We start from the raw sequence: 101,788 nt of genomic DNA, 5'->3' as shown, positions 1-101,788 counted from the left end.
GGATTTCTGCAGTCTTCTCAGTGGCCAAGGAGCTGACCCCACTTCCTCTCTAACCTCATCCCCTGCTACCCTCTTGCACCCCCATCCACCAGGCACATTCCCACCCAGGGCCTTTGCTGTAGCTGCTCCCTCCGCCTGGATGCTCATCTTGAAGATACGTATGCAAAACTCCTCACCAGATTCAAATCTTTCCTCAAGTCCCATCTTTTCAATGATGTGTCCTCTGACCACCCTAAATCAATCAATCAAACCTTCCCTCACATGCCCAATCCCTTTTTTTTTTTTGACAGTCTTGCTCTGGAGTGCAGTGGTGTGATTTCAGCTCACTGCAGCCTCTGCCTCCTGAGTAGTTGGGATTACAGGCATGCGCCACCACGTTCAGCTAGTTTTTGTACTTTTTAGTAGAGACAAGGTTTCACCCTGTTGTCCAGGCTGGTCTCGAACACCTGGCCTCAGAGGTGATCCACCCACCTTGGCCTCCCACAGTACTGGGATTACAGGCGTGAGCCACCGTGCCCGGCCCTCGATCCTTCTTATTGTACTCCCCACTAATTAGGCTTACCACGTTTTAACAAACTATAAACACATTGGTTTATTTCTTGTATGTATCATCTGCTTCCTGATACTAGAGGATGAATGCCACAAAGGCAAAGTGTGTTCCATTCACTGATGTATTCCAAGCACTTGGGATAATGACTACCACACAGCAAATGCTCATTAAATATTTGCTGAAGGAGTGGATGAGGCCAAATTTTCTCATCGATAAAATGGGTTTCATACATTGTTGAGAATTACATGAAATACTGTATTTCAAATAACTTGCATAGCAGTCACCTAGCCTCATTTAGGACAGTTAAGGATGGCTTCTGAAGAAATATTTTCAGGGGAGGGCTAAACAATGAGGGGTTAGCCAGGCGGAAGTGGGGGAGAATGTTCCAGAAGAACAGCTTGTGGGAAGGTCTGGAGCTGAGAGAGAATGGTGAGGCAGGGCCAGGCACAGTGGCTCACGCCTGTAATCCCAGCACTTTGGGAGGCCGAGGCGGGCGGATCACCTGAGGTCAGGATTTCAAGACCTGCCTGACCAACATGGTGAAACCCCATCTCTACTAAAGATACAAAAATGAGCCAGGCATGGTAGCCCAGGCCTGTAATCCCAGCTACTCTGTAATCCCAGCTACTTGGGAGACTGAGGCAGGAGAATCACTTGAACCTAGGAGGCAGAGGTTGCAATGAGCTGAGATCGCACTACTGCACTCCAGACTGGGTGACAGAGTGAGACTCTTATCTTAAAACAAAACAAAACCAAAAAAGGTGAGGCAGGCACGACACTTTTAAAGAATTGACTTTGTGACGGCTGGAGGGCAGGGGGCGAGAGGGGTGAAGGAAGATAAGGTCACATAGGCCAGGTTCTGCAGAGCATGGAAAACCATGGGGACTGTGAGGGCCTGCCAGGGTCTCCTCAGGACAGTGACTTGGTCATGTCTGCCCTGCAAGGCAGAATCACTCTGGCTGCTGTGCTGAGAACGGGTTGGCCCAGGCAGTGCTGGGGCAGACTGCCTCATAGGAAGCACAGAGGCAGTCCAGGCGAGAGGGAAAGCAGCCTGGGATTGGGCTGTGGAGATGCAGACAACAGGCGTGGAGGTCAAGCAGGCAGAGTGTGATGATGAGTGGACGTGGGGGTGAGCACACAAGCGATGCCTGCCTGGAATACTGGGTGCGTGGGGTGCCAAGCACTGCAATGGGGTCCCTGGAGGAGGAGCAGGTTTGCAGGGGGTAGCGAGGAGGGATGGAGCAGACATCAGCAAACGCGGGTCCCAGCTCTGGCGCTTACCTGCCCTGTGGCATCTGACGAGTGATTCCACATAAGCCTGTTTCCTCATCTGAGTGGAGAGAGGAGGATCATTCTGCCGGCTGCTCCCGAGGACTGGCGAGCAGGCCCATCGTGCCCTCAGCGCAGAGCCTGCCTGGGGCAGTCCTGACTGCTGGTCTTCCTCAAGTGAACACCTGGTATTTATCCCTTACTCGAAAATGTTCAATGGCTTGTTATTTAGCAAAGTTAATCAAATTTTCTACCATCAATAATCATGTAATGATGGTGCCTTTTTTCTGAATAGAAATATGCCAGGCACTGAACTAGGTGCTGGGGATACCCCGAAGAGACTTGGTGCCAGGCTTCAGTCACTCACAGCCCCCAAGGAGATGGCTGCCAATAATAGAACGCGGTGAGGGACTCAATGGAGGTGGCCCAGGGTGTTAAGAACAGAAGCACTGCACCTGCCAGGGATACCTGCATCCCTCTGACAATCACTTCAATCCCCTCAGCTGCACGATCTGGCTCCATCCGGCCCACCTTCCCAGCCACGTCTCTCTACTCCAGTCTTAATGCTCTTCCTGGAGTTTCTCGCAAAGTTGGTCTGTTACAAGCTTCCAAGCCTTTGTACATGTTCCATTGGAAAACCTTTCCCTTCCTTTAAAAACTAACTGCTACTTGGCTTGGCACAGTGGCTCATGCCTGTAACCCAGCACTTTGGGAGACCGAGGTGGGTGGATCACCTGAGGTCAGGGGTTCAAGACCAGCCTGGCCAACATGGTGAACTCCCATCTCTACTAAAAATACAAAAATTACCTGGGCATGGTGGCGGGCCCCTGTAACTCCAGCTACTCAGGAGTGTGAGGCAGGAGAATTGCTTGAACCTGGCAGGCAGAGGCTGCAGTGAGCTGAGATTGTGCCACTGCACTTCAGGCTCACAACAGAGTGAGACTCCATTTCAAAAACAAACAAAAAAACTGCTACTCATTCTACGAAACACCCTGAATGCCACCTCCTCCAGGAAGCCTTCCCTGGGTCAGGTGCTGCCTTGGTGTAGTTGTTGCTGACTTATGCCATTTCTCTTCGCACCTTGTTCTGGGTCTCCTTCATCTGTATCCCTAGAAGTTCCACAATTTGACAACCTGGTAGGACTTGTCTGCTCACCAGTGGAGCAGTTGCACAGCTCAGTGGGCAGAACAGCTGCACAGCTCAGTGGGCGATGCAGCTGCATCCACGGGCCAGGTGGACACACTGTGTTTCTTGTGTCCATTATCCACATTGCAATAATTACAGACCTCACTAACCAATTTCCATACAGTCAGTCTCTACTGCCACAGGGCCATCCCTCTCCTCCAAGGTAGTGGGAGAGGAGCAGTCCCAGTGCCCCCACAGTGCAACCCACGGAGTCTTAAAGGGAAAGAGAGGCAAAAGGTATGCTCCCTGGCCTAGGGTGCTCCTCACATGCACTGGTGGCTCCGGCCTGGCTGGCTCTTGGTGGCCTGGTCTTCAGGGTTTATAACCACTCCTTTCTGAAAGTGGGTAGCCATGCCAGGAGCCTACTCTGGCACAAATACTTAGGATACCCTCCCCGTCTCCTCAGGAGCAGGGAATCTCCGGAACCCATCCTAGCTACTGATTTGGCCCAGACTCTCTGGTTCCAGAAACAGCTGAGACAGAGGCCTGGTTTGTAAGAAATCTGATTATTCAAATTTATTACCATCAAGAATTATGCAATGATGCTGTAGTTTTTCTTAACAAATAGAAAACAGACTGTGTACAACAGTGAACTCTACAGCACTAGCATCCACAAGGTAAAAATGAATGTTTCATCATCCAACATTACCAACCCTGGAATGTTGATCTTGACTTAGCCTAGCTAGGTTTGGGGACGTCGGCACCACGTCCCTCAGCTAAAACAGCTATGCACCCTTCCCCGCCCCCACTTACCTATCTAGATAGCTCTGCCCAGAGGAAGAGGCTCTCTCCCTGCCCCTCAGCAAGCTGGGATAATAAGGACTGATTGGAGGACCATTGATAGAAGTCCAGTAGTCTTGCCACATTGGTTTAGGAGGGCATCTTGGAGTGGAAAAGAGCGATACGCGGGGGCTTTGAAAACAGCTGCAAACCAGGGAGGAAAATCATCTGGCCCCTGCTCTTGAGGACAGACATGTGCTACCAGGCTCACTGGCCTGGACCTGAAAGGCCAGCCACGCCCCCCGCTTGGCCCTGAGGTACATGGGGTGTGGCACACACCCTGACCTGTGCTATTCACCTTGGCCACACAGCCAGACCCCACAGCCTACAAACACCACGCCATACTGCAATGCTGGGGACCAAAGCCAGGCTCTGCGGGCCCAGGTCAGCCAGCAGCTCCCTTGGGAACCCCAGGCACATGGAGTTGCTTCCCCTCTTGAGGGTTTGAAGCAGAAGCCAAGGGCTGATTCTCTTTTTTTCTTGGGTTTTTTTTTTTTTTTTTTGTTTTTTATTTTTGTGGTTTTTTTGTTTTTGTTTTAACCTTTGCAAACACGATGGTGATGAGGAATGCCTTGCCAGGCTCTCCCAGACACGTCTGTGGTTCTGGGCTGTGAATGTTAAACACACACTGGGACAGACGACCAGGGATGAGTGTTCCCTATCTCCTCCCCGCCCACCACTGTCGATGTGGCCTAAAAAAAGGCTTTTAAGGGAAAACAAAACTTAAAAAAAAATTGAGTTTCCCTGCATTTAGCTGAAACAGGATCTCGTCTGAAGGGCTGGAGGAGCAGCCGGATCAGCGCCACCTCCCAGCCCACGGCCGAGCCTCCGCTCAGGCTGGCAGCCCCAGCTCTGCATGGGGAAGGCAATGTTCTGTCCTTCAGCAGAAGTCATACAAAATAAGGATCCGAAGTGAACTCAAAATAAACAAAATAAACCCCAACCCCTACAGTGCCCCACTTTGCAGATATGGATTCGCAAAAGGAAAAATCAGAGGGAAGAGGCTAGAATCCCTCAGTCTACCCCACTTAATGTATTAAAAAGGAGGCTTTGCCCCAACCCCACCCCATGAGAAGAAGCATGAGAAACGCAGCAGCGCAACAGAGAGCTTGCAGCGGGCTCCAGGTGGGCCTGGTGGACAGAAGGGCCACAGTGCCTGCCTGCTGGGCCACCCACTTGCCCAGGGATGTTCTAGGCTCTCTGATTGGTGTGGCAACGTTCCTGAAACGCTGTGATCCCCGTGGGCTGCGCTCTGCCAGTGACAGCATCTGCGTAGGAGGGCTGGACGATGGTCGGTATGGCTCAGAGGAGCTGGGTCCCCTCCGGAGCCCCACGGCGGGGGTGGCGGAGGAGAGGGGAGCGGTAGTTACGTTGCATAGTGGTCAAAGCTGCCGAGGTACTCCAGGGCCGCACGGTAGCACAGCTGGTACTGGTCCTGCCAGGACAGGGGCTTGGTCAGTGTGGGTCGCGCCAGTGGGCACCCCCACCACACAGCTGACACTCAACACTGCAGCCATGGAGTCAGCCTCTGCTGGCCAAGAACAGGTGCTGGGCCCTGGCAGCTACGTCAGGCAGTGTGCGGGGGAGCCTGAAAGAGCCTCTGAAGGCTCATCTCTCTCCTGTCACTCTCCCAGGCCCCCACATCTACCTGCCTTCCATCTGCCATCCCCATCATGTTTCTCTGCTCCTGACTGGGCACCCCGTAAGGACTGCTATGTGCAACCCTGCCCAGAGCCAGGCACACCACTGGGGCTAGCAGAGAGCTACTGAATGAAAGAACACATCTTACTCATCCCTGAGCCCCCCAGCAGCAAAGGCAATGTTGCAGCATTTTTGTTTTGTTTTCAGCAACAGGGTCTTGCTCTGTCACCCAGGCTGGAGTGCCGTGGCATAACCACAGCTCACTGCAGCCTCGAACTTCTGACCTCAAGTGATCCTCCCACCTTGACCTCCCAAGTAGGTAGGACCATAAGCACACACCACCATGCCTATTGCAGGCCATGTAAAAGGTTGGCAGCATGATCGCACATGCCTGTGTGCACAAACTGCAGCTGAAGCCTAGGGTTCCCAGCAGGGCTGCTGCCAAGGCCCTGGCCCTGCAGGCTGGTCTGCTTTACCTCTGTCTGCACCATGGCAGGACGCTGCGTACGCAGGGTCTTCACGGTCTGAAACATGTCGACCACGCCCTCGTAGCGCATGCGCTCCAGGACAATGCTCAGAGTGATGAACACGCCGGTGCGGCCCACGCCAGCACTGCTCAGAAACACAGGTGGGTCAGAAGTCCTGCTTGCCTCACGCAGCAGGTCTGCCAGGCCTTCAGGCCCACCCGCCCCAGCCCTCCACGGGGCCAGTCCCACCTGCAGTGCACCGTGATAGGCCCATCCTGTCCAAACTGCTCCTTGGTCTTGTGCACCTGCCCGATGAAGTCAATGAAGCCCTCGCCTGTCTTGGGCACACCCTGCTCTGGCCAGTCTGTGAACTGGAACTGCCGGATTGTCCTTGACTGCCCATCCTGGGAAAGGTGGGTGGGGGACATGATTAGGATTTTTGCCTTAGACTGTCCAGCCCTCTGGACCAGACCAGGGTAGTACCATGACACAGGCATGCATCTGTGCCACTGCACCTGAGGCCACTGGGGGAGATGTGCTCACACCCTAATACCCACCCCCGCCTCAGATTCCTGAAGCTTGAGCTACGGCAGCCACCCGCCCCACATGTGGACAGGCAGCGTTACGGACACTCAGCGTACTCACTCACCCGGGCATCCGTGACCTTGAACTCACGCAGGATATACTGGGGCATGTTGTACTCAGCCATTGGGTCAACAACAAAGTACTGGTAGCGAGCAGAGCGCTCTGCTGGCCAGTACTGGTGGCATTTTTCCTGTGGACAGACGGCCCGGCCTCCGTGATCAGGTGAGAAGGAATGGGGGAGGGGTGCCAGGCTTCACAGGATTCTGGGACAAATGCCTCAGGTGATAATAACGGGGGCCTGAGGCTATGCTGACGCAGCAGCTGGGGTGTGAAAGGAGACAGTAACATAGGTGGCAGCTCCCCCAAGGGTGGCTGGTGTTCTCCCAGGTATGACAGGGGCCCTGGGGTAAACGGTGGGCTCACCCTTCCCATCTCCCGAAGCTTGGTCAGCATGACGATGATGGTGGAATTGTGCTCCCACAGCATGCGCCAGAAGTCCTCGGTGCTCTCTGCCAAAGGCCCCTGTGTAGCTATGTAGGCCTTCTGCTGTCTGGGGTGGACATAAGACTGGACATGCTGGAGGTGCTGCTGCCCCCAGAGTCTCCCCTTAGGCTGCCTAGCCCCTTGGGGCCTGCTCTGATCACCCCTCCTCCAGGAAGTCCTCATTGTTCTACCCAGCCCTCTCTGGTCTTCTAGGCTGGCCCTACTCTGCTGCCCACCCCCACCAGCCAGGCACAGGCCTAGCCCCCTGTAGGTCATGGTGGGGCAGTGACAAGCACGCTGACCTATAACCATCCAGGAAGCTGGCATTGATGTAGTCAGAGCCCTCCACGCCACGGATGGGCTGCAGACACACACGCGTCAATTCATAGGGCATGATGTTCACCAGCCGGTTCTTGAACTTGTTGCAGGGCAGGTTGGCGCTGATGAAGCGGGACGTGTGGGCCTTGGAGCTGGCCAACAACTATTGAGAGAGAGGGGTTGGTCAGGCCAGGCTTCCTGTGGGGGTGGGGGTCATCCGCATGTCTCAGTCTAGGCCCTGGAGCCAAGCAGGCCCGCCGCGAGCCCCACCTTGAACTCAAGCTCCATGGCGGTCACACTCTCCCCTGGAGGCACTTGGCCCAGCTTCTGGATGTGGGCATAGAGGTTTCGGGCAGGCACCTCTGTGTGGCCGCACGTGGCAGCCTCCAGCAGTGCCTCGTGGATGAACACATACTGGTCCTCCGTCTGTACCATATAGTTCCTCTGTGATCGCATGCAGGTCACGTGGCCATAGATGTCCACCGTCTTCTCGTGCTTCATCCGCTCCAGCATGGCATCAATCACGATGAAGCAGCCGGTGCGGCCCACGCCCGCACTGCAGGACACAGGCTCAGTTTGAGGCACAGGTGCCCCCACCTCCCACCCCACCCCTCTGGGTGGCACTGTACCCTCTCACCTGCAGTGCACCACCATGGGCCCTGCGTCTAGGGGGTTGCAGGCCTTGACCCGTCGCAGGAAGGCCAGGATGGGAGTTGGGTACTCAGGAACTCCATGGTCTGGCCAGGCCATGAACTGGAACTGACGCAGCTCACGCTTCTCACTGGAGCCACTCTGGGGGACAAAGTGGGGACATACTGGCAACTAGGAGCCTGCCTGCCAGACTCAGGACAGAATGACCTGACGCTGAGGCCAGACCCGCCACTCCCTGATGGGGCTCAGAAGCCACAGAGAGTAGCCTGAAGGAGCTCTTAGCACTGTTCCTGTAACATGGATCATCACACCACACTCACACACCTGAGCCTCTGACCCTCCAACACCCAGGCTCCGGTTCTCCCCCAACCCAGCACACCACATCCACACCAGGCTACTGTCCTCATCGTGTCTGGGTAAGAGAGAAGCACTGGGGAAGGGCCATACCTTGTGGAGTGCGAAGGTGCGCACAGTATATGTGGCCAGCTCCACTGTGTCCAACAGGGTCACCTGAATAAGGCCATAGGTTTCGGTGCCACGGGCGGGCCAGTACTGATCACATTTTACCTGCAGGGGGATGAGCAGGGCAGGCTGAAGGAAGCCCACGGGCTCAGATGGGCAGAAGCAGGGTGGAGGCTGGTCTACTCCCTGGCTGTAGCCTTTCTGGCTACAAAGGCTCCCTAGCCCTGAGCTCTCAGATCCATTGCCCCCTGTCCTCCACAAGTCACATCAGGTCCTCAAGCTATGTCACCACCCTGCCCTAGCTAGTGGAATAAGGGCCATAATTGAAAATTATTTATTCAAGGCCAGATCGCACCAGGCACATTTTCTGCCAAATTTACCCATAACGTTTATGTGCCATTTTCAAGCTCTGTAAATTTTACGTTCCAGTCAATGCTTTGCAGTCCAAAAACAGATAACAGTAGCTCTTTCCACTAATTAACTTAGGAGATGTGTTAATACCCCAGGAACACTCCAACATCTGGGGAACATGTGAACACCCCGGGAGCGTGCCAGCAACTGGGGAACACATTAACATTCTCAGAAAATGGCAGCATTTGGTGAAACATACTAGCATCTTAAGGAACCCACGAGCATCTGGGGAACAGGCTCTATTCCAGAAACACCCCAGTATCTGCGGAGCATAATACCCCCAGAAACATAATAGCATCTGGGGATCCTTTGAGCGACTTCCTCCACAGAAGAACGCGGCACAGAAGAAGGTGCCCTGTATCACCTTGTGGTTCGGCATTTCCCATCCACCTCCTGGCAGGGCCCTGCAGCCTCACCCGGGACTTCTCCTCCAGCCGTGTCATCATGACCACAGTGGCTGTGCGCTGTTCCCACACCATTCTCCAGAAATCGCCCATGGTCTCGGGCAGGGGGCCCTGTGTGGCGATGTAGGCATTCTGCTTGCGGTAGCCATCGATGTAGTTGGCATTGATGTAGTCACTCCCGGGGACACCTGCGGATAAGAAAGAAGGTGGGAAGGCATTACTGCAGGGTCCCCAGCACAGCCCACCATGCCGCAGTACACCCCTGAGACTCATGAACATCCTCTGTAGAATGACATGTTGCCCTAGCTAGCAAGGGAGGAGAGCAAGGGGACGGGAGGGGCACCCCCTTGACTCACCATCGATAGAGGTAAGGATGACTCGAGAGTGGTCGTAGGCGATGACATTTGCATAGCGGTTCTTGGGCTTGTTCACCTCCAGGTTTGAATTCTCCCACGTGAACTGCTGTCCAGGGTCGATGGACTGCAGACAGTGGAGAAAGCAGGTGGGGCAGGGTAAGAGCCGAGGTTGACCTGCTTCTCCTGCAGGGGACCCAGCCTTCCCGGTGATGCTCACATCCTGCCTTCACTCCACAGGCCACAGCCAGGCCCTCTATCTCGTGGTGCCAGCCATGGAGCTCACAGGTTGCCACATGACTTATCAGAAAAGTGATGGGCTAGGGACTCCTCTGACCATGGTACCAAATCCCCTTGTCTGGTAGAGTGGTCTGAGCTGGGTTGGGGCAGGGGAAGCCCTGCATTCAGCTAATGAAATGAGCTAGGACAGGTGGTGGCCCCCTCTCAGGCAGTCCCGACACTGCTGAGGACTCTGAATACCCAGAGTCCCTCCCCAAGGCCTACATTCACTAATGAAATGAGCCAGGACAGATGGAAGGGATGGTGACCCCTCTCAGGTAGTCCAGGAACCCTCCCTGCTCCGCTCTCTTCCTTTCTGGCTGCTCCTTCTGTTTCCTCTCTCTCCCCTGCCCTTCCCATGGGCAGGAGGACAGAGCTCCTCCAGGGTTCCTTCCAGGCCCTCTTCTCTTTCTACAACCTTTCCTGGGTGACCTCATTTGCTCACCTGATTCTTACACCATATGCTAGAGCTGCCCATAACCCCCGCAGCAGCGCAGAGCTCTCCCCACAGTACCCAGCAGCCTCTTTGACTCCTCCACCAGGAAGTCCTTCAACCTCAGTCCTTTCAAAGCTGAGTTCATCAGCTTCCCCTCCAAACCTGGTGCTGCTGCTGGGACTCCACCTTAGCGAAAGGCACCCTCACCCCTCAGTGCCAGGCCAGAACCTACAAGTCAACCTCAAAATTCCTCCGCACCCCACCCCGCCTGTCACCAGGTTCTGGTGCTCCCCCACCCCCTCAGCTCTCTCCAACCTGCTGCCACTGCCCTGGGCCAGGCCACCCCAACTGAGGCTCAGCCTCTTCCTGCCTCTTTCCTCTTGCCCCACTCTGACCCACTCAGCCCCACAGCCAGAATAATCCTTCCAAAACGCAGATGTGAATATCAGTTTCCTGCTTAAAGGCCTTCTGTGGCTCTTCATCACCTCAGAGAGCAATAATCATAATAGCGAAGCATTAGTGAGGACCCGTGGTGTGCCTGGCACCGCTGTGAGCACTTTGCATGTATTCCCTCCTCAAATTCTCTTATGAGATAGGTTCCATTATTATCTTCACATTTTCCAGATGGATACGATCTGAAGTTTTCAGCATAGCACGCAATGTCCTCCATATGTTGTTCCCAGCCTCATTACTCTCCACAGGACTGCGTCACTGCTTCCGTGAGACCCTGGAGCACACCCCACCCCGGGGCTGCTCTGGTGCTGTCAGCCCACCTTTTGCACGCCTGTCGGTCCTATTCAACATGAGGTCATGCTGTCAGAGTCACATATTCAATGCTGATTATCTGTCTGCACGTGCCATGCTCCCCATGACTGGGTTCCCTGAGGGCATGTGTCTCCATACCCCCAGCACGGGGACTGGCACATGGAAAATGTGTGATCAATGACTGAACGGAAGACAACACAGCAGGCCTGGCGTGGTGGCTCATGCCTGTAATCCCAGCACTTTGGGAGGCTGAGGCGGGCGGATCACGAGGTCAGGAGATCCAGACCATCCTGGCTAACACGGTGAAACCCCACCTCTACTAAAAATACAAAGAATTAGCCGGGCATGGTGGTGGGCGCCTGTAGTCCCAGCTACTCGGGAGGCTGAGACAGGAGAATGGCGTGAACTCAGGAGGCCGAGATTGCGTCACTACACTCCAGCCTGGGCGACAGAGCCAGACTCCGTCTCAAAAAGAAAAAAAAAAAGACAACAGAGCTATGGGGTCCTGGCTAAGGGAGAGCCCACAGCAGCCTTGGGGAGCCTGAGAAGGCTTCCTGGAGGAGGAGGGTCTTGTAAGGAAAGCTCTGATCAGAGGAGGGAAGCAGATAGAAGCTGGAAGGGGACCACTGTGAGCAGAGGCCCCATGAGTCCACATGGGGAAGCAGGGCTGCGCTGGAAGGAAGGGCAGGTGTGGGACATGGTACAGATGAGTGTGGGTGGAGGCCATGGGAGGCAGGGAGCCCACCTTACAGGCTCCGAGACCCAAAGCCCAGCCTTGTGTGGAGCAGGGCCCCGGGGGGGGCCCATAGGCAGAGGCTTGCCGTGCCGCAGACATATTCATCCATCTGCCTGCCAAGCCCAGCTTCCTCTTCAGAAACCTGGCCCACAGCCCTTGGAGGGGCAATCTTTGAACCCCAGCCAAGGGTGGACATCAGAAGGGGCACAAACTCACAGGTTAGGCTGAGCCAACCCCCCAACTGCCTATCCACCAACCATCCACTGAGGTCAGTGCCAGGTGCCGAGGAAACAGCCATGGACAAGGCAGAAAGACAAGCACAGGCTGCTTCTTCGAGGAGGTGGAAGAGGGGGAGGTCTCTCTCTCTCTCTCTGTTTTTTTTTTTTTTTGGTTAGGGGTCTCTTAGTTTTTTATTTTATATTTTTTTGAGAGGGAGTCTCACTCTGTCGCCCAGGCTGGAGTGCAGTGGCATGATCTTGGCTCAATGCAACCTCCGCCTCCTGGGTTCAAACGACTCTCCTGTCTCAGCCTCCCAAGTAGCCAGGACTAAGGCATGCACCACCACACTTGGCTAATCTTTGTATTTATAGTAGAGACAGGGTTTTGCCATGGTGGCCAGGCTGGTCTCAAACTCCCGACCTCAGGTGATCCACCTGCCTCGGCCTCCCAAAGAGGCGTGAGCCACTGCACCTGGCCAGGAGTCTCTTCTTTAAATCGCCCCCTTCTCTAGCAAATCCTCTTCCTAGATGGGCAGCCTGGGGATGCTCAGAGTCACCCCAACACCATCTGTGGGTGGGAAATCCTCAGACTCTTGAAGGCTGAGCCCCCAGCAGGCTCCTAGGAGTTAAGTCCTGGGAGTTAAGAGTCCTAAGTTAAGAGTAAGGTGAATGTGTGGAGGTCTCTGAGCAGGACTTGTGCAGCCTGAGCAGCCAGTCTTGAGGCCCTGACTCCCACTCTGTGAGCTGCGGCATCCTGAGAATACACGTGAGCACATGGATGTGCAGAGCATAGGGCAGCAGGCAAGCCTGGGTTTGAATCCTGGTGCCACTACTCATCAGCTGTTTGACTCGGGCAAGTCACTTCCCCTCTCTGAGCCCCTGCTTCCTCATCTGGAAGATGGGATACTAACAGTCCCCGTTTCAGAAGACTTGAGGGGGACTGAAAGAGATAATGTATGCCAAGTGCCCAGCCCGGTGCTGGTCTGCAGGAGGCTCTTGATAGATGCCAGCTACTGTAGCTGTTGTCACTGATCTATGTCTGTATGCCTGTGGCCTTGTGTCTGCCTGTGAGCACTTGGGCACGTGTCTGAGTGTCCAGACCCTGGCGTCACTCACAGCCTTTTGAAGCCATCTCCTAAGGGTGACTCCAGGAAGGTGCTGGGCCAGGCTATGGCCAGACCCAGCATCTGAGGCTGACCCTTGCCACTGCCGACCCTCCTTCTCTGTGCTCCTGGAAAACCTGGACCCCACCTCCCTCACCTACCACAGCTGGGACCTAGGACAGGACAGGAGTTGGTTTGGGGTAGGCCTGGGCCAGGCACATGGTAGGGGGCAGGAACGTCTTACCTCATACTCCTGGGAGAACTTGAGGCCATCGTTGGCTTTGAGTCGTTCGATGTTGTCCGCCAGGTCGGTGATGGGGATGGGTGGATGGTCTCGCATACCTGGGGGAGGTAGGGCACACACAGGCAGTGTTAGTGAGAGGCTTGAGCAGGGTGGCAGAGAAAGCCCCAACGCATGTATGTGCACATGTGAACAAGTGTGACCATGGAGCACTCGGCACTGGTGGCATGGAGACAGCAGCACATGCGGCGACAGGGATGGCGGAGGGTGGGAGAGGACAGAAGGCAGTGTTGTGCCATGAGCATGTGGAGCCTGTCTTGGTGGCAGGGTGCTGAGTGGGGGCACTAGGGCCTGCCTGGCAGGTCTCTCAAGAGGGAGGAGAGGCTTTCTTCCTCCCAGGAGGGGTGAGATGCCCAGGTCGGTGGCAGCAGACGTGATGGGAGCTGGGCTCCATTGCACCTACTGGCGGCAGTCGCCATGGGAGACTCACGGCCATCGTCATCCCGGGCACCAAGTGTGCAGATGGAGTGGTCACGAAGTACAGACACAATGGCAGAGGAACACAGAGGAACCCAGAGAGAGAAGCAGAGATCAGGAGGGAGGTGGGAGACAGAGGCACGCATAAGGAAGGGTGTCAGGCTGGGACTGGAGGCCAGAGAGGCAGGAACAGAGATGGGGCTAGTGGGAGAGAAAACAGGCCTAGAGGAAGCAAGGTGGGCAGAGGGGAGGGTGGGGAAGGAAAAAGGTCAGGGGGCAGCGGGACTGGGGGAGAAGAGAGGGAAGGGGAGAGAATTCAAGGAAGGACGGAGGTGATGGGGTAAACAAAAGTAAGGAGTAGAAAAAGACACAGAAGCCAAAGTATCCCCCAAACATGGGAACTTTGAAAACTAACTTGAGGTATTCGGGCAACTGGGGACACTGGAACCTGCAGAGAAAAAAACAAAAAAAACATCGGGGCAAGAAAAGAGAGCCCGTTAACTTTTTCTGCTTACAGCACTGTCACACGCAATGGAGGTGCCAAACGGGCTTGTGAGGGGCTGGCGGAGAAGAGGACAGGGTGGAGAGGGGCGGGGCTGCGGACAAGTTCCGTCAAGACTCCTTGCATCTCCCAGTGAATACAGATGGGGCGTCCCACCCCCAGAGGCGAGCACTTCTAAGCCCTGGCGGCCTCGGCAGTCTCGGGGGGCTCTATGACTAAATACTTAAGTCCAAACAAGCCCTGCCCCTTTTGGTACCAAAATTTGGCCTTGGTGATTTTCAGACGAGTTCCATGTTGGAAAAAAGAGTCCTCCTTCTCAGATCCCACACCCTCTCCTCTCCCACTGCGCCCTGTCCATTGCCTCCTTCCCAGGTATCTTCCCAGCGTCTTTGAAAGGGGTTTCTCCACTTTCTCATCCCCTGCCTGCCATGCTGCTCCCGAAACACTTCTGCCCACAGGACGTGGCCACCACCCTCTCTTCAAGGCCCCATCTGCCAAAGCCAACGCCAGCGGTCCTCCCACTGGGTGTCCTCCCACTGGGTGTTCCCACTACCCTATCTCACTAAGTCCTCTTGTCCCTTGCACAACTTCTCCCACCCTGGCATCAGGGACACTGTGCTCCTGCTCTCCTCTCGCTGTGTCTGCACCTTCTCAATCTCTCTAGCTGCTCTCCATCCATCTTTCCTTAATACTGCACCATCTTCCCTACCCTGGGTTCCTTTTTGGTCCAGGTCTCCTTCTGGCCCTCACCCTGGGAGAGCCCATTTATTCTCAGGCTTTGACGACCACATGCTCCTTGGCCCCTCCCACAGGGCTTCAGCCCTGATGTCAGCTCAGAAGTCCTCAGACCCACAGACCTGCTGGCCCAGGACACCCCTAAGCCCTGCTGACTCAGCCAGCGACTGCAGAGCCACCCTCACCTCTCCCCACGTGGACTCTGCTGCTCTCACCTCCTTCACGTCTCCCAAGTCTGTCCCCTCTGTCCCCACTGCCACCTTTCACTTTGTTGGTGGCCTTTTAAATGGTCTCCCTGCCTCAGTTTCTCCTCTCTAATCCAGTCACCTCAAGGAGCCAGAGTGACATTTCTAAAGCATGGTTCTGACCATCTGGCTCCCCTGCTGAAAACCTTTAATACCTCCCCGGCATCCTCAAGAGGAAGTCTAAGCCCCTTAGCCGGACATTCAAGGTCCTTTTGACTGGACCTCTGCCTAGTCCTCCAGTCTTCTCTTGGCTCAGTATTCCCCCAGCCGCTATGCTGCAGAAACCCTCAGGTGCTCATAATTTGATGCACATGCAATCCGCCCAAGCTTCTGCACATGCTTCCACTGGGGAGCTCTCTCCCACCCTTCTTTTCTAGACCAATGCCCACATGGCTCAGCATCCCATCCCCGAAGAGGCTTCTCTGCACTCCAGGTCCCAGCATCCTGGTGCTTGATTCTTCAGAGATCTAATCATGTTAGCTTGCAACAGCCTGCTAGGTCTGCCTGGCACACTCTCCAGATGTGCTCACAAAACTCAGTCACCATGTTATGAGGAAGCCCAGGTCACCTGAAGAGGCCTCATATGGGTGTCCCAGCTGACAGCCACAGCAAGGCTCAGAGCTGGCTCATCAACCACCCGTCACACGGATGAAAGAGGCTTTAGAATCCAGGGGTTGGCAAACTTGTATCCGCAACAGGCCAGAGCGTAAACAGTTTAGGCTTTGTGGACATCTAGTATCCGTTGCATCTATTTAATTGTGCCTTTATAGTGTGAAAGCAACCATAGATAGGTATTATATAAATAAATGGGTGTGGCTGTTACAGTAAAATTTTGTTTGTTTGCTATTTTTGAGACTGGGTTTTGCTCTTGTCGTCCAGCTGGAGTGCGACGGTGCGATCTTGGCTCACGCAACCTCCACCTCCTGGGTTCAAGCGATTCTCCTGCCTCAGCCTCCCGAGTAGCTGGGATGACAGGCACCACCACGCCCGGCTAATTTTTGTATTTTTAGTAGAGATGGGGTTTCACTAGCTGGACTCGAACTCCTGATGTCAGGTGATCCACCTGGCTCAGCCTCCCAAAGTGCTGGGATTACAGGCATGAGCCACCGCGCCCGGCCAGTAAAAATTTATTTACAAAAACAGGTGGTGGGCTGTACGTGGCCATGGGCCATAGTCTGCCAACCCCTGCTTTAAATGACTCTAGCTCCCAGCCTTCAAGTCTTCCGGCTGAGGGCCCAGACTTTCTGGAATAAAGACAAGCTGTTCCTGCTGTGCCCCTGTCTGAATTCCTGCCTCACAAAAACCATGACAGATAATACATAATTATTGTTGTTTTAAGCCACTAAGTTTTGGGGTAATTTGATATGCAGTAATAACCAACTCATACATACACAAACCCTGTGTGTATGCATTAGTTCACTCATTCCTTCATTTGTCTGTGGGTTCATTTCACAGGCATTCAACAAGAACCCATCGTGTGCTGAATACAAGGGATGGGGGATGACAAGACACAGTTCCTGGCACCACAGAGCTCAGAAACTGTCACTGAGGCAATCCCACCTCACTGTGAGAGGCGTCAAAAGGAAGAAGGAGGGAAGTTCCTGGAGCCAAGGAGAGACACCTAACCCTGTGGGGGTGTGGGAAGGAGGAGAGGTCTGAGCTGCATCTGCTGGGTGTTGGGAGGAGTGACACTTTAGGTAGAAGGAAGAGCTGGACAGCCCCGTGAGAGTGGCTAGGAGAAGGGGCAGGTATGTGGTATGGTAAACCTGGGGTCGGCCTCCAGGAAGGCTCAGGTGCATGCACTTCATCTCCTCACGAGTGTCTGGTGAGGCATCTCCCACTGCTAACACGTCCCTCTTTCATGTGGAGGGGCCAGAGTGCCGGCCAGACACTGGCCACCCTGCGGCAGAGATATGGGCTCTGGGAGGTCCTTAGCCCATATTCAGAGGCCTTGACTGAAGACGAGGCAGGGGCTAAGTGGCTTTTGCACCTGGGGGGGTCCCGGCCTGGGGCACCTGTCCAGCTGCAGGATATGGGGGTTCCTCAGTCATTCCAACCAAAATGGATGAGCACAGGGAGAAGGGCAGAAAGGAAGAAAAGGAGCAGGAACAAGTGCATGTGGCCCAGGAACTTCAGTGGAGACCCTGAGACCTGCAGAACGGAGCCACTGGGCTGGGGACACACAGGCCATGGGAGTGCCCTACCTGGGGTCTGGTAGTTGAGCCTCCGCATCTCCACAGGGTCAGAGGAGTGGGCCAGCAAGGAGTCCTTCAGTCCGATCGACTGCTCATCCTTAGAGGACGGGGAGTGGGTCCTTTTCCTAGAGAGACAGAAGGGAGGCTGGTGAGAACCTGACATCCAGGCTGAGACAGTGACACATGGCATGGCTGGCTGCCAAGGAGCCCCCTGCCACCATGTCCACGGCTCTGTCCTCCTACTGCCCCACCTCTTCCCAGGATCTCTGAGTGTGCAGGAGCCAGGGCCAGAGCAGCCTTGACATGAGAGAACACAGGGCAGGGAAGGGGTAGGGACAGCACGAGTGTGGCATGAGCAGAGGGGCAGTGCAGGAGGGAGGAAGGGGTCGCAGGGGAGGGCAGCTCCTTTGGATAGAAGGTAGGTCACTGCAGGACAGTGGCTGCTATCCCCAAGGCTACCCAGCTGAGCAGCAGGAACCACCAGGAATAAACATGCAAATGACACATAAAATACACAAACAGCACATGGGACAGGGCCCCAGCTTTCTGGCCCTCAGAGTATCAGGGTAAATGCCCAGGGCAGCAGGGGAGGGACGGGGAAGGCGTCACCCTAGCTGGGCAGAGTCCTCTCTTACTGGCCTCAGTTTTCCCATCTGCAAGGACAGGTCAGAGACAGACCATGGGGTTCAGCTGCCAACAAATAGCCAGAGGCTACTTGTGGTCTGCAGACGCGTGTGCTTGGGGAAGAATTTGAGTGCGTGTGCTCGGGTGTGTACCAGGACACGCCTCTCCGCACAGTGAGTGCTCTTTGCACATAGGCGAGACTGTCTCTTGCAGCACTTTGGCAACTTCTCAGAGAACGGGGAGCCGGGTGACAGTTCTGAAGAGCTCTGTATGCTCAAGGAAAGCAATGAAGTCTGTACTATGTGTGTGCCCCAAAGAAGGAGCAACCTCTGCAGAGTTGAACTGGCAAGAGTGAGACAGAACCTGCCTCCTCACACCAATGAGGACTCAGTCCTGAACCGGGGAGCCTGCTGAGCTGACTGGACAGTTTGCTGCTTAAAGCCATAGGCCAGGGGACTTCCGGTCAAAGCGTCATCCCTCCCTGCTGGCCCAAGATGTGCACAAGGATTAGAAGTAGAGGGCGAGTTGTGTGAAGAGAGAAGGAACAACTCCTACCTTTCTTGTTTACTAGGTCCCGAAAGACAAGCAAGGACAGAAGAAAGCAATGGTCACAGTTTCCACCAAGCACTCAGCCCTCTAATGACATGGGGACCCTGCAGGCCCCTTATATGGCACACATGACATTCACAGGGAGGGGGTCCACCTCTCTGGACAGACCCAAAATGCAGGTGGAAGTGGGAAGGATTAGTGCGTTTGTGGGACACTCCTCAGGGACCCGCCCACAGGTCCATCCACCCTGGGAGGAAGGAGTGGGCTCTTTAGGACAGAGCAGTGGGTCCAGGGTAGGGGCACAGGATATAGGCACTCCTCCATGGTGCAGAGATGTGCTCAGACACACAGAGTAGCGTATCTTCATGTGCCAGGTGCTCACTGACATGCCTGTGGGCTCAGCCCAGTGCTGGGGGCTGAAGGCTTGGCACACAGGACCAGCTGCATTTGCAGTGGAGCATCACAGGGGACAGATGTGGGGCTGTGCAAGGAAGGGGTAGGGGCCAGGCAAGGTCTTGCAGGCAGCAGAGCATGGACTTGAGTCCTGAACGATGAGGTTGCTGCTGCCAGGTGGGCAGGGGGAGGGAGATCCGCAGAGGGCACACTCTGTGTGGGCCTGAGCACTGAATGAGTTCAGTGTCAGTGTCAGGAGTGTGGCGGGGTCAGATTAGCCAGGTGTTTGGCTGTCAGGCTAAAGAGGCTGGGCTTTATGTGGGGAGCCACCAAAAGGTTTCAAACTGAGAGTGACAAAGTTAAATCTCTGGAAATCCCTTTCAGGCTGGAAGGTGCACGGATAGGAAGGGAGACTCCTAGGGCAGGTGGCTGCCACTTCGGATAGAACTGAGTGGGAAAGATACACTGAGGCTGAGGCCGCTGCGGATGGCACGGGCACAGCAAGCCATCAGTCATGTCTGTTAATGAGCATCCATGATTGACCTCTCTAGGCCTAAGCGGGAGAGCGGGGCTGGGGAATCATCCAGGAATGGTGGCAGAAGGAAAGGACTCGAGGTAGGAGCTCAGGAGACGGCAGTGTCTCAAAACTGAAGAGGAGACGGACGCACTGTTATCCACAGAAACACAGACAGACAGACATGCCAGGGATGCACATGGGACAACCCTCTGAGGCTTTAGGTCATCACGCCCAGGCTGCCACAGAAGCTGCCTCACCTGACAGATGCAGGCAGGCACACATACTGCTCCTGCCCTTCCTGCCTTCCTGCTGAGCCTGAGGCCCAGGGTCCAGGATGCAAGGCTGCACATTCTCCACAGGCACAACACGCAGAGAGGGCCTGAAAGGCGAGGGGCAGGTGGCCGTTCCCGGAGCCCTGAGGGCAGTGCTTACCTTTTGAACAGGAGGATGGCGATGACAATGAGGATGATGAGGATGACTGCCAGCACGGGACCCGTCACCCACAGCATCTCCGGCTCCTCCTGCTGCTGGGCTGGTGTCACCTGGACCACGATCTCATCCGAGTAGGGGCTGGATGCATAGCGCTTCTGTGGCCCGGTGGAGAACAGCAGGCAGTGAGCTCAGCGTGAGACCCCCCCCAACCCTCTGCCTATCAATCCTGGAGAAAGGGCTCTGGGTCTGGGTTACACTGGGCCTGGTCTCCCAGACCCTACAAGGTGGACCTGGCAGGACTGGGTCCCTGGAGCCATATCAGGTCTGGCCTCTGGGTCCCAGGGCCACGTCCCAGGATCCCTGGGACAGGTCTTGGGTCTTTAGTGCTGCCCCAGGCCAGGGATCTTGAAGCCCACAGACTGATAAAGACCTGGGGTCTTGTGGTGTTTGAGACTGGCCTAGTCTCAGGCCAGGCCAGGGGGATCAGGGTGCTGAGAGCCAAGCCAGCTCAGGCAGACCTGGTCCATGGGTTCCTTCAAGGAGGCAAGCACAAAGCATTGGTAGCTCAGGTCCGGAGACAGGGGCCGGTTGTAGAAGCCCCAGTAGTTCTTCTTGTCCCCCAAGGTGAAGGTCTTGGGGAGCACATCCAGTTGAGCAGCCACATATGGCTTCAGACGCTCTGCCTGCCGCCGCCGCCGCCGCTGCTCCTCTCCGCCCTGCTCGATGGCTTCCAGAAGCTGGCAGAGCAGAGCACGGGGGTCACGCGGGGCCTTGGAGCATGCCGGCCGGCCCAGGGGCTGTGGCCTGGGATGTCAGCTCTCTGGGCTGAGATGAAGGCTCACCTACCGTGTAAGAGTCCATACCTGCCCAACGCACTGCCCCTACAGAGTAAGAGATACCACGAAGCCACTCCTCCCCACCAGCCCATGAGAAGAAGCCCTGTGGGTAAGTTGCTCCACCCTAACCAGGCTATTTCCACACTGGCTGAGAAAGGACTAAAGGATTTCAAAATTTCAGGGACTCCTGGCTCTCGGGCTCACTGAGCCCTCCATGGCTTCTAGATCAGTGAGGCTCTGCAGTGTCTACAGGGCTTGCCATTCTCTAGACCTGCACAGGCATCTCCACGACGTCCCACCCCAGGGATTCTTCATAAGCCCTCTGGGAGTTCTGTGAATATTCCCAGTTTCCTCAAAGTCCCTCTCTCCAGAGAGGGGCAGGCTGCCAGCCAGAGCAGCCAGGAGAGAGATTTCCATGTGGGGAGTGAATCTGAGAGTCACTGGGACAGTGCTCAGGGCAGGAAGGCCACAGTCGACCACTGCAATGGGGCTGTCAGTGTCCCCATCCCCTCCCCAGGTACCTCGTCCAGCTCCAGTTCCTCGGGTGTGCTCCACCTTGGCGCCAGCATGCTCCCGCCCACACGGTCAATGGGTACCACCACGATATAGAACCACCTGGGTGGGCAGGGCAGGTATCATGACTGTCACTGCCGGTCACCTCCAGCCCTGCCCTGCCTCCCCCAACACCTCGTGTGCATACCTGACAAGTGAGGGGTCCTGCACATGGGGCATGGAGAGGGCAAAACGGCCGTCCTCTATGTAGGCAGAGGCGGGCAGCGGCTTGTGTGGCAGAAGGTCGGGGGCCGTGCGGATTGACACCAGGTGCTGCAGCCCCCCTGCGCTGCTGCCACGGTTCATCAGCACAAACGAGTACTCCGTGTTGGGCTGCAGGTCTGCGATCAGCTTTCGCATCGAGTGCCCGTCCACCTCCACACTCTGCCCGTTGTACAGAATCTGTGGGGGATGGGAAGGGCAATGCCTGTGGGTGAGGTTCCCTACCACGGGCTGCAAGGCACAGTGCACAGATACAAAACCAGTCCTGCTCCACAGCCGGACGCACATGGGTTAGGACTGGAAAGACAGTGCCCAGCGGCCTGTGTGTGTGCCAGGCTCTGCTGGCTGTGGCCCTTACTCACCTTAAAGGGCACAGCTGACTTATAGGAGTCGGGGACCTCCCAGCTGAGCAGCACAGATGTCTTCATTGCAGCCGCCACCCGGAAGTTCTTGGCAAACACTGCAGAGGCATAAAGAGAGAGTCAGCTCCACTGGGTATGAGGAGGGGTGAATGGGCTGGAAGGGTGGAAGGCGAATGGCCAGGATGAGATACTGGCTGGGGAACGGGGGGTTGAAGGATGGCTGCAGAGTACCAAGCGCCCCACTCCCAGCCAGCTTCAAACGGCACAGTTGAACTCCCAGCCCAAGCTCTTCCACAGTGAGCACCAAACAGGGTGGGGGATGCCACGGCAACCAGGGTCAGGATTTCCAGAAACACGAGTGTAAAAACTTGAGCTGATGGACACCAGGCCAGAGTGATCAGAGGTCAGTGGGTTTCGGTCATGAGGCCATGTGGCCACACACCAGAGCGTGGTGGAGCATGTTCACTAGAGGTCAGGGGTTCATGGCCCCAAGAGATTAGTGTCACACAACAAAGGTCAGGAGGTTGCACACCCAAGAACAGTGACACAGTCAAAAGAGATCAGTGGGTCAAGGTCATGAGAGATCAGAAGGTCACACAGCAGAGGTCAGTAGGTCAAAGACAGCAGAGATCAGGCACCAACAATGTGGTGCCCATTCACTAGAGGTTAGTGGTCACGGTCATGAGAGATTGGAGGTCACACACCAGAGGCTGGTGGATCACAGTCGCCAGAGGTCAGTGGCTCAAGGAGAGCAGAGACCCCCAGATGCAGCCATGCTTGGGAAGGGCTGCCATGTCCACAGCACACACCTTGCTCCACTGGCATGGTCCGGGACTGGATGCTGGGGCTGAGTGGGCCAGAGCCTTTGCTGGTCCATGCGCGGACCTTGATGTCGTAAGTGGTGTCTGGCTTGAGGCCAGAAAGGGTAAAGTGGGTGTCTGTCGTGATGTTCTGCAGCTCCTGCTGGCTGTTGATGTCTCGGAACACCACAGTGTAGCTGGTGATGCGTCCATTCCTCTCTGCCAGCACTGGCGGGTCCCAGGCCAGTTCTGTGGTAGATGTGGTCAGTCCTGTCACACGCAGGTTTTGGGGAAAGCCGCTGGGTAGGTCCTCGGGGGTCCTGATCTCCTTCTGGAACTCCTCACCCAGGCCAGCCCGGTTCCTGGCAGCAAGCCGGAAGATGTAGGTGGTCCCCTTGTGCAGGCCGGTGACTGTGAAGTGCTGGTCATCCTTGCCGAAATCGATAGTGTTGGGCCGCGCCTCGTCAGCCCGGCAGTACTGCAGCCGGTAGCCCAGCAGCTCGCCAGGCAGCTCCTTAGGTGGGTGCCACTGGAGCAGCGCAGTGTTCATGGCCGTGGTGCTGACCATCACAGTGGGCCGGCCTGGGACTGAAGGACCACAGGCTGGGCTCTGGCGCTGCCCTCCCGCTGCCCCACCCTCAGGTCTGTCCTGACCCTTCACTCACCTGCACCCGTTGTAGTAACAATTTTGGGCTTGCTGCGGGCACCATCCCCCTTGGTGGTATAGGCAGCGACAGTAATGGAGTAGGTGGTCTCTGGGGTCAGGCCGCTGATAGTGGTTTCCTGAGGGAGGAGGAGGGGTCCGTTCCCATCACAAGAATGCAGGGAGAGGCCAGACCTTGTCAGGGACCTCAGGACCCTAGCCTGAGGGAAGCCCCTGGGCACACAAGGCCAGGGGTTGTGGAAGGTGGGGCTGTACAATGGTGGCTTCTGCTGGAGGGGAAGCAGGTAGGTAGGATGCAGGCCTGGGAGGACCCCGCCCATCCCAGAAGCTGCCTGCCTGGGGCAGACAGCTCATCATTGCTTTCAGACAAGAACAAAGGGCCAGACTGTTTCCCTCACTCCATTGTGCTGTGAACGTAGACTGAGGATGTAAACAGGGCATAGGCTCGCACACACCCAGCGCCTTGCATGGCTCCTGACACCCACACACACACAGCCTACAGCTCCTGTGTAAGCAGGCGTAAGGTTGCATGTGGACACCAGTGCATGCATGCACACACACAGCACGGTGGTGGGGTGGGTTAAGGTGCTATCCTATAGGACCCAGTCAGGACTCTGCTGCCGCCATATAGGCCACTAACTCTGAGAATGTCTATACCCTGCAATGTCTCTTGAGAAAGGCGGGGGAGGGGCCAGGAGAATAAGAACACCTCCACACCTGGGGAACTGGTTTCCACGTTTGTTCCCAGTGATGCCTGAGATAGCAGCCAGGGCAATGTCCTCCCACCTTGGCAGACCCTGCCCATATACCCATCTGCAGCAAAGGCATCATCTCTGGACATGCGGAGAAACACCATGGGAGGTCAAGCCACACCACACAGAGAGAAGAGTGGGAAGCAGGGCAGGGACCAACGTGCAGTGGGAACAGTGCCGTCACCAACCCTGGTATCCCTCCAGCTCTAGCCTTGAGTGGGGCCCCTGCAGCTGCCACCACCCCCTCATGGGCCCCGCCTGCCCCAGCTGGAGGGTCTCCCAGGGCTGGGGCTCCAGAATGCACCAATGCCAGAACCCGACTCTCCAGACCGCCCTCCCAGCCTGGGCCCTAAAGCAGGTGATTTTTCACTCAGGGATCAATAAGGCCTAATGATCAGAATCGGATTTAACTCCATCCCTGTCTGGCCCGAGCAGGGGCCGGGCCCTGGTCGATCATGAACACTGGCCTCAAATTGCTGCTCGACAGGCAAGAAGTAAGGATTAGAGGAAATGCCAATCGCTGCTCAGCTCAGTGCTCGTGTCTAAACGCCAATTTTCTCCGGATGTGGCTGGAGCCCCATGGATCTTGGCAGCGCAGGCTGGCAGGAAAGGAGGGAGAGGGGGAGTGTCCCACGAGCCCAGCTTGACCCATGTCTTGTCCGCGTTCGCACACCTGTTACTTACATAGTCCTCGGACTCCTCCGGCCGCCACTGACCGCGGGAGAGGGAGAGAAAGGGAGACAGGATGGTGAAGGACTCTGACCTGGAGGGGGCCTTGGTCTGGAAGGGACCTGGCCCAGGGAGGACAGAGGGAGGGCTTTTGGGCCTCGAAGTACCCATGGGGGTAGAACCCCAGGACAACTCCCGGTTCAAAGATTTGAATACCTGCCTCACTGAGCACCAACTGTGTGCGCCAGGGCGGGACTGAGGAGGGTAGGGAGACTGCGAGGGCAGGCAGCCTGCAGGGAGAGGACCTGCTGACAGAGGGGCCTAAGAACACAAAGCAGTTACAGATGCTTTGACAATTTTGGGCTTGCTGGGAGGGAGAGGCTGCCAGACAAGGAGGGTGGGTTCAACAGCTCAGGCCGAGGGGAAGGAAGACACTGAAGGGTGAATGGGGTGCCCGTATGCCCTGGTTTGCCTCGGACAGTCCTGGCCTGTGCTTGTTGCCATGGAATGACTATTCAGTGTCTCGTTCCACCCCTCAAGGCATCCCAGATGTAATCATACATTATACAATCACCCCAGGCATGAGAAGCATCCCACAACAGTAAGAGCTGGGGGTGAACAGGGCACATGGCTAGGGTGAGCCCAAAGGCAAGCCAGTCAGCAAGACTATGAAGGCTGCAAGTGACAAGCTCAGAGCCTGGGCTGTAGCCCACAGGCACGGGAAGCCACCTATACCTGTTCCTTCCTCAGAGTGTCTGAGAATCAAGGTAGGAAGGAATGTTTCAAGGCTGGCAGTGTTGTGGGCCTTTGGTGCACGTAGATATTCTAGATGGACAGGTGGAGGGACTGTGAGGTCTCCATTCCGAGGCCCCATGAAACATCACAGGGAGATGGTCCAGGACGTCTCCAAGCCAGAGGGTTGGGTCCTCCAGCCCAAGCACCCCCACAGTGCCGGTCTGGCCTCTGTCCACTGGCCTCCATGCTAGGTGGCCTAAGTTCCTCCTGTCCTGGGACACTCTGTTGGAAAGTCCTTGCAAGAAGCATGGAACAGAATATGAGAGGAGGCTCTGGACAGGTCCCTAGTGCATGGCCACTTTATAGGGTGTGGCTGGGCCCACTTCCATTCCAATCTCCTTGCCTTGGGGGGAGACCTGGGCTGTCCCAACCAAGCCTTGGTGTGGAGGTTCTCACATGGACGCTGTCCTGCGCTGCAGGCAGACCAAGAAAGAAGGGAAAGGCAGAGGATGAAATCAAGCAGAGATGAAGGGAAGGAGTCAGAGGAAAGGCAGGGGGAGGAGGGAAGGAAGGAGAAGAGAGAACAGAATGAGCAAGACAAAAAACAGAGACTCCAAGAAGGAGAGAGAAATGAAGGCCATGAGAGGGGAAAAAGGGAGGCAGGGAGATGCTATCAGACATAAAGGGAGACGGGTCTGGCTCCACACTTCCGGGGTGGGGGTGGGAACACGCACCACATAGTTCTTTCAGGCCTGATGGGGCCCCTGAGCTGAGCAGATGGTGCTGTTGGGTGTAGGACAGAATGTGGTGCCCTTGACAGAAGCGCAGGGACAACTGGGCCCTGTGGCCAGGCTCGGGACCAGGCCCCATCTGCTCTCCCACTGGTGAGGAACAGAATGACCCAGTCCCGAGAGGGCTACAGGGGCAGGCCTCCATCTTCAGGGTCCTCCGGGAGCCCAGACTTGGGTTACCTCCCACTATGGGATGTCTGAGGCTTTTAGCCTCAGCGTCCCTGAGCCTCTGGCCCAGTTCCCTTCTGAACCTCTTGGGACCAGAAGAGGGTACTTGAAGTGGCTTCTCTGGAACCCCACTGGCCCCTCACAGAGGAGGGGGGAAACCCATTCCTGGGATGTTTCTGGGTAGGTGTGTTCACTGAGGCTCCACAAGGAGCCCTCAGCCTGCCCCAGGAATGCAGGTGGGTGCACATGCCCGCCTCCTCTACCCCGGATGCCTTAGCACTGGGCAGGCTAAGAGGGGGAAGAGAGCACCCTTTGGGCAGAAAGAATTTTGCTTCAGAAGGCTGAACCCTGCTGGAGGGGTGAGCCTCCAATCTGTCTGTGTGGGTGACACCCCTCTGCACAGCGTGTACAGCATCGAGTGATACATGCACCCCTGCTCTCCGCCCAGGCAGGGGTAAGAAGCTGGACAGGGATGGGTGTGTGGGTCCCTCCCAGGCCCTGCTCCTGGACGGGGAGACCTCAAGAGCACCACACCAGGTGCTGTCACTCTCCAGCAGGGTCTTTTGGGAGGGGGCTCATGATAGCAACTGCAGCCCTTTCCTAGGGTTCCACAGACATGGCTTCTTATCCAAGTGTAGCCACCTACTTGCTGAATAATTCCATACTACTCTCATAACCTCCCAGCATTCCAAGTTTTTCATCTGAATAGCAACCAGTGTTCAGAATACCCAGGGCCTGTGGTAGGGAAAGGAAGGCCCCAGGGAGCTCACCCCAAGCTCAAGAGCAGGACCATCCTCCCAGGAAGACAGACGTGCACAGAGGAAGGTGTGAGGCTGGCCAACAGGCCTAGCCCTTGAGGGTGAACATCAGGGGCTGAACCATTCCCTGTGGGGCCAGGAGCAGGGCAACACTGTGCTTGGCTACTCACAGAGCTCGGTAGCAGCCACAGACCCGTAGCTGCCAGTGGGGTAAGACAGCCCCGGAGCACTCTCTTTACCCTTTTTGTGGGAGGAGTGGATGCCAGTCCAGCACTGTCTAGGGAGAAGGCATATCTCAAAATCCTGGCCTGGTGGGGCAGGGTGGCTCACACCTGTAATCTCAGCACTTTGGGAGACTGAGGCAGACGGATCACCTGAGGTCAGGAGTTCGAGACCAGCCTGGCCAACATGGTGAAACCCTGTCTCTACTAAAAGCACAAAAATTAGCCGGGCGTGGTGGCAGGCGCCTGTAATCCTAGCTACTCAGGAGGCTGAGGCAGGAGAATTGCTTGAACCCGGGAGGCACTCCAGAGGTGACAAGAGTGAAGCTCCATCACACACACATACACACACACACACACACGCACCAAAAAACCCCCAGCCTAATCCCTGATGCTGCAAAGCATCTCGGGTCTCACAACCAACAAAAGGCAGTCATAGCACTGCTGAGGGCGAGCAGGGGAAGAGGGTATCTGGGCCCCAAATGGGAGCTTGTGCCTGCTGGTCTGTGCTCACTCTGCCACCCCACCACCACCCAATGGTGCACCTGGGCCTCGGCTAGCATGACGTCTTGGATGATGGGGAGTCCACGGGGCTCGCCATTCTCCAGCCGCACGTAGGTGACCTGGTAGCCACGGATCTGGCCATGCTGCTTGCTGGGGACAGGCAGCTTCCAGTAGACATGCACAGCAGTAGAGTTCAGTGGCTCCACCTCCACCTTCCGCGGAGGCCCGCTGGGCACTGGGGGTCAGGTAGAGAAGGAAGTCAGGCCTGGAGGTATCGACCCTGGCACAGGTGGGCACAGCAAACTCGAGGGTCCTGCCTCAGCACCCCACTCCCCCAGGAAAGGCCCTAATATAGTTTCCTTAGATCATCTGTCCCTGGTGAGGCACAAGGAAGGCTCCCTCTGCTTGCTGCGGGTAAGAGCCCAGGACTGGCCCTGACCACCCCTCTGGCCCAGGCCTGTCACTTGGTGGGTAGGGTCAACATGGGGGAACAGGTAGAGGTGGGACACCAGGTCTTTGACCACCCCCAGTCAGCACAACCTGTCCTGACTCTTCCTAGGCCTCAAATCATGCCAATGTCCAGCCAACGTGGAGTCTTGCTGATTCTACTTTGAGTATCTTTTGCACCAATCTTCCCAATCTTGACCTTTCAAATCTTAGACAGGGCTGCATCTCCCATCTTAGCCTGTGAAGACTTCAGCTCCTTTGGAGACAGCCCCAAAGGCTGGGATTTGGGCCTAAGTTATCCCATAAGTGACATCCCCCCACTCTGGGCCACTAAGCCTGAACGAGAAAGATGAATTGACCTGGGTCTGTGATAGGGAAAGGAAAGCCCTGGGGTGCTTGGCGGGTGGTGTCTGAGGCAGAACTCCTCCCCTCCCGCCCCAGTGGCACTGCCTACCGTCCTCATCGGTGCGCACCAGCACCGGGCTGCTCTCGGGGCCGGGGCCCACATCTGTGTGTGCCCGCACCCACACCCGATACTCCGTCCACTTCTCCAGGCCCACCAGGTCCCAGCTGGAGTGCTCGCGGCTGATGCCATCCACCACATGCCGCCTGCGGTCTTCGCCGTCCACCGCCTCGTAGGCCACGGAGTACTGGGTGATAACGCCGTTGCGGCTGTCGGCAGGTGGCGGGACCCAACTTACCCGGACCGTGGTGGAGCCCGTGCTCACACACATCACCTTCTGGGGAGGGGCGGAGGGGGCTGGGGAAGACAAATGGGGGGGGAAGCAAGCAGATGGAGGGTGGGGATCACAGGCACAATGACTGAGTCACAGTGGACTGGAGACTCACCCGGGCAGGCTACCCCTCAGGTGCTGAAATGACCATCCCAGGGTCCCTCCAGGCAGGCTGCTGCCACTCTCGCCAAGGACGCCTGACTCCCTCTGACCTGCCTCCCTCTCTCCCACACGCACGGTGATACACACACAGTATCACACACACTGACTCTCACACAGCCTCACATACACACAGTCTCTGTGCCTCTCCACAGTGTCCCTCACAGTCTCAGTGCTTCACACACGCCTCTCACACAGTCACACACAGGGTGTCTCATGCATATACTTGGTGTCTCAGTGTCTCACACACACAATGTCTTGGAGTATCAGTGTGTGTCACACAGACTCACACATACACAGAGTATCACACACCCTTAGCACCTTGGTGTCTCACACACGGCATCTGCCACACAGTCTCTCACACAATGTCTTCTAGTTCCGACGCAGCTTCGAGTTCTCTCACACGAGGTCTCTCCCACACATATGCCGCCTTACACAAAACATACACGATATCAGATACACACAAGCACGTGGCCATCCCACCACCACCCACACACACAGTCACATATGGAGAACTGCTTCATGCCCACTGTGCCGCACAGTTCTGCTCTTCTGAGGAAGAGTGGCCCCAGTGGCCCTTTTGGCATAAGGCAGCCTTCACCTGTGCCTGCCTGGAAATGGTCTCTTAGCCAGTGCCACAGGGAATCTCCAACTGGAGACTGGACATGAAGGCCAATGCCCCCTGGGGTTTGGAGAAAGAGTACCCAACAGAGGTGCCCTCACTCAACAGCTTCCTTGGGAATTAGGAGGCAGACATGTGTCTCCTTGTGTCCAGTGATGCGTCCAGACTCCACGCCCACCGAGGACTCTGCTGAAATGCACAGGTTTCCTCTTCAAGTTCTGTCACCACCCCCTGCCATGAGGACTTCAGCAGCCCCCTGACCCACTGGCCCCAGAGCCCCTCATCTCCAGACTTTCTCCTCCCCTACACAGCTGTGGTTATGCCCTGGAGGCTGCTAGTACTGGGGATGGCCCTCCCTCCAGAATCATGGGCTCTAACATCCTCTCGCAGACCCTACCCCTTGTCCTTGCTCAGTCACTCCAGGTCCTGGGCACTGCGCCTGCTCGCCAGCTCCTCGGGATGCCTGTCCGTCAACCTTGTCCTTCCCACTCTCCATGTTCAGCTTCCACAGTCCACCACCTACCACACTCTCACTAATATCGCAAAGTCCCTCACCTCCTGATCTTTCCATGCTCCTTCCTGGCCTGTGCCAAGCGCTAGATGAATCCAACTCTCCCCCGCCTTCTCTACAGCAGCACTGGGGCAGGATGGCATCCTATGCACATGTCCCCAGAGGCCTCATCCTCCAGGACCTTTTATGTTACCTATTTCTGCTTCCTGCCTGGCTCGCTCTGGCACCTCACACGAAACACAGTCCCCCTCCTCCACGCTCCGCAGACCTCCAGCTCCCTTTTCCTGCACATGACTATGTCTCCCACTCCGCAGAGAAGACTGGACTTTCGCAGCAGCTCTCTCCATCTCTTGCTACAACCCCCGACTCTACTTGCATCTGCAGTGATTCTCTCCTTTCCACCCATGAGAATGGAGAGTTGAGCCACCCTGAACAAGGCTAAGCTCTCCCACCACCAATGCTGTGCCCCTTCTCTCCACCTCCCGAGGCTCCACCAGTTATCCTCTTATCCATGGCTTCTTTTTTTCCTATTGACTGTTTCCAATAGCATTTAAATATGCTTGAGATTTTCCCATCTTAAAAGAAAAATCCCAGGCCGGGTGCGGTGGCTCACACTGTAATCCCAGCACTTTGGGAGGCCAAGGCAGATGGATCACCTGAGGTCAGAAGTTCATATTCCTAGGCCGGTCAACATGGTGAAACCCCGTCTCTACTAAAAATACAAAAATTAGCTGGGCATGGTACAATCTCAGCTACTTGGGAGGCTGAGGCAGGAGAATCACCTGAATCCGGGAGGTGGACGGAGGTTGCAATGAGCCAAGATCGTGCCATTGCACTCCAGCCTGGGAGACAGAGTGACACTTTGTACTTTGTCTCATGAAAGAAGGAAGGAAGGGAGGAAGGGAGGGAGGGAGGGAGGGAGGGAGGGAGGGAGGGAGGGAGGGAGGGAGGAAGGAAGGAAGGGAAAGGAAAAGAAAAGAAAAGAAAAGAAAAGAAAGAAGAAAAGAAAGAAAAGAAAGAAAAGAAAGAAAAGAAAGAAAGATCCCACCCTCAGCCCCACAGCCCTCTCTAGCCATAATGGTCCCCTCGTTCAGAGCTACACTTTCTGGCAACGTCTGGGCTTGCTGCCTCCACATCCTCAGCACCCACACAGGCCTCATGAAACACGCACCAGCTTTTGTCCTACCATGCACCAAACTTCGTCTCCAGGGCCACTCTTCTATGTTGCTCGGTCCAACAGGTACTCCTGACCACTCAGCAGCATCTCGTCTACTTCTTGAAACTTTCTCTCCTTCCAAGCTCCAAGTCGCTCCCCTCCCCTGATTTCCTCTCCTCTGCAGTCTTTCTTCTCAGGGTCCTTCGGCTCCGGCCCAGCCCTGGATTCCCACAGCATGCCAAACTCTGCCATGTGGATGGCACACGGCATCTTGAACTTGGGTGTCTGAGACCAGCTGCAGTCTTCACACCTGCCTCTGCCCCATTTCCCATCCCGCGCCAGCACCACCCGCCTCCCAGGTTAACACACCAGAAACAAGATTCACCTCCATTTCCCTCCCCTCTGGGCCCCTATTCATAACCCATCACCAAGTCTGATCAGCCAGCATGCCTGACAGTTCTCAGATCCACCACCATCATCTCACCTGGGCCACCATCTTTTCCCCGGACCGCTTCAAAGCCTCCTAACTGGTCTCTGCCTCCTCGCAGGCTGCCCTGTCCATTCTCACAGAGCAGTCAGAGTCAGCCCTCCTGCCTACCCTGTATCCCCAAGGCCCTGCCATAGCTCCGGCAGCTACTGCAACCACACTGGCCTGCTGCTTACCCAGTGACCATAACCACGAGCCTTGCAGCTGGAGGGCCTTCAGGCCTGCAGACTCTCCCCAAGGCCTGTGTGCTCCCTGCTCCTGTTCATTTACTAGTTGGCTCCCGCTCTTCCTTCAGGCCTTGGGGAAGTGTCACTTCCCCAAGGCAACCCTTTTTGACCCCTCAGGTCAAAGGAGGTCTCATCATCTCTCCAACCTGCCTCTTCCATCCTACCTTTTTTTTTTTTGAGATGGATTTTCACTCTTGCTGCCCAGGCTGGAGTGCAATGGTGCAATCTCGGCTCACCACAACCTCCCCCTCCCAGCTCAAGCAATTCTCCTGCCTCAGCCTCCTGAGTAGCTGGGATTACAGTCATGTGGCACCACGCCCAGCTAATTTTGTATTTTTTAGTAGAGACGGAGCCTCTCTGTGTTGGTCAGGCTGGTATCGAACTCCCGACCTCAGATGATCTGCCCTCCTCGGACTTCCAAAGTGCCAGGATTACAGACGTGAGCCACCACGCCCGGCTCTTCCATCCTACTTTACACAAATGTCATTAAAAGCTCATTTGGAGGTCAGGTGCGGTGGCTCATGCCTATAATCCTGGTACTTTGGGAGCACTTTGCGGAGGCCGAGGTGGGTGGATCACCTGAGGTCAGGAGTTAGAGACCAGCCTGGCCAACATGGTGAAATTGTCTTTACTAAAAATACAAAAATTAGCCAGGCGTGGTAGTGGTCGCCTGCAATCCCACCTACTCGGGAGGCTATGGCAGGAGAATCATTTTACCCCAGCAGGCAGAGGTTACAGTGAGCCAAGATGGTGCCATTGTTCTCCAGCCTGGGTGACAAGAGCAAAACTCCATCTCAAAAAATAAAATAAAAAAGCTCATCTGGGTAATTACAGGTGCAATGTCTGTCTGCCCTGCTGGAATGCGGGATCCCCATGGGCAGACGCCATGTGTCTGGTTATGCTGCCAGCCCTGTACTGTGCATGGGGCCTGGCCCCCAGCTGGAGCACAGCAGGTGCTTCTGGAATGAATCCACAAACACAAGGTCACACACAGCCTCTTGACATCACTGGTACATGCACATGGTCCCACTTCATAAGGACCACTTCAGACACCACCATGCTTATGGTCATCACATGGCCACATCAGATGTGGTCACCATCTCAATTCCACAATGCTACCCAGTCACAGTCACATTCGTGACACCCTATCACAGAGAGTCTCACACAGCAGCGGACTGTGGCTGTGTGACCACACATAGGCCACCCAGCAGCAACCACAGAGTCACACACATACTCAGTCTACTCTGTGGGGACTACCGAGACCCACAAACACGGTCACAGGGTCAGGCCACAGAGTTACCCACAAAGACAAGGGTCATGCCCAAGATCCACCGACACACATACACAGGTGCTGCACAGCCAGCTGGTCAGGTATGGTCACACTCACATTCATGGGCAGTGCCACTCCCACAGCTGCAGCATCAGAGTCTCACACACGCTGAATATAGTAACACACAATACCAGAGTCATCACACAGACAGCCTTGCAGACAGTCCCCTGCAAGGCCACATGGTTACAATTCAATGCCCACGTGGGCAGGCTGGGTCACATGGCCGCATTTTCAGACCTGTCCCCGCGTGCAGTCAGCTGAAGGTGATCACATGACGCCCAGGTAACTTTTATCGGGGGTATGAGGAAGGGAATGTGGGTGATGGGGAGATGAGACGCGGGGCCATGGGGAGGAGAAACAGCCACCAAAGCAGGTCTGGGACGCAGCAGACCCACCGAGGACGGCCCATCAGCTAATGTGACCAGCACAGAGTGGGGATGGAGATGAGGCACAGACACAAAACTTACCTGGGCAGCATGTGGGGCATGGGCGGGAGGAGGGGCAGGAGGCTGGGTAGGGAGCAGGGAGGGCAGCAGCCGCCTGGACTGGACAGATTGGGAGGCACTTACCTGGCCCTCTCCCGAGGCCCAAAATCAGAGCCCAGGCCAGAGTCCGTTTGGCTAGCAGACCTGACCACCCCACCCGCCTGGTTGAGGGGGAAGGATGTGTGTGTGTGTGTGTGTGTGTGTGTGTGTGTGTGTCCCCCAACCCAGGTGAAACAGGCAGTGGACTCGGGAGACACTTACTGGACTGTGCTGTGCGGGCCTCAATGGTGGGGGTGAAGACGCCCACCCCCATATCTGAGCGCGCAGCCAGCTGGAAGCGGTAGAGTGTGTCGGGCTTCAGGTCCTCTAGTGTGTAGGAGGAGGTTGGGTCGAAGGTCACCTTGTGCTGGAAGAGCAGGGAGCACTCACTGACAGCTCTGAGCTCAAAGGTCACTCAGAGGTTGTTCCCAACATGGGCTGCAATGTGACACCTCTGGACCCACCATGGCTCCAGGACTGGCTCCACACCATAAGGCCACATGGACCACACAAGCAACTCAGGGCTTAGCCCATGCCACAGGAGCCTCACAGACCACATGGGCCACGGGAGCCACCTGGAACACATGGCTTCTGGGGAACCTTTAGGGTTCTGCCAGTCATGTGAGCCACAGAGCCTAGCAAATTCAAGGCAGACCCTGGGGTCTGCCTTGACTCTCGGCCCCCAGCAAAGAGTCATACAGCCTGTATGACTCCAGAATCATACAGGCTGTGCAGGCCACATGGCACGCATGCGCCACCAAGCCTCCAGCAGAAACCTTACAGGCTGTGCCCACACAAGCCACAGAATCCAGAAAACACCCTCCTGGGGTTAAACCCATTGCAGATCCTCAGGGACCAGGAGACCCCCTCAGCACTTCTCTGCCCGCTGCACACCTGTTGGTCTTCGTCCTCTGCCACCCAGTACACCAGCTCATACATGATGATTCGCTCCTGAGGGGGCAGCAGCCACGAGAGCTGGATCCTGGTGTCCGACTCCACCTCGGCCTGGAAGTCCGCGGGCTGGGCAGGCACTGCAACACCCCACACCACGCAGGTCAGCCTCACCTGCGTGAGGTCAGGAGCGCCCAGGGAAGAGGGGGCCGAGGAACGCAGACCCTAATCTCACACCCTTATCCTACATCCCAACTGACCATACATCTATGGAATATGGCACCTTGATCCTCCCAACAGCCCCCAACCTCACAGCCGAGGGAAGGGGAGAGGTGCCGCCACAACCTCAGCCTCCCCTTCTCTGCTGTCGGCTGCCCAGCCAGCGTGCCCCCACCTACCTCCCTGCTGCGTCTTGACCTGGATGGTGGGGCTGGGAGGGCCGTCGCCCACAGCGGTGAAGGCAAGCACGCGCAAGCTGTAGGTGATGCCAGGCAGCAGGCTGCCCACGGTGGTGAGGAGCCCCGCGTCGGTGTTGTGCTTGTGCCAGGCACTCGGGGGGCGGCGGGAGTCCGGAGTATAGTAGACGCGGTATCCTCGCACCAGGCCGTTGGGCTCCTCAGGAGGCTCCCACTGCACCAGCATTGTGCTGGCACTCAGCATGCGTGCCTGCACGCGGCGCGGTGGGCTGGAGGGCGCCTGTTCTCCCGTGCGTGCCCGCACTGCCTCGCTGGGCGGCCCTCGCCCGATGCTGTTCACCGCCAGCACGCGGAAGGCATATTCCGAGAAAGGACTGAGGCCGCCAATGCTGTAGCGGGTGGTGGCCACACCATCCACCTCCTGAAAGGGGCCCTCCGTGCCCGCTGCGCGGTACTGGATGCCATAGTAGGATATAGGCTCTGAGTTCCCAGAGTCCCAGGTGAGGGTGACACTGGTGGCAGTTGTCTCCGTCACCACAAGATCAATCGGAGGCTTCGGCAGAGCTGGAGACAAAGTGGAAGGCTCAAAGCTGCCCGAGGTCAAGATCCTTAGGAACCAACCCTATACTTGGGGATTATCCAGGATACCTGGTGGGGCCACCTGAGTGTGGCTGATACCCACAGCCTACCTTGAAAAATGTCCAGAAAAGCTTATGGTGACCTCTGAAGGCACACATGGCGGATGGTGGCCAGGTGGCCCCCGGGCCTTGGGTCATCTAGTATGTACACATATCAACTGTGGGACTCACTGGACCCTCCCATCAGTACACAAGACTCATCTAACAAACAGACCTGGAGGTGAGGTGACCCTTGCAGTCCCATATAGATGAAAGGCACCCAGACTGGGTAGCAGCTACCTGCCTCTGCAGGTCACCTGAGCTCACGTGGTGGAGAGTACATGTAATAGGCAGGGGAAGGGGAGATATTTCCTTAGGGATTGGCCCAGAATTTTAGAAAGAGTGATGGGGCTGCCGGCCCCACAGACCTTGTGGCTTGGCTCAAATTGAAGTGGGAAGGCCCTGAGTCCACAATCATTCAATAAATAATTAACAAGCACCCACTCAATGCCAGACACTGTGCTGGGGCTACAATGCCACACAGTCACATCCCTGCTCTCATGGAGTTTACACCTCAGTACGAGAGAGAATCAATTCACGAGTCGATCGTACTCATTATTCTGGCAGGTGCAAGCACAGCAAGAATCAGGGCGCTGAGGTGGAGTAAGATCCAGGGAATCTCCTTGGATAGGGTGATGAGGGAAGGAAAGCATCATCGAGCTGAGGCCTGGAGGGGTACATGGAGCCAGTGACAGAAGGGACCGGACAAGGAGCATGGCAGACGGAAAGCAGTGTGTGTCTGGGCAGCTGGCTTGTGACAGGGTGGGAAGCCAGCGGCCCTGGGAGACCACAGTGAGGATCCTGATCTGTATCCTAAACCAACGGGAAGCCACTGGAAGGTGTTTCTCCCTTTCCCAAAAGGAAGTGACTTGATCCTGAATTACATTTTTTTAAAGATCACTCAAGTTGCAAAATAGATAATGGATCAGAGGCTGTTGAGAATTGAAGCAAGGGAGACCAGGAAGGAATCTTTTCTTTTTTTTCTTTTCTTTTTTTTTTTTTTTTTTTTGAGACGGAGTCTCGCTCTGTCGTCCAGGCTGGAGTGCAGTGGCGCGATCTCGGCTCACTGCAAGCTCCGCCTCCCGGGTTTACGCCATTCTCCTGCCTCAGCCTCCTGAGTAGCTGGGACTACAGGCGCCCGCCACCTCGCCCGGCTAATTTTTTGTATTTTTAGTAGAGAGGAATCTTTTCTTTTTTCATAGGGTCTCACTGTCACTCAGGCTGGAGTGCAGTGGTGTGATCATGGCTCACTGAATCACTGCAGCCTCATCCTCCCAGGCTCAAGCGATCCTCCTGTCTCAGCCTCCCAAGTAGCTGGGCCACAGGTGTGTGCCACCATGCACAACTTTGAATTTTTTTTTTGTAGAGATGGGGTCTCACTATGTTAACTGGGCTGGTCTCAAACTCCTGAGCTCAAGCAATCCTTCCAACTTGGCCTTCCAAAGCACTAGGATTACAGGAATGGGCCACCGTGCCCGGCCAGAATCTGTTACATATATATAACATATGTGTAATACGTGTGCCTGTCCCCAGGACAGAGAGAACCCACTTCCCCTATTATTTTACCACATCCTTCTTGCTGGGAAGCTATTACACCTGAAGGTCTGGTACTATATAGTGGTTAGGAGGGAGAGTTATGGATTCAGACCACACTGGGTTTAAGTTCCTGCTCTGTCATTTATTTTTGTGTGACCCTGGGCAAGTGATATACCCTCTCTGTACCTCGGTTCCCTTATCTGAAAAATGGAAATAATAAGAGCACCTATCTCCCAGGATAAAACAGAAAAAAACAAAAGAAACTGTGCTTGCTAGCATGCTCTCTGCCACCGAGAAACTCAATATGCCTTAACTATTATCATTAAGCCGGCTAAAAAGGGAAATCCCTCCCTCCCTCCCTCTAAGGGCTGGAGGACCCCAGGGCAGGGACACCCAGGAAAGGGTAAGAATCCCTCAGCCATGCCTGTGCCCATGGCAGTCAGCTCACATTCGCCCGCCACCAGGACCTCCCGGATGACAGGGAGGGTACTGGTCACAGCACCTGCCACACTCACCTTTCACTGTGACCTGGGCTGTGGCCTCGATCATGCCCAGTGAGGAGATAGCCACACAGGTGTAGTTGGCGGAGCGCACGACATTGCTGAGCTCCAGGACGTTGCGGCCGACTGGCATCTCATCCTCCTTGGTGAGCTCCTCGACCCCCATCATCCACTTCACGTAGGGCATGGGCGCACCCACTGCCACACATGTCAGGTTCACGCTGCCGCCTGGCATCACCTCCTGGCTGCTGGGTGGGATGGAGAAACGAGGAGCCACGCGGCGCACTGCAGGAGGAGGGAGAGAGGCACTCACAGGCCGGGCAGAACACACGGCTGCATGGAAGGGCAGGGGCCCCTCATCCAGGTAGCCCCTCTAGTTAGAGCCAAACCCACGCTCAGAGGGGTGGCACCACCGGACCCCAGCTCACCATCCACTCCCACCCCACCCACTTCCAGCCTAGAAGTGGCCCCCACACTCAGGGGCTGTCTGGAACACAATGTCTTACTCAATGAGAGATCTTGCAACCAATCTCCCATTTTATAGCCTAGGAAGCTGAGGCCTGTCAGGAAGCTCCTGTCTGCCCAGGGTCACACAGGGACTCAGTACAAGGTCCAGGCCTGGTCAGGACCACAACCCGGGTTGTCCTCCAGGGCCCATCTCTGCCTGCTCCTGGCTGGGGCACCAGGGAGAGAAAGCAGGCCCTAGGGTGGAGGGTCCTCTGAGCACGGCTGGGCGGGGCAGAAGGTCAGTCCAGAGGGCCACAGCCACCTGCTGTGGAGTCACTGCCTCCACCTCCAGGCCATAGCCTGAGGGGAAGAAATAAGGTTAAGTGGTGGCGCCGCCTGCCAAGGTCTCAGCCATGCTCAGGGCACAATCTGGGAACCCAAGCAAAGGGGCTGCCCTCAGGAGGGCTGGGCAGGGGTCAGGGCAGGCAGGGACGTGGTCCGCGGGCAGGATGGGCATGACGATGGCAGTAACATGATGAGGGCGCCAAACAGACGGCTTCCTGCGCCAACAAACAAGGGTCTCAAGGGGAGGGTGGCTGTGCCTGGCCACGACCTCCAGCCTTGGACTCTCCTGGCTGGAAGCTGTTCTGAGCTTCTCAGTCCAGGGTATAGCCTAGAACCACCCCCCTGAAGTTGTAAGCTTGGCAGAGACACAGGAGCATGCAGAGGGAAAGAAGGTGACGAAACCCAGCCGTGGGCAGGCATGCCTGGCATGCAGATGGGCCATGCAGCTGGTGAGCAGAGGCCAAGGTGTGCCCTACACGGGCACTCTCACACGCAGGGCCAGAGGCAGCAGGCAGCAGGCTAGTCAGTACCCAAGAGCACTGCTGAGAGCACTGGTCTCTGAGGAACCTCACTGGGGATCCCAGGCATGCAAAGACCCCACAGCACCACATCAGGAGCACCTCCACTATAAGCACCAGACAATGCTGCTCGTGCAGCCCCAAATCACAGACCAGAGCTAGAAGCAACTGCAGAGACCACCCGGTCCAACATCTGACCTCACTACACAGGGGTCAAAACTGAGACTCAGAGATCAGACATTCAGCAAGTCACCAGGTCCTGTCAACGGGGTGGCCTAATACATCTTTTGAATCCATGTATTTCTCTCCAGACGCAGAAGCAACTGCCACCACCAAAGTCCAAGCACCATCATCCTTCCCTGGGTTGCTGAAATGGGTTCTGCGTTGGTCCTCCTGCCTTGTTGTTCCCCGCTCCAATTCCTGCTCACCGGCTCTCCAGAAACAGCTGGCACAAATCTGATGCCACTCCCTGTTTAACAAGCTCCTGCATGGCTCCCAGTGACACCTCTGCCTAGCCTACAAGACCCTACCTAACTTAGCACTTGCTTCAACCCCTTCCACAACCTGCCTTACTTCGGTGCTCCAGACAGAATCCAAACCCTGGCAGTCCCAGAGGAGGCCAGGCCTGACAGGTGCTGGTGGGCTGGATCTGTGTCCCCAGGTTCACCTAGGGGATGAGAGTGTCTTGTAGACATTCAGCATTCTGCCTTCTCCTCAAATCAATCAGCACTCCCATTGTCTTTAGGGAAACCACTTCTACCCCCATTCTTGGTACATGGGGCGTGTGACCCAGATCTGACTATGTAGAAACAGCCTTTGGACTTCTGCAGAAACTATTAGAAAAGCGACCTTCTCTCTCTACTGAGGTAGCTAAGCTTAGAGCAGTTGGGGATGGCTTTTCCCAACACACAGGAAAAGCCGTTTGAGAACAAAGATGTCGACAGAGGAGAGGAGAGCCAGAAACAGACAGACAAATGCCTGGCCAACCTGTTTAAGTACCTGGATCTAGCCCTGCCCAACACCAAATCTACTACATTTTTCAGGTTTGTAACACAAGAGTTCCTTGTTTTGCTTACACTGGTATAAGTGGGTTTCTGTCATCTGTTCTAGTGCCAAGAGTCTCTACCTAAACGATGACAGCATGTCACAGACACAGTTCTTGTGGCAGAACAGGTGGATCCCGGGGCATGGCTGGCAAGTGTCTCATGGCAACAAAGGACTCTCTGAGCATGCTCTCTAAATGGTCCAAGGTGAGAGCAGGAGGCTTAGCCAGGACTACCACCCAGCCTGGTGGTGTGTGCCCTCCCTCTGCTCTGGAGATGGGCCTCAGGGATGGGCACAGGCAGGCAGGTCTGTTTGCAGATCAAGTCCAGGCCTGCCATGGAAGCAGGGTGGGGGCAGCACAGAGGAGCAGCCTTAATGAACCAAATCTCTCCTGTCCTCTCGGCCAGTGGGTGCCCCGTCTCCTCCTCTTCATGGGAAGGGAAGCTATGCTTAAGCACCTACTAGGTGCAGGTTTCCACGCTGTAGATGCTATCACCTGCCAATTACAGTCAAGGGAACTGACTTAAAACCAAGCCGCATGACCAAGTTTATATACGTAGTAGAAGTAGGTCTGTGTGATGAAAAACTGTCACCCTTCCGAGCCCTGGCTGACAGGCCTGAAAAAAAAAAAAAAAACCCAGAAGGCTCTGGGGAGAAGCATCAGAATTAACAGACGCTGGCAGGAGAGGACGCTGCTCCAGCGGGCATAAGAATGGGTTTAGAAAGCCTGTGCTGGGGAGAAGTGATGACTGCAGGCTTGACCCCGGCCAGTGGTGGAATCATGGGGCCTAATCAGGTCGCTGGATACCAGGACAAAGAGCCCCAGCAGAAGGAAGTAGGTCCTTGGCCAATAAACCCTGGGCACCAATCTAGAAACCTGACTGGACTTTACCCCCAAATAGTCCCTGGAGGACAGGGTCTTCAGGCCAAAAGGCAGACCTCATGGACCAACCCTGGAGGTCAGGCCAATGCCCTGAGCCACACCTTCTAAAGCCTCCAACTCCTGCCGCTGTCAGGAAATTGAGGCGCTTCAGGAACACAAAAGAGTTATGTTTATTTTTTCCCTCCTAGATGCAGGTGGCAGGGAGAACTCTAGGGGCTAAGGATAAGCATGAGAGGTCAGTAGTGGCCTTTAGGGTCATCTGCAACACCAAGCAAGGGCCTCAGGGCCAGAAGCTCCTGGGCGCACCACCTTCACTCTCACAAGGACACTGGGCTTCAGCCACGCAGACAATTCACTGCGACTGAGACACTTTCCATGTGAGGGAGGTCAGGGTATGTCTACAGAGGAAGGGTGGGGGAAACAGGCAAGGGAGAACCTCCTTGTATCCCAAGTGCCAACAGGGACCTGCATCCGAGACCTGCCCAGACAGCCACTCCCACGCCAACAGGCTGGAGTGGCTGGCATCTCATGCAGCAGCCCCTACCATCTTCCTCCCACTGCTGCAGGCACAAGGCCTCCAAAAAGGAGCAGGCCTCACCCTGGACAGTCTATTGACAGAAGCAACAGCAGGGAAGGAAAAGCTTGAGCTGGGAAAAATGCACTTCGGGTCTAATCTTGGGCTCCAACAATGCTGGTCTATTACCGTTCCCTGTGCATCCGTAGTGCTGACATTTTATAGACAATTTCCAAAACAGGGCCCTGCCATTTCTGGATTATATTTCAGCTGTAACTTTTAAGTCTAATTATTTGCGCTGACAACCCCCTATAATAGGGCGGTGCGGAGCCCAGAGGCATCAGCATTCAGTGGAGTGACAGCCTAATCGCAGGGGGAGGCAGCCCCGCAATCTGCATTCACTCAGAGAAATTTCTCTGATGAAAATAACGCAACATTAAGGAGGGGATGAGGGGCAGGCTCCACTGTATCAAGATAAAATAACTCTTTAATAAATAACCTTGTGGCTGCCGCAGAGCAGTAATTAAATGCCGGCAAACCCGGCATACAGTTTTAAGTAAAGCTGGAAAAATGTAAGATGCAATTATCAGCACCAAACAAATTACCAGCCCGGCAAATCCCCCTGGAATATTTAGAAACTCATTTCTGCCTTTCCGCTAAATATTTGTGCATGTGCTTATTTTTGGCGGGACCATAGGGTGGGGTAGGGGTGGGATGGGGAAAGGGAGGGGATGAGGTACCAGGAGGGTAGAGGAAGGGGCATGGAAGGAGCCACTGTGGGCTGGGCTGTCTCTGCTGATGACTGTTTTCTGAATGCCCTGGGAGATCTGCCCGGTCAGCAAAATGGTGTAACAGAAATGCCCCAGCACTCAGGAGCGCATATGGATGGATGCTCGGAGCTGACATCTGAGCCAAGGCTGTAGCCCTCCTCTCGACTGGCTCCCTCACCCTCACAGAGGAAATTCGAGCCACGGAGGATGTGGCAGAGGGAACCGGGATGGCCTGGGTCTCTTCCCTGAGGCTCAGCCTGTCCTACATTTCTGTCCTGAACCCCCAAAACCCAGTGGACAGGTGAGTCTCCTCTGACCACACAGACCAAGTGATACATGAAGGACCACTAGCCCCGGCTGCCAACCCCAGCACCATGGGTGGGGGTCTGGCTCCGGGGCGGTGGGGGGGAGCTGAAAACCAAGCCCCAAACAGGCCTGCTCGGGAATGGGCTCAAGGACAGTCTCCAGGAAACCCTTCCAAACTTGTGGCTGACTCAGGGCCACTTCCAGGCTCCCATATGGATCTTGCTAAGCTGCAGTTGACCGTTCAGTCACTCCAGGTAGAAGCAACTTGAGTCCGAATGCAAAGCACCAGGCTAAGGAATGTCAGTTAGCTGGCTGGTGGGCTAAATAAATTCCACCCTCAGACACACACGGGAGCTAGCTGGGAAGCTTGGGCAGAGGGGCCTGGGGCAGGTAGGAGGTTCTTAATTTGGATCTGGCTGGAGAAGGAAAAGACAACCTTATGGGAGACTTCCTCAGTGTGCCAAGATGACGCTACTCACCTTGTGCCATGGACACCAAGCTCCCTGAGGCAGACCAGGGCTGGTTGCCCCATTGAGCCCTGGTGGGGGACCTGAGGGCCTCGAGGACAGGGTACACACTGCAGGACTTTTGCCCTGTGCTACAGGATATTGGGAGGACAGTCTATTCTAGCCTCTTGCCTTACTGTCCCAGTGGTTTGTGCCGAGCCTGGGTCTCTAGGCGAGGAGGGGTTTGTGCCGAGCCTGGGTCTCTAGGCGAGGAGGGGTTTGGGCCGAGCCTGGCTCTCTAGGCGAGGAGGGCTTTGGGCCGAGCCTGGCTCTCTGGGCGAGGAGGGCGGTGAAAGGTCCTACAGGTGCACATAAAGCGCTACAGCTCTTACACCTCTCTCTGACCACAGCCCCCCATAACCATTCCTGAGCACCACCTGGATCAGATAGCTGGCCTGGCCTGGGTGCAAAGGTGGGGTGCAGTTTCATGCCATGCAGCATGCCCATCCCACCACCCTTGCAGGAGAACCAGGCTAAGGGGACATGCAGACACGTGGTGCACCAGGGACCCAAGCAGCAGGAACATGCAGGTCAGGGGGCTGCCCACCCACCCCTGGTCCTGCCTGCCCGCCGGCCCAAACAAGAGACTGGCAGGCAGGCACGGCGCAGTGAGCCTGAGGGAGCTGACCGAGCCCGCTGGGCCCTACTGACAGGCGCGTCCCATTGACGGGCGAACTGTAGATGGATAAGAAGTGAAAAGGACCAACCTTCTCGCTGATCTGAGAGATGAGAGTTTGGGTTGATGGCAGAGTGCGATGAAGATGAGGAGGGAATAAAAAAAAGACAAGGAGAAACACAGAGAGAGTAAAAACAGGCCAACCTTCATCTGCCCACACAGCACGGAGACGAGACGAGACTCCTGTGCCCCCTCGCACACACACATGCACACAGGTGCACACGAACCACATCGCTCACAAAAGACTCAGGACTCATGGAGGACATGGTGGACAGAGCTGACGCCCGCCAGCAGGCGCCAGAGAGGCCAAGGGTGGGGCCGGGGCAGGTGGAAATGGGGCACAGGCAGGCCCCCATGCCTCACACGCACCCCACAGCTCAGACAGACCCTGTGGACTGGGCTCTGGGGTCAAGGCCCTCCCAGCCCACAAACTTGCCAAGGTACACGAGCCACCAGAAATCACCCCCACACACACCACCAGTGTGAGGAGCACGTCTGGGCACCTGTGGGGAGAAAGGCACTGTCCCTGTTTTAGACAGCTGTGGCCCTGCAGCCAGGTCCCTGGAGAGAAGGGGGAAGGCTGGTAGTCCTGGCACAGGTAGGCCAGGCTCTGAGGAGGGCAGGGCTCCACCCTGGCCCCAGCAGCTGTACACCCAGGGAGCTGTAGATGGAAGGAGAGAATGAGTCACTCAGGGAGAGTCAGGTGGTGACGGAGAAAGGCGCTGGCCCACCCAGCATGCCTGGGCCTGCTAGACTGTGGGTGGAGCTGTGGACAACTGTGAACAAAGTCAGATGTAACTGGATGACACATCCCTCCATGGTGCTATCCGGACAGCCGTAGAGGCTACTGACTAGCAAGTGATTCCTCTGTGCCTGGCAATGTGCCGGGTGCTTCACATGTATTGTCCCACTAAATGTAGCAGCTGCGTGGCCTCAGAGAGACACTGGGAGCCCTGAGAACTTGGGGGACAGAAGGGAGATGTGAGGGAGATACCGAAGCCAAGTCTGATGAGGAGACGAAGACTTGCGGCCAGTGGACACAGAAGAGAGACAATGGCAGTAGGAAGCCGTCAGTAATTTCCTCCAGGTGACATGTGGCAATGTATGTTTTGACTGAGGGGTGCTACTGGCATCTAGTGAGCAAGAAATGCTGCTAAACACCCTCCAATGCACAGGATGGCCCCTCACAACTAAGAATCATCCAGACCAAAATGTCAACAGTGCTGTGGCTGAGAAACTCAGGGCTAGAGCCCACATCAACCCGACTGAGGCTCAGGAGCCTGCTATGGGAGGAAACCTCGAAGCCTCTCTGCTGGGAGATGGACAGGGTGCAGGCCAGCAAGCAGGCCAGCACTGGGGGTTCCTCCATAGCCATCCACCCACAAGCAGGGCTCAGGAGGCAGAGCTGGTGGTCAGCCTGGTACAGGCTGTCCCCAGGCCCTGAGGCTGAAGGGCCCCTAGTACTGCTGAGGGCAGAAGGCAGGGGTTTTGCCAGGCATGAGATGAGGAGGGGTGGGGGCACCAGAAGCCAGGGACCCAGGGAGCAGGGCCTTTCAGGTGTGCGGAAGTCCTGTTGTTAGGACAGGAGGGCCTATCCTGGGCCTATGGGGCAGGTTGCTCTTGGCAAAGCAGAGTGGCTATAGATTCAGTTAGGGTCTAGATGAGGCAGGTCCTGGGGACAGAGCTTAGAACTGGTCCTGAGACATCAGGGCCCACAGGAACGTTGTATGTGTGTGTGAGAGAGACAACAGAAGTCAGGCTTGGCTGTTTTAGAGTCCCTGGCAAGTGGGGCTGGAACTAAAGGAACCCCCGTATTTCCTACCAAAAGGCAAGTGGGGATGGAGCCAGAAGGGTAGATTCAGGAAGAGCTGGTAGGGGCAGAGGATGGGCCATGGCAGGAGCCAGTCAGGGCCCTGCCTGAGTCTACCAAGTGTAAACAGGGAGCTCCACAGACAGGGATGCCCCAAGGGACTGCACATAAAAGCTCCCTGGGCAGTGACTGAGCTGCCAGCTACAGCAGCTAAGCTCAGTCGATCTCCAAAGAGACCCATTGCTCTGCCTCCAGGGCTGGGGCCAGTGTAACAGTGACTTCAGAGAATGCTGCCTAGCCAAGAGGAAAATGTGGGCGGGGGGAGGGGGGGCGTCCATCCACCTCTGGGCCTTCTGCTGCCTCAGCATTGCTTCCTGTAGCTGTGGCCTAGGAAATGTGCCCATAGCCCAAGCCCTTGCAGCTGGCTTAGGTTTACAGTGGCTCTACTAGGCCTCTCTTCTCCCTGATGCAGACAAAAGGCTTTCTTGCTGAGGCCTGGAACTGCCACTCTCTCGACCCTAGTCTTGGGAACAGAGCTCTAGACAGCACAGCATTTGGGATAGTCAGGGTGGGAGGAGGCAGACCTTTGAGAAGGGTCATTCCAGCTGCTCCTCTGCTACAGCGGACTCACCAGCCCCCCATGCCTGCCAGACACTCTGCCTGGGGCAGGGTGGGGCGAAGGCTGGGCCGCTTACAACTCTACTCCTCTAGGCCATTTGGGAAGTTTTTGGGCTCCTGTCCCTGAAAACAGATGAGCTGACCTGAGGCCTGAGCCTTGACGAGCAAGACCCCTGACAGTAAGCTAGGGGACCTCCCATCCCATGCCCCCAACTCCCATGAAGCACTTTTAATAGTCTCTGAGGCACAAGTTGCCCACCACGAATAGCTCCTCTGTAGCTCAACTGGCTACCAAATGGGTTGGCAGCCTGTGGCCTCTCCAGAACCACCCTCTCCCATGACAGACAGCAATCCCTTGATAAGTGTATTTTGGTTGACCGCCTCATTCTCTCTGCTCTGAGTAAGCAAGTCTGACCACATGGCCCCAAAGAGTGGGACAGGCCACTGCCACCACCCGCTGAGTCCACTGGGTGGAGAGTCGACGACATCCCTCAGGAGGCTGCGCTAAGCACTTGGCATGATGGAATCATCACTGCAAGGAGCCACGTCCAGTTTCCTTCACAGATCCCCCGGGTGGAGACAGTTTAACACTTTTTTTTTTTTTTTTTTTTGAGATGGAGTCTCCCTCTATCGCCAAGCTGGAATGCAGTGGCGCAATCTCGGCTCACTGCAACCTCTGGTTCAAGTGATTTTCCTGCCTCAGCCTCCCGAGTAGCTGGGATTACAGGCACCCGCCACCACGCCCAGCTGATTTTTGTATTTTTAGTAGAGACGGGGTTTCACCACGTTGGCCAGGATGGTCTCGATCTTCTGACCTCGTAATCCACCTGCCTCAGCCTCCCAAAGTGCTGGGATTACAGGCGTGAGCCACCACACCTGGCTGACAGTTTAACTTTTAATGACATCCATCTGTGCAGGAGGGCTAGGTGAGGGGACAGTGTGAGGGTAGAAGGGGCTCTCAGGGCCCCTCCTGGGCACATGTATACCAGACCTAGTGTGTTCTCGGGAGAGTAAGGTGGCCAGCTTTAGTCACCCTTAGGCTGTGAACATAGCAGAGATTGGAAACCCCAAAACAGTCCCCAGGCTCCTCTCTGCTGGGAACTTGGACTTCCAGAAAGCACACTGTCCACTCGCTTCCAGCAATGAACACCTGGAACACAGCAGGTACTCATCCGAGGCAACATAACCATAGGGGCTCACAGCTGAACACAACGGTTCTTCCAGGAAGGCCCCAAGCAGACCTGGCCAGAGGACAGGCTCACCTGGCCTGGTCCATTTCTGAGGCCTGGCTACCCCAAAGCCCAGAGCCACAGTGGTTCTGGAGCCCACCGCGCTGCGGCAGGCAGGAGGATGTACTGAAGGAAAGCCAGGCCAGGTATGCATGCATTTACACACAGAGAAGTATGCCTGTGTGTGCACACACACATGCACATACACCAAGCAGTGTGCTTGGATGGCTCCAAACTCCCATGAGGCTCTGGGCCCATGCGGCAGGACCTACAAGAGATACAAATGCTCCCAAGAGTGGCTGCTTCCCCGCGGGCCTGCAGGGAAGGAAGGCAAAGTAGTGGCAGATGCCGGGAGCTTGCCCAGTGGGAGCTGCTGCTGCTGCTATCGCTGCTGCAGAAAGAAGCAGGAAGAAGAGAACGGGCCCATGGCAGTCCCTTGTGTGTCTGCACCAAGGGCTCTGGGCAGAGAGCCTGGCAGGTGCAGCACAGTTCCGTGGTGACAGGGGCCAGGTACTGCCTGCGTCCTTACCTCGTACGTACAGGTTCGCAGGGGCTGAGTAACGTGTGCCTGCCGAGTTGGTCGCCACACACTCGTACTTGCCTTGGTCGGATTCCTCACTGCTCTCTATCTGCAAGGCACCTGTGGGGACACGAAGCAAGAGGTCAGGTATGGCCCATGTTGAGTGTGGCCTGGAACACGGTGAGAGGTCTCGACAGCGCCTGTGGCTGATGTTGACCAGATGTCGAAGCTCATCCAGGCCACACCCTGGCACCCCTGCTGCTTCCAGGAAGCTCTGCCTGATGAGCCCAGTGGCCTCCTGGCTAGAACCAAGGGTTGTGTTTTGGAGCACAATCTCATGCTCCCCACAATCCAGCAAGACCCGTCTTTGCTCTGTCAGGGACTGTACCCCAGCCCCCAGCTCCACTCAGTTTCCGTCACACTCTTGACAGTACTGAAGCCTGTTTCCCAATCAACATCCCCGTTAGTGTTCCTGGCCCTGCAGCCCCGCTAGGCCAGTCAGAGTCAGGTGTGGGAGCAGCCTGCAGAATGGCAGGCCTGGGATTCACAAGTACACTATGCCCTCATTGGGCTGGAGCTTGAGAATTTGCCGCCCACCAGGAAAGAATGGGCTTGCCCTGGGGGCCTGATGCCCAGCAGCCTCTGCTCCCAGCACCATCTTCCCCTCCTATTCCACCCCCTCCCCACCAGCCCCACCCATTCCGGCTCCTCTCCTCAGCCTGGTCCTGCTAAAGTGCTTCGACCCACCACGGCTCCTGCATAATTCAGGAGGCTAATGGAGGTTGGAGCTCCCACTCGGGCCAGTGCCCTGAGGGGCTGCTCTGGCCGCAGACGGACAGACAGGAGCCAGGGTTGGGGTGGGTAGCAAAAGGACCCTCAGAAAAGGTGGAGGAATCTTGGGCTTGAGGCCAGTTCTGACAGGTCCCGGCGGGGAAGGCCAAGGCAGAGCGGCAGGGTGGGGGCGGATCCACTCAACTTGGTCATCCCCTGGCCCCATCAATAAACACTTGAAAAAACTGCTTGTGAAAGCACACTGGGCAAGCTGTCTGTGACAGAAACACCCCCGGGCACAGGCAGCACACCCCTCCCTGGAACAATCCAACAGACAATTACACCCACACAGGATGGTCCAACAGTTAAGAACCCCCACAGGACACAGTCTGACAAAACCACCTCCTGCACAGAACAGCCAGCCTGACCCGACAGCCCCCACCTTCCCAGGGCCCAGGTTGATGGACAATCACACCCACACAGGACACGGACAGAAGCTGCCGGGCCCCCCTTGCCTGGACTGGACAGGAGCCAGAGGAAGAGTTCCAAGTCATGCTCTCACGGCTGGGGCCCAAAGGGACCACCCTGGGTATGACCTATAGCCCCCTCACTGCCTGATGTCCCTCTTCCACCATCTAACCCAGGGCAGCAGGAGGGGCTGGGAACCCCCAGGGGGCTGGGAGCTAGAGGTGAAGGAAGAGGGGAGGCCACCAATGCAGGACGCAGGACCAGCCTGCCTCTGTGGTGCTGGCCTCAGCCCTCCCCACCAGGTGCCAGGGAGCACCAGGGCCCAGTGCACATGCCAAATACCATCTCCTTCAAGAGCAGCCCTGAAGGGCACCCAACAGGTCATGCTGATGGGATGGATGGACACTGTTACAGAAAACGTTCATTTAAGCAGGTGCGGTTCAGGCCCGAGGGGTCGAGGCTGCCCTAAGGTCACCTCAGTGAGGCAGGGGGTGTGGGTGGGGTGGGGGAGACCTGGTGGCTGGTGCCACAGGCTTAAAGCAGAAAGTGTTGCCTGGGTGGAACTTCTGACCCAGAAAACAGGAGGTTCCTCTGCAACAAGAACCTAAGAGTGGTCAGGGGGCCTAACAGAGACCGGGTGCCTATTTGCATACAGAATCCCCCAAATCTGGAACCAACACCAGGACCCAGCAGCAGGGACAGCAAAGAGTCAGCACAGGCTGAGCAGATGGGCAGGGGGATTGGGGGGCTACCAGGTGAAGCAAGAGCCAGCCTCAGGGTGATGGGCAAGATACCACCCAGGAAGGCAGCTGCTCTTCCCTGAGACCATCCTGGTCTTGAGCTCTGAAGGTCTAGATGTGCCCACAGACACTGAGAGAACTGGGGAGAAAATGATGTGAATAGACAAGCCACCATTTTACAGGTGTCTGCTCTGCGCCTGACACTACACATCCTCCTCTCCTCTAATTCTCATGACCCTGTGCGGCAGGTGGCCATGCCCCAATTTAAAGAGGAAACACACTTCTGAGAGATGAACTGAGTTTCTGAAGATCACATAGGTGGTAAGTCAGACTTGAACCCGGATCTTCCTGAGTCCAGAATCTGTGCTTTTAACTCTTAGGCTGCAGGGCCCTGCTGCATGGAGGCAGCCCAGTGGGGACTCCGAGCTGACAGGCCAGGTGATGGAGTTATGCACGAGCCTGTTTACCTCCCTGTTGTCATCCCAGCACCTACACGGAAGTCTTAAGTGAACATTCCTCCTAATCCTTGCCAGGCTGAAGGGATGATCCTCATTCTACTACAGTACAGAGCCAGGATACTAAAGGGAAAGTCAAGTAATAATTTAGGTCACCCCAAAAGAGGAGACTGTCAAGAGAAAAGGCAAGGCTTGGTCATGCTCCTCAACCTTACAGGAAGCTTTTCTGCCTAGGGAAGCCTAGGGATAGGCTAAGTTTCACAGCAGGAGCTGATGGGGTCCCTTCTGTGGGGATGGCCCGGAAGACCTGGGCAGCAGGGCTTGCCGTCCAGGACAGGGCTCGGCGAATATCTTCACAATTCAGACTTGCAATGGATGAGTCCACAGGAGGGAATGACTGAGAGTGGATGTGTGTGGTGGCCGGTGGTGTTGGGGGTGCTGGAGCTGGAGATGAGGAGGCTGAAGAGGTTGGGATGGGGATGGGGAGGTGACACACTGGACGGGATGGAGTGGAGGTGACGGCAGTGGCAAGGCGTGGTGTGGCGAGAGGCACGGACAGCATTCTTACCTCTGATTGGTGAACCACCTGGCGAGGTAATTTGAATGCAAATAAGATCAGAGAGAAGCATTAGTACAAAAGGAAGGAAAGCCACACAAAGCCAAATCAGGTAAAATAAAACACAAGAAAAGACCTTAAATACATGGAGAAATTGAGGCCTGAGTTAGGCCGACGCGGACGATGTGTGGGCAAGCACCAGGCAGAGCCAGGTTGAGTGTGGGTGAAGCTGTGTCCCAGGTCACTGGCTCTGCTCTGGGGACGAGGAGGGGGCTCAGTGGGGCTGGGGGTGACGAGAATCAGGGAGGTGAGTCAGGACTCCTGCAGACCACACTGGCTGGGGCCAATGGAGGGGGAAGGTGAAGAAAAGAGGTAGCAACCCCACCCCACAGGGCCACCCAAATCCCACCGGTGGGTAAGATTCCAAAACAAAGCACTTACCAGAACAAAGCCTGGTGTTAAGGCAGACAGGACAGAGGCTAAAGGGAGGGCTTGCCATGGGCTACTAGCACACTGGGGCTCCCACAACATGCAGCCCAGCCCAGCGGAAAGGGCGGCAGGACTCAGCAAACTCACAGCCCAGAGGCAGAGTCCTTAGAAAGCCCACTCAACCCCGCTAAAAACTGGGGGACTACTGAACTTCCCCCCTTTGGCCTGGCTGGCGAGAGGCAGAGATCAGTGCCCAACCTTTGCCTTTCTGGCACCTCATAACCCTGAGGGTTGGTAACCCTGAGGGCCAGGTGCTCACCCTCTATATCCAGGCCTATTAGGAAATCTGAGCAGGTTTCATCCCCAACAGGTACCTTCTCTGAGGCTCAAGCCCCCTGTGCAACCACTGCCTCCCCCAGAGGAGTGAGGAGCCCATAGATGGGCCCAGGTCCAGCTGTATCTACCCTGCCCTGCTGCTCGCTTCCTGCCCACATCTGGGGATTGGGAAGTGTGCAGAAAAACCAACACCAATCCCTCTTTCAGGGGACTTGACAACAGCACCTAGAGGAATTCTTCATCTATAAGTTCAAATGAGAAAACAGAGGCCGAGAGACATTCAGGGAACTACCCAAAGCCCAAGGTCACACCAGCTTCTAAGTCAAGCAGAAGGACTTGACAAGGTCCATCTAGCTCATAGCCTGCCCTCAGGATGAGGCTGCCAGTCCTGCAGATGCAGAAGCAGGGGAGAGGGCAAAGGCTGGGACCTGGGAGTGAGGGTTATGTGGGAAGAACCCACACAGTGATTCTCTCTCTCCAAGAGACCCTTTTGGGAGGTCCACAAGGTCAAAACTGTTTTCATAATACTAAGAAATTATTTGCTTTATGCACTTTCTCTCATGAACATAGAGCTTTTCAGAGGCTAATGACATGTGCCATCACAATTGACCTAACGCAGAAGTGGCTATGAAATCCAGAGGCTACATGACATGTGCCATCACAATTGACCTAATGCAGAGGTGGTTACAAAATCCAGCTGCCTTCTACTAAGCCCCAAATCAAGAGATTCGTAATAAGGGTAAAACAATGTTGTCCCTCTTGGTAAATTTTTTTGTTTTAAAAAATATAATTATTTTTCCTTAAAAATGTTATTTATGCTAATATATCATGGGTTTTTTTTTTTTAATGGATTAATAAATATTTTAAAATAATCTCAATCTTAATATCTAATAAGGTAAACATCAATAGAAATAACCCACACAACAGCTGGGCACGGAGGCTCACCCCTGTAATCCCAGCACTTTGGGAGGCCGAGGTGGGCGGATCACCTGAGGTCGGGAGTTCAAGACCAGCCTGACCAACATGGAGAAACCCCGTCTCTACTAAAAATACAAAATTACCCAGTTGTGGTGAGTCATGCCTGTAGTCCCAGCTACTCAGGAGGCTGAGGCAGGAGAATCGCTTGAACCTGGGAGGCAGAGGTTGCAGGCAGTCGAGATCGCACCACTGCCTGGGCAACAAGAGCACAACTCCATCTCAAAAAAAAAAAAAAAAAGAAAAAAAAAGAACCCACACAAACAAGAGCTCTTTGAGGTTCTCTGATATTTACAAGCAGAGGTCCTGAGACCAAAAAGTTGACAATGCTGATCTCCTGTCATCCAAGTCAGGGCTTGGTCGGGGGTGGGAGCAGTGGATGTGGTCCAGGACTGGCACCCCTCACTCCTGGCCTCAGCTCTTCCAGAACCTAACCTGTTCTGAAAGAACCTAACAGTACTTTCCCCACCAAACAGAGAATCTGCCTTTTCCATTTCACAAGATGGGTGTGAGGGACTGAAGGGGCCCAGGAGTCAGCATCCCTAGGGGTGTACTCGTGCCCGAGAAGTGCCAGGGAACTCTGGGCCAAAGGGAAATTGTGAGTATGCACTGGCAGTGTGCCCTCCTGGCAGGCCCCGCAGATGGTGAGGCAGAGTGGGGTGGGGACAGGTTCTTCTAGCCAGAGCTAGGGCCAGGCAGCAGCGTGAGGGGCTGCAAGCCCTCTGTGTCCCACCCGTGAGCCTCCTCCTGCAGCCGGAGGCTGCATCACTTCTTAAGACCCTCAGGTTTTGCCTCAGAGTGCTGGGGGTGGGGAAGAGACTGCTCTCTGGATGAGCACATGGACTCAGTGAGTTAGGCTGTCCTCTATGACACAGGATGGCAGCTCATATGTTCAGTCCACAGCAGGAGTGCGGGAATCTCCTCAAGCCCTGTCCAGGCTCGGCACAGCCTGCAGGCCAACAGCTCCTCTCAGGACCCAGCAGAGGCTCTAAGACCCTGCTCACAACTCCATTTCCACTCTATAAGCATGCTCCTGTTCCTCCTGGGCCTACCCCAGTCTCAAGTTCCAATTCTCCAGGAGGCGGTTTTGGCAGCATGTCACATCACTACAGAGAAAAGGCCTGCTGAGCAGAGCTCACATCTGGGCAGTGCACACCGTCAGCTACCTCCTGTCCAGCTCCCGCTTGGGGGAGAGGGGGTCATGCCCTGGTTAGATGTGCTGTGGCTCAGGTCGCAGGTGGTGGAAGACTTCTGGGTACTGGTCAGTGAGGGCCTGGGGTCTGGAGAATCTGGGAATGTGCAGCTCTGAAGCCCCAGCAGGGTCCAGTTGCTCCTCAGGGCCCCAGGTTTGCTATTGTGATAATAAGTCCTGGGGTGATCTCACAAGGGAGCTCCTAGGACGAGTCTTGATGCGTGACCCCAAGTGACTCCCTTAAATCAGCTGTGAAGTGGGCATGGTAATCACAGTCTGTCCTACTTCACAGGGCTGCAAGAGAATCAGCTGCAACAAAAGCGGGGAAAGCTCTGTTGTAAACTGTCGGTGATGCATAAACCGTGAAGGTCCCTGTAAACAGCTGAGTGCTCACGGGCCTGAGTCCACTCCATGAAGGGTCGTCCCTGAAAAAGGTGCATGGAATAGCCTCAGCACCCTTCTAAATGGTAGTGGGATAAGGCCAGCAACAACTGAGGCCAACGATCCCAGTCCAGGTCAGGCAGGGAGGGGAGACAGCCCAGGTATTACTGCAACGGTGGGATGGTAGAGGCCCCTTAGGTGCCATCTGGCTCCATCCCAGGAGCTGGACCCTAGGCCCATGACCCTGAGGTCACAACTTCCAGGTGGCAGAAAAAGAAACAAGGAAGTCTTCCTTGGACCTGGAAAGCAGGAGGAGGAGTGAACATTAGAGCAGGTATTAGCCTACAGGGACAAGTGCCAAAGGTCAAGTTCATGAAATCATTCACTTGACAAGGGCTCAGAGAAGACCTGTCCTACAGCTGAGCTCAGCAAGACTGATCAGACCCAGGTCCTCCCTGCAAGGCCTAGCTGAGCAGAACTGGAGCCAGATGGTGACAATGTAACGCAAGGTGAGGCCTGAGGAAGCAGCCAGAGGCTGGGTAGGGTGGAGGCTTTCAAGTGGAGCAGCCGGAAGGTGGACAGAGGGCCGGACGTGGGCAAGGACCAAGGACAGGTCAGCACAGCTCAGTGTTAGGACGGTCGAGGGCATAGAAAGTAGAAAGAGCTCCATGAAGCCCTCACCAGAGGCCAGCCCACCAACTCAAGCTTTGACTGCTATTGACTCACTCACTGCTTACTGTAACTCCTTTTCAAACATGAGAAAACTAACACACGAAAAAGTTAAACAACCAACGCCAGAGAGCTGGTAAGTGGTGTAGCCAGGACCTGATGAGACACGGGCAGGCGAAGACTGAGAAGGGCCCTCCAAGCCTTGTTCGGGAGCGTCACTTGACCAGGTAGGCAAGGAGACACCACTGAGGTGGTGAGAGCACAGGAAGGATATGAGCAGCAAACCTGACCTGCAGGACGATGGATTCTCGGGAGGGCCAGGAGGCAGAGAAAGCAGCGTCTGGTGCCTAGGATAGGACTGATGCAGTAGGAGGGGAGAAGGGGGCCAATTTGAGAGCCACAAGGGTGATACATTTGAGAGCTCTCAAAACAAACCAACTTGAGACTCATGCTCCTTAGGTTGGGGGGTGCCACTTACAGAAAGAAGGTATGGCTGTCTGGCAGGAAGGTCATACTCATCACTGGTCATCACTGGTCAGGGAGACCAGAAGGCAGGTTGATTTTTGGATCCAGAGCTCAGGTAAGAGGTTTGGGCTGGAAAGACTGAAGCTAGAGTTGCAGGTGAGGAGATGGCAGTTGGAGCTTTAGGAGGGGTGAGCTCTTCCAGGGCAAGGCTGTGTCCATGGGGCAAGGGCAGGGCTCCCAGGCTCCTTGGTGGAAGGGAAGATGCTGCTGCAGGGAAGGGGTGCTAGGAAGAGGGAAGTCGCAAGAGATAGAGTCCTGGAAGGCTAGGGAAAATGGGAGTGTGGTTGGGAAGGAGGGAGGAATGTTAGCTGCTGCCGAGAGGACAAGGAGGATGGGGTCTGAGTGGCATCCAGTGGAGTGACAGGCAAGGAAGGGGTGGCCCAGGGCTGGGCACCCCAAGCACTATATAAATGCTAGCTGAACCAACGTGTGAGAGTCTTCCCAGAGCTGCTGCCAGACAAGTCCATGTGGTTCCATGGAGGGGCCCAGGCCTGCAGGGAGGAGTGTCTGGTTGCTTGGGGAGCCTGCCTGGGGGAACTGTGAGAAAACGCAGAGGAGCCGAACTGTGCCGGCCGCTGTGCCGCGCTGGGCAGCGGCCACAAACACTGCCGGCCGTTTGCTGCCTTGATTATGGCTGTTTTAATTAACTGCGCTACAGCTGCCTCCATCTTGTTGAGTTTTAATTAAATTAAATGAGCTAACACTTCGTGGGCTGTCTCAGGCGGCCGTGGCTGGGGCCAGAATCTTGCCCTGCTGGGAAGCTTGTCTCTCCTTCCTCCTGCAGGTCACCAAGGGGCTGTGAGCCTGGTGGGAATTGATGGGGAGGGGCTGGTATCCCAGGGAGTGGGAGGGCACCTCTGAAGCCTGCAGGCCCCTAAAAGGGGCAAGAGTCATGTCCTCCTTTTCAGCATTGACATCACAGCTGACAGGCAGCAGGGGCTCTGGCCGGCACTGGCCATCCTGCCCGAGGCCCACCATCCCATGGCTAGCAGGAGAGCTTCTGAAGCAAAGACTATTGGTCCAGGCTGTGCTGGCAGCAGATGCAGAATGCAGCCAAGCTGATTCTGAGACTCTTTTCCCACCTGCTCTGTTCCCACAAAAACTGAATCAATTATCTTGGCGGGAGCCTCACAGGCAGATCGATCAATGGGGCGACACCTCCTTCCTGCACGATGGCATCCTTGCTCCCAGGGCTCCGAGCTGGCTCAACAAAGACATCCAGAGGAGACAGGTGGCTCTGGTAGTCGAGGGACAACAGCAAGTCCCCTTAGTTCCAGGCCCCTAAGGTCCAGCCTTTTGAGGCCTGATGAATCAGGCACCTTTGGCCTCTTTTCCCAGCTAAGCCCTGCCATCTGAGGAAGCAAAGAGAAGCATCATCCAGGCCCTGTCTCAGGCCAGGGAGGAGGGTGAACATCCATAGAGCACCCGTGAAAAGTCCACTACATTGGCACGTCACATGTGCTGCGAGGGGCAGAACTGGCCCAAAGTCTGGAGTCTGACAATCCCAAGAAGGTAAAGGCACAGCCAACCATGAGCTCTCTTCCCTGGGCCAGGCACACTTGCAGTAAGACCCAGCCCTCCCCACTAGGTCCCCTCCGCTCAGCCCTGGAGGCGCCCAGGCCCAAGGGGGTAGGCTGTGCTGGGATCTGGCAAGAGGCCTGTTCTGAGGTCTGAATGGTCACTTGACCCCTGCCCTCTGCTCACCTGAACGCAGCTGCTTGATGCGGCCGTTGCTCGTGGCGGGGTCTACAGGAAGGAAGTCCTTGAACCAAGAAATCTCAGGGTCTGGATTTCCGCCTGCGGCGCATAGCATGGTGGCTGTTCGTGCCTTCTCCACCACCTTCAGCTGGGGCCCCATGTCGATGGAAGGGAACCCAGGGGGCAGCTGTTCCTCTGCAGACGAAGAGCAATGCGTGTATTAGGGCTGGCTCTGCCTGCCCCCTATAACCCCTCTGGGGGTAACTTCCCCAACTCCAGGTTGGCCAGGGCCCTCAAGACTCTCCTCCCCCATCCTTGACTTCTAAGCAAGAAGTGTACCCCAATTTGAGGAAACAGGGCCCCAAGTCTCTTTGGCAGGGCAGAGGCTGCAGTGGGGCCCACCCCTGCCCCTGTCAGGGAGTTTCCAGGTCTGAGAGGCAATGCCTCAGACTGAAGGCGTCAGCACTTATCTCTCCAGGCCCTGAGAAGAACAAGAATCGATGCTCTGCTGGTCACAGCAGAAAGCATTGTATGGATGCTGGGCTGCAGGGGGTGGGGGCTAGTGGGGAGCTCATGCAGCATCCAACAGCCACAGCTCAGCCTGAAGGCCTCTGTGCTATCCAGCCCCCTCTCCCCTGTCCACACACACAGTGTTCCCTCCATCTGGCCTTCAGCTCTATCACATGGCAGGGCCCCAGGTCACTGCCTGGTCTCTAGCCCTGACCCTGGGCACCCAGCCCTACCAATGATCCCCTTCTAACTCTGATCCTGACCTTGACCTATTCTCTACTACAGCCTTGACCTTGAGCTTTCTCTCTCACTCAGTCCTGACCCTGGGAGTCACAGTCAGGGCTGCGGACCATGCCCGAGCATGTGGAGGCACAGGAGATAAAAAAGCTCTAAAGACACCAAAAGTTGGTGGGGATGGGGAAACCTCCCTCCTGGCTGCCTTCTCCCAGCTTGCTAGGGGTTGACGGTACACAGAGGAGTCACTGGCATGGAGTAAGAGGAACAGATGTCAGCAGCAAACCCACTCCCACTGCACACGGGCTCCCGTATCAGCCCTGAGGGGCTGTAGGGCAAGGCTATCCACTCTCCAGCCCTTGGAAGCACAAGTCCAGGACAGGCTCAGGACTAGTATAGACCAAATGGGACTCCCACCTTCACCACAAACTAGCTTTAGGGCCTGGTATGTTAGTTATTCTGTGTCTGCTTTCATCTGTACACGGGGTTCAAGTGCCCACCTTGTAAGGCCATTGTGAGGTCTGTATCTGATTGTGCATGCAAGGTGTTGCAGAGCATCTGATGCGGAATTCACTCCTAGTGAATATTAGCTGGTGTAACTAGTAAGGGCTGAGCCACTGGGGCAGATAGGTACTGAGACTAGAGTCAGAAGCTCCTAGGCTGGTGAGAGGCCCTTTCCACTAGGACCAAACCACCAAGCGTTTTCAAGGCCTCAGCAGAGCGTCTCTCCCATTGTGGATGCCAGGCACACCCAATGTGGGGCAAGGGGAATGTGTGTCCTTTGTCTGTCTCCTGGGGAAGAGGGGGAGGTGGGCTCATGGTGGGGGAGACCAGCACCACTCTGTACCTCCCTTCTACAAGCCCAGCACAAGATGGGTATGTGGGAACATGTGCCAAGGGAAGTCAGGCTTCTATGCCAGAGTAAAGGCACATGGCACCCTCAGACGTGAAGGTAAAGGCTGGCAGAAACCAGCTCGTCCTGGAGCCTCTTGGAGACCCGGGGGGAGCAATTGGGAGGGGGGTAGAAGAGGGAGTTGGAGGACCCCCAACAGGCAGGAGCAAGATACCTATATATCTGCTGCCAGACCCCAGGGGACGCTTCCCAAGGCTCCAGTTGCCAGGGGCATCCCAAAGTGACTGTGGCCCATGAGGAGCAGAGGTCTCAGGCTAGGGAGCAGCAGGATTCCCAGGACGGCCTTGCCACCCCACCCTTTCCTGGGACCTGGCTGCACGTTTCCCCACCTGCAGCCCTAGAAGTTCTGGATATAAACCCAGTGTCTCCTTGGCTGTAATGATCCCACAGCGCCCTTTCAGCTTTGATTTTTAAAAGTAAAATGTTCAATAGTGGCAAGAGAAGGGAAGGAGGACAGAAATGAAGAGGACTGAGATGCCCCAGGCAGGGGATCAACCTCCTTTGGCCCAGCTGCTGCTTGCTTCCATAGGAAGGCCTGAGGGGGACCAGAGGTGCAGGGTTCACCTCCCCAATACCTGGGGACACTCACGGTGCCATCCTAGGTGCCCTCCAGAGCACCAGTCTAGTTCTTCCAAGACCTCATTCCTACCTGCTCAGTTCATGGGGAGGACATGGCCACAGCCTGCCAGAGTCAGGGCCCAGGAGTCAGGTGGCCTTCATCTCCACCCGCAGACAGGGAAGGGAAGGGAAGTACAAATGTGTGCAGCCTCGTGTCTTGCAATCTACTCTGAATTCTTTACACGGGGAAGGTCTTTGGGATTTATGCCAAATTAAGGACAATTAATTTTCCTCCCTCAATTATCACGCCCTCAGTGGCTCTGTCCTTGGCTCAGATCATCCCTCAGGCACTGCCCAGAGCCTAAAACCAGAATGTGTGGAGAGCTGTCCATAAAACAGCAGGACTCAAAAGCCAGTCCCCTGTGACAACTAGGTTTCCAGGCAGCATGCAGAAAGCTGCCACTCTGCCACCTGGGAAGGGAAGTGGGTCTTACAGGAGGGCTCCAGCCCCTCAGGAGCAACTCACTGCTGCCTCTTCCTTCTCTCCCATCCAGGCGCATCTGAACATTCAATTCACCCAAGTACAGCAGCCCCTTCCTGATGCCCACCATGCGCCTGGCCCGGCTGAGCCACTGGGCATCCTGGTGTAAACTGACCTACCAGCCCTACTGGCACAGTTACCACCTTCCCCCACAGGCACCCGCAGGAGCTGGGTCTACTGCAGCCTCAACACTCAGGTTGAGGACCTGGGCAACTCCTCAGCTGATGTCACATGATCACTCTAAACCCATCAACAACTGGGAACACTGAGACCCAGGTATGAGGGACAGTAAGATCTATGGAGCATTTACTAGGTTCCAGGTACTACGTTAAAATGCTTTACAAAATGACTTAAATCTTTACCAAACCCTTATGAGGTATATAGGCAACCAGGGGCTTAGAGAGATCTAGACATCTAAACACCTGCCCAAGGTCACATAGCTAAATCGGAGGTGGGGCTGGGAGGAGACCCGGTGGTAGGCCCCCAGCTCCAGCACTCTAGGCATGAACACCCTGAGAGTGAGGGGCCTGGCAGCCCTCCCCCACACCACGCCTCGGCTCGGCTCCACTGCAGAGTCCCGCACAGCGCCACAGCGCCGCGGCGTTTGTGTTTACCGCAAAGCGAACCCCAGGGTCCCCCACGTGTGGACACTTGCAGGCACGCACCCACGTTCCAACCCCGGGATGCACCAGTCACGCCGAGTCCCTCAAATCGCATCCTGTTGGCGCGGAGGGGAGGAAGGGCCCCTCCCCGCTCCAGACCAGCCGGTAGCCATGGCGACGGCGGAGCGGCGGGTGCCTCGGCTGAAGGGCTGCGTGTGCCCGAGTCCGTGCAGGCGCGCTCGTCCGCTGTCTGCCCCGGCACCGCCCTCCCCGCCCCCGCCTGGGTGGAGCCTCTGCCCCCCTTCCCAGGCCCCGGCTCCCCAGCTCCAGGGAATCCACCCACTAGGCTTTCCTGCTTCACCGACGCGGCCCTTCCCTCTACCCGCAACCGGGTACCCGGCACAGTGCGGGGAGGAGCCATCTGCCTCCGCAGCCTCAGCGCCGGGGGCGTCCGCACTACGCATCTCAGGCCATCGCCTGATAAGAGGGTCCCCTGGATGGAAGGAGAAGCCCATGGGGACTTTAGGGGCCTGCAGAGGTACGCAGGAGCCCGTCTCCCCACACCATTTGCAGATTATACCTGCATGCATAGGCAGCATGCACACACATTCCCTAGGGTCTCCCCGGCTCGCGCAGATCTGTGTGCAAGGTGGGGAGTGTGCACGTGTGTGTGAATGCCTCCTGCACCTAACAGAGCTGGCCTTTAGCCACTGCAGCAATGAGACCTGTCCCCTTCTGTGAAGAGGTTTGGTTGCCCCATGGGCAGAAGACGATGACGAACCCTTGCGGGGGGAGGGTCGGGGGTCAATGTTGGGAATCTAAGGTTCAGAAGTGGGTGAGAGCTTGGCTAACCTCCCACAGCAGTGTTGGAGCTGATCGGTTTGACTCCACAGCTCACTTGCTATCTTGGTGGCTTCCTGGAGGAGGGAGATTCAAGAACAGGAAACACATGAGCATGGGAGGCAGAAAGCTTTCCAGGGAGGAGGGGAAAACTGCCTTTGTAAAGGCTGTTGGCGGGGAGGGTGGTGAGATGACAGTACCAAAGCGAGTCTAGTGGGAGCTGGGGCATGTGTTGGGGTCCTGACAGATGAGCCTAAGATGGGGGTGGAGGCTGCTGAGGCCCCCTACAAAGTACACACAGGTCTCTTTGTCCAGCTCAGCCTTGGACGCCTGAGGGGGAGTCTCTGGGCCAGAGGGAGGGGCTGCACCAGGGAAGCTGACAGATGGAGCCGCCTTGCAGGGTCCCGGGGCAGGCAGCACCGTCTGTCAGTATGACCTTCTCACCCGTGTTTACCCAGCTTCGTGGCGTCTCCGTGCAAACGCAGGCACACACCCCCACACACAGACACAGGCTCCCTGGGGTGGTACCGTCTGTGAGCCTGACCGCCTCCCCTAAGCTTGAGTGTTGGGCCTGGACTCACCCTGCCTCTCAACACACAGACACCGTAGAAACATGCACAGCCAGGAACCCACAGAAATATAAATGGAGAAACAGACAGGTGTAAAAATAGAAACCTACATGTGCATGTGGAGGGGCACCTGCAGTGACAAGCACCTGTGGAAACAGACACATGCAAGCAGATCCAGAGGCGGTGCACACAGAGACACGCAAACACACATGTGGAGACATGCAGAGCCAGACGCACCTATGCCAAGACACATGCGCCTGGAGACACATGCAGGGATGAGACACATGAAGGAACCTCATAGGTGGGAAGAGTGCTGGCTCCCCCTGCCCTCCAGCTTCTTCACAGAAGCCAAGGCCACCTCCAGCAGCTCCATCCTCAGCAGGGCCAGGGCCAGATGCCCCGCAAAAGTCGAAGGCTGCCAGATCTGCATGCTCCCACACTCTCCCAGAGAGCCCAGCCCCACCCCCCAGGCTTCCAGGCAGTAAGGGGGGCCTGGGGAGCCTTGGGCCCATCTCCCTTCGCAGCTTTGAGTCTCGATTTTCAGCTGTTTTTCCAAGAGCAAACTCCCACCTCTTCCAGCACTCGGATTTCATCAAACTTGGCATCTTAAAAGCCTGTTTTGTTTTTCAATCTGAGCTGTTTGGGGCCTGTTGGCAGGCGCGGCCTCCCCCTCCCAGTCCTATCCCCCCTTCCTCGGGTTTCCCTGGCACCCCACATCACCCTACTCAACCTGGTTGAGGCCTCCCCACCACATGAACCCAGGGGCCATCCCCTGCGCATACACCCAACCCACACTGCAGTTCCAGACTCTGGTCCACACTGGACTCTCCTTCAGTGGCTCCCCAACCTCAGTCCTACTCCAGGGAGACTCTTGTCATCCATTCACTCCCTAGGTTCAGGCCCTACTTCCAATCACTCTAGACTGATAGCCTCCCTTTCACTTCTCAGCCTTGTGGACCAGCTGCACCCTGCTGTCTCCCGACACCAAGGCCAACAATGGCTCCACCGAACTAACTGCTAAGGACACATGCTGGGCCTCTCAGCAGCACCGGCCCTGCTGACCACTCCTCCTTCACACACTTTTTTCTCTTGATCTTCTTGGCCTCACACAGTCCTGGTTTCCCTCCAGTCTCTCAGGAACCTCCTCCGAACACGAAGATTCAGTTCCTGGGGCTCCTTCTGTCCTGGCTCTGGCTCCCTGAGATTTGCTATTTCTCAGCCAGCAAGATTCCAATTCTGTGTCCCCTGGAGTGCCAGGCAAATGTGTATGAGGCCTCTTTGACACCTCCCCTGGATGCCTGCGCATACCTGGCTCAACAGATTTCTAACTGGACTCACCAACTTGCCTCCTCAAACCTGGTCCTCCTCCAGTACATGAATCTTAGAAATGGCACCCCCACCTACCCAGCCCCAGAGCCAGGAACGTGGAGCCTTGCACCTCCCCAATCCTACAGGTAGCCAGGCAGGCCTCTACTCTTTTTAATCTTCTTTTTTTTTTTTTTTTTTTTGAGATGGAGTCTTGCTTGGTCGCATAGGCTGGAGTGTAGTGGTGCCATCTCATCTCACTGCAACCTCTGCCTCCCAGGTTCAAGCAATTCTTATGCCTCAGCCTCCAGAGTAGCTGGGATTACAGGCTCCCGCCACCACACCAAGCTAATTTTTACAGTTTTAGTAGAGACGGGGTTTCACCATGTTGGCCAGGCTGGTCTTGGAACTCCTGACCTCAAGTGATCTGCCCACCTTGGCCATCCAAAGTGCTGAGATTATAGGCATGAGCCACTGTGCCCAGCCTCTTTCTAACCTTCTAGTGATCTGTTCCCCTATCTTCCCCTACCCATACCCAGATTTGCACCAATGCCATCTCTCACCTGGACTGCAACAACCTGTCATTGGTTTCCTTCCAGCCCCAACTATGCACCCACACAGACCTTTCTGAAGCTTAAGTTTAATCATGTCATTCCTCTGATTAAAATTTGGCCAGGAGCGGTGCCTCATGCTTGTAATCCCAGCACTCTGGGAGGCCAAAACGGGCGAATCACTTGAGGTCAGGAGTTCAAGACCAGCCTGGCCAACATGTTTCGTGAAACCCCATCTCTACTAAGAATACAAAAAATTAGCCGGGCGTGGTGGCGCATGCCTGTAATCCCAAGCTATTTGAGAGGCTGAGACATGAGAATCACTTGAACCCAGGAGGCGGAGGTTGCAGTGAGCCGCGATCACACCACTGCACTCCAGCCTGGGTGACAGAGCGAGACTCCATCTCAAAAAAAAAGTCCTCTCAAGGCCAGGCGCGGTGGCTCACGCCTATAATCTCAGCACTTTGGGAGGCTGAGGTGGGTGGATCACAAGGTCAGGAGATCGAGACCATCCTGGCTAACACGGTGAAATCCCATCTCTACTAAAAATAATAAAAAATCAGCCAGGTGTGGTGGCGCATGCCGATAGTTCCAGGTGCTCGGAAGGCTGAGGCAGAAGAATCGTCTGAACCCGGGAGGCAGAGGTTGCAGTGAGCTGAGATTGTGCCACTGCACTCCAGAGTCTGGGCGACAGAGTGAGACACCATCTAAAAAAAAAAAAAAAAAAAAGTCCTCTCTCCCCAGCAAGCAAACCAGTGGGAGGGAGCACCTTACCAAGGATGGAGAACGTGCACGCACAGGGCATTTGGGCATTTGAACCTCCATCTTGGTGAGCCTGTTCCCAGAGCCACTGGCTCCACTGTGGTCATGAGGCTAGGGAACACGCACAGTAGGCCTTGCAAGTACCCATGACTATAGGGACAGGGGGTCAGGCTGGGCACAGGGGAAGTGCCCAGTGTCCACGGCTAACAGAAGAGGCAGGGGTACCACCTCCTAAACAGGAGCACCCATTCAGAAGGGAGTCCACTTGGGCACTTGAAGGCAGATCACAGTTAATAAAAACAGGAGAGTCCAGGTACCAAGAAACCCAGGGTCTGACCTTTAAGGCCCTCCCGGCAGTGCCTACTTACTTAATACCTCTCCCATCCCCATGCCTGGGGTCTAGAACCTCCAGGAAATGGTTGTAGAACCTCATGTCTGCGTGGATCTGAAATCTACTATGGTCATGGGGGTGGAAGGACAGGTCACAGAGGACCACAGCAGCTGGACCAGGGGTATATAGGTCATGCCTCAGTTGCTAAGGGAGGGGTAGAAGCTGGCTTGGGTTCCAGGTTCTGGGGCCATTTCTACATCCTCTGTGCTGGAAATCAGGTAGGTGACAGGCCCAGCTTCTGCCAAAGCAGACTGTTACCCCAGACACACATGTAGACAATAGAAAGGGATCACATCTTGCCACTTGGGAAGCCATCTTGTGCCTGCAATAGCCCTTTACCCAAACTCCCCAGCCATCAAAGTCAGGCCTGGGCCAAGTCATTCCACCATGGGTGGGAGGAATATACAGGTTTGGAGCAGGGCAGGAGGTGGAGCAGGGAGAGAGACTCCTTGAGGAAACACACATGCACCCATCTTGCAAATGTAAGCTCCCTCGCCAGCTCTGCTCCAGTTCCAGCCCAGCCCAGGATACCTCAGGACAGGGTCAAACGTCTGTCATTGGCCCTCTGTCTCTAGAGCTGTTTCCCAAAGGACTGTGCTGGGGAGTGGTCAGGGGGTATTTTAAGAGGTCCTTCATCATCCTCCGAGCCCCAAAGCCAGCCAGGTTAGAGCTCCTGCAGAACCCAGAGGTCCAAGCTCAGTACAGCACTGATTTGCCTCCACCCTGGTCACTACTTCATGTGCCTGACAGCCCTTCCCCAGAGCCTGCTCCAAGGTTGGCAACACCAGGCACTCCATCCAGATACCTGGATTCCCTGGCCCGCATGGCATACGTGGTATGGTCCTGGCCGGTGGGCACACTGAGGCCAGGTGGGAACAGACAGAAGGGATTATGGGCTTGGTGGGGTAGGAGAGGGAGAGGAAAGTGTCCCAAGACCTCCTGCAGGCAGGCCTGGGCAGGATCCCTATCTGGTGCACCCCACCTCCTCGCCTGGCTACAGAGGAGATGCTGAGGGACCACCGCAGGTGCTGAGAACAGCTCAGCCAGACCATTCTGGCCACATCCAACTCTGTCCAGCTTCCTGGCTGACCAACAGCTCCAAACAGGGATCCTGCAGGGTCCCAGAGACAACGAGCCCAGACACAGCATCTCTGACCTCCTGCCAGTGCCAGACTGACCCCACCACACTTCAGTTCAGGCTGCCTGCTGCCCACTCCTGCTGCTGCCCACACAGCTTGTAAGGCACACACCACCTGCTGTTCACTCCCACCCCCCACGCTGCCCGAGGCACACCTATACACACAGCCTGCTGCACGTCACCTGCTATCCACATGGCACACACACTGCCTGCTGCACACCACCTGCTGTACATACCACACACATGCACATTGTCTGACATCCACACATACACTATGTGCTGCATGTACAGGCACACAGTCTGCTGTACACCACCTGCTGTACACACCACAGACATGCACAAGCATTGACATCCACACACATACACTATGTGCTGCATGTACAAGCACACAGTCTGCTGCACACCACCTGCTGTACACACCACCTGCTGTACACACCACACACGTGGCCTGCTGCACAAATATACTGCCTGTTGCGCATGTACACACACACACAGCCTGCTGCACACACATACACTGCCTGATGTATACACACATAGCCTGCTGCACACCACCTGCTGTACACACCACACAGCCTGCTGCATGCACACACACGCACTGCCCACTGCATACCACCTATTGCACACACACGCGCACACACTGCCTGCTGCACATCACCTGATGTACATGCCATGCACACTGCTTGCTGTACACTCCTGCAAACTACCCACTGCACGCGCACACACACACACACACAGCCTGCTACACACCACTTGCTGGACACACACACATAAATATACCGCCTGCTGCACACCACCTGCTGCACACCCCACAAACTACTTGCTGCACATAAACACGCACACACACACCACACACTGCCTGATAAAGACACTGCCTGCTGCACACCACCTGCTGTACACACACACACAGAGCCTGATACATACACACAGCCTGCTGCACACCACCTGCTGTGCACCAAACTACTCGCTGCATGCTGCACATAAACACACACCATATACTGCCTGATACATACACACACACTGCCTGCTGCACACCACCTGCTGTACACACACACAGAGCGTGATACACACAGCCTGCTGCACACCACCTGCTGTACACACACACAGAGCGTGATACACACAGCCTGCTGCACACCACCTGCTGTACACACACACACACTGCCTGCTGCACACCACCTGCTGTACACACACACACAGTGTGATACACACAGCCTGCTGTATACCACCTGCTGTATACCCACACACTGCCTGCTGCACAAACACAGCCTACTGCACAACACCTGTTGCACACCCTTGCTGCACATAAACACGCATACACTGCCTGATATAAACACAGGTAGCCTGCCGCACAGCACACTGCACGCATATACTGCCTGATACACACAAACACACACACTGCCTACTGCCTCCACCGCCTGATGCATATCCCTTGTATACACATAGCCCATAAGGTACTCACTACCTGCTTACATACCACACCCACGCACTGCCTGATGCACACAAGCACTGTGTGCTGCACACACTGCCCATAAGGCATGCAGTACCTCCTGCACACACTGCCCCTTCCCCACTGCCTGAAGCTCACATGTGCACCGACTACTGCACACCCCGTTCTGTGCACACAGCTTGCAAGGCAGCACCCCTGCTGTATACACTGCACCACACACTTCACACACACACTGCCTTAATCATGGAACACAGGGCACCCACACCACACAAAGAGTGCAAGTTATCTGCCCTATCAATGAACCCAAGACAAACAATGCTACCTGTACTCAGACCCCAAGACAAACTAGCTACCTTGGAGCTAGGCACCCCCCAGGACAAGTCCAAAACAGCTCATCTCTCCTCCACAGTCTCTTTCTTCTCCCCGCCTCCTTGTCCCTCCCAGAACCTACCCAAAGTCATCAGTGCCCTCCCCACACCACTAAATGTCTGGCGGCCTCCTGGGCTTTCCCAGCCAGTCCTTCCGGGCCTGAAACCCGTGGCCCCAGGTGAATCCATGACTTACAGACTGAGCTCCAAGACCTTCATTGCCCCCCATCCTCCTGGGGGGAAAGGCCAGGAATCCAGGCCTGCCTCCCTCCCCTCCCCCAGGGCTCCCCCTCCCTGGTGAGGGAAAATGTCAGATTCCCTGTCTCAGTGGCGGCAGCGGGCGGGCGGGTTGGAGGGGGAGTGATTCAGCCGCCGCCTCGAGTGCGGAGCGAGAAGAGCTTTTCCTGCCATTACCCGGCGAGGGAGAGGCTGGCGCGCTAATGGCTTCAATTACCACTCAGACAGGAACGCTGGGCGGCAGGCCCCACGCTCATCACAGCCAGGACGGGCTCACCCCGGCCAGCTTGTGCCGGGCACCCCCACCTCATATGCAGCCCTGGCAGGGGTGTCGAGGGGAGGCCACACTGGGAATGACAATCCTGCTCAGAAGCGGGGTGCAAAGGGCACGGCTATGGGGGATAAGTGGGGGGCACTCCCACAGGCTGTGGTGGGAGTGGCCCTGGAGCCACAGCAGTTGGGCCTGGTGTGACATGAGGCAAAGGCAGAGGCCACAGAACAGACTGTAGGCCTGGACTCCTTTTTGGGGGCACATTGATCTTCACCTGAGCCATTTCACTCCAGACAGCCCTCAGCCACTCTCCAAGGAGCCCAGCTCACAGGCAGAGCTGTATGCAACTCAGGAAGGGGGCTGGACTCTTACTTCTCAGATCCCAACCAGCTCCATCCCCTCCCCAGCCCTCCTTGGACCCTGTGGTGGCTTCCCACGAATGGCCCTGGCTCCAGCCGGCCCCACCCCAGAGTTCCAGTCTAGCCATCCTTTCACTCAGTTCCTGCAGGCACCCAGCTTGGGGAGGGGTAGGGTGAGGCGGGGCGGGGGGCGGGTATTCACTCTCTGGCTCTCCCCCAGCACGCCTTTCTGTCAAGCCCAATGCTGGTCAAGGTTACACAGACCAACAGGATAAGTCAGCATTTTGTCTTCCTGGTGCTGTGTTTCAGAAGCAGGAGGGGCTCACTCAGGCCCACAGCTCCACACCCTTCCCCGGAACATGGACAGGGTCTGGGTACTTGCACCACCCTCTCCCCAGCCTCATCAGACACGTCTCACACCCCAGAAGCACAAACACATACTGCCCGCCCCGGTAAAGAAACCAAACAGAGACACCTCTTGCCAGTCCCTTTTTTCTTTTTTTTTTGAGATAGCGTCTCCCGTCGCCCAGGCTGGAGAGCAGTGGTGCAATCTCAGCTCACTGCAACCTCCTCCTCCTGGGTTCAAGCAATTCTCCTGCCTCAGCCTCCCAAGTAGCTGGGACTACAGATGTGCACCACCACGCCCAGTTAATTTTGTATTTTTTGGTAGAGATGGGGTTTTGCCATTTTGGCCAGGCTGGTCTCGAACTCCTGACCTCAAGTGATGTGCAGGCCTCTGCCTCCCAAAGTGCTGGGATTACAGGCGTGAGCCACCGCACCCAGCCCCTGCTGTCAGTCTGAATCAGTTCTCCTCACCCCAGGCCTGAAAGACCACCTCCATCCTCCTCAACCCTTTAAAAGATAAGGTTGCCCAGGGCAGTGACAGAGGTAAGAGGGCTCCTGACACAGGACCTGGGGCTTAGGCGCTTTTGAAGGACTTCTCTTTCAACACTAACAAGGAGGCCCTGTTCCCCAATCTGAGAGCCTGAAAAGAAGCCCTCTGGGGCATCTGGTCCTTCAGGTGCCTACCAAATGCCAGGGCAGGGCAGATGGCTCCCTGCTAGGACAGATGCCAACAGGAAGACAGGGCAGCGTTGAAATACTTGCCCCAGGTCACAAGTGGGGAAACTGAGGTCAGCAGTGGCAGGGAGGAGCCTGAGAACACTCAGCAATCAGTGATGCTGGCCCAGGACCTGTTCTCTGAGTTCCTATTGCACAGGTAAGTCCCCCCATGGGAGTAGGCAGTGGGGCTGCACCACCCGGATGATGCCAGGCAGCACGGAGGCCAACCACCTTCAGCTCACATGGTGAGGCCTCAAGATGTACAGCTTCCAGCCCCACAGCAACCACCACCACACTCCTGGGAAGTGTTTCATACAGAGCATTCAATCTTCCAAACCAGCCTGGGTGGTAGGCATTATATTCATTTACGGATGGAGCAAATGAGGCTCAGAGGCATAGTTACTAACCCAAAGACACATGGGAAGTGAGTGGTACAGAATCTTAACCACTGTCCTCCATGGATCCTCTAAGCTTGTAGAGCCCATGGACTCACACAAGACACAGATGCAAAAGAGTAACTGGCACTGGGCGTGGTAGCTCCTGTAAGCCCAACACTTTGGGAGGCCGTGGTGGGTGGATCACGAGGTCAGGAGTTCGAGACCAGCCTGGCCAACATGGTGAAACCCCATCTCTACAAAAAATACAAACATTAGCTGGGCATGGTGGATCTGTAGTCCCAGCTACTGGAGAGGCTGAGGCAGGAGAATCACTTGAACCCAGGAGGCAGAGGTTGTAGTGAGCTGAGATCGCCACTGCACTCCAGTCTGGCAACGGAGACTCCATCTCAAAAAACAAACAAACAAACAAAAAACCAAAAATCAAACAACAACAACAACAAGAAGAGTAACCGAATGAGATGTGGGTGTGAACAGATAAAGCCACGGCCAATGTGAAAAGATGTTCAGCTGTTCTTGTAATCAAAGATATGCAAATTAAATTGAGATGCCACTTTTTGCCTATTAACTTGGCAAAAAATTTTTTGATGATCATTCCCAACACTGGGGAAGATGTGCAGGAAAGAGGCACTCTTCTGCCCTGCTTGGCAGGAGTAGGAACTGACACAATCTTCTGGAAATATGGAAAGGCTTAAAAATGCATGTGCCCTTTGACTCAGCAATTCCACTTCCATGAATCTAGAATAAGGAAATAATCAGGAAGGTGAACACATCCATCTGCAACGATGTGTATGGCACCTTATTTATAGAAACAAAAAACTGAGAATGACATATGTGTCCAACAATAAGGGAATGGCTAAATAAAGTAGGGTACTTCCATGTGACAGCTTACCCATAGCCATTAAGGATAATGATACAGGCTGGACACGCTGGCTCACACCTGTAATCCCAGCTCTTTGGGAGGCCAAGGTGGGCGGATCACGAGGTCAGGAGTTCAAGACCAGCCTGACCAATATGGTGAAACCTCATCTCTACTAAAAACACAAAAATTAGCCGGGCATGGTGGTGTGCGCCTGTAGTCCCAGCTACTTGGGAGGCTGAGTCAGAAGAATCGCTTGAACCCAGGAGGCGGAGGTTGCAGTGAGCCAAGATGGCACCAATGCACTCCAGAGCGAGACTCTGCCTCAAAAAAAAAAAAAAAAAAAAAAAAGGATTAATGATACGGAAGAATATTTAATGGCAAAAAAGATGTTAGTCATATATATATATTTTTAAGCAGTCTACAAATCATCAGACAGTATGTGGTCCCATTTCTGTTCACACACACATATATGTATATATATGCACAGAAAATAGGCCATGAGCAAATAACCAAATGTTATTAGTAGAGGTAGAAGGAGACATTTTAATTTATCCCTCTGTGCTGTTCTATACTTTTCAATTCTTCAAAAAGGAACAGGTATCGACACCACATTTAAAAAAAAGAAAGCAACAATTGGCCAGGTGCAGTGGCTCACACCTATAATCCCAGCACTTTGGGAGGCTGAGGCAGGCGGATCGCCTGAGGTCACGAGTTGAAGACCAGCCTGACCAATATTCGAAACCCCATCTCTACTAATACTACAAAATTAGCCGGGCATGGTGGTGCATGCCTGTAATCCCAGCTACTTGGGAGCTGAGGCAGGAGAATCACTTGAACCCAGGAGGCAGAGGTTGCAGTGAGCTGAGATCGCACCATTGCACTCCAGCCTGGGCAACAAGAGTGAGACTACTTCTCAAAAAAAAAAAAAAAGAAAAAAGAACAGAAAAAGAAAAAAAAGAAAGCAACAATCGATGCTATATTTTGAAAATACAAATTCAGACCGATGAATCCGTTGTGGCTGGGATCTGATCATGTCACCCCCGCCTTGTTTGTGGCTTCCTATGTCCGTAGGAGAGTGTTCACTTCTCAGCCAGAGCCTGTGTAATCTGCCCTCCAAACCTCTCCAGACTCATGCTGAATTGCTTTCCCCTTTTCCCTGTGCTCTCTAGCTCCCCCTCTGCCCTCCAGAAAATCCAAATTGAACTACTCAGAGCTCTCTGAAAGCTCCATTCTCTCTTGCTTCTGGGCCTGGGCACCTGCCTAGCGCCAACCGCCACCCCCAACTCCCACCTGTCCTCAAGACTTGGCTTAGACACAGCTCCCTCCTCCTCGATGCTCAGAGGACTTCAAGGTGATCCAGGGAATGCTTGTGAATGAATGGAGAAGCCACCAAGTGAGAGAAGACACTAAAATCCACAGACACAGCCCCAACCCTCAGCTCACAAGGGCAACAAGAAACACACCTGACACCTACGGCCAGGCTCCACATGGAAATCAGGTTCACTGCCACAGCTACAGCCATAACCACGTAACCCAAGGGATACACAGCTGCAGCTCCACACCTCGAGTCAGACCCCAGACCCTACCCAAGCGACGACCCAGCTCAGCAGTAGAATACAAAGGCATCATGCCCTACATGGCTGGCCTCAGCATAAGCCACACAATCCAGGTCAGATCCAATGACTATCACTGTCCACCACTGACTTTCACCGACCCCAAGGTGGCCAGTCCTCCTTTCTGCCAAATGCACATAGGCCTAGGGTAGGATCAGGGCTGGCTGGCTCTTCCCACACCTCAGCCCGGCAGCCCACTGTGCCACGTCTCCCTAGCACGTACCTTCGAGCACTGAGAGCTTGGCACTAGTGTTGATCTCACCCAGGCTGTTAGTAGCTGTACACTCATAGATGGCTTCATCTCGCTGCACCCGCAATGGCTGGATCCGAAGCACTGACCCTGCCCCATCATCAAACTCAATGACCTGTCAAGGGGACAGACATGGGGTCACAGCCTACTCAGGACACAGGAGCCTGCTCAGGGTCAGTTGTCCTCCCACCTCCAAAAGGTCCATGGGGAAGGAGACTCAAAGGAGAGAGTGTGGGCAGACCCTCAGCCCTGCCTACCCCTTCCCACCACAGACGCACCTCGAAGCGCTGGGAGCTGACTTTCTTCCCCTTCTTCATCCATGTGATGCGTGGCTTGGGTTCTCCTGTGGCTTGGCACACGAAGGAGGCTACCCCTCCTGACAGCCCAGTCTGGTCCTCAGGGACTTTAATGAAGACAGGTTTGCCTGGAAGAGATGGAGACACCAAGTCACCATGGCACAGTCACTACAGGAATGGCCAGTGAGGCAGGTGGCAGTCATGGGAGCAGAGAGAAAGACCTACAAAGAAAACACGGACACCTCACCTTTATGCAGCACTTAGTATGTGCCAGACATTGTTCAGAAAGCTTAACATTTGTTAACTCTGTTAAGCATATGAGGTGGGTGCTATAACTGTTATTATCTGTTTCTAGAGGCCCAGAGAGGTTAAGGGATTTGTCCAATATGACACAGCTGGTAAGTGGTAGAGCTAAGATCGGAATCCAGCTGTTCGGAGTCTGGAGTTCACACTACTACTGTACCCTTCCGTTGCCCTCCCCACATCAATTCCAAGCTCCAGGAAAAAGGCGTGCTGGAGAGCTTCTGGGAAGAGCTCCAGCTCTCCCCGAGAGCTGTCCCTCCCCCTGCTCTCCATCTCAGTGATGGCACCACCATCCACCCCGGGTCTCCAGCCAGGAACCGTGACTTCTCCTTCTCTCCCAGCCCCCACATACCAGCAGCAGTCCCCAAGGCCTAGACAGTCCAGTTCCTAAGTCTCTCTGGATGTCTTCCCAGGTGAATGCTTTCCTGTAAATCTGCCTCTCCCATCCCTCCCCCACTGACTTGGTTACTGCCTTCTGACAGTCTCCTCAAGGTGTCCACAGGGAGGCAGAGGGAGGAAAAGAAAGGTGGGGGCTCGGCAAGGCGCGGTGGCTCACGCCTGTAATCCCAGCACTTTGGGAGGCTGAGGCGGGCGGATCACGAGGTCAGGAGATCGAGACCATCCTGGCAAACACGGTGAAACCCCGTCTCTACTGAAAACACGAAAAAATTAGCCAGGCGTGGTGGCGGGCGCCTGTAGTCCCAGCTTCTAGGGAGGCTGAGGCAGGAGAATGGTGTTAACCCGGGAGGCGGCAGAGCTTACAGTAAGCAGAGATCGCGCCACTGCACTCCAGCCTGGGTGACAGCGTGAGACTCAAAAAAAAAAAAAAAAAAAAAAAAAGAAAGGTGGGGCCTCAGACATGGCACTGCCACACCCTCATCACCTTAGTACACATACCAGGGCCAACCCGCAGCCCCTATCCCTAAGAATTCCACCACCTAGGGTCATGAACCCAGAGAAGCCCAACCCATTTGCTACAATCTTGTAGCAATAATTTGTTAATCTTGACAGCTGATCCGTTTCCTATTAATCAGGCCAATGAACAGCTCCAAAAAGGGCCAGTGCCATGAGAAATGACCTTTCAGACCACCTGTTTGGTCCCCAGGAGCCCAGGCCCAGCCTGGTACCTGGCACAGAAACGTGTGCAATGATCACAATCCTTTGCCAAGACCCACTCTGCACCAGGTTCTTTATCTTTAGTCCTTCATTGCTATTATCCCCAGTTTACAGGCTCAGAGGAGTCAAGTCACTTGTCCAAGGTCACATGCCAATGAAGGGCACATCTGGGACCTGAATTCAGGCATGTTTGACTGTAAAACACCTGGTACAAAACAGCTCACGCAAGACTGTCAGGGACCTTGACAAGAACAGTCAGTGGAGTGGTGGGTGGGGGGCCAAAGCCAGACCAAAGCCAGCCAAAGAATGACTGGGAGGTGATGAGGGAGAGAGGGAAGTACAGGTGACTATACAGCCGGCAGCTGTAAAGGATGAGGGGGGAAGGGAGGTTTGTGAATTTTTGTTTTTCTTTTTTTCTTGAAGACAGATATGAAAGGCAATGTTTAAATACTGATGGGAGCCAGCAGAGAGGGAGGTGTTGATCCAGCAGAGGAGGGTCAGCAGATGGGGCAGAGTCTCCAAGGAGGAGAGGGTCTATGGGAGCGAGGTAGGGAGTAGCAGCTGCAGGTACCAGCAGGGAAGGAACTTCTGAGAACTCCAGGGGCCAGGGGCTCTGGGGGTTTTATGTAATTATTATGCAAGTCACTCACCATCTCTGAGCCTCTGTTTTCCCGTCTCCAAAACAGTGACACGGGATTTTGTCATAGATGGAATGTCTGTAAACAGCTTTACGTGGTGGGCCTTCCATGAGTGAGGCCATCATTTGTATCAACATTATCAGTCTCACAGCAATCCCATAAGGTAGGAAGTATTATTATCCCCATTTAAGAGGTGGGGAAATAGAGGCTCAGAGGGTGAAATGACTGGCAAGTCAGAGGGATGCAGGCGTGGAGCTAGGGTTTGATCCAGCCTTCTCACTCCTAAGCTCACCTATGGCCTTCCCTGGAGGGAGACCTTGGGACTGACTATGTCCTTAGAGTGCCTAGGGCAGTTTTGGGCAGCCAGCTCAGGGAGGCTGTAGCAGCCAGAAAGACAAGGAGACACCACAGAAAGTCCAGAACCCCCCAGCGTGGCTTGCCCTTCCCCTGAATGCCATGTGAATGAGGCTCCAGGCTCTCCCAACTGCAGCTGTCTGCAAAGTTGGCCCCTGTTGCTCCTTCCAGACAGGCCCTTTCAGACATGACTCTCCTGCTCAGGCTCCACTGGGGGTGTCTCCTGTCCCCCACCCCCATACCACGCACTCTTCCCCCACACTTGAAGCCCTCCACAGAGCAGCTCAGGGTTCTCCATTTGCGCTGCCACACCCTAGTCCAGATACCACCTTCCCTTGACTGGCACCCCACTGGCCTAACACGCGGGAGCCCCTGCCTCCAGGCTTGCCCCATGCCTCCCGTCTGTTCTCTACTTAGTGTCCACAGTGAGCTGACAGACTCCCTCGACACCCAGCCCCATCAAAACCCTCCAAAGGCCCCCGAATCACTCTCAAAACAAAACACCTATTATGGCAGACAAAGCCGCCGGGTCCGACAGAGCTGCTCTCCCCAGAGTCCCAGCTTTGACTCCTCTAAAGAAGCAATGTCATGTTCCCTGCAGCCACAGGGCCTTTGCATAAGCTGCTGCTTCTGCCAACCTCCACCATACCCTCTAACTTCCATTCATCCTTCTGCTCTCCATTTGAATATCACTGCCTTCTCCAGTCCCCCTGCCCCCAACCCATGTGCTCAGTTCCTGGTTTGAAACTCGAGGGTAACTCCCTTGCCTCCCACAGCACTGCTCCTAGCTTACTACCTACCTGCTGAGCTTATATAACTTTCACTCACGGTTTATTATGCACACGTGTGAGGCTATTACTTTTCCACATTTTTGGTGTTTGATTAATGGCTGCTACCCCTCCTAGAGCATAACCCTGGGCAGGGCAGAGAGCATGCCTGTTTGGTTTCCTGTCCCAGTGTCTGACCCAGTTCCTGGCACCCAGGAGTGGAGAATGAAAGAAGGACCGAACTGAGAAACTGAGGAGGATGAGGACTGCGGCCCCTGCTGCACCAGGGGAGAGAAACCTGGGGAAAAAGTGCCCCTCCAGCTCCTGCCGGGACCTGCAGCGGCAGAAACCGGGGGCTGGAACCTGCTGAACCGGAATGGCCGGGCGAGTGGGCCTGGGGGCGGGGCGGGGCGGGGCCTCAGCTCCAAACAAAGAGGCAGAGAGGAGACGCCGGGGAGGAGAGCCAGGTGTGGGTCACCGGCGGCCTGGAAGGAGGAGGGCCCGAGAGCCCTGGGAGGCTGGGCTGTGCCCAAGGCCTGGGGCTATCGAGGAGGCAGAACAACTCCCCTCCCTTTGAGGCTGGAGAGGAGCCTGCACCCTGCCCGCCCACCCAACAGACTCGGCCAGGCTGGCCCAGTGCAGCCCGGGGGACCAGACAGGCAGGCCCCGCCCCTCAACCAGGCCTCGCCCTCCGCTTCCCTCCAATCCACCTCCACCCGCAGGACACAGCACCGGAGACAAGGCGTCGCCCCTTTCGTTCAGCAGAGAATGTTCGGGGAGCTCAGATCTAACCACACTTCTCCTCAGCTACCAACAGGCCTGACGTTCCTCTCTCCACCCCCCTCTGAAATGTGGTCCTCCTAAGCTCTCAGGCTCACCTTTCTTTAGTCTTTTTTTTTTTTTTTGAGGGGGGGGTCTCACTTTGTCACCCAGGTTGGAGTGCAGTGGCACAATCAGCTCACTGTAACCTCCGCCTCCATCTCCTGGGCTCAAGCGATCCCCCCACCTCAGCCTCCCGAGTAGCTGGGACCACAGGTGCACACCACCATGCCTGGCTAATTTTTTGTATTTTTGGTACAGACAGGGTTTCACCATGTTGCCCAGGCTGGTCTCAAACTCCTGAGCTCTGGCAATCCACCTGCCTTGGTCTCCCAAAGTGTTGGGATTACCGGCGTGAGCCACCACACTCGGCTTCTTTACTTTTTCAACACATATTTTTTTGATCACCTACTATAGTATAGGCCCCGCACTGTGCAGAGCACACAGCTTGGACCCACCACCCAGGCTACCCTGACAGGCCAGGTCCTCGGGCTCCTCCCTGCCTTTGAGCGTGCCCAGCCCAGCCCCTCTCTCATGTCCCACCTGACCAAGCTGCTGTAGGAGCCTGCTGTGTCCCATGGCCTCAGGCGCCCGGGGCTTCCCATCCCAGCACTGACCAGATCCCACAGTGTCAGGTCCCCAGGCAGGCAGCAAACCAAGCTACTCTGACTACTCTGCCCAGTGCCTGACCCACAGCTGGTGTTCAGGGAGATCTGAACACAACTTCTGAGACTGCGTCAACAGGGTGCCACCAGAACACACCAGGAGGGCCTTTCTGCCAGTTACCCACTGCCACCTGGCCTGACGCCCCACGAGAGCATGCCCCCTCCCCGACACACACAGTGGTCGCGGGCCGCACAGCCCTTTCAGCTTAGGTCCCGGGATATGCACGGCAACGTTCTCGGGCCACCAAACCCATGCAGGGTGGGAGGAAGTGGCCTAAGAAAGGAGTAAGTGGAAGTGGCTGGAGAAGGGAGGCTGCAACCACCTCCCAGGGAGGTTGTAGGGGTCCAGCCCCAGGGACAGTCAAACTGGGCCACCATCAAGGCTCTTCTATAGAAACTGACTGCTATATTGTGCCTTTCCCATGGAGTACACATACACATGTACACAAAGGGAACACGGAGGCAGGGCTGTGAGGGCCAGCAAGGGCAGGGCAGGGAGCTTCTGGAGAGGCAGATCTTCCTGGCTCTGAGCAGCTTAGGCGGGGACTCAGTGAGCTCCTCTGACTGCTCCTGGAGCCCACTCAGAGACAAGCCTGGTTCCCAGGGACACAGCAAGAGCCCCAGGTCATGGCCTCAGATAAGGGGAATACATACTAGGTTCCAGGCGCCTCGTCCACGTGACCTCAGTTAACCTTTCCAGGTAGGAGTGATCATCCGCATTGTGCAATAGGAAAACAGGCCGAGAGAGAGAAAGCAACGGAACCTGTGGGAAGTCCCACAGGGAGCAGAGTCTAGCTAGGCCACCCATAGAACAAGGGGGAGAGCATGACAACAGACCCTGTGTGCTGCACAGGCTCTGGGGAGGAGGGAAATGACACAACAGACACACTCCCAGCTCCTCAGCCTCTGCCCACCTCTGTCTACCCACCCACCACCCACCCCTCCACCCAGCACGCATCCTGCTCTGGGCTCCTAGGATTCTGGGTAAATGGGCCATAACCAGGGTCTCACTCCCACCTGGCCCTGGGACCCCACCTCTGTCCCATGCTGTCAGGTTCTCACTGTGGCTCTCCCATGAGTTCCACAGAGAAGCCCAGCCACATTCCTGCTTCTTCCCCCCAACCCCACCTCATTATGCAATACGCCCCCATTAGCAAATGTCCATTCACCCTTCAGGGCTCCCCTCTTCCAGGAAGCCTCCCAACTCCCTTCCCAAGATGCTTCCACCATGGCCTGTGTCAGTGCCACCCACCCAGCACACCCTGTGGTCACTGCTCACAAGCCTGTGCCTCCACACTACAGGTCCTGCCTGAAGGCAGGCACGTGACACGCACTTGAGATCAGCAAAAAACTCTGCCCTGGCTCAGGACACCTCTGGTCCCACAACCTCCCCTCCTGAGAAGCCACGAAGCATGGCTGGGGAAGCTGCGCTGTGGCAGATCCTACCCCAATGTGTGCCCAAATCTCCACTGGAGCTGCATGTGTGGCACTGACGCTGGGGCCTCTGGGCTAACTCTTGGCAGCTGCTTCTCCACCCGCTTCCCTCCACTCCCCTCAGAGGCCAGGGCCCCCATTCATTTGTCTCGTTAAGAGGCCTATTGAAACACATTTGTCCGCTCCGCGCTTCACTGCCCCAGCCATCAATTCTCTGGGGGGCCTACCCTACCTTCTGCAGTGGCCCTGTCCATGTATGGCCACTTGCCCCTGGCTAGTAGTTGCCCAAGCTCAGCCCGAGACTGGCCTCAGTGCAGGGAGAGATCCATAAGTGTGTGCAGTGTAAGACAGGCCCGGAGGACAGACCCTGGCTCCTGGGGCTCAGTCACCATGACCCCGAGCCCAGGCTCCTGCCCCATGGCTCTCTGCCTGGGAGAAGGCCTGAGTCCCCCGAACTCCCTACCTGGATAAGGCAGGATTTCAGCTTCTTCAGCTGCTTTCTACCTTCAAGACCTGGTCTTTGGGCTTTGGTTCCTAAGGAACCAGCATGGAGGTTCTTGACTTTGCTTTAAAAACTGTTCCGCCTTGCCCCTACCAATTCCTACTGGGAATTGGTGAGCCACTAAAAGAAGTCAGCATGGTGGGTGAGTGGGGTGGGTGGGGGGACAGCAAGGGACGAGGTGGATAGAAGCTTGATAATGCAGGGCGTAGAGAAGGGTTACAACCCTGGGGGCCTGGGGGCAGGACAGACTGAAGGATTCTAAACTGAAGAGGGACATGATGATGTTTTCACCTTGTGACATGACTCTACCTTTGGAATGCAGAATGGATTAGGAAGGAAAAGACTGGAGGCAGGGAAATCGTCAGGAGGCTGCTGCGTGCAAAAGCCCAAGAGCCGAGGGTGGCTTGGATGAAGGCAGGAGAGAGAGAAGTGGATGCATTCCAAAGATATTCAGAAGGTAGAAGCAACGGAGCTTGGTGATGGATTAGATGTGGGATATCATGGAGGGAGGAGGCTGGGAGGAGGCCCAGGTTCTGACTTGGGTGACCAGGTGGGTGGTAATGCCTTTCACGGGAGAGAACGCGGGAAGACAGCAGCCTAGGGGATGAGAGTGAGGGGTACGGGTTGGAGTGCGTTGGGTCTGAGGCAGTAGGAGGGCAGCTCTTCTCCCAGAATGTATTATCTGTTGAAGCCCAGCTGGGCCATCCTTCCCCTGCCCTAGAGCTCCTGTCTGAAGGCCCTCAGAGTGCCTGGGGTTGGGTCAGCGGGGAGGGCAAGGGCAGTACTTCAGTGTCCAAGAGCTGCTGACCACACCTGGACAAGCCTTCACTTTCCTGCCAACCACGGGGGTCACACCTGATAGGGCTTTCTACTCCAACCTGCCCCTGCAGGTTCCAAGCAAGCCTGGAGATACCCTGCCCCACTTCCCCATGTGATTCCCCACCTGTCTTGTTCCTTGCTCTCACCTCCCCAGCCCTCTCTTTGGTACCTGGTGCTCCCATGACCCTTTGCCCAGCCTGTCCAGAGCCCCTTGGGAATGCCTGCCCCTTCTCCTTTCCCTTCTAGCTCCACCCAGGACCCAGCACCTAAGGACAAAGGGCGGGACCATGCCAGTCCCACCCCACTCCAGAATCAGTTTCTGAATAATTAATGAGCCATTAGAAGAAAGAGCCCTGGTGGGGCAAGGGGAGAGATCTGTGCCCAGAGATATGGAGGCAGAGGCGGGTGGAGGAGCCCTATGGCCTGGTGACGCGTGGGCTGACCCCAGGGTTGGCCCTGGATCACCCCTGGGCTCTGGACAGGCTGGGAACGGCCCCTTCCCCCAGGGACCTTGGCTCTGACCTCGCCCCTCCCCCTCAGCTTGCAGATTGGCTAAATCTGCCCTGTGCCCCGCCTCCCACCAGTAACCAAGCAGTGGTAACCATGGTGACGGGGCGGGCTGCGGCCAGTCTCATAGTGCCAGGCAGGGGGAAGGGCAGCAGGAAAGGGACCAAAGTTCGGAGTTGGATCTGGATGGGGACAATTCCACCCCCTTCTAACACAAACACACACAGAGGGGCGTTGCTCAGCTTCCTGCCGGCCAAACACAATCCTTCCCCCATTTCCAGGGCTGAGGAGCTGGGGTGGGGGGGATGCTCCTTTGCCTAGAAGGTCCCCATGAAAGGAGAAGGAGGGGCTCAGATCTGCATATTTGGATCCTGAGGGTCCAGTGTAGGGGAAGAGCTATGGGTGGCTCCTGCTTTTGACCCTCCTTGGGCCTATAGACACACCCGGCATCCTGGGCAAGCATCCATACACATGCCCTGCGTGCCACCCCCCGATTCCCATGCCGACCCCTGGCTGTAGCTCACACTGTGCCTTCAGCACAGATCTGCAACAGTGGACACAGCACACGCACGGGCACACCACACAGTGACCACATGAATCCAGGACAGGTCTCACCCTAGCCCCGTAAGACAGGGTCACGATTCGACTGCCCCACTCTGGTGCCTAAAGATGCTCCTAAGTACCCAGACATTCCTTAGAAAGAGGCTCTCCAAGCAGTGGGGGCTCTCTAGGACAGAAGGTCTAAAGAGTTTCTGGCCATCCTGTCTCTCCTAGTAGCTGGTCTGTCCCCATCCCAGAGTTCTGCTGGGAAGGATGCCACCTTTCAACCTGGGAGATCTGCACCTTGAGGGTTCAGACTTACTGTCACCATGGGCGCCTGCCACCAAACCAAGCATCACCAGTGCAGGCACAAGGGGCACCATCGTCCTCCCTGGGGCTGGCTCGGGGGCCATCCAGGGCTCTAGCTCCACAGCCAGCCACAGCCCAGGACAATCAACCTGTAATGGAGAGAAGGGCAGAGCTAGTTAGCTGGTATTTACTGGTATCCCTAATGGCCACCCCTGCCGCTTCCTGACCCCCACTGACCGACTGACCATCCAGAGCCTAGTTCAACAGACCCCCCCGCCACTTGGGCTGTGCAATGACCACCTAGACCTCTGACCCCAGTGACCACCCAAGTTCCTCACTGGTTCCCCAGCACCCATAAGGACAGCCCAATAGTCACAGTGGAGGGAGAAAGAGTACAGGAGGCCTTCAGGCCATTCTCTAAACCTGAGTAGGGGGTACAGGGAGTGGGTGACATCAGAGAATGTACAGTTTGTTCCATTCCAGACCTTGAGCTTCTAACTCACCCCCATAAGAGGACAGAGAAACAGGGTCAGAGAGACGCTTAGGTGGGACAGAAGACAGAGAGACAAGACAGAGACAAGGAGCAGTGAAGGGCTAAGCAGACTGAGTCTGGAGTCTCCCTGGGATAATTCTGTTGCCCCTCCTCTCCCCAGCAGGGAGGGAGAAGGTGGGAGGCCAGACTCCACAAGCACGCTGAGCACAGGCCCCAGAACACAGGCTTGTTAGCAGATGAGCTCCAGGTATCAGAGGCTTCCAGCCAAAGCCACAAGCCATCAGTGCTCGCCAGGACGTGCTCTTGACAAGCTGCTGCTGCCCTGCCTGGCCACCTTCGTCCTATCCAATTCCCATGGTACCTTCCCACTTCACAGAGAAACCACAGGGAGGCCTTAGTGGCCAGGAATGGGGGTGCTAGACCCTAGAATTCAAACCCCACATCTCTTCTGCCCTTGCCCCAGAAGCCCAGAGCCGAACAAGTGTAGGGAGGATGGGGTGTGAGCCTCAGGGGCCGATGTTTGAGACAGGAAGCTATGCACAAAAAGACTGAGTAGCCTCTGGGACTGGCTGAATGCCTCTAGGCCTTTACTCCCAAGCCTCCTGGCCTGGAGTGCCCCCAGGCACACCTGGGTGAAGCCTCTAGTGTGGCCGCACTGTACATGGGAGATACGCTGCTATCGCTCCCTGGCCCCACTGGTGAGCTCCCCAGGGTCTCTCTCCCATACCCCTCACGGGGGGCACCAGGGGATGTGTGGAAGTGCCCACAAGCTCTGATCACACCATGCTCTGGGCAGACGGATGAGACGTGGTCAATCCCTCATGAATGCTGTGAAGACACAACAGAGCAGAGTGCATGATGGAGGACACGCCTTGGGGCCCCGCAGTGATACCCATGGACTTCGGTCAGGGAGTTTTGATCAGACCCAGGTCCCCGCTGACCCACAATGGTAAAAGAATTTTCAAGGTGACAGGCAGGTGAACAGGAAGGGGCAGGGCTCAAAGGTGCTCCGGTCCTTTCTGAAATTTGAACCCTTGTCTCAACTGAGATAATCAAAGGTCATGAGGTCAGGGAGCAGCAGTTGAGCAAGGGTGTTGGACAAAGCAGGTGGGGCTGCAAAGTGGAATGGGGCCAAACACAAAGGAAAACGGGTGGGAGTTGTCCCCTGTCCCAGGATCTCACCAAAAATCTGAGACAGGAGCTGAACAACAAAGTAAGAACACTGAAGGGGCATGATGGGTGTCCATTTACACCAAGCTGGGGGGGGATCTGCTCCATGATCCCAGAGCTCAGGCGGCTGAGACCACAATGACGCCTGCAAGGCCACGCTGGGATGGGGGTCACACATCACTAAGGCCCTGCCTGAGCTTGCGCTATGGTGCCACATGCAGCCAACAATGGAGCACCTTCCCAGCGGCCATCAGGTGGTGGACTATGAGTGGCTCTTCCTCCCTGGGCCTGTGGACACATCTGGTATCCTATGCCAGGCCAGGTCATCATGGGGGTATGGGCCTCTGATGGACCATCCTGGAGCCCCTGATTGAGATACAGGAGTTTATAACTCAATAGTTGTGTTGCAACAAAGGACAGGGTACAGCGGCCTTGTACCGGCATCACGGGTATAACACTATAATAGTCACAGATGTTTACTCCCAGGAACAAGCATTCCAAGCATGTAACTAACCCCTGCCAGGCAGGCTTCATAGGGACATAGTCCCCCAGCACGAGCATATCTCCCTGCTCTGAAAATAAAATGCACAGTATAGTCATCACAGGATACAGTTCCCCAGTACAATGAGCAGAGGCTTAATCCCCTGTAGCCGCCTTGGTGCGGTAATCATAGCAGTGTAACTCCCAGGTGCAGACATTATGGAGGTGTAACCATGTGGTCTAGATATCACGTGGGTGGACCCAGAGGGTACAGTGCAGCTGCCTGATAAGGACATTACAGGGGTGCAACTCCCCATACATCATCACAGAGATGTAATGTGCTGTTACAGACATCACGGTGGGGGCAGAGCTCCCAGGAGAGCCATCGTGGGGGTAAACTCCCAGAATAGACACCCATGTGGTACCAGCTTGGATGAGAGTCTGGCCATGGGTGTTAAGAGAACTTGGGCCTCAGGTAACCCTACCCCCAACCTGGGGCCTCCAGGAACCCCGTGTCTCTGGGTTGGGGTGCTCAGGACACTTGGTTCAAATCCAGAAAGTAGAAGAGAGAGCTTCTTCCAGTGGTCCATGATGGACACAAGGACACAGATGCCCAGGGAGATGGGGAAACACAAGGGACACACACAAACACATTCTCAGGCAACTACTCTGGCAACCACACAGCTGTACGAGCCAGGGCCTCTCCCTCACCAGCTCCTGGTGAGAGCAAACTGCCTCCCGCCCCAGACTCCGGGCACAGAGCCTGCCCTGGTGTCAGGCGGTTCAGGCCACTCCCAGCTCCAGGGCCTCCCTCATCAGAGCAGAGCAGCCCTGGATCCCCAGGCCTGGCCTAAAGTCTAGACCTTGGCCCTACACCAGCCCCCAGAGTCCCAGGGTCACCTGCGGGGAGAAGGTGGGAGAGGAACAGGGGGCAGGGCTGCTGCTAGCCTGAATGCGGTTGCAAGGCTGAGCACCTTGTGAATCCATGCAACGGGCTTCACAGCAGAGCACCCACTTCACCAGCATGGCTGGGTGAGCCTGGGCTTTCAACAACCGAGATAAAAACAAGGCCGGGGCACTTGGGCACTCAAGCTCGTCTCTGAATTGCACTGTGGACCATCCGTTCTGCCAAGCTGACATACTTGGGCAGGAACACAATTACATACGGTATGATATTATAGAATATAATTGGACACAATTTTTCCACATTCAGAATGGTTTTAATATATCCTTTTTCTTTGCTACGTCAGTGTAAAGCTGCCAACTGCCCTTTCTTGGGAAGAACTGTCCTTTATTCTCAAATTTTATCCTTGGTGTTAAAATGTTCTTTCCTGTATGAAATGATGGGGATAGCAGATAACAGTTGTTTTTTTATAATGCCTTTACTTGGCAAAATAAAAAATTGCCAACCCCATGTCTGGCTCGAGTACTTTTGGAAATTGTATTGGTTCGTGAAACCAAAGAGCCTGGGAATCACTGCTTTGAGGGAAAAGGAAGAAGCAGGCACTAGAGCAAGCCACAGCGTTCGCATATGAACGTCACAGAAGGTTCATGTTACAAAACACAGAAGCCATGCCACCTCCATGCAGCCCACCCTAAGCACCCGGCCAGCCTCTGTGGGGGCCCAAGGGACCATGTGACACCAATGATGGGGGGTTCCCTGGCTGGAGAACAGCTGGGATCGTTCCTCAGTCGTTACAAATATGCAATCACAGATTGATTTGTTTCCTTGGGCAAGCATTATTATTCACAAATATTAATTAGTCTCCAGATACCACCTGTTTCTGCAGCCTCCCCAACCTTACCTCCCCAGGCCAGGACCCTGGGGCCCAGAAATGGACATGAGCAGAAGGAGGGGTATCCAGGGCCCCACAGAGCAGACGGCCAAGAGGAAAAGCCAGCACTTGGGCAACGGGAAGGAAAGCGCCTGTCGGCAGGGCGAGCTCTGAGCTGTTCATCTTCTAACCAGCGGGCAGCTAACCGAGCCCTTTTGTCATGTTCTGGGCAGTTCACCGCGTGGCACTGCAGCAGCGGCCGCGGAGGCGGAAACAGGCCTTGTTAGACTTGGGAAGGGGAAACCAACATGTTTCCAACTCTCACCAAAGCAACCACTGGATTATGACAGGAATAAATCACAGTCTCAGCCAGGACCCCTGACCTAGGGAAGGAGGGGCCTGTGGGGAAGAGGGCGAGGCCGCCTTCCCTCCTCCAGCCAGTTGGCTGAAATCTGTGAGCAGAGCCAGGAACAGCCCTCCCTCCCACAGCTGGTATTGGGGCTCCCACCAGCTGGACTGAGTCCCACCCTGTTGCAGCTCTTAGTTTCTCCATCTCACTGAGGAGTGGAGGGGGAGATTAGGAGGAGTGTCACAGACTCGGAGGTGGCAAAGGGTCAGCAGGAGACTAGCTCTGGGGGCAAGCGACCAAAGGGGACCAGGAGAGGTATCTTCCTGCAGCTGTAATCCCTAAGCCTCCAGGCCCCTTCCTCTGGGGCTGGGGTCCCTCTTGGATTACTGTTCCCCAACTTTGCTGCCTCCAAGCCTCTGTACTTGCTGTTCTGTCTACTGGAAAAAAATGACCTTCTCCTGCCCCAGCACTCCTCACCCCTCAGAACTCTGCTCAAGTGGCCCATCACTGTCCATCTTCCCCACTGACCCGCCCCAGTTTTCCAGCTTTGTACAGTATAGTGAAAGCAGCAAGAGGCTGTAGACCAGAGGTTCTCAATTTAGGATAATTTTGCCCCCATGGGACATTACACAACGACTGGAGACATTTTTGATTGTCGAGACTGGGGAAAGCGGGGAGACGCTACTGGCATCTGGTGGGAAGAAATCAGGGATGCTGCTAGACACTCTATAATAACAAGCCCCACCCCCACAATAAGGGGTTATCTGATCCAAAATATCAACAGTGCTGAGGCTGAGAAACCCCAACACAGACAACAAGATCCTTTGCCAATTGAGTCTAGAGCCTGACCTGGCCCCTGCCCCAGAACCCAATCCCCTGGGCACCCTGGGCCTTGTACCCAAGGCAGCTCCAACCTGGCTTAATTCCTGTACTAGCCGGCTCCTGGCCTTGGGACCTCAGAGTACCTTCCCCTGTACCCCCGTATCAGCCCTACCCAGCTTCCAGAAGTCAGGAACTATAGCACACCCCATCTTCACCCCATCAGACATCAGCTAGTGGCCTCCCCAGAGGACAGAGGGCTCCACCTTCAGGTACCTCTTCTGGCAAGACTGAACTTCAAGGTAGGTCAGACCATCATCTGAGGATGGAGAGGCGAAGAGACACATGATGTCCCTATACCCACCCTCCCCATCTGACCTTTCCAGCCTGTGACATAGTCCCTCTTGCACCCTCTACATAACCCCAGTGCCCGTCTCACCAAGCATAGGGCCTGAACTCCAGCAGACACCCAAGACACACACATTTCCTTCCCCCACCCTGGCCAGACCCATCTCTTCCACAGCCTTGTTAGTTCAGCCACCCATCCAGATGTTCAGTGGGCAGGGTAATGAACAAGACAGTCAGAGGCTCTGCCTTCAAGGAGCTTACCGAGAATGAACAGACCCACCGAGTTCTTGGCTCAGGATGGCCCAACCAGAACTCATCTGCCCCAATCCCACTCCTCCTCCAGGGTGTGCAGTCTTGGGGACAGCTCCACTATCTGCTCAGTCACCAAGCCCACAAACCCTCCTTAACTGCTCCCTTGTCCTCATCCCACACATCTAACCCATCAATAAGTTTGAATCTGCCCTGCCTTCATCCTCACTACCACTGTGTTAGTAAGACCTCATCACTTCCTGCCTCTTCGGTGGGCTTCCTGCCTTCAATCACTCCCCTCCAACCTGGCCTGCACACAGACCAATGCCACCTTTCAGCACATAAAAATGCAAATCTGCACTTTTGTTTGCCACTTTATTCCAGAGCAGGCACTCAGACAGTGTTCCATGAATGAATCAACGGATGGGCAATGGACAGATGAATGCATGGATATTGCTTCTCTGCTTAAGAACCTTCAATGCTGCTGTATTGCCCTCAGGAAAAAGTCTAAATAACATCTTTAGCCTGACATCCAAGGCCCATGATGCTGACTCTAAACCAACTCGCCAACTTCATTCCCTACAACTCCAGCCCACCCATTCTGTGCTTCTAACAGAGAGGAGGGGCCGGGCGCGGTGGCTCAAGCCTGTAATCCCAGCACTTTGGGAGGCCGAGACGGGCGGATCACGAGGTCTGGAGATCGAGACCATCCTGGCTAACACAGTGAAACCCCGTCTCTACTAAAAAATACAAAAAACTAGCCGGGAGTGGTGGCGGGCGCCTGTAGTCCCAGCTACTCGGGAGGCTGAGGCAGGAGAATGGCGTAAACCCGGGAGGCGGAGCTTGCAGTGAGCTGAGATCCAGCCACTGCACTCCAGCCCGGGGGACAGAGCGAGACTCTGTCTCAAAAAAAAAAAAAAAAAAAAAGAAAAAGAAAAAAAGAGAGGAGGACAAGGGGACCTCAAAGATGCAGAGGACATGCCCAGATCCTGCAGGCACCATATTCTCTCTACCACAACCTACAGTCGATGGTAACAGTCTTTTCTACAGAAATGTGGTGAATGGAGAAGCAGAAGATAGATCCCGGTCTAAGTCCCAGGACATCACCAGAAGCCTATTTCACACCTACAGTAGCTGACGAGCTGTATGTCATTCCCCATCCACCTCTATCATCCACTCCAGCCAGAAACTCAGGCACCATCCGTGACATCTCCCCTCCCTCATGCTCCGCATTCAATCCTTCACCATGTCCTGTCTACTCCACCTTCCTAAATAGCACTCACATCCCTTCTCTCCACTTCTGTCACAGCCTCCCTGGTCCATGCCTCCACATCTCTCACCAGCACTCACTGGATCATGTCATGCCCCCTGCTGACACCCCCTATATAGTTCCACTGACCCTGCACCAAAGTCTAAGCTGCTCAGCCTGGCTCACAGGACCCCTATGCACTCCTGCTCCTGGCCACTTCTTGGGGCACACTCACCAGGTCTTTGCTTCTTCACCCCAGTCACTCTTGCTGGATACTCAGCACCAAGGGCAGGGCACCAGGGCCTCCGCTCCTTTCTGGACAGAAAGGAAAGCATATGAAAAAACATCAAGAATTTCATCACAGCAGCATATGTATTGACACAGAAAGACATTAAAAATTTGCTGTTTATGCAGAAAAAAAAAGCAGGTTATGGAAATGTTCATGTAGAACCATCCCCATCTGGTAAAAATGCCCATCTTTTCCCTTCACTCCCTCGTTCATTCATTTTGATACTCCCTGAGCACCTACTACGTGCTAGACCTCCTTCCAGGCACTAGCCATATAGTTGTGAGCCACACAGACCAAGTCCCTGACCTCAGCAATAGACTCTGTGGCCCAGCTCCTCAGCATGACCCCAGAGCCAAGCAAAGTCGGCCACCTCTGCAGCCCTACCTGCCCATGCTCTCCTCCTGCCAGAATGGGGACTTCCTCTTCTGATCCTCAAATGTGCCAAATTTCTTCCTGTCTCCCAACCTTGCCGGTGCTGAATGCCACTGCCTGGCACAGGCTACCTGTGCTCCTCTTGCCAATTTACCCTCGGATCTCAGATCCAGTGGCACTTTCTCAGGGAAGCCTTCCACGATGTCCCAGACTACCTGCCTGGACCTTGGCTTGGAGCTGTGACCACAAACATGACTCTACATATTTTTACAATGATTGAGTCACTATCATAAGCTTGATAGGAACATGGACTGTGGCTGCCCAGCTCATCTCCATATTCCCAGCGCCGGGCTGACAGCCGGCACGTAGTAGGTGCTCGGTCAACATACACTGAATGAGTGGATGAACGCATGGATGAGTTCAAAGAAAACAGTCCAGCCTGGAAGAACACACTCCAACATACATGCCAGTCTTCAAAGAAGCTTCAGAAGCAATATTTATTTTTGACTTTCTGCTTCTCTATAATTTTTAAAATGAAGGTGTGCCCCTGGATGCCTCCTCCGCTGGCACACATGCAGCGACAGAGCCCAGCCCCTTCCTTCTAGAGCCATTATTGAGCCCCCACCAGCGTGGGTGCCATCCTGAGTGGGGGTGGGGGTCAGACACATCCACACCACCTCACAGAAGCTCAGCTGTTTGGCCTACTCGATGCAAGCTGCACCTTGTAACAGGCTTCTCACCTCATGCCCTCACATGCACAGTGATCCTCGCCCCACTCCACTCTGCCACCTTGGCTCCTCCTATAACGGATACAAAGAAACCACAGTGAGAGGGTGGTGCATGGGAATGTCCTCACTGGCCCAAGACTGACCCTCGTCGTGAAATCAAGGACACACCTCTGCACCTAGAAATTACCCTCAAGTTGCACTAACCACCTCTGCCAATATGGGGGTGCTCTCATCGACTGAAGGCCATCCCAACTGACCCAAGACGGCCCTCGCCAGCTCACCGACCCAGCCTCCACTGCCCCACCTACGTGCACCAGAACCCGCAGCCCTCTCTGCATGCTTCCCTCCCAGCTCCCCAAGTCGAGTTTCTCGTTTCCAGCAGCTGCTGCTCCCAGCATATAGGCTGCCCGGCGGGTCTGGCCAGACAAACCAGCTTCCAGGCCCCAAACTTAAAGGCCCATTTGTCTAGAGATGCCCGCAGGGCCTCACAGTATTCAAGTGAGGTTTTTGGCTACGCCATTGTGCAGAGACCCTGGGCAGAGGGGCAGAGTCCAAGGCAGGGAACTGGGTAATGGGAAAGGCCTCCCCCAAGCTGGCCAGGCACTGCTGCCACACCCAGGGCCACAGCAGGGTCTCGTGCTTGGAATCTGAGATAGGCCCTACATGGAGCAGAAGCCACACCTGGAAAGAGGAGTGTACCCAAAGTGGCCAGGGACCGTTTTAGAAGACTAAACATTTGCAAAGACCCAGAGGCACACAGAACAGCATGAGGGCAGGATCCTAGAAAAGCCAGACAGTAATTTTGAACCACATCAGTCTGGGATCAAACTGGTCTCAAAACAACCTATCAGGCAACCAAATAAAGACTCAGATTCACCAACTGCAACTCCCAGAACTACTCTACACTCACATTGGGACAGAGCCCAGAACAATCAGGACAACCAGATACACCCCTAGAACAGAGCTGGCACTGACACCTGGAAAGTTGACTAGAAAGCTACTCAGAAAGGTCCTGAATGGTTCAGGACCCAAGTTAGAAACCACACTGCTGGCCAGTCACAGTGGCTCACCGCTGTAATCCCAGCACTTTGGGAGGCCAAGGCAGGTGGATCACTTGAGCCAGGAGTTCAAGAGCAGCCTGGACAACATGGCAAAACCCCGTCTCCACAAAAAATACAAAAATTAGCCAGGTGGGACTACACTTGTAGTCCCAGATACTCAGGAGGCTAAGGTAGGAGGATTGCTTGAGTCCAGGAGGTGGAGGCTGCAGTGAGCCATGACTGTACCACTATACTCCAGCCTGGGCAACAGAGTGAGATTCTGTTTCAAAAAAAAAAAAAAAAAAAAAGAAATCACACTGCTTTGCACCCAGAAAGGCCTCAGAAGGGGTGAAGTCCACAGTCATGTCCAATATCAAGAAAGAAAGCCCTTGGGGTTAACCCAGGTCTGGCCCCAGCAGGGTTCCCCATCATCTGCCAGGCCTGAAACCTGGCCCGGCAGTGGGTCAGCAGCAAGTAGATACCTAGGGGAATACAGGCACAGCTGCCCTCTGGAGCAACCCCCAGAATGCCCCTGTGGCTGCACCGGGAACAGTCCCCAGAAACAGCAGCTAAAATACTGCTAAGGAGCTAAAACCGGAGTTCTCGGACCTAGAAGTCATGGTCCCACAGAGACGTGGTGCATCTGGACCACAGAGGCAGATGCTGGTGAAAAGAGCCTCAGTAGAAGCCCAGGGCCCAGGGAGGGTGGAAGGAAATGGAGAACTCAGTACCCCAAGGCTGCCCCTTCTCAAAATTCCCTTCCACCTACCCTAAACCTGGAGTCTCTTCTGCAGGCCTCACCTCTAGTCTTCTCAAGCCCACCACCTGAAGGTCAAACACCTGAGCAACATTCACAATCCCATCAATAACAATGGGGGCTGGGCACCCCCTTTGTTGAGGACCTCGACCTGCTAATCTCAGCCCAGAATTGCAGCAACCTTAGACAGACAGGTATCCTAACCTTAGCAGTCTATCTTCTTATTAAAGGCAACCTCATGTGACCCCTGATGGGAGAGTGCGTTTACACCGCCCCTGTTGAGGATGATTACAGTAACTGCAAACACAGACAACAGTACTCACTAGATGCCAAGCCCTGTGCTATGCACACTTCATACATACATCTTTAATCCTCATAATAACCCTTATAAGGCATGGGTTTTTATTATAATCATTTGACAAATGAGAAAATGGATTCAGAGAGGTTAAGCCACCTGCTTAAAGTCACGCTGCTAGTAAACAGAGTCCAACCCTAGCAGTATAAAACTCGAGCTCTTCCCCACTGTCGGAGGTTACTTTCTCTGATAGGCACAGCTCCACGCACTCACAAGCTCTTGCTTCTCTTTGTCCGGGACACATTTCTCTCCCATACCCTCACACCAAAGCCCCTCCTTGATGCGCCTCCCGCACTGAGCCTCAACTGCCCTAAATACCTCAAGGGCCACATGTCCAACTAAGAGCTTATTCTCTGCCCCTCCTCACCAAGTCCCTAACTCAGTGAAGCTTCAGGGCCTTCAGTGAAGGCCCGCTCTACCACTCCCAGGAACCTGGACTCCTTCCTCTTCCTCTCCTTCACTCCCACATGCAATAATCACTCTGTCCTGACAAGTGTGCCTTCAAGATGGCTCCATGCTACCACCTATCAAAGCCAGCATCTTCTCTTACCTTACTTACCTACACCTCTTGCCCCACTGGGCACCCTGTCTCCATCCTTTTCCCATAGCCACAGAGCATTTTCTGGAAACATAAACCTGACCACCGCACACTCCACCCTCCCTATCCAAGCTTTAAGCTTGGTGTTTTCTCTCTGGGTTCTCAGAGTAAAATGACAGGTACTTAACAGGGCATTCAATGCCCTCTGTGATCTGCCACATCTCTGAATACTTCACAAGTGACAACACCTCCCAGTCTTTATTCATACTATTTTTTATCTGCCTCAAGTCCTTTCTCTCTTCTTCAAACTCCTATTCATCCCTTCAAACCCAGTTCGGATCACTCCTTCTTGGTCTCCTCTGGGACTCATCTCACCCTGACCTCTGAACTCTCCCCTGTCTCTTGATGAACTCTTCCAATGTTCTAACTCAACTCAGAACTGCAGCTGCTTTAGCTGAGCAGATGCCTGAACCTTAGGCGTGGGCCGCCTCTTCTACATAGCTGTTACTCCCAAAGGAAGCAAGGCAGCCGGGGCTAAAAGTGCCTACCCCGGGGTCTGGCACATAGTCAGCAATTAATAACAGGTAACTGAATTGCTTTTGCATTCTCATGGTGCAACCTGCTCCCACAGGGACCACGAGCTTCTCAAAGGCAGGGCCCTGGCTGCAAGCTTGGACCAAGCACACAGCAGTGTCAGTCACATGGGAAGTGACTGCTACTGCTGATGATGCACTGCCACACAGTTCCCTTGGATTCTTACAACAGCCTTGGGACCAAGTCCGGGTTGGATTAGCTGCCCCATTTTACAGGGAGTGAAACTGAGACTCAGGGAGAAAGGGGCCTCTTTGAGGCCTGAAGCTGGAAAGTGGAGGAGCCGTGGTATGTATCACAACCTCTATTGCAGGAGGTCTGGGTCCCCTCCTCCCCGCCCCCAGTGAGGATCCTTAAAGCTAGACTCCCATAGTTCGGGCTGATGGAAAAAGGGTGGACTGTGCCCAAACTGCCAGGGCTGGTATTTTGCTGCATATCAATACGATTACCTACAAAAGATGTGTTGCTAGTTTACGTCTGCTGCAGTCTATAACTCTGCCCCATCAAATTTCTTCACCAGCACCCAACCACCCCCTCCTCTCTTGGCAGCCCTGTACACCAAGCCAACCTGCACAGGGCACACAAAGCTGGATAAAGGGGAGGTATCAGTAGTTGCAAGAGGAAGGAAGAAACGGAGGAAGGAAGGAATTATGCTAAAACAATTTTCTTGTTGAAAGAGGGAAAAGGAAGAGCAGTTGGAAAAAGAAACTAAAAAAACAAAACAAAACACTATACAGACACTTCAAATGATGAGGGAGACAGAGCAAGTAAAATGTGCAAGAAAGTGCATATACAAAAATGCACAAGGATGACTGTGCATGTGCACAGGTGTGCTGCGAGTGTGCAGGCACAGATTGCTTGAGACCTGGCTGGCATGTGGGTCCAGGTTTGTGAGTGGGGTCAAGAAAGCAGCTGAACAAGGAGTGTGTGGGGGGGTGGAGGGGGGTGAGCTGAGTGTGGAAATGAAGGCAAGAGGGTATGAGAGAGAGTGGCCTGTGCCTGGGGCTGAGAATGTAGGGGGTTGTACTTGGGGAGTTACACCTGCTTCTTCTTGAAGCCCTAGGCTCATTCATATAATCAGTAAAAAACAGGGATTTTCATGCTCCCTGAAGCAAGAGTTAATAAGGCGCTAAGCACAGAAATTTCCTTAGATAGCCTGTCAGAACTCTCTTCTGGATCCCTCAGATCCCCGAAGCCTCCCAAAGGATCCCCCATCAGATCTTCCCTTCTCAGCAGATCTCTCCCCATGAGCACCCGCCTGGAACCACCACCCCACATCCTTTTCTACGCCTCTCACCCCAGTGCTGGTTCTCAGGCCAGATCTGGCACCAGGTCGTTCTGGATCCCTGCCCTTGTTCCTTCAGTAGTGGAGCCTTCCTCATCGTAATCCAGCCTCCCGGCCCTGCTCTGTGGCCCCTCAGGGAGATCCAGACAACCCGCAGGCTGGGGCAGCCTCCCTCTCCCATTTCACAGCTCAGGCAGGTAGCGCTCCCCACCCCCAACCTGCTCCAACTCAGGGGCCCTGCACTGAGGGACAGGGGGGTTTGAAATGAGGAGAAAGTCTAGCCCCTCCCCCTCCGGGGTGGAAGAACCAGAGGGGCAGCATTCCAGGGAAATGGGGGGACGCCTAGCACAGAGGGTGCAGAGACACCAAGAGATGGGTGAGAGACAAGAGGCAGAGAGAGACTTAGGAAGGGAGACAGAACCCAGGGAGAGGAAACAGAAGAGACCCAAGGGGAGAGAACAGAGAGACTCAGGAACAGGGAACAAGATGACCCAGGGAGACAGAACGGAGAGACCTGGGGAGAAAGAACAGAGTGACCTGGGGAAGAAGAACGCAGACAGCCGGAGAGACCCTGGGATTGCAGGGGCACTGACACGGGGAGGCAAAGACGCCAAGGAAAACAGAAAGCAGCCGAGACAGAGACGTGGGCACGACGATGGGGAGCCGGCACGGCACGGCACGGGACGGGACGCGGGGCGGCCACTGAGTGAACTTTCGGAGCGGGTCCGAGTGGCCACGTCCTCATGGGACAGGTCGCTCCAGGGCCTCCAGGGCGTTGCACCCGGTTGGGGGCGGGTACAACCCGTTCGGCCCCTCCCCACCCAGTGCTCGCGAACGAAGGGGGTGGGGGCCTCCAAACTCGCGCCCGGCGCAGCCCGGGACCGCACGTGCGCCGGGGCCGCGAGCGAGACCCGGGCGCGCCGGCTGCGGATCCCCCGTCGGCTGGGAGGGGGCGCCTGTGCGGCGGGGGCGGGGGCGCGGCCTGGACCCGCCCGGAGCCGGGCGCTGAGGGGTCTGAGGGCCGCCCCCGGAGCGCGTCCGCGCTAGAAGGGGGGACGAGGCGGGACTGATGAGGGGGAGCAAGAGCGCAAACGGGAAACTTTGCGCTGGGCGGGGGAAGGGGGGGCGGGCTGCGGCTAAGGTGCGGCGGAGAGGGAGGGAGGCAGCGAGGGGCGGCGGGGAGCGAGCTAGCCGGCAGCGCTGGGGGCGCGTCTGCCGCGGGGTGAGCGGGGAGGAGCCGCCAGGCTGGGGCGTGGGGGGGGCTTCGCCGAGGCTGCGGGCGCGGCAGGTGGGGGCGCGGCCCGGCCTCAGCGGCGCCCTCGTCCCCCCGGGACCGCCCCCAGCTCCGCCGGGTGGACTAGCGGGGAGGGCAAGGAGAACGGGGAAGGGACGGGCGCGGAGGGGCTGGCGGGGGGCCCGGGGGTCACTCACCGCCTATCCAGGGGCCGTCGGTCCGCATGTCCCCCCGCAAGCCGCTGGGGCCGCTGCTCCCACTCCTCTGCCGCCGCCGCCTCCACCTGGTCCCGCTCCTGCCACCGCCACCCGAGCTGGAGCCGGAGCCGGAGCCGGAGCCGGAGCTGGAGCCGCCGCCTCTGCCGCCGCCACCGCTCCCGCCGCTCCCGCGCCAGCTCCAGCCGCGCGCTCCCCTCTCGCTCGCGCCCGCGCCCCTGCCCCTGCCGTGCGCGCCCCCGGCGCCGCCCCTCCCCTCGTGCACTCTCGCTCGTAGAGCCGCGGAGCCGCGGAGGCCCAGAGAGGCCACAACTCAACGCCAAGTCGAAACCGACCGGGACCTCAATATTGATCCCGAACCCCAATAATGAACATGGACAGACCAAACTCTGATACTACATCCAGACCCTTCTAGTGGCTCCCAGTCCTAGCATGAACCTAATACCACTCTAGGACCCCATTTCCTCCCCATACAGATCTGAACCTGATACTGAGCCCACACTTTGCCCTAAACCCAATATTGAGTCCAAAGCCCTTAATCTGCCCCCAAATTAGCACAAGTAGGAATTTTGTTCTGAACCTCTGTACTGATCCCAAATACCAATTCTAAATCTAAACCTCTTTATTACTTCTACCTGCCCTAACCTTGATAGTGACGCTGGCACCAACTCTGGACCTTAAATGGACCCCTGTGCTAATGCTAAGCCCCCAGTCCCTAAATGAACCCTAAAGTCCAAAAGCTACCTTGCTATGGACCGCAATTCTCTCTCTTCTGAACCCCAAGCCTTACATAAAACTCCAGTACTGCTCTCCCATTCCCAGATCAACACCAATGCACTCTGAATTGGGATTCTCAATTCCAGAGTTGGGATTGAGTCACCAGAAAAGGACCCCCAAACACAGATACTGACCTGAAACCCCACCCAACCTTGAGACCATTTAGGACCCTAAACCAACCCAGCTTTAATAATAATCTTGGAACCCAAGATGAGACTGGCTTTGCAGAAACCCCACACAAAGCCCCTTCATCCTCATGCTCACCCTCTACTTCTCTGACCTAGTGTCAACCCCAAACAGAGGCTGGCTAATACCCCAATATTATACCAATTCCAACTGTGAACCTTACATTGGCCTCGGAATTAAAGACGTGATAATGCCCTCCAAGTCAAATTTAAATCTCAGTATTGAGTTTCTGACTTCTCATATCAAACTCAAATGATGACCCTAGAAATGTCTGGGTGAAACCAATAACCTACCTGAAGATTTATTCCAAGACCTACTGATCAGAGGGATTTGATGAGCTTCAACCCAAGAGCCCCTGCCTCCAGACCCCGCCCCCATGCAATCCATGCTACAACCACTCAAGAGTCAGCCAAAGCCACACCAGCTCTTTCCTATCTACCGCCCCGCCCCCCACCCCCCACGCCCTCCCACCATTCTCTGCCACTGCTTGCTAGGCTTCACCATGAAGGATGGGGGAACCTACCCCCACTGCCCTGGGTCAGGTAACTGAGCAGAGGAAGAGATGACATTTCTCCTCTGTGGGGTTTCTTCTGCGGGGTGTTTCTGGTATAACACCTGAGTTTGGAGTCAGGTGAGAAATAAAATTTGGACATTGTTGAGGTGCCTGGATTCAGGGATCACGTGGTAATGTGCAGGGCAAGGTTGCTGTGATGTTCAGGGATCTGGGCTGAGGGATCAGGTTCTGGTAACCACCTGATTCACTGCCTGTTTTTGTCCTGAACTTGAATTCACAAACAGTGCGTGTGCGCCCCCTGGTGTGTGAGGAGGGGATGGGACTGGCTCTGGTGATTCTGGACAGTTCGGTTTGGATGACAAACGGATCAAAAATGAATATTTCCAGTGTGTGGTTTTTCACAATTGGTAATTTTGGTGCACCATAGGGGAAGTATTGCAAATTTTATGCATCTTTAAGCATTTTTGCCTTTTTTTCCAGAACTTTGAGGATTTAGAGTTTCCAGGTCGGCCCCCAAATTTTAAAAGTATACTTTTCAGCCAATTATGCCTGCCCATTGCTGAGTTATTAAAACAGTTCTTTTCCTTGGCTTCATTGGCCCACCCTCTCCTCACTGGCTCCTCTCTCCGATTCCTTTACCACCTCCTCTTCTGCTCTTCTGGGACTCTGTCCTAGGCCTCCTCTTTTCTCTTGCTCTGCCCCTTTTCCCTGGACCATCTTGACCACTACCAACCATATGCTGATGACTTCTAAGTCTCTATCTCCAGTCTGGGCCGCTCCTGTGAGCTCCAGATCCATATAACTAAGAGCCTCCTCTGTCCTGCCCACCCCAGATCTGCTTACCTTCAATACTCCCCATCTCAGGCAGTGTCATCTTCAGTCACTTGGTCACTGACATGCAGAGACCTTCCCTCCTGCATCACTGTCCAATCAGTCATCAGTCCTGCAAATTTTGAAAAATAGAGATTAGAGACCATATGGCTTCACGACGGACACATGCAGAGAGTTTCTGGCTTTTGGGTTTCAGTCCACACACACACAAAGCCAAACTGGTCCTAACTTCTCTTGCATGCAGTTATAATATAATGCCCCTTAAGACTTGTTCTACTGGCCAGGCACAGTGGCTAACCCCTATAATCCCAGCACTTTGTGGGGCTGAGGCAGGCAGATCACCTGAGGTCAGGGGTTTGAGATCAGCCTGGCCAACATGGTGAAACCCCATCCCTACTAAAAGAAAAAAAAAAATACAAAAATTAGCCAGGTGTGGTGTTGTGCACCTGTAATTCCAGCTACTTGGGAGGCTAAGACAAGAGAATTGCTTGAACCAGCCTGGGCCACAGAGTGAGACTCAGTTAAAAAAAAAAAAAAAAGACTTGCTCTACCTTTAGTGTGTTTTGGCACCTTAAAGCCAACTGTATCTGTTTGGAACCATTGTTTCCTCCAGGAAGTCATCCTGGCTGTCACCACTGTTTGCATCTGTGTCTGTCTCCCCGATCTATGGACAGCAGGTTCCTTGCAGGCAGGAGAAATTAGTCTGCCTTGTCCCCTGTCATATCCCAGTGGCCAGCACAGGGTCCTGACACACAATAGATACATATTTGTTAAAGGAATGAAGATTGACTTTCCTATCCGTGCTCAAGGAACCATCAGACATAAATGACTAAGTGAGGAAACAGCTCCGTGACCAAGTCTTAGCGCTCATCCAGCCCCAGTCTTCTGTAGCCCTGGCATGCACTAGAAGAGGGGCTCGTGGTGTTCGCTAGCCTGTGTGCCTGCTAGCCTGGGCCTTGGTAGTCCTGAAGCTCTGGCAGTGCTGTTCCCTCTGCCCCGCATTGCCAGGGCTACTGAGCACAGTACTGGAAGGCAGGTGAGCTGGGACCCCTGGTTTCCTGTGGTTGAATAGCAGATGTGCTCACTGTTCTACCAACCAGGCTCTTGCTCCAAACCCCACAGGGACACAGGGGTCTCAGAATCCTAACCCATTGGCATCTGCCCTCTCATTCACCCACATGTGGCAAAGTGTTTGCTGAGGCAGGGCAAGAGAATGCCTGTAAGCAGCCTGCCCAGATCTCTGCATGTACATCATCTGGAACTAGATACAAACCCAAGGTAATGAAACTAGAGGCCTAGGTCCGAAGCCACATGGATGAGAAGATCAGGTGGCCGGGCCTGGGAGAGCGTGATAGCTGCTGAAGGAGAAGAGCCAAGGCTCTGTCCAGTTTGCCAAACTGTGAGCACGGGGTCCGTGTGGGGCTACCCTGCTGCCCTGCTCCCGGGCCTTGGGGGGAGGGATGTCCTTGTGCTCATCTGTGAAGGCCGAGTAGCACCACGTGGTCGTTGTGTGTCTGCTGTGTTCCAGCCCCAGGGTGCAGGGTGAGGAGAGAGCCAGATGTCAGCTCCCACTCACTGCTCACCCTTTGTCCAGGTCCTGGGCCCACTGGACACTCTCTGCAAACTCATGACGTAAATATACCTCTTAGTCATCCCTTAGTTGGTCTAAACCAAATTAAATTCAGCTTGAGACTCTACCCACCAGATCAGCAAGATTTCCCTATCACTCATGGCTGCCCTTCACCTCCCTCTGATCATCCATGAACTCCAGGGGTTTGCACAGTCCCAGAGATGGTCAGTCCATGCTCCACAGCCTTGCAGAGAAAGGTGGAAGGAATTTGCAGGCTGCTGCTGCTGTTGCAGACATCAGTGGTCACTGTCACAGGGCTTCCGCTATTTTTTGCCCATCTTCAGGGCCTTACTTGTCTGACCTGGTCCTTGGGAAGATAACCCTCTACTCCCTCCATCCCAGCTCTTTCAAGAGGACCTCTCCCACAGGTCCCCACAGTTGCAGCCCTTAGTCCTCGGCATTTCGAATCACATGCAGCCACTTTCTTGTGGGGGCAGGTCAGGGGGGGATAGAGAATGCCTGTCCCCCTGCCCCTCTCCTCCATGCCAAAGCATCAATTCCGCAAGACACAGTGGTGTTCTCCCTCTTAGCTCAGGCACGAGAACTACAAAATGCCTGTTTACTTTCTCAGGTATGAGGTGGGAGAAAAAAGGCCCAGGACTTAGAACACAAAAGTCTGATTAATGCTTTTTTAATTAAAAAAAAACAATTTTTTTTTGTAGGGACAAAATCTCATCATGTTGCCCAGGCTGATCTCGAACTCCTGGGCTCAGGAGATCCTCCAGCCTTGGCCTCCCGAAGCACTGGGATTACAGCAGGCATGAGCTACAGTGCCTGGCCCTGGCTAATGCCTTTCATTTCTTCCAGCTGAGTCACTATGGGCAGGGAGAAAAGATACAGGAGTTAATTTCTCAATGAACACTCTGCTCATGTTTCCCGGAGAAAACAGAAGCTACCACTGGAGGACTCCCCCATCTCCCACTACCAAATCCTCAAACCCACACAACTCTCCTCCTTCCGCTGTGTCTCCCCTATGCTCAGGGTGCGCCGGCGCCTCCAGGCTTTGCTCTCTATTCCCCGTCCACTGCACCC

At 55.3% G+C, this 101,788-nt stretch overlaps 1 protein-coding gene across 7 annotated transcripts; it reads right to left on the bottom strand.

The window, feature by feature from the left end:
* Positions 1-3,494: 3,494 nt before the first annotated feature.
* PTPRF (protein tyrosine phosphatase receptor type F) lies at positions 3,495-97,007 on the bottom strand. 7 transcript variants are annotated; one of them, XM_030942922.1, is made up of 35 exons: positions 96,801-96,997; positions 90,816-90,875; positions 89,650-89,729; positions 82,496-82,631; positions 73,692-73,837; positions 73,387-73,528; positions 57,645-57,833; positions 48,453-48,563; positions 38,273-38,542; positions 35,527-36,108; positions 35,132-35,268; positions 34,460-34,604; positions 28,942-29,247; positions 28,082-28,275; positions 24,879-24,905; positions 23,444-23,561; positions 22,788-23,366; positions 21,979-22,076; positions 21,543-21,796; positions 21,364-21,457; positions 20,525-20,743; positions 20,007-20,161; positions 17,501-17,616; positions 13,341-13,438; positions 9,563-9,686; positions 9,219-9,394; positions 8,377-8,496; positions 7,916-8,070; positions 7,549-7,834; positions 7,263-7,441; positions 6,901-7,027; positions 6,542-6,667; positions 6,142-6,296; positions 5,902-6,037; positions 3,495-5,219 (listed from the first exon to the last, which is right to left on the bottom strand). In XM_030942922.1, exons 4-35 carry the CDS (start codon positions 82,584-82,586, stop codon positions 5,151-5,153), a joined length of 5,724 nt encoding a protein of 1,907 aa, XP_030798782.1. In that variant the 5' UTR covers positions 82,587-82,631; positions 89,650-89,729; positions 90,816-90,875; positions 96,801-96,997; the 3' UTR covers positions 3,495-5,150. The 7 variants fall into 7 exon arrangements, with proteins under 7 accessions (XP_030798782.1, XP_030798783.1, XP_030798781.1 ...); XM_030942923.1 differs by lacking the exon at positions 90,816-90,875 and adding an exon at positions 87,744-87,887; XM_030942921.1 differs by lacking the exon at positions 90,816-90,875.
* Positions 97,008-101,788: the final 4,781 nt, after the last annotated feature.

Source organism: Rhinopithecus roxellana, chromosome 12 (assembly GCF_007565055.1).
Source record: "Rhinopithecus roxellana isolate Shanxi Qingling chromosome 12, ASM756505v1, whole genome shotgun sequence".
In the NCBI taxonomy this organism is placed as follows: domain Eukaryota; kingdom Metazoa; phylum Chordata; class Mammalia; order Primates; family Cercopithecidae; genus Rhinopithecus; species Rhinopithecus roxellana.
The sequence above is the reverse complement of the archived record's forward strand: the minus strand, read 5'-3'. Positions and strand labels throughout refer to the sequence as shown.

Bases quoted from the DNA above. Each gene is read 5' to 3' on its own strand.
- PTPRF (XM_030942922.1), bottom strand. From the start codon at position 82,586: ATGGCCCCCGAGCCAGCCCCAGGGAGGACGATGGTGCCCCTTGTGCCT. The intron at 29,248-34,459 runs GTAAGTGTCTCC...TGTCTTCCCCAG, and splicing joins GGCCCGCACAGCACAGTCCA to CCCCCTCCGCCCCTCCCCAG. The intron at 21,797-21,978 runs GTGAGTAAGGGC...CATCCCCCACAG, and splicing joins AGTCAGCTGTGCCCTTTAAG to ATTCTGTACAACGGGCAGAG.